At 39.7% G+C, this 125570-nt stretch overlaps 9 protein-coding genes across 9 annotated transcripts; 4 read left to right on the plus strand and 5 right to left on the minus strand.

Annotated features, from left to right (window-relative positions):
• Positions 1 to 360: 360 nt before the first annotated feature.
• On the minus strand, positions 361 to 13855 carry alp3 (alkaline phosphatase 3). The gene is made up of 11 exons (XM_026339042.1): positions 13715 to 13855; positions 9587 to 9703; positions 9246 to 9361; positions 8872 to 9046; positions 7378 to 7550; positions 7139 to 7279; positions 5584 to 5653; positions 4542 to 4676; positions 3182 to 3373; positions 1784 to 1900; positions 361 to 990 (listed from the first exon to the last, which is right to left on the minus strand). Exons 1-11 carry the CDS (start codon positions 13818 to 13820, stop codon positions 692 to 694), a joined length of 1641 nt encoding a protein of 546 aa, XP_026194827.1. The 5' UTR covers positions 13821 to 13855; the 3' UTR covers positions 361 to 691.
• Positions 13856 to 17999: 4144 nt separating this feature from the next.
• On the minus strand, positions 18000 to 48068 carry LOC113166833 (eukaryotic translation initiation factor 4 gamma 1). Its single transcript, XM_026367012.1, has 32 exons — positions 47931 to 48068; positions 41722 to 41774; positions 41337 to 41458; positions 40674 to 40760; positions 39773 to 39805; positions 38240 to 38428; positions 37803 to 37905; positions 33485 to 33624; positions 29851 to 29943; positions 29370 to 29460; positions 26958 to 27983; positions 26731 to 26819; positions 26287 to 26485; positions 25874 to 26007; positions 25457 to 25582; positions 24970 to 25377; positions 24207 to 24353; positions 23845 to 24081; positions 23617 to 23721; positions 22307 to 22615; positions 22010 to 22121; positions 21817 to 21922; positions 21432 to 21691; positions 20741 to 20871; positions 20146 to 20318; positions 19617 to 19742; positions 19409 to 19490; positions 19068 to 19166; positions 18716 to 18850; positions 18520 to 18601; positions 18273 to 18413; positions 18000 to 18181 (listed from the first exon to the last, which is right to left on the minus strand). The coding sequence occupies exons 3-32, from the start codon at positions 41409 to 41411 to the stop codon at positions 18000 to 18002; spliced, it is 5220 nt and encodes a 1739-aa protein (XP_026222797.1). The 5' UTR covers positions 41412 to 41458; positions 41722 to 41774; positions 47931 to 48068.
• A 1118-nt stretch (positions 48069 to 49186) lies between these two features.
• Positions 49187 to 58526, minus strand: psmd2 (proteasome 26S subunit, non-ATPase 2). Its single transcript, XM_026376883.1, has 21 exons — positions 58350 to 58526; positions 57124 to 57180; positions 56869 to 57033; positions 56349 to 56470; positions 55955 to 56179; positions 55679 to 55837; positions 55297 to 55441; positions 54641 to 54701; positions 54315 to 54461; positions 54017 to 54123; positions 53588 to 53715; positions 53336 to 53423; positions 53074 to 53236; positions 52747 to 52848; positions 52412 to 52563; positions 51622 to 51705; positions 51008 to 51176; positions 50616 to 50710; positions 50384 to 50510; positions 50127 to 50245; positions 49187 to 49958 (listed from the first exon to the last, which is right to left on the minus strand). The coding sequence occupies exons 1-21, from the start codon at positions 58464 to 58466 to the stop codon at positions 49776 to 49778; spliced, it is 2715 nt and encodes a 904-aa protein (XP_026232668.1). The 5' UTR covers positions 58467 to 58526; the 3' UTR covers positions 49187 to 49775.
• A 306-nt stretch (positions 58527 to 58832) lies between these two features.
• Positions 58833 to 69103, plus strand: prss16 (serine protease 16). The gene is made up of 9 exons (XM_026369646.1): positions 58833 to 59049; positions 59329 to 59510; positions 60179 to 60411; positions 61814 to 61949; positions 64467 to 64581; positions 67142 to 67343; positions 67843 to 67933; positions 68097 to 68299; positions 68852 to 69103. Exons 1-9 carry the CDS (start codon positions 58852 to 58854, stop codon positions 68959 to 68961), a joined length of 1470 nt encoding a protein of 489 aa, XP_026225431.1. The 5' UTR covers positions 58833 to 58851; the 3' UTR covers positions 68962 to 69103.
• A 1812-nt stretch (positions 69104 to 70915) lies between these two features.
• On the plus strand, positions 70916 to 77898 carry serpine2 (serpin peptidase inhibitor, clade E (nexin, plasminogen activator inhibitor type 1), member 2). Its single transcript, XM_026369653.1, has 9 exons — positions 70916 to 71109; positions 72134 to 72406; positions 72522 to 72749; positions 73029 to 73226; positions 75240 to 75438; positions 75529 to 75626; positions 76870 to 76956; positions 77107 to 77190; positions 77358 to 77898. Exons 2-9 carry the CDS (start codon positions 72151 to 72153, stop codon positions 77393 to 77395), a joined length of 1188 nt encoding a protein of 395 aa, XP_026225438.1. The 5' UTR covers positions 70916 to 71109; positions 72134 to 72150; the 3' UTR covers positions 77396 to 77898.
• Positions 77899 to 78244: 346 nt separating this feature from the next.
• On the plus strand, positions 78245 to 91098 carry wdfy1 (WD repeat and FYVE domain containing 1). The gene is made up of 12 exons (XM_026373588.1): positions 78245 to 78782; positions 80584 to 80651; positions 80782 to 80855; positions 81008 to 81062; positions 82379 to 82529; positions 82632 to 82744; positions 85742 to 85868; positions 86390 to 86495; positions 86797 to 86898; positions 86982 to 87112; positions 87253 to 87361; positions 87766 to 91098. The coding sequence occupies exons 1-12, from the start codon at positions 78646 to 78648 to the stop codon at positions 87823 to 87825; spliced, it is 1233 nt and encodes a 410-aa protein (XP_026229373.1). The 5' UTR covers positions 78245 to 78645; the 3' UTR covers positions 87826 to 91098.
• Positions 89318 to 97078, minus strand: LOC113171307 (DHRS-12_like_SDR_c-like domain-containing protein). Its single transcript, XM_026373600.1, has 10 exons — positions 96988 to 97078; positions 95312 to 95445; positions 94854 to 94936; positions 94649 to 94744; positions 94435 to 94516; positions 94272 to 94333; positions 93794 to 93898; positions 93289 to 93379; positions 93033 to 93170; positions 89318 to 91994 (listed from the first exon to the last, which is right to left on the minus strand). The coding sequence occupies exons 1-10, from the start codon at positions 97041 to 97043 to the stop codon at positions 91879 to 91881; spliced, it is 963 nt and encodes a 320-aa protein (XP_026229385.1). The 5' UTR covers positions 97044 to 97078; the 3' UTR covers positions 89318 to 91878.
• A 1381-nt stretch (positions 97079 to 98459) lies between these two features.
• Positions 98460 to 100561, plus strand: ap1s3a (adaptor related protein complex 1 subunit sigma 3a). The gene is made up of 4 exons (XM_026377378.1): positions 98460 to 98644; positions 99103 to 99211; positions 100292 to 100429; positions 100526 to 100561. The coding sequence occupies exons 1-4, from the start codon at positions 98466 to 98468 to the stop codon at positions 100559 to 100561; spliced, it is 462 nt and encodes a 153-aa protein (XP_026233163.1). The 5' UTR covers positions 98460 to 98465.
• Positions 100562 to 100922: 361 nt separating this feature from the next.
• On the minus strand, positions 100923 to 104595 carry scg2a (secretogranin II (chromogranin C) a). Its single transcript, XM_026366261.1, has 2 exons — positions 104508 to 104595; positions 100923 to 103273 (listed from the first exon to the last, which is right to left on the minus strand). The coding sequence occupies exon 2, from the start codon at positions 103263 to 103265 to the stop codon at positions 101319 to 101321; it is 1947 nt and encodes a 648-aa protein (XP_026222046.1). The 5' UTR covers positions 103266 to 103273; positions 104508 to 104595; the 3' UTR covers positions 100923 to 101318.
• Between the last annotated feature and the right edge of the window lie 20975 nt (positions 104596 to 125570).

Below are 125570 nucleotides of genomic sequence, written 5' to 3' on the forward strand. Positions count from 1 at the left end.
AAAATATAAGTAGTGCTTATTTGTTTTTCATGCTTGAGAGTTGGATGAGAAGATTAATAAAACTTTATTGTCTGTTAACTATATATGAAACCAGAGCCAAAAGTCAATCAGTCAATTTGTTGTTAGGATTTGGCAGTTTTTCATTTTTTAAGATGAGTCATGGTTTCCTCGGCTTCTTCTGCTAAATAAACCGTTTAAAAACCCATTAGTTTAGCTGAAAAATGTTTTGGAGCAAAACTGAAAACAAGACAGTTTTTCCTAGCTGATGACAAATGGACACATTTCACGAGACAGTGATGAAGATTCAACATTATATATATTTTATGAAAGTCGTAAATATGCCTTTTGTTGGTTCGCATATATGCATTCTATAATGTGATAAACCAATCCCCTGTTTATGGACTGTTTTATTGGTAAAACACAGGGATTCAATAAGCTGCAAAGGTAAAAAACACACTGAATTTACATTCAGTGGGTTGCAGAGTTGGTGTGCACTTTATTCTTTTCAAAATTAAAAAGAAAATGACAAATTCTCATAGTGTTTATGTGAAAAAAGATGCTCTGCTGGAGAAAAACTTACCCACAAACCAGAGCAGCACACATTTACCCTGCTGAAGTGTCCTTCAGCAAATCACTGCATCCCTGCCCACTGATAATGGCCAGTGGAGCCGGATACTGAAGAAAAAGGATTTTACATCAGCCGTGTAAGTGCTAGCAGAACGCTGAGAAGAGCTGCTGAGCCCCTGGCTCCCCCAGCCCTGTTGTTATCAAGGGTTGTGTGAACCACAGGTGATTCTGTTTGCCCCTGGCAGTGTCTCAGGTCGGCGCCCACACAGGCAGTGTAGGCCATAGCATGGGCGATGTAGTTCTGCTCCTGGACGCCCTGAAAGAGGTGGGCCATGGGTCCACGGGCAAGCACCACCACATCCTCTCCACTGTGGGTGGCCGACTCTGTGGGCACCGCAGACTGCTGAACGTAGTTTTTATTTTCTTAAAGAGACATAGAGATGTCAGGTTACACTCATTTACTTTTATCCAAATCAAGTTAAACAGTATGTTCATGTTACACTTCAACTGTACCCGACTGGGTTGCTTGTAGTGACAGTCTATTATCACCTGACTCTGCAGTTCCCCTCAGTTCTATGGAGGCTTTTAGCCTCTTTCAGTTCTTTGTTTTGGCCGTACAGCTCACCACAGGCAGCTCTTTTCATCAAAATAAGCTCTGATAATCCTGCGTTACACAGCTACTGTATGTGTCCAGCTCACAATAGCTTGCTGCGCTGCACCCAAGTGGCTAAAGAGCCATTTAAGCAGCTTTAAATGAAGTATACTGATAACATTGAAATCCTTAAACATGCTTTTTACAGTATTGATTTCTTGAAACACAGCAACGCCATTCAATGGGTTTTTGTTGCTTTATTTCTTGGTGCTCATTTCATCATCTGAACTATCTTTTCCTATCTTGGTTTATAAAGACAATAAAGCAAATCAAATCATTGAAATGTCAGCAAAGGATAGGGCACACGTAATTATATTATATGGAAAGGTTATACAATGTGACAGGACATGGATCTATATTTAATGTAAAGGTCATTGTATTATTTTTTTAAATAGTTTTCTTATTTGCAAAAACGTATGCAGCTTTGTTGTCCATCAGTTCTCTTAAAATAAGGGAAATAAAGAAACTATTTCACTATTTAAGGAGCTTTGTAACATCTGTAATTTGGAATTAACTGAAGTTTGTATGATTTCTGGGTGGAAACAGTAGAAATGTGTAACTTACTGGTGTCAACATTACGGATGTCGGGGCGTGTGCCGTTGATGATTTTGTGTCCAGGACCGTTGCCGTACATCAGTGTGGTGTAAGGCAGAAAATCTGTAGCCCACACTGGAGATTTGCCTGGAAAATACAGAAAAATTATCTTTGATTTATCTTTTTCATTTTGTTTTTACATCTCTATGTGCTAAACACATTTACACACACACACACACACACACACGTAAGAGGAGGGGTCTCCAAATCCCCAGGGCGCTGCAGAGATCCTGGTGTTTGTTGAGTATTTTAGTGTTTCTCTCAAGATGAACCATTAGCCTGGCGAGTCTCCTGCTGATGAAGAGCTCAGCGTTTCATAAGCACATTAATCACTGCTGCATTGCTGGGAGGAGGAGGAAGAGGTGGAGGGTAAAAAAAGGATGGGACAAGAAATAAAGAGTGGAGAGGTGGGCACAGCAGGAGGTAACACTAATGCTCAATCAATATGGACCTCTGAAGGCTGATGCTGGCATATTTCAGGTTTTAAAATCTATTTTTATTTTCTAAGATTTTACTTTGGACGGAGTGGAGCTAGGTAGCAGATACAGAGGAGTGAATGCAACACTTCACTTTCACGGTGTACGTCTGCTGGTTTGTTGAGTTTCCATATGTTGACTCAGAGGCAGAGCCACCTTAAGCTCCTTTCCTCTCTCTGTTTACATGCCACCACTGTATGTCATTAACTCGACATCTCTCTCCCCTAGTTGTGATTCTTCCTCCTCTCCTGCACAATGCTTGTCTTTTGCTTGTTGTTCCTTTGTTTCTCCACTTTCTGCTCACCCAACCAGTCAAGGCAGATGACTTTCCTCCCTGAGCCTGGTTGTGCTGTGGGTTTTTCCCATTTTTTCCTCTCTACTGTCACCAGATTATTTTGTTGTGCTTTGGCACTTTATAAATAAACAGAATCTCATTGAATTGATAGAGTGAGGAGAATTTAGAGGGAATAATGTAAGAGAGAGCGAGGCGTCAGCATCGATGGTCAGAGAGAGGTAGAAAGAAAAGAGACAAGAAGAAAGCAATGGACTGAAATAGAAAGGTGACAGAGCGAAAGGCTGCCAGCTATATGCGTTTACCAGGGCTGTAATTGCAGGGGAGAGAAAGCAGAGGAAATGTCAAGCTGCTGGTGGCAGAGGCACACTGAGGCTAGAGAGGCGTCATGAGCACATACACACACACAATAAGCACAAAAACTACCTTGGGTGTCATTGTCCTGGGCTATAAGCACACCCAGAGGGGTAATGGATGGATGGAGGTGAACTCTGTGAGGAAGAGGAAGGACTGAGGAGATTTAAGATTGGTGCAATACTTTGTTTGGACTTGCATTTCAACACTGAAGAAAGAGCTGTGTGCAGGAAGTCAGAAAATTACCTAGAATGCTCTGCCCTCGAAATGGGTATCCATTCAAAGTAACAGTGTGGGAATGGTCAGCCATGACTACAGTCAGAGTTTCATGCTCTTTGGTGAGTTCAAGGCCCTTGGCGATGGCGTAGTCGAACGCAACTGTCTCGTGGAGAGCCATGGACGCCCGTCCGGAGTGGTGAGCCTGGTCGATACGCCCACCTGACCACAGAGAGAGGAAGGGGTTAAAAAGAGTGACTGCTGGCTGTTGACGGCTTCTGATACAGGTTGTTGATGGAGAAGACAAATAATTCTCTGCATCAAAGCTAAAAAAAAATTTTTGTTTAGTTTATAATTATGGAAACATGATAATTTATCATTAGGTAAAGATGAATTTCTTTTACTCAGTAGTTAAACGCTTTTAAGTATTTTAAGTATTTATTGTACAAAACATTGCAGAGGCAATACATTTCTATGGAGAGTGGAGTGGAGCCACATTTTAGATTGATTTTAGTTTGAAAACTGGTTTACATTTCCCTTCTAGTAGTGAGAAAAAATATTCCTATTGTTATGAACTGGCTCAAGGTTTGAGAAAAAAAAAGCAGGAGAAGTGAGTTTGAGGAATATCATTTGGAATAAAACATAAATTGGGAAAGAAGTCTCCACTTCTCCAGCAGAGAATCAAAGCTGAATTTTAAATCAACCCTCTTGCTGGGAGATCTAGCTCATGTTAACATATTTCTTTTACTTGAGTAAATTCTTCTGGTTCCTGTCTCCTCCGCTGACTACACTAGAAAGTGAAGACCGCAGTTAATAAGTTGTGGTCGCAGTGAGCTGTCAGTGATTTGGTGCACCACATGCCTGCTTCTATTTATACATTTTCCTGTTATTTTAAAGTCATTGTGAAGACACTAGGTTACACCATGGAGTCCCCAGGCAGCTGCCTCACATTAGAGAAGAGATGGATGAGGAGTCCAGTGAGGCAGCCGCGTGGAACAGAGACACGGCAGCCAGCCACACTTTACTAGCACACACTGCGGCAAACTCATCGAGCTGTATGCAGAATCAATGTCGAGTCACTGGGTCCAGTGCAGGTACACGCTGTTCCCTAACATGATGTTGTACTCTGGAGGTTGTCACCATAGCAGGTACTGCGAGGATGAACCCAAGAGCTGTGATGAAACCACCATTTAAATGTCAATTTAATCACTTTAGTGTCGTCTTTCAATTGGGTTCACCTTGTGATTTTTACAGGTTCATTGACTCGATTGATCCCCCTGGACTAATCACATCTTGTTTCCCTATTTTTAGCAGAGCAGTCACTCTCCAAACTTTGAACAGAGAAATGAATACGGAGTGTGTGGAATGATGGTATAGATCTTTTCGTCACCTTCCACTAGGAGGAAAAAGCCATTAGGGTTTTTCTGGAGGATGCGAATGGCCTTTTCTGTGGTCTCAACAATAGATGGGTCCATGCTTGGGTCCCTCTCTGCCTCGAAGCGCAGATCACTAGGTTCAAACAGAGCTGTGGAGAGGAAAGCCAGTATAAATAAAATAGCCAACACATTGTGTATAAATACAGTTTTTCAATTTTATCTGCCTACAGTGGTGCAGCAGAAAGGGAAAGTCCCATCTTCCTACTCCTACTATTTTCAGCACAGTGAAGTGTGCGCAGAGGAATCTCACAAAAAGCAGGATGACTGTACATCTCCCCCGCACCATCTCATACACCGAGCTCACACACATGATGCATCTGACCGACTGTACACCTCCTGCCCAGCACCAGAGGATTGTTGGGGCTAATTTTACGTTGGATGAACAACAGTTTGATACACACAGAAAAAATACATTTCTAGTGAAATTACATGCTTTGCAGTGCAGCAACTTAACTTAGCAAAAAGACTGGAGATTTTATACAATACATTCAATAAATGAGTTAGAACATGGTAGTTTGCAAACATTATAGCGTCCAGTATGTGGATTCTGCTGCCTTCACACACAGCTGGGCTGTTTTCCTGTTTATAGTTTTCATGCTAAGCTAAGTTAACCGGCTGCTGGATCAAGCCCCTGAGAAAATCTTTTCATTTAAGTCTCTGCAAGAAAGCAAATATGCATATTTCCCACTTTTCAAAATGTTCACTATTAAAGATAAGTAGAAAATAGGCATTCATATTTGCAGTTGAATATTACTTGTGCATCATTGTTATTGCTGTTACAACAATTGAATGTTGTCATCACAGCTGGTTATTGTAACACAGACACTCAGTGAAGATGTTTGCACCTGGAAAACATTACCCAGCTCAGGTACAGTAGTTTTAGGGACAACATGAAGACTGACGTCTCAAGATAAGAGGAGCAAGCTTAAAAGTAAGCTGTGTTTGTATTGGAAAACTTTACCCTCAAGTTGTTTAAATAAATCTGAAAAAACTCACCCATGAGGTAGTCTGTGGTTTCAGGGTCAACAGCATCAAAATCCTTTTTATTCCACACGTAGTGGGCTACCTGTGTGACACACAGGAAATACATGTTCACACAGTAAGTGGAAGGAAGACAGGAGAAGTCTTTGTCTTTGTTATGAGTCACAGGATGTGCTTTTCTTCGCTGCATGAATCACTTTCTGACGTACAGTGTCCTCAAATAGTTTTGTCACCTGACAGTGTTTTTGTTTACACTCTGTGAATTATTGTCAAGTATTTTTAAAACCATATGCTGTTACTGTCTAATTAACTGTGATTCACTGATGTCAGTATAGCAAACAAATAAAACAATGGGATCTGCCCAGGATTTCCTGTTGGGTCTCACTGGATTCAACACTGGTGCTATTAGTCTTAACTGTAACATATCTGAATACAGATAGTCTTCTTTTTGCACAATTGTCTTTATAATATGGTAATTATTTAGGGGCAGTAAATTGTAAATTCCGCCTGGTGATTTAACAGCTCATTTTATGAATTGTATATAAGAATATATATATAAAGAAGTGTAAAAAGAAAGTGTAGTGTAAAAAAGAGAAGAATGAAATTTGCAACTGCTCTCACCACAAAATGCTTCTGAAGAACTGACAAGATTAAAGGCTCCATCCACACAAAAGGCAGAAATCCTTCATATATGTTTTGAGATATTCACCTCTAAAAACTGAGATTGTGAAAACTGAAGCTCCAAATGTAGCACAATGATATTCATGTCAATAGGTTCATTCAAATGAACAGGCGGTCAAGCCTATTTTCTCAGGTGCCATCAAACCACCACAGAACAAAACTGTGCACAGAGACAGTGTCATTTGAAGTGACAGATTGCAGTCTCCTTACTGGTTCGCACAGATCGGATCTTTCTGTCTGCTCCTACTTTTCGTCTCTTCCCTGGAAGTGGTTAGTTCACATTCATATTCTCCAAGTTTCAATTAATTCACAAAGGATTCGGAGTCAGAAGCTCAAAATGTCAGCAAACTTTTGAAAAGCTATCTGCAAACCTGAAGAAATGAGGAATTAAGATTTATTCTGTTTTGGCCCAAACCTTTAAATAAAAACAGTGGATTTATTCAATGCTGATACTGCAACAGTACTGATATTAAGATCCAGTGTTATGGCTAAATGTTGTCATTTGGTAGCATGAAGCTGTTAAAAACCCAACTTTCTAAATGTGGCTAACTGTCGACACTACACCTGTGTCATTGCTCTACTAAGAAGATCCACCACACAAGAACAACAAGTCAACACAGTAATTAGCGGAGTACACTGGTAAGTCTCATTTAGGACGGGGCCAGATTGAGCAGCAAGATGAAAAGACAAACACACTAGATGGCAGCAGAAGCAGAGCTACTACTCTGAATGTACAAAAACACATCTGTTGTCAAGCGTTCTCCTTTCATGATTAGCTGCTTCCCAATATTTAGTAACTTTCTAACTTCCCTTTTGTTTGAGAATCTCCCAGCTGATATAAATAAAGTTGCTTCCTTGTTAACTAGGTCTGTTTAAACATACATTTTACCTTTCCAGTTTTCAAGCTCTGCCACTCTTCAATAAGATTGCGTTTATCTTTTCTTTTCCCCCAGGAGGAGAGGTCCCTGGGGTATTCTGGATCCTTGGTGCCAGTTGGGGTCATGTACTTTCTGCCACCACCAATAATGACCTGGAAACACAGACACAAATACACTTCATATTAAATTCAACAACCCTAAAACAGAATACGAAAAACAGACAGAATAATATGATTTAGGAGACACTTACATCTATGTCTGTGTTTTTGAGGAGCTGTGAGGCGATGTCTGTGCAGCCATCCCTCTTAGCAGCAGCAGGCATGTCGGCATCACTGTACCACGTCCTGCTGGCACTGTGGGCATAAGAGGCTGCTGGGGTGGCGTGTTGCACCCGCGTGGTTGTTACAATCCCAACAGATTTGCCTATAAAACCAAAGGGGTAGTTATTAAACTTAATGTTCCCTTCTTCCCCTCCTTGATGTCCAACACTGATGTCCCACAGCGGGAGGATTAAAAGACACTGTGGACACCAGCGACACTGAGATGAATCAGAAAAACACAGACTGCACCATTTACACCAGGGTTGTCTTATTTCTAAACAAAAATCTAAAATAACATAATTATAAAGATGTGATCAGTTAAAAAATACTCTCCTAAGCTGGGAAGTAGCCTACTTTTTACAGTGTGTTTTTACGTGGGTGCTGCAGCTGGATATGGAGCTTAACGTGTGTGACCAGGTCTACAATGACTGAAATGTATTAAATAAGATCCAGGTAAATGTATGGCTGCCAGTAAGAGGCCAGTAGGCATATTCCACTGTGCTCAAGCACAGCTTGGTGCAGGGATCAGGGTCATGCCAAAGCTGTGTGTGTGTTATAAGATTTTTACAGCCGTTGATAACAGGGAACATGATAAGGGTCAAGGTGCTTCCCTGTGCGGCAAACAATCCCGCAGCGTAACCTGATCCCAGCTCCCTGATGGTCCCTATAATACTGCTCTGACAGGTCATTGCAGCTCACAGCAGAGCACTCAGCTGTAAAATCAGGTTTTGCTGAGGCTGTATAAGACCTGAGGGATTTTGTTTTGTCAGGAGCCAGAACTAAAGTGTGACAAGGCGGGGCGGTCAGGCATAATACCTGCTGCTCTATGAGGAGTCACAAAATCCCATTTATTGGTTCAATCACATGAACCAAGTGAGTTTCTTTATAGTGGCAGAAAATCCTCCATCTTTAGTGTAACAGTTGTTGTCTTATTTCATAGGTTTGGCATTTAGAGCAGCATAATTGACTGAGTGATTAAGCTGATTTGACTCGTAACAGTGGCTGTACTGGAGAGAAAGCAAAAAGTTCCATTTATAAGTCATTTTTTTTATTATGTGATAATGCATCATGTAAAAACGCTGTTGCCACAATTCCTGTGGTTTCTTCAAAAGTGGTTTTAGTAATTTGTCATAATAACAATAAAATAAATAAGCATTCATCCACATCCTGCATAGTTCACTTTTTTGTCTCTGCTTGGCTCAATGTTTTTTTTTTTTTTGACTGGAGAATGAACACAGCATCAGACCTTTTGGAGCCAATAAAAACTAAGCTGTGGGAAATTCAGAGGTCTCGAACAAGGCAGAATGTCACTTTTCAAATCCCCAAATGTATAGAAATGTATGTGAGCAGATGGTTGAAATGAGTAAAGCCCCTTATAGACTTGTGTTATTTTTATTTGTTACATTGCTCTGTGTTATTCTCACCAGCATCTTTGGCCCACTTCAGAATGGACGTGACCTCGTTGCCCTTCTGAGACTTGCAGACGCCGTTACGAGCCGCTGCACTCACACCAATGGTGTTGAGGTTGGTTTTCACTCCACATAGATAAGCTGTGGCTGTGGCTGCACTGTCTGGAATCTGGAAGTCCACACTGTAGGTCTGCAGAAGAGACACTCCTGAAGATGAGCTTGAACAAAATGCACACATAGTATAAAAGTATAAAAGACATGCATTATGAAGATAAATAATAGATAAATAGATCAAGATAGATAAAAGCATTTTCCATTGTTTAGAATAGATATTTGTCTTGAAATACACGCATACTCATCATTTATACATTTTTAATATGTTTGTGCACCTTAACAAGTCCCACATTGGGGAAGGTATCCATGGTCATCACTGTTTCTTCTCCTGACTGGTTCTGCAACTGACCCTTGAGGATACGAGCCGCGGTGTAGGTTGCGATTCCCATACCTGATGCACACATCACACTCACAGTCTCAAATAAATAATTGTCTCTGTGATAACTAAAATAGCTCTTTGTAGTATGTGTTTGCTGTAGAAAGCCATTCTCTATACTCCTACTATCTTTGAAATATTTTTGTTTTTTGTGAAATTGAGAGAGAAAACAGCAGAGACAGGTGTAAATGGTTCCTGGTTCTGCCCGTCGGGAAGAAACTACAATGTTGAGTAACTTACCATCTCCAAGGAAAAATAGGATGTTCTTGGCAACATTGGTGTTGAGCTTCCGATCCAAAACTGACTGCAAAGTCTTTTGGGCCTGTGACCTCCAGAACTCCGGGTTCTCCTCCTCAGCTAGAGCACACAAAGATCACATACTGGTGCTATAGACAACAGAACTTTAAATTGTGGTTTGTTGTTTGTGAAAAGTCAGATTATCTCTCTACTAAGTGTCCTATTATGCATTGTACAAACTTTTGTGCTGTGATAAATATACAGAGTCAAAGACCCGTCCTGTGCATCCTGCAGAGATCATTGCTGCAGACTTAAACCCCCCCTGACGGCTCTTTGTTCTGGCCTTATGGACGTCACTGTGCATGACATGTTTGTTTGTAGCAACAGCTGCCATACTCCTTTCACATGCTCCTTTATCTTCTACAAGACAAATCTCTATGCTGTAACAGGGAGTCCACAGGCGAGCTGTAAAATCCGACTGCAACTTGCACAACTTGCACAAGCGAATGTCCTAATTAGAATGGTTTTGAAGCCTCTTACAAAATAAATGGGTAGAAAAATGTACAAAAGGAGGAAATGATTGTGAAGGATGAAATAAATGGTGCCATCAAAGGTGGCTGAACTGAGGGCAAACAAAGAATAGCAGATGATTAAGTTTTAAAGCAGCCCACAGAAAAGCCTAAATGCAGGGTGACAAGGTGAATATCAACAACATATTCAGGCTGCCTTCATTAAAAAGACCAAATGTGCTGCAGATAATTGCACAGTAAAATAGTTTTCATAACAAAAAGTATCTGTAATGTATGCAACACTGTTGTATTTTAAGTTCTGAAATAAGAAGGGGTGTAAGTACTGACCCTGAAGTACCAAGAGTAAATGTGTGCATGAATAAAAAAAGTTGCAGCAGAGTAGAGGTGAACACATTTTTGTACTGTGTTCAAACATACAAGTTTGTTACAGTTTCTGCTGAAATTTTAGAGGAAGAAAAATAAATTGACGAGAAATATCACACAAAAATGTAAGTTTAAAAGCAGGTAAGGAGTCATAAAAACAGAGCATTAAAAGTGAAGTGAGTCTAAAGTTTAACAGTAAAGATATAAATACAAGTTTAAGTTTGCAAAAATAAATAAATTAATAATTAGAGGTCTTGTATTTCTCTTACTTTTGGCACTGGACAATTCAAATGCTGTCAGCAGAGAGAGAGTGAAGATGACCACTCTTGTCGCCTCCATGGCCACGTTCAGGCTGGTTGAAGTGCTCCTTGAATCGTTTCAACCACGCAATGCTCGCCTCCAATCACCCCATCTGCCAATCCTCTTTAACAGCATGTTATAAATGCACAATGACCCACGAGCAAATTTATAACCCCTGAATGACAATACTGTGTTGTGGTTGGCTCGAAGAGGGGGGAAAAAGTATAAAGGCTGTAAGTAAATTAATAAAATAGTAACAGTAAATGGAGAATTGAGATTAGATCCAGTTGAAGCATTTGATTGACTTGATTCAGTGTACAATAGCTGACAATTTAGATCTAAGGAATCTTTAATGATAGTGTTTAATGAGGGTTTTTATTTGGGGTAATATTTATGATGAGATGAAGGGAATGATATGTACCAATTAATGTAATGTGTGTGTGTGTGTGTGTGATTCGTAATCATAAACGGACTGTATCTGACAGATAATGCAGCACGGGGAATGGTTATGTAAGGGAGAAAGACAGAGTCCACTGGGACTGTGCTGAATGGTAGAAACACTCAGCTCATCTATTTTCCAATGAATACATTAGCAAGAGAAGAATATTTGTATCAGCAATCATGGTTCGTCTAAAAATGTGCCCATCACTGACACCGAGAGAAAAAGAGGTAACATGGCAACTGGTGCAAAGCGTGTTTTACTTGTTATTCAACAGGTACCATGCGTCATAGCAATAATGGGACATTTACTGGAGTAATTTGATCACCTAATGTTCCTGGTGAGTGCACTGATTAGCCTTGCTAATGTGGATGGGCCATTGATGATGAGGTCATTGGTTAATATGCAAATGTTAAAACCATGAGTTTTCTGGGCGTAAAGAGAGGACGACATATTTTTCTTAGCACTGCAAATAAAATTTACATTAAGAAATGCATGAGTCAGAAATTTCCTAAACAGTTCATGGGCATCTTCAGCATTCATAATGTAGAGAAGAGAAATGATCGTGGAAAACATAAAAAGAGAGAGAAACTGTGAGCTCAAACTCACAGTTATGAATCAACTATCAAAGTAAAAAGTCACACCTTCAGAGCAGTCAACGTCTGTGGAGCTTCATATTTTATTAAAATATCATTGCTGATGCATTTCGACCTTCCTCAAAGACTGAGTAGTGTTTGTGTGGAAGTCATGAAAGACCCAGGACCACACGCCTGATCTAGTTTATTCCTTTTAATCAAATAAAGCCTCCACTCTGTTACACTCCGTAAAACAATTTGTTTTTAATAATTTCTGTGTCAAAATTGCTAGAAACATTTTTTTTTCCTCTCTGCTTTTTAATGTTTTCTACTAAATTATTTATTGAGTCTGTAGAGAGTTTAAATACAATATGTATGAGTTTTGTGTATTTCTTTTTATGGTTTGCAGATATTGCAGGTAATTTCAAGTTTCACTGTGGCACTGATACAGTGATATAACACATACATAAATGATAAATGAGCTAAGTTCCCTCGTAGGATGTGAAGTTGAAAACAAAAAGTCTCATAAAATATAACTATCACCAACCTTCTTGACAATTAAGAGCTTTAGGTCGACATTTGAATCCAGTATGAAATATTTTGTTGTTGAATGTTAAAAAGCATAAAGGATGTTCTCATTTTAACCCAAACCCCTTTACTAACCCAAACTTAATCAAAATAATAATAATGTGTTTTAATATTATTTTGAATTATCGTGAAGTCAGCAAACCAGCAGTAATTATGGAGCCTGCTGCCTTGGGGGCACAATTTGAAGACATGCACCCATGGACGGCATGAGAGTGTAGGGACAGCTGGTATGGTAACATACATTTTAGGAAATACACTTGTTAAATTTCTTGCTGAGATAGAAATCACCTCTATGGGTATTTGCTAAATATGAAGCTAACAAACAGTGGGTTCGCCATTGATGAAACTACTAAAACTGGGTTAAGAACTGTCCAATGGAAGAAGGTCATGTGGTCTGATGAGTCTGTTCCAGAGTGATGGGAGCATCAGGGTAAGAAGAGATGCAGGTGAAGTGATGCTCCCATCGTGCCTAGTGCCTACAGTACAAGTCTATGGGGGCAGTGTTATGATCTGGGGTTGCTGCAGTTGGTCAGGTCTAGATTCAACAATGTTATGTGCCCAAAGAAAAATTCATCTGCTACTGGGGTGTTGTGACATTGAGGTTTATCGAAATGATGCCACAGTGAATGTGTGCTGTAATTAAAGCTAAAGTTGAGTGTGTGACTTTTTTTTGGGACGGGCAGCGTAGAAGTTTCCAGTCATTGAGCTAATCCAAGCTGAATGTGTAAGCTAAGCAGTGGAACAGTTTTCATGTTCTAATAATAGCGAATACTATATACACACATCTAAATTATCAGCTGATGTTTCTCAAGTTAATGTGCTGCAGTACAAAGTGATCAGATCCTCCCTGGGTCTCCTCCACCTCCTGGTTTTCCTCTACCCAGTCCGTGTTTCTGGCACTGCCAACCCAAGTGCAAATCCAAGTTACAAAGCTGCTCCAGACTATCTCAGCCTGACCGGTGTAGGCTGTGTCATGGGATCCCACAATTAACTTGTGCGTAATGTTGCATGAGTCAGAAGACAGTAGGCGCGCTATGCTGATATCTATTAACTGATCTAAAATGTTCATTTTTTGAATCGTTGTCTGTTTATGTCATTTTTTAAAGTTCAACGCAAAAAACCTTGCTGAAAAATAGCTGGTTTAACATTTTTAAGAATTTCAAACAAGTCTAGTTACCTTTAACTTTGTGCTTCTAGACACAGTGCACCCTCGATAACTGAGAATATGTCATTCAGATCTTAATTTACTTTATTCCCCTAGTTTCCCACTATCATCTTACATCTAAAGGAGAAAAACATTAAACATACAAAGATTTGTTTGTGTAATGAGACGCACCTGGGGAGGCAGCGGCCGGCCAGGAGGAAATCAGGAACAGGTGTGCTGAGAGCAGGGGAACACACGGAGGACAGGTGAGGAATGAAGAAAGCATAAAACACAACATGTGTACACACTAGTGACAATGGAAGACAGACACAACAAGCAGGTATGAGGGACAAAAATGAAGCATCAACTGGAGAACAAAGTGATGGAGTACAAGTGGCACTGAGGTTCAAACTAGTTTGCTCCGATTGGTCACAAACAGATGACACACAGTACTGACGTTTAACTTCTTAGACACAATTATAATGTTGATGTATGTCTCTCAGTAATTTATGTTGTATATGTTTCTTCTGTGATATATGGATAAAACTGATTATTGGAAAGCAGTCAAGAAAACAAACTTATATAGTGATTGTGGATAACGTATACAGTACAACAGCACCCTCTAGTGAATATCAATTATGGGTTTTGGTGACTTTGGGGAACTCTACCTTCTACAATTGAAAATATGCCCACGGTTTACATTTTATATGCTGATTCCAGTATATTCAGACTTAATAAATCTATATTGGACTATTATTAGTTTAACAAAAATATATAATGCTAGAATATCATTTCTGAGATTGAGTATGAATTGTGCAATACAAATCCAGTAGTGCAACTCTAGCAGCCATGATATGCGAGTTATATAACAAGATATAGGTATCAAGTTATTAATATATGCATGATTTATAATAAGGCTGCAGTTTACTGTGTGTAATGTACACATACTACAATATTAATGCAATGTTTTAAAACACAATAGAAATATCCTTTAACAACCTAATAGTGGTAAAAGTGATGCAATGTACCAGAAATGTGCTGGATGTGTTACTGCTCCCTACTACCCACATAGTGATACTGTCTAAACAGATGCACAGAGAGTTCTGTTCTTTATGCCACTAAAAAATTCATTAGCAGGTGGCAGATGCGGATAAATGAAGTGAAATGCATTTTAAAACACTTGCAGATGGGTTTAACTGACATTACTTCAATATCTACAGACCATCAAGCAGATGTGCAATCTTAAGTAAGTGTAAAAATCCAACTTAGAAACTAGAATCTCCTCTCTGAACCAATATGGAACTTATTCCGTTTCACCTGTGCTGAATCATCACTGCCGAGAGGAATATTTGTCACTCAATCCAGTGCATTCATAAGATTTAAAGCACAGGGGGGAAAATAAATGCTGAAATGGAAAATAAATTCTCCTAGGGTTTTCCCTGCGGTGAATCTGATCTATAACAAACAGAACTGCAACTTGCTTGCCTGGCTGCTCACTTCTTCACAATACTCTGTGCAAATACACTGGAAAAAATATATGGAAAGGAATGAGAGGTCAACCAGTGAAGCAATGGTGTATAAAATATCATCTGAAAAGAGGGTCCAGCTGACTGTGATCACTGTGGCCAAGTGAAAGCAGGTTAGAGATAATGTGATCCTCTGAGGCTGAGCATGTCAGCAGGGAGAGAGCAGGTCTCGTAACAAGCGAGATAAGCTGAAAGGGCAAAATGAGGGCCTGACTACACTCCACTACAGCTACACTGAGGCTGAATTACAGCGTAGATTCTGCTGCAGCTTCATTGTGTGAAGTGTTACAGAACAGAAAACGCGAGTTTGGGTGTTTTGATTAAAAGGGAAACTGTCAAAAGAAAAATGGACTCCAAAAGTCTGTAGGCTGTGGACTATGGCTCTGAAGTGATAAGAAATAATCGCTAAAAAAAAGTGAAAAGCACAAATGTAACACAGACTGACTGTTGGGCTTTTTTACGGTTTGTACAAGCAATGTTTGCTGAGCACACACTCTCTTTTAGACCAGTATGTACACACGAGCTGCTCTGCACAACCACACTTTCTATTTCTGGCCGGTGTTGGGGACCAAGTGTTCAAAGTGAGAGCCAGAGAGTGAAGTCCACTCCTCTCTCCAGCACTGATACTTGTGTGTTGCAGTCTGGAGACTTGGACTGGCAAATTACAGGCAATATGTTTTCCCCTGTACCAGTGATACACACTGTATGGGCCTGTGTTATGGATGACACGTAGTCCTCATAAAATACAGAGGAGCTTTTTAAAAACTTGGCAAGTGTTGCCGTTTCCTGGAAACTCTCCAGCTAACCTGACCTGCACGTCTTTGGACTGAGAGAAACTGGAGCATCCATATAAATGCAATACTCCACTCTGAACACTGGTTATTCCCTACCGTTTCCTTTCTCGTTTTAATCCATATGTAGTGTGAGTGTGTGCCAGTTTCTTTTGTACAGCTCTAAATCATTTTTTATTTTTTTACACTTTTTAGTGTATTTTGCAACAACTACCAAAGTTCTCCTGATCACCACGCTCTCAGCTTTAACCTTTGTTTCACACATAATATTATCACATTTTCAGTTTTTCAGACAGACTGATTAATAGAATCCTTTACAAGAGGATGTGGACCAGATTGATAAGGACTACCAATCAAAGGTTGTTGAGTTTTAACAGTTATATAAAGTAAATGAAGCCCAATTAATAAAAATGACATTTCAATCTACATCAGTAGTGCAAAGAAACATCTGTATCTCAAACCGCAGCTTCCTTTGTCATCTCAGCTCTGCTTGGTGTTGCTAACATTTGGGCAGCACTTATTGTTTCCTTTGTATTTCTTTGCATTTTTAATGTTTGACAGTTTGTAAACTGACACATACAGTACACCTATATCAGCAACCAGCAGGTTCTCCGTCTGCTATGACAGTTTACTGTGGAGGGATTTTGTTCTTCTGTGAGAACAGGGGGGAAATAAAATATTCAATGTTGAAGAAAAGAATTCAAGCCTAAATTCCTCCATCACAAAAGCACGAGTATGGGAGTTTTTTTCTTTTATCTGCAATGATCTTTATTATCTCTTCCAGTTTTGGATGTGAAAAGAGGCATTAATTTTCTTTAATTAAATATCTTTTTAATAAAGTAAAGCAAAAAAGTATGTACACATTTTCAATTAATTTGTAATCAATGAATTGGGTTGGATAATCATAAGCACCTTCTGCCAGCTGAGGAGAGAAAAATATAAATACAGGGAAAACGGCCACTTTGTTTGGGGGGGGGGGGGGTCACTTAGCATTGTTTTCTTTAAAAAACAAACCAAAAAAAAGCAAAACAAAAAAAACAACAATTCATCATATATTTACAGAACTCTCCTGAAATGCATTTCCACTCATGGAAGCAGAAAAGGCCTTAGGATTTGTACTGTTAAACTTTATTCTTTTTTTAAAGTCCTTTTCGTTAAAGTGGATTTTTGTCTGTATACTTTTTTCAAGTTTCAGTAATGACGTTTTATCTTTTTAAAATCGGACAACAAGCTTTGTAGGAGGGTGCAGCCAGGAGCCCCCACATTTCTCTCCCTTTCTCAGTCCACAGTTTGTGTTTTGAAGCGCAGAAAACAAGTAAAACAGACACGCTGTAGCTTGTGGTGGGGTTGAGGGGTGTTGGGAAAGCACGGTCGCCCCCCAGCAGCAAAATGGTCAATGTTCATTGCTCGTCTCCCCCAGTGATACCATCCTCATAAAGTCTGTGTAAAACCCCCGGGAGTCCACAACCGTTACTGTAACTTCTGTCTGAAATGTCCGTCAGACAGCTCTCGCCACTTCTCTTTGTAGTTTTCTATTTTATTATAAAACGCACACTCCAATCATCCAACACTGGAAAAATGAAACGAAGAGCTAAGTCGTCTACATAAGCGGGTCATGTAGATCAAACACTGTACGTGTGACATGACAATGTTGCTGTGTCGTGTCCACATGATAAAAGATGAAGTCATCAAAAATATAGATGTGAAGCCTTTTAAAGTTTTTTTTTTTATATCTGTCATTAAGCAAAGTGTCTTGAATAGTGTTGCCGTGGCGAGGAAAAGCCATTTGAAAACAGGAGAAAAACCTCAAAAAATACTGAAGGAAACAGCATTATCTCCCACGGCTTGTAACTTCTCTGCATTCTCTCTCTTATATCTATTCTCTGTATTTAATCCTGTATTATCCTTTATTTCAAAAAAGACATTCGGTTGCGCAAACGAACAAAAAACCCAAAACAAAAACAAACAAAAATAACATGATCGAACGTTCGATCCATAATACAATCTCTCCCAGTTGAAGAATTTTTTTTCTTGCTTTTTTTCTGTTTATGCAGAAGGATTTCGCTGATTCAGACTCATCTGAATCCTCCACATAACACTCGCTCCACCCAAGCATCCTCTACGAGCCCCCACCATTTGTTCCAGCGATCCAAGGAGGTCCTAGCTGTTGTCAGACTCGTCCTCAGCCTCGCGGAGCCAAGTGAAGAAGGCGGTGACGGACTTGAGGGCCACGCCCTTGCCCTGCTGCTCGGCGGGGTCTTTGCTGGACTCCCACTTGTAGAAGGCCTCCTCTTTGATCACATCCTCGTCATAAAGAGTGTCAAAAAACATCCGCAGCAAATCTGATGCAGGAAAGACAGACAGGAATTGTTTTACACAGATGCTATACATAGAAACATTTGGTACATCTGAAAGCTTCAATTAGCCACTCACTGGCAGGCTGCTCCAACTGCACCATCAGGGCCTGCAGGGCGTAGAGAGCCTGCAGCTCCTTCTGCTCATCCTTCAGATATTTTTGCAGCAGTTTGGCCCTCTGTTTGATCTGGTCACCTTCCACCTTGTAAGGGTTCTCATCTAAAAAGGAAGAAAGAATTGTGTTGGTACTGTCTCATCTGACATATTGTCACATACTTTGTTAATGACCAACAATGACAAGTATAGAAAGTGAACGTGGACTCACAGATGATTGCAGATTGGCAAATGGAGGTCATCAGAGCTCTGACAAACATGTTGGATGAGGTCTGCTGCTCATCTAGGTTCGCCTACACAGAGACAAATGCATTTATTTATTCTGAAGCACTTCATTAACAGCAAAAAGAAAACAAAATATTAGACAAATGAAATGAAATCCAAAACACAGAAGCATAAATACAAACCTCAATCCAGTCAAAGATGTTCTGGTTGTCAGCCTTATCCTGGATCAGTCGGTCCAGCTGTTTGGTCAGCTCTGCAGAGCTCAGCTCCTTCTTCTTGCTCTTCTCCGACTCCTCACCCAGTGTGAACTCCACATTCTGCAGACAGAGAAGCTTCATGCTCATCTGTTCCTGACTTTGTTTTCATGTTTTATTATATAACAACTGAAGCCTTTTCAAATTTTACCATTTAGTAGCTGCACACAGTAACTGTCTTAAAAGTCCAGATGATGACTACATGATTAACAGTTTATGATTTTACAAGAATTCTGGAAGCCATTTCACAGTGGATGATTATGACTGAGTGAACTCTCACCTTTTCTGTCACAAACTTGTTAACGTCTACATCCTCAGGGAGGAAGTCTTTCCACTGGAGACCTGCCTCTCTCCACATGGTACCTGCCTTTTTATGGCTCTGGTGGGCGAGACACAAATGGTTGTAGACAGACAAAAATATCACATTATAAGCTACCACTCATCACTAAAACATTCCTTTAGTATCCAATGATTTATACACTCCATTCCAATCTGTAGCGAATAAAATATTAGCAACTAATCAAATTTCAAAATCCATCTATCTAAAAAAACACAAAACTGCAGCATACTAAAAAGTATCAAACAATACATGCAAACAACATATAACTTATGAGATCTTACCATTCCTTTGCAGAGTAAAGTGAGGATGTGGACCAGAAGGACTCCGGCTTTGCCCAGAGGGATCAAAGGTTTAGAGATCTCCCTGGAGGCCAAAAAGGTCAGCGGAAGTTAAAAATTAAGCTGCTAAATTAAATGAAATACTAACACCCCAAAAAGGTGTCTACAACTATACATTTCTTGTGTAGCCAAAAAGAAGCTTGGGACTAACCTGAAGAGTTCTCCCATGGGGATACCTCCCTCATGGAGCATGGGAGTGATAAACTCTGCCAGGTACAGCCAGATGTGAGGGATGTCTATGGCCATGTCTTCAGCCACTTCCAGGATTTCATGAAGCCTGAAAACACACAGTGCACAAACATCAAAATCTATTCAAGAATAAAACAAAATTAAGAATAAAAGTTATTAAACACATGGGAACTAAGTAATATACACAAACATACAGAAACTAATTTGTATTTATTATTTTTTGGCTAAGCACAGAGGATTAAAGACTTTAATTTCTGCAACTGCTTTAAAGTTAGTACTTCTCAGAGACTGACAGACAAGTTAAAGGCTTGTTTTTCCCTGTGGACATCTGTTAATTTTAAGTCCTGCTGTAAATTGTACATCAGTTATAGCAACAAACTCTCCAATAATGTATTTCACACAAGAGTTTGTTTCTTTCTTATTAGATATACCCTGAAGATAGCTATTCATGCTTCTTATGTGAAACCGACTCCCAGGGGCTCAATACTGACCCTTTATAGTACTGCTGTGTGGGAAGGGTGCCAGTTTTAATGAGCTGATGCAGCAGCAGGCCCATGTGCTCTCTGGCGATGGTGCTGCGCTCCAGTGTCGACTCGAGCCCGTTTCGAACAAATACAAAGAGCAGCTGAGTGCTGTTCATCTCCTGCACACACTGCAGAGCCTCCTGTTGGGACACAGAGGAACACACAGATAAAGTAAGTGTTCAGGTGACTCTTGTGGATGCTAGAGCGTACCAGCCGACTTACAGTATGTAATTTCCTATTTAACTATTACAGTAGTACAGTATATAAAATATAAATGCACAAGAGATTCATGAATACAGGTAGGTAGTAACTGTTTGTAACTTTATCTCATTAATAGAAGCCTCTATGTTAAGCTCTTATAGCCACATCAGGTACTGTTACTGACAATACAAAGTAAACCATTTCTTACTGACGTTTCTTAGTAAAAGTGTTCAAACAAGTGTTCAAACAATAAAATCATTGGGACCTCATCTAAATTAGCCAAAGGGGTAAGAAAATGTCACAGGCAACGGGACGTATGTTTCCATTTCCTTTGTTTAAACGTTTACATTTGAGTACATACTTTCATGTCATTGATGTGGAGGTACTCCTCAATGATGGCTGTGGACTTCTTGTCCAGCTCTTCTTCAGTCAAGGCAGGTTTGGTGGTCTGAAGAGGTGGAGGTGTAGCAGCTGTCTCCCGCTTCACTGTCTCTGTTTACACAGAGACACATAGAAAAGATTATGTCCAGTTTTCCTTTTGTACAGAACATTTGTAATACATTGTTTAGCAGCTGATGATGATGTTCTCACATTTTCACTGTAAGTTTTAAAGGTGCAGTTCGTAAGATTTAGTGACATCTGGCGGTAAGGTGTCAGACTGCGACTAACTTCCATGAGCAAGCCTACGGTAGCTGTCAGGTTCCATGTCATTGTCTACGACTGAATTGAGTAGCAACAACTGTAGTGATGAAGTTACTTTAGATAATTTTATTCCTCTAATTCAAATTCAAGTTGGTAGTGTAACACCAATATGCAAAATTCCCTTTGGGTTACTGTTCTGGGGTGCGACATGGCAGCCTCTGTGAAAGGAGTCCTGCTCCCTATTTACATATAAAAGACTCATTTAAGGTTAAAGAAACTGCAATGATTCTCACATTCAGGTGGTAACACTAATGAATACATGATTATGGATACTTTATTCTGCAAATAGATCACTCTAAATATCTAACAAATGCACCTTTAAAGCAACACTTCTGCTTTGTGCAACCTACCATTCTCTTTGCTCCTGGCTCTCTCTCTGCTGCCTCTGTCTCTGTCGTCTGTCATGCTCGCTACACGGCGGACAGGATCGGTTGATGTGCGCTGCTCTCTCTCCCGGCTACGCTCCTCGTTCTCCCGACTGAAGCTGCGTTTGGTGACCTGCAGCCGGTTTCGTTCACGATCGTCCCGTCGATCGTCCCGTCGGTCAAAACGGTCGCTGCCACGATCAGAGCGGTCGAAGCGATCACTGCGCTCTCGACTTGAGCTGTTTCTGGAGGACAAAGACAGCAGGGTCAGGAAAAAAATAACAAAAAGTCATTATACAAATACCACAGGAAACATTTCAATTGGTATCTCTGCCTGTGAAGGCAGCCTGTCATGTGTCCTGTTGCTAACCTTTGAGGAACTCGTCTGTCTGAATCCAGTGAAGAGGATGAAGGCTGCTGAAGAGCTGAGAACCTGTTCAAAGTGCTGGTGGTTGGACGGCTTCCTGACTCTGCGCCTGATAATCAAAACACACAGTTTCAGTTCTGAGGTGCTAAATTGCATTTTTATTTTTAAAACACATACAGAATTCTAGGAAACCTACCACAATCTGCAGGTTTAGCACTGGTGCCACCGCTACTGCCCTTTCCCCAGCTTCCCCATGTACCTTTACCTCCTGGGGCAAGCAACTGATTGTTGAAGTCAAGAACAGGAGTCTGTAAGAAGAGACCTTTGGTTAAAAGCACATCACCTCTGTAATTACAGACAAGAATCATAAATATCTCACATCCTTCCTTTGAAAGAATTTCCCCAAGGGTAACCCCCTAAAGTATCAATTATTATTCAATAATTTTTCTGTGACAAACTAAATATCTGACACCATACAACACAGCTCCCCTACCTTAGTAATTTTGCTAAGGCGAGATGCGTCAATGGGTCGGTTTTTGGAAATGGGCACTGTGTTCCAACCCTCGTCCTGGGGAGCAGCACCACGGCCTGGTGTATGTGGGCCTCCACGTCCCCCTTGACCTCCTCCACCTCCTCCACCTCCTCCACCCATCCTGCCTCCAGGGCCTCCACCTGACTCCTTCTTGGAGATGAGGGCCTGCTGCACCTTCATCTGCTCCCTGTGCTCCTCTAGCTCAGCATCTTTGTGGATCTGGTCGATGGTCTTGGGGCCCTGGTCGCCTCGCCGAGGCACCCAGTTGTTCTGGGATGGGAAAAGGGAAGAAATGGGGAGGAACAGGATTAGGAAGTGAGTGATGAAAAAACTACTTATAGGTGCATTTTCAACATGATTCGCCTACAAACCGAGTTTTGAAAACATCCGTTTTTGAACACATTTTTCTGTACATGCCACCTTTTCCTTTGATATAAATGCATTTGGGAGTAAGTATACTTATTGCAAATGCTTACATAAGGCAAATAGTAACAAATGATACCTATCATGATTATACTGATCATGAGAGGGACAATAATGAAAAGGAACTGAGAGATCAACAACTTAGGGAGACAATTCTTCAGTCTTTGCCTAGAAAGAAGTAAAAAATACAGAGTTTCAGTTAAATTACACCAATGTGCTGACTTGAAGCAGCTGATTCTTACCTTTAAAAAACACTGAAGACAGCATGTTTTGTAACACTGTGTGGGTGGGACTGAGAGTCTAACTACAGGACTGCAGCATTCCTTCAGAGAAATAAGCTTTGACTCAACTGCATTTACAGTAGCACAAGATGGAGGAATGCAACAATTGTACAAAAAGTTACCACAAACTACAATTTAACTAGTCAAACTAGATTTAATTTACATGGTACTTAAAGATATGGTCAGGTTTGTGCTAAATATCCTGTTGTCTCAGTCTACAGCACAGAGCAGCTCTGTGTTTAGGAGCCGCTCTGCATTAAAGAGCTGAGGAAGAAATTTCTTTCTTAGCCCATACGTAAGACTCACAAAGGCCAGGGCTTAGAGAACAGTGGGGGTGTGTCTTAGGCTGTAACTAGCACCACACAGTTTCAGACTACATCCAGCAACAGGTCATGCATCATGACAAACATCCTGTCCTGACTGAAATCCTAAAGCAACACAAGTTATTTAATTCAGTTGAATTTGTATGAATAACATATACTGTTGAATCTCAAAAACAAGCACCACAGGCCAAGAGGTGTGGATGGATTCAAAAAGTAACATGCTGTATGTGTATAAATGTGTTACCCGTCGAAGATCCAGCACATCCTGTAGCATGAAGCGGATCCTGGAGGTGGTCTTCCTCTCCTTTATTATTTTCTCCATCTGATGAAAGTACTGGTCCATACGAGGCTTAAGACAACAAAGATAAATAACAAACTCTTGTTGAGGCTTGGTGAGTGTTGACACATTCATCAGTTATTAATGCTTTTTTTTTTCCTCATCACAGTAATTGCGACTGTGTGTGTTTTATACCTTGGCCTTCTCGAAGTCCAGATCCTTGCCAATCGTGGACAAAAGTCTACACAAGCACTCCAAAGACTCCTCATCATGGTTTTTGAGCAACTTTACAATGCAATCATGCATGATGACCTCTGTGAGCATTTTAAGTTTGAACAGTTCACCGATGAACTTGATATTGCCCAGTGAGCGCCTCCTGGCCTTATCTTTAGCCTCTTCTAGCTCCTCAGTGAGTCGCTGCTTCTCCTCCTCCTGCCAGAGAAATATTTTACATATAAGGTTAAAGAACAGAAAATAAGAGGAAGCATGTTAACATATACAATGCCAGTATATGAGTACTTTAGGAGCACTGATTTATTTTATGAGAAGAACCATACCACTGATGCTGCCTCTAGCTCTTTTTGCTTCTTCTCAAAAATCTCATCATCATCTTTATCCTTTTCAAATTCCTTCTGGCATCGATTTAGTAGCAGCTTGCGGAAATTCACAGTGGCTCCCGGCTTATCTGTGGTTTGGACTTTAAGCTAAAAAGAGCAGAAAAAAGAAAGGGTCTTTGGTTATGTAGAATAAGGGGCTCCTTACTTTACACCCATGAGATGAGTGGACCAGAACTGTAGGTTAAGTTCAGGTTATCAATGCAGCTTATGCATAAACTAGGACTGCTATAGAGAAATCGAAAAACCTTTATTATTTAATAAGACTACACATATTGTGTGGGCATAGTGTGGGAATTTATTGTATTGCACAGATGTAAGTCAAGATTTCTTTCAGAAAATTACATTTGAAGAAGTGGGAGGTATGTTATATTAGATGACTGTATTAAATTAGAGTAATGACTAGATATGGACAACAACAGATACTAGAAAAAATAATGTTTTGCTGAGTTTAATATTCCAATGTTTTTCAGCCACAAAAATAGACTAAGGTTTAAAACATCACCTTACATTAAGATATATATGGAAAATGAAATGTACTAATTCTATCATTTAATGCACTGTGTCATAGCTACTTAGCATTTGGTACTATGCATGACTAGCAAATGAATAATTAAATACATTTAAAATATATATAAATTAAAATCTACTCCTATAGTAAACAGTGAAGTTTTAACACATTATTTCTATGTGTGGCGCCACTTACCCCGATAAGGCATCGGCACATGTTGGCATAGGCCACTGAAAAGTCTGGCTCAGAGATGGCCTTTTCAAAGGTGAGGTCAATGACTCCTTTTAACCTCTCCTCACTGTCAATAGTCAGTTCCGTCACCTGTTTCATCAGCTGTTGAAACTTTTGGGGGGTCAGTTTGTTTAGGATGCTGCGAACCCGTTTAAACAGGTCCTGGGTCTTAAGCTGTTCTGCATCGTCGTCAATCTCCTCTCCAGCACGGGTGCGAACAGTTTTCTTCACTGAAGGTTTCCAAGCCTTTTCTGCTTTGTTCAGTTGCACGTCGTCGTTGAGTGACATGCTGGTGATGATTTTCCGTTGGTCTTTCCTTGTCATCTGCTGTGAGCGACGCGGACCGCCAACTCCAATGCCCATACCTGGAGGCTGGGAAGAGAGAGATGGGTCATTGCATTCTTGGGCTATGAAGGAGCTTTTGGATCATGTTAACAAAATGTTAACTTACTGGTCCTCTGCTTCCTCCTCCCATGCTAGGCCTACCCAGGTTAGCAAAGGAAGGTGTGAAGTCAGGGCCACAGTTCATTCCTGGTAGACGACTGGGATCCAGTTGACGAAGAGGAGTCTTATTAGCCTGAAATAAAGATCAACAAATGAACCATAAAAACAAGAAAAGAAGGTGGAAATTAACATACATATTATCTAAAATGTAATTCTGCCATTATGCCTTCCAAACTCTTTAGTCACATCCAGTCAATATTTCTAATGTGATAAAAAAAAATAGCAAAAAATACTTCCTCGTGACACATAAGATGGCTGATAACTATCAAAAGGGAAGTCAACTGAATAAAAACAATTAACAATTATTTACGACCAAATATACAACATATAAATATATAGTCACATCCTAAACACGTCTTTGCACCTTGTCTAGGACAACGTCACTGATGGCTGGTAGACCCTCAGGCCTGTTCATGCTAGCAGAGATGAATTGGAAGCCCAGCAGGAACTCCCTGTCATATTTCTTCTTCTCTTCTGTGTTGATCGGTTTCCATTGTTCTGAAACAGAAACAGGAAACTGTGATCAAACTGCTCCTTTTTTTTGCTTTCAGTCACCAAGGAAGATTAAGTCAAGGTGTCAGACTTTATTCTCCCAACACAGGTAAGCTGTTTAATTGTTACAGTGCCACTGAATACACATCAGGTAAGACACCACACTCTTATTTTAAATTAAGCTATCAAAGTGAGCTGACACATACCTAACTCATGAATGTAAGTGAGATAAGGGCATTGTTCCTTTTGATAAGCACCTAAAAGTATCAAGGTTCATGAACGCACCCTCTTTGTATTGATACTTCTTGTCTGTGGCATTTGGTTTGGGAGGTTCTGGCTGAATGTTCTCTGCATCCAGCTTGTCCTCCTTGTCCTCCCAGGTCAGGTCTGCCTCTTCAGCGACAGGAGTGGAAGCAGCAGGCAGCTGGGTTTCTGGTGCTGGGGGAAGGGCCGGTTCTGGCTCAGGTGGGGTCACTACCTGTTCCTGGGGTTTAACACAGGAACAGGTCAGAATTGTTCAAATATATATGTAAACTGGATTAAACACTGTAGATTTCATTAAAAATAGTCTGGATTTCTCTAGACTGTTGCATTTGGGGATCTTTTTAAATTGCACAGTAAGTTAAAACTTAATTCTCAGTCTTTTCCAACATTGAAAAAGGCAAGACTGATGCAATGAAACGCACAAAAAGCATGGAATAGGCTAATCAATTCATAGTGCACACATACCTCTTTAAAGGCATCCAAGAGGTCTCCCACGGCCTCTTTTTTGTTCAGCTCCTTCATCTTCCTCTTTTTCTTTGGCACAGACACAGCAGCTACAGAAACAAAGGAAGGCAAACATTAGCCTCAAATCAATTCAAACACATATCACAGTTTTGCAAAAGTAAAGTATTCTATGTAGATAGTAGAATAAAGACTATCACACATCACACCACTGCTAGAAAGTGACTAACCTTGCATAGTAGTTTCTACAGGGACGGGGGCAGGGGCAACTGTCTGAGGAGGAGGAGGAGGAGGGCTGTCCTCCCTCTCCTCTGTTGTGGGAGGGGGAGGAGTGGCCACTATTTCTGGAGCACTTTCAGCTATGGAAATCGCCTCTGCAGGAGATGGCGTATCTTCTTTGGCAGTGGGCTGGGGCACTGGGGTCTCTTCTTCAACATCCAGGGCGACTGGAGGAACTGTGTCTTGTACCTCAGGCTCAGCGGATGCTGCCTGGACAACTGGTTCAGTGGCAATCTCTTGGACATCGGGTGTTGGTGCAGGCTGTTCAACGGGTGCAGGTGTGGCATTGACAACGGGTGTAGGCGCTGCGTGTGTGATTTCTGTCGAGGCCTGTATGATAGGCTGCTCACTTACATCAGGCTCAGCAATGGGGCTGTCGTCTCGCTCAGCTGTGCTGAGTGCAGGGGCCTCGGGATCCTGAGGGGCCGGCAGTGGCAGACCGTTAGGAAGGCGGAGCTCCTCGGGCTGTGCAATGGGAGACTCCAGTGGGGCATCCAGGTGACCAGATGGCAACGTGACCGTCAATTTTTCCAGCTCAACCTCTGCCACACCATTAGATGTGGTGGGGGGAGCAAAGCAAAGTGTATCAGAAGAGGCAGCTGTCTCTTCTGCTTCAGTCTCCACCTCTTTCTCCATCTCCTCTGTTTCTTCTGTGTCTTTTTCGTGTGTTTTGTCATGTGTAGTTGAGGTGGGGACAGGGTCAGGGAGGGGTGCAGGGTAGGCAGGCACCTCAGGAGCTTGTTTGGGGGATGGAGAGGGTTCCCTCAGAGGTGGGGGAGCATCCATTACATCTGCAACTGGAGCACTGGGAGGGGGGGTGGAAATAGTGTTGAGAGGGGTATCCACTGCTTCTACTAGATGGGGTACAGGAAGTTTAGTGTTTGTATCAGAGGAGATGGCCTCTGTGGGGATGGGGTCACCCTTAGCAGGTTCAGGCGTCTTTGACACAGGAAGAGGCGTTTGCTTCCCTCTGTCATCTGGAAAACCAAAAGTCAGACAATAAATGTTATTAAGAAAGCTGACAATGTGTTGCATATACATAACCAGGTGTTTAAACCCACTTCACACAATGATTGGCCATACTCCTACTTTATTAGTTTGCTTTTATACACAAAATTTGTTTGACTTTAAATTTAAGTTTTATATGGGGTGGGCATTTTAACACAAAATTCTATTTTGCTTTGCATTAAGTTGAGGCATTTGTCCATACCCTTGTGCGCTCAATTCTGCCAGAAATTCTACTTTTACAAGGTTATAATTTATCACTTTTTGTTGAAACTGTCAGAAAGGTATCATTAAGAGTAAAAGAATAATTCTACTACATAGTTAAAGTGGTTGGCAGGGTTATACTGGTTGCATTATATTAAGAGGTGTTTCTAATGTTTTGACCACCCTACCTACATAAATGAGGGGGCAAAACATTAGAAACACGTCCAGCACGAGATTGTACAGATATACCAACATAATGAAGCACCAAGTGAGTTAATGTTCCCTTCATGGCTGTTTAGAACAACTACAAATATTTCTGGCTTCCGGATAACATGACATAAGAACCAGTTCTTTTCCAGCTCCCTTCATATTCCCTAGCCTATTGCGGGTAAATAAAATTAAAGGCTACATAAAACTCTACATACTACTTTCTAGATGCCAAACAGTGTTATGATTCATTTAATCTAGATTTTCACCAACTCACTAATTAAGGACAAGCTGCTTTCATGGTCATCACTGGACTATGTGATGTAATTGCTGACATAGATACAGAGAATGCTGAAATTTAACATATGCCAATAAGAAACTCTACTTCCAACAGCTGATATTGTCCAAATTGAACTCATGAGTTCCTTATTATCCAGTGGTTGTAGTTTGATGTAACATGATCACACTTTCTGTCATAGTCTCCTTATAGCTACAAAGTTTAACTATTGTAAAATCTAAGTTCACAAATTGTTGACTTGTTTAATTAGGCTTATTCCTAAGCACAGTTCAGTTTCTTCCTTTCTCGTAGCCTAGAGGCTCCACTGTTCAGGGAAAGTTGTTTTAACAGTGAATCCATCTTAAGAGGAAACCATTAGAAGGAAACATTAAAGTGCCATTGTAAGCGGTAAGACAACTAGCTTTAAGGATACTGCTGCTCCACATGCATTCAGTCAAGTGAAAGCTTACTGTACTAATAGAAAGGGAATCAGGCACAGGTTGTATTTTGCACTTATAATGCAGCACGAAATCTCCCGTCACTAAAAATAAAAACTGTTAATATATGCACTTCTCATGTTTTGTAGATAAGTCAGTTCAGCCTGTGGAGGTACCCTCTTTGAGAATGTACCCTTTAATTGTTATCACTGCTCTGTGCACATTGGACTCACCTGGTCTAACCAGTGCTGGTGTAGCAGCAGCTGTGACACTCTCACCGTTGGCCTGGGGCACTGCTGTACTTTCTGATCCAGATATGGCTGTCTGTTGGAAGATATAAACACCGAAAAATGAGTTATGACCTTTAAGGTGAGGACATTTTTTCCCCTATTTGATGAGAGAAAAACTGGTTTGATGCGTAAGCAGATGCTTTGAAGCATGTATCAGCAAATCATAGATCAGCTACACTTTGACAGGCTGTGGTGTAACACGTGTATTACAGCTGGCAATGAGTAGCATTCCCCATAAAGTAATAACATATGGAAAGCAGGGGGCAAGTAAACTCCTGTTCTAAGTTTACCTCTATGAAAGAAGTAGAAATTAGCACAAGTGAAATATTACACTATATCTATTTATTAATATGAAAATTGAAAATCAGCTAGGTTGTCTGCTCCATCGGTTATATTTTATTGGAATTGTGGTATTGAACCTCACCTGTGGTGGGGTTGGAGTAGAGCCACTGCGGCCTCCTGACATAATCTCTTCTGTAATGTCTCGACCTCCTTGATTAGGGTCTCTTATTCTGATCTATGAAGGAAAGGAAGCAGATGAGCTGTCAGTGTGAGCAAACAACTACGTGGGATAAGAAATGACAGGAGAAAGGGGAGGCAGAGTCCATAGGAATGCAGAAATGAAACTAAAATAAATAAATAAAAGCTGTTTTCCCAACTTCAAATGAGAAAAAGTAAAGAAAATAAAATGGAGACATTTGACAGGGTGTGGAGAGAAACGTTAAGTAGTGTTGCCTTGTTGTGATGCAATACAGCCTACAGTCGTCAGCCCTTTCTGTATCCTCACCCTCTGTGTTTAACCAGCTACCTCTCATTCAATGAAAGCTACATTTCTCACATTCTGAACACTGAGGCACACTAAATCCAACCACTAACCGCCATTCCTCTGCTGCACAACTGAACGTGCTTCAGCCTCTTAGTCACCAGTAAAGCTGTCTGGTCAAATACAAGTTCACCAGCTTTAATCCTAATTGTCAAATAAAGTCTTTTGCTGGTCCAACTTGTGAAAATGCTGGACTCTTACAAAAGCTAGCAACAGCAACACACCTGCGTACACACATACAGAAAAGTCAACTTCATTCACACTCTATATGCTTCAGTCAGACAGAATTTTCATTAAAACGAAATGAAATGCTAATAAAGTGACGTACACAGTCAGTGGATGAGGATTCAGCTGTAAAAGTTAACTGTGAGTTGGTACAACACTGGACTACTGTTCACTTAAAGAACAACAACATTTGCTCGTCATACTGACCTTTAGCTGATTCAGTCTGTCAGCAAATTCTCTCCCGAAGCATTACAAACCTTAGCAGGCCTCTCATCCTGGGGCTGGAGTAGCTGTTCCAGCAAGCTCGGGGCTGGACTTTAAACCCCACAAAGCAGGATGATCGGGTGAATGCAACAAGCGTAGTTTTACCTCAGCTTAACTCACAGTTCCCGTGAGAGCTACTCACTGTCAGAACAGCAGGGCTGGGCCTGACTGTCAGTACGCTAGCTAGCAACTTGACTCACTCTCCCTCTCTCATGCACTGAACAGAACAGAGAGGAAAAAAAAAAAAAGATAAAGCGAATGGCCTTGTAAAGCTATGGTTTTGGAATGCGCACCCCCGCCCACAGAGAGTAACAGACAGTTAAAGGGGCCAGAGAATGAAGGAGGGGCAGGGTAGATTGGAATGGGAGATTTTCCAGGGTGAAAAAAGTTATCGTTATCAAAAGAGCTGCAGTTAGCGCAAGAAATTCCCCGTTCCTCACTCCCTGTCTCTGTGGTTCTATGCACTTACGTCGCTCCTCAGACTTTTTTCAAGCTCACCCCTTCTGAGACCAGAAGAAACCAGCACAGGAGGAGGAGTATGAGAAGGGGGGGGGTGCCACAGCAGCAGAGGAAAGCTAGTTGGTTAGCCCTTCCGGCTCAGAAGGGGGAGGATACCAGTGGCCACGTGGAGCTGAGCTATGTGCTGTCACGTCCTTCACCCCCCTCCTCTCTGGATTTTCTCTTTGACACACAGTTTGAGCAAGCGAGGAGAACAGTAGGAAAAGATTTAATTTGCAAAGTTACAGCTTCTGTATGTCACAATGTGCAAAAAGAACAAAAAGTGTGCCTCTGGTGGCTGTTAAAAAAGTGACTGCCACAGAAAAAAACCACACACATGAAAAAGCATAAACACACATACACACCTCTCTCTCCATCTGAATTATGTACAAATACATGAAGGTTGTGCATGATAGCCTTGCAATTCTTCACACATAGTTGCTGGAGATGGAACACATCAAACTTCCCAGACAGAACACCAAATCACTTCCAAAAATAAGAAATGCCAATCTTGCTGGTGCTGGAGTTTTAAAATTTCTGTTATAGCATGGCTGAGGCAATTGGGAATGGGCCAAAGTCCACCTCAGGCGACCACAGTCGCTGATAAGCTCCCAAGTTCCCTGGTGAGAGAGACCCAGACATCATGCAAACCTTGCAGCAAAAGTCCCAGCGCTGAACACTCAGAGCCCTTTTCTAGTAAAAGTGGTAAGAAGTAAATTCTTATCATGCTAAGATCATTCTTATCATACTAAGCCTTTATACAAATAGATTGTTTAAATAATGTCATATTTCTTTTAATATGGCAAGTTTAACCAGAAGAAGAAGAAAACAAAAACGCAAAACAAAACTATTAGATTATACAGGAACTGAAATGTAATCATTGAACAACTCAAATATAAAAATGCTGATTACACGAGAGGCACAAACCAGGGTCTCAGCTCCCAGAGAGAGTTACCACATACATCTCCCAGAGCTAAGAAAACACTACACATACTGTAAAACTGAGGAATGTATCATACAGCAAGTTAAGATCCTGTTTACCAAACTCTTTTTCAATGAGTAAACGGAACTCTATATCCAGACTCAAGAACGACTAGAATAATCTTTGGATATACTGCAACATCACCGCTGTTTTATGTCATAACATAACCACTGGGTAAATCGACTGAAAAGTTGATCCACAACATTTGTACTTCACACATTTAACACTGCACTACTATAACACTTTTATACTCATGATAGACAAGATCAAAACTGATGCAGTGGGACCATTTACCTGGCACAAACATGAGACGGTGTATCTGGAAATTAAGAGATTCTGCCCTCACACAAACCTGTGGTTGCCCCACAGTGACCTTGTACAACAGCTTTGCTGCATTCATGTGCTCTCTGTGGATATGATGTTACATTTTTATGAAAGATGTAACAAATCTAGTTAATGGCAATGTTTAATCATGCTCATCAATCATATTTTAGTTCTGTAACAGCAGAATGGGACTACTCTGGGACACTCTAGAAAAACTGATGTTTTAATCAAGTTCGCTGGCTACGAAACATAGTGGTGACCTTGAGATACAAACTTCAAGTGTCTTTTGACTGAGAAGGTTAAGAGATCAAGTAGCTGTAAGCAGAACAGATACTTACTGACACACTAACATCACAGGTTTTAACATCACAGGTGAGTGGGACTGATGCATTAAGTCTCTCGCGTGGTCACACGATTATGCAAGCAGTAGGAAAAAGATAAGGTAGCTGCATTATCACAAAACACAGTCTAGACCAGCAATGAACCAGCTAATTTTTCCACAATTTGTGTAGTGGCTATTTTAATTGCTGTTCTAGTCACAGCAAATGTACAGTATGTTATAATGACACTTGTGTCTAACAATTTGAGAGCCAAAAGTAGTGGTATTTAGTTTGCAACCTCATCAAGATGTATAAGCAAATGTCTACATATATGGGTTTAAAATTATCACCTCAAGATGAACTGAGAGCAGCTGTTTGGAGCTGGACCTTTCTCATGAACACAAACCATAGACATGATATATTCACTGGAAACCAACATAAAATAGTTGAAGTTAATAGATCTGACTTACCCTGATAAACAGATGCTATCCAAATAGGGCTGATAACAATTTCCATTTTAGATTAACTGTTCTTATAAGTCTGTGTTACTTTCCTATTAACATTTCCACTTTGTTCAACAGTTTTAAAAAGGCTATTCGAGGTGTTGGAATATTGACTGTACCTGTTTACGTTCCCGTTTGGTGGGGATGTGTTGAGGAGGCTGAGGTGGTGGTTGCTGCTGTTGAGGCGCAGGGTTCATAATGACAGGTGGCGCCTGCACTGAAGGGGTGAACTGAGGCTGGGCAGGGTAGTAAGCCCCTGCTGTGGATCAGACAGAGAGAAGAATGTAAACCAACACATACTGAAACTCCTATAGCCATAACAGCACATAAGCTGTGTTTATACAATGAAAGCATGCTAATGTTCTGTAACTTGGATTAAGGCAGTAAGAAAATCTGCATCTAAAAAGTGAAGACCTGTTTTCTTGATTCGCAGTGCAACAGCTGCTGTTCTGTGTCAATGCAAAGTTATAATTTCATTACAATGAGGTAATAGCACTTTTTAGCTACTAAAGTCTGTGGCTGTGTTGGGCTTACTTTTAAATGCATCTACATAATGCTCTAAAGAGCAGCCTACAATACTAAGTTCCATCAGTCTAGACATTCATTTTAACATTTGAGTATTAACTTGCAGGACATGGCTTCAAAACATTTTAAAATCTCAACTACAGCAGCATTTTAAGGTGGTTGAAAACTCTTTGCTGAAGATGTGAGGGGAAACTCAAGATACAAAATTAAGATTAAGGAGCAAATAAAATCAGTAAATGTAAAAATGTTTGGTGATTTAAAAAGAACACTTTTCTCATTATTTACATTTTTACAAAATGTAAAATATAAAACAGTAAAATGATCAGCTCAACTTTCTGCTGATTGACTAATTGTTTCAGCTCTAGACAGTGTGTGGTTTTGCAGCAAGTAAAAGTTTACTGCAACGAAACACTATCGCAACATATTCATACCCACTAGTGCTTTCTTACAACTCCTCTAAACTTTAACGCAGTGTAAGTAATAAACGATTTATTTATATTCTTTTGTGTTGTATTTGCACAAAACATTTAACAGATGCAGACATAGCACCTCGAAGGCCCAACAATCAGGCATTCAGACCATGACACAGCAGTCACTCCCCCTGTCCTGGTCTTGCGTTGGTGGTTCTTGTTTCTTAAGAATGTAGATTTTCATCACATTCACACATTTATCAAGACAGCTGCTGTTAATGTGACCAAAGAGTGGAAAAATCTAAGTTTCAACAAGTTCAAATAATTTCTCTTAGCCTGCAGGTCAATTATGTCAACAAGGCATCCAACCATTCGGCGATATTACCTGGCCTTGTACCTGGCCTCACCTACAGCTCAGAACCAGTTGTAGCCCACTTTCAAAGGACTGTGGTAAAAGAATTCTTGAACTGAAGAGGCCAGTCGTTCAGCCCAGCTCCTGCTCTGCCTCTCTCCCCTCTGCCTCTGTATGCATTTCAACCTAACTCACATTACTGAGTCTGCATTGTTAATCAGGAGCCGCACAGCCTAAATATAGTCAAAAACCCACACTGGGTGAGGGAGAGTGCGCAAGAGGGAAAGGGAGGGAAGACAGACGGAGAAAAGGGCAGAGACAGGGAGAAGGGGAGCATGCTGGGAACCAGAAAGCCAGAAGGCAAACTTTTCTTGGACAGCGTTCTGTTACTGTAAATAAGAGGCCTGAGATATGACTCACAAAGTGCAGGAGCTAGAGACAGCAGTGGAAGAAGGAGCTGCAAAGAGACGCACTAGGAGACACCTACCCTCAGTGTCCTGCTGCTCTTGAGACCCACGATTCCCCATTCCAATGATTCCAAAACTGCACAAGGACAGAAAAAAGGAGAGGGGGTTTTAATTCAAACCCCCTCTCTAACTTCCTCCTGTCCTCTCTACAAGTGCCCCCTCAGAATGACTTCTTTTAATGTTCAGCCCTGCCTCTTCTAGTGTGTCTCAGTTTTGCTCCTCCCTCTGACCTTACTGAGTCCTCCCTGCCTTTCACTTTTTTCACCTTCCTCCCTCCCTCTCCCACTTCAGACTGTATTAGCAAGCAAGCTAAACTGTTCAGCTGTGTCACTCAGTGGATCAGAAGACTCCCATTTCTCTCCACTTGGAACAAGTGATCTATGCAAGTAAAGATTTCAGTCTTCTACAAAGCGAGTGGGAAGTGGTGAGAAAGTTAAACTAATCACTGAACTTGGGGGTGAGAATCTTAAAAATAGTTACCACACTCCAACAGCCCCGTGTGTGTGTGTTTACCTGACTGCTAGAAAAGGACTTAGTGGTCAGAGAGACTGTACCACTCACAGGATTGGGGGGTGGGGGTGTTAGGTACTGATATTCTAGGCTTGTTACCATGCAGTTAGCAGTATTATTTATGATAGGAATTGTTGTTCTTATAGGTAAAAAGCTGCATTATTTCCAGGTATGACATATGTGTACTTTCTCGCTTCTGCAAAAAGCTGATAGTGGTTAAGCCAAACAGATAAAAAAGTCTGAGAACCATATATAATTGAGTACTTATTTAACCTGATGTCATGTCATCTGAATCGTATTACGACTGATACAATATATACCCTTCAAAACAAACACTTTTAAGATTATGCTGTGTACAGTTACACAAATGGCCATACAGCTCTCAGGTTAAAAAAGAGTGTAGATATTCATTCTAAAGGTTTATGAGGGACGCATCTCCTAACCAATGAAAGAAGCTAAAACCCTGAGTGTTGCACCACATGTTTTCAACATGGATGGATAATTTTGCAGCATTAGTATTTCATGCCCTGGGTGGATTAACTTGGAGTCCCATGCTATTCAGAAAACGGAGTGCCAAAGCCAATGACAAAACTTAATTTCAGTGATTGCAAGCATTCCCACTAATGTATACAGATTGGGAGACTTTATGAAACAGCTCAAGGAGGTTTTGATGTCACTTCATATGTTCAAATTCCCTCAAACTACATCCAAATCCACTTGGGAGGAAAACACTATATTAAAGATAAAATTTAACAACATAATACCCTGTATACTTGTATTAGCAAATGTCTATATATATGGGTCTACAACTTTTATTTTTAGTAGTGCCTTAGTACTGTTGAACTATCACGTACATCATGCATTGCCCATAATGTGTTTTATAGTGAAAAGAGAATTACATGTAGGGCCCAAGGGGAGGAACTGTGTTTTTACAGTCCTGCATTCAGGCCTGTGTATTCTATTGCTGATGTGCTACAGTTCAAACAAAGACAACACATAGTTGAGATGCCTGCTAGTTGGGGGTCAGCAAGTTTGTTTTTAGGACATCATCAGTTCTTGTGTTGTACTGACAGACAGCCACCTCTAGAGGGTGTAACAACACATGAGATCAAGAACAAACATGCAGTTCTGCTGATGTAAAGTATTTAGTAGGAGATGTGAGTCTGGCAGGCATAAATAATAACAGAAATATCCACGCATATAAATTACTTTGACAGCTACATTCATTTGTGCATGACTGCATGCCGTCATACCAATACAGTATATCAACTTGTATGCATCAATACACATGCTATTTATGCTGACACGGTAACTTCTAACGAATCCAGTCACACCCATTACTGACAATTCAACATTTCTCAAAGCTGCATTTCATGATGGTCCTATGGTGTATGTTGGTTGAGAGAAAGTCATCTCTCTTTGTGTGACTGCTGAAAGTCATTCCTCAATAAACAATCTAGAGACTGAGTTCTTCTGGGGAATTTACACACACCAAAAAACCTGTTACTTAATCTTCTTTAAAGCAGTACAGCTATGTGTGGGCAAAAACAGATGCAGATTTTGAGTTTAAATGTGCTGATATATCACTTCATGTCTCATATTAACCAGTGTCCCAAACAACAAGAAGGTTTGTATGCGTTGGCCTGACTTCTGGGGTTGAATTAAGATAAAGCTAACACTAATTATAGTAATAGCGACCTAACAGCACTGTGAGGAGAAACCAAAAATTAACAAGAATGCTCTAGAAAAAAAGCTAAAACAGGTCAGCAGATGGACAAAGCCATGGTTTTCCAAAGCAACTGAGATAATCACAAACAACCTGAGAAACATGATGACTACAGAAGATTGAGCTGAGAGGTAAAAACGATAAAAATTCAAAATAAGGTCTTAATTTGGATCATCATCATTATCATACAATCACTACTGGGAACCTTGGTAGATTTTTTTTTAAACCTTAGTCTATGGTTAGCTTGCCCACTGTCGTAACATCTGCCCTACATTACATTAAAGAAGGATGTGTTTATTGTTTTGGACATTTCAGCTTGATTGTTTTGCTCTCTAATAAATTATGTTTGCGAGTTCTTGAACCGGTTGTTCCTGTGTGAGCGTAACCCTGCTGAGTGTTTCACTGTGTGTGAGTAGCTCAGTTGAGGCCCCAGGTAGAGCCTCTTACCATAAGTACCATATTCAGCGGGGCTGGTGCCTGGGTAGAATGCCGGGGTGCCTGCTGGGACTGGGTATTGCTGGGGCGTGGGTACATAGGTTGCAGACCGGTACTAGGGAAGATAAGAAAACAATCATTAGGCACAGCCATAAAAACTCTTTACCGTAAACAGCTGTGGGCCATTTGAATGTATTTTTAAACACAGACATACTATACATACATACACTTTTAAAATAATGTGTTCAAAATAAAAGCCCTGCAATCTGACAGGGTTCTGATCATTTAAAACACACATGCAGATTAAAGCAATTTGGCCATTATTGGTAGATCACATCAGCCCACTATTTAATATTCTATTTACTTATTTATTATCAATTTATTGAAATGATCTGGTTTGTGCATTAATGTTTTTAGCAGTACCACTAGTAGAAAACACCTCTGTTTACCTGTCCAGGTATGAAGTAGGCAGGTCCCTGTGGTGAACTAGGGAAGGGCAACTGTTGCCCAGATATCATCATCACTTGGGAGCCCTGTTGGTAGACATGGGTGGGCGTCACAGGGCGAGGGGCACTGCTGGGAGGGACACCACGAGGGCCGCTGCTGGGAGGCAAGCTGGCCCTGTTGGTGTAGTAGGGCTAGATGGCAAGTAGGGTAGTAAGGAGTTAGATGACAGAGACAGTGTGGAGGTTTAGAAAAAAATAGTAGAAAGGTGATGAAACAAAAATTAAAAGTAAGGGTGAACAGTGATTGAGAAGACAGACAAAAAGAGGGAGACAAATGAGAGGATTATTAGTTACCTTTATAAAACATCTGATATAAAAACATTCCCCATAAGATCATATGAATCTATCTCTTGGACAAGGTGGAACTTGCTTGTCCAGCCTAATAGCTAGGCTCATAGTTCGTTCATGAATCTGTGGCTAGACTCCAACTGGAAACATATTGGCTGTGCCTGCCAGAAGAGATAAAGCAGCTAATGCTGGTTCATTCAGAGCCTCCTCATTGACATTCTGCTGCTGGCCTGTGAGCTAACCACCACAGGCAGTAAAATGACATCAAGCCAACAAAGCACAACACTGCAAATATTAGACACACATATAGAGACTCCTTAAGATGTGAGACAAAAAAGGACAGGAATTGCACAATAGAGGAAACTGAGTTACCTGTAGTGACCTGAAGCTTCCCTTCAGCAGCACAAACACAGATCACACACACAGACACGTCAAACAGAAGTAACAAGACGGTGGGAAGAGGAGGATTGAGAAAAAGAGAGCATCACAATCAGTTAGAGAAAAGTGCTCGGGAACCGTCTATTCTGAGCCAAGCAGTGAATTAACAAGCAGCATGCAGAGATTAGGCAGAATAGTGAATCCCAATAAACAAGGCCTAGTTACCTTTGATGCAAACTAAAACTTAACAACTATTAACCAAAAGAGTTTTAATAACCTAGATTAGAGCTTGTCAAAACAAAGGGAGAGCCTGATGCTAATTTATTTTTGTCTGTCATATCAAACTAGTCAGTCTCTTATTACATTTTAATGAAGGTTGGTGAAACAACTATTTTTAGATATAATTTACAGGACATTCACAGTTTCATATTTCTATTTAGCTATGGCTAAAATTCAGATATACATTAAATTAAATTCTAAATTAAAAGATTCTTATATAATATGATAATGTTAAATATGTATTAATGGTAATTCATTTGAGTTTTATAATAGTTTTATAGTTACTTCTTTCATGGAATTACTCTTTTCCACCGCAAACGTTGCACTAAGATGTAATACGAAGTAGTTTCCCAAATTCGTCTTCAAACTAACAATGCCTATTACTAAAAAATAAAAAACTAAAGAAAAACTAAATAAAGCAATGATATTTCATTAAAAATCTGACTCAGTGTCATCAGACGGACATATTTTTTAAAATGGGTATGAGAAGAGCTCCCAACGACTCATGTTAGTCAGAGGTGCTGTTAGTACCTGTTGGTGTATAGGCCGGGGCCCTGGGGCAAACTAGAGGAAGAAAGGCAGACAAGACAGAGGTTAAAGACAAAAGCACAAATATCCATGCTTCATTCTTAACTACCAGGCTCCTTCCAGTTCTGCATGTTTAAAGCCTCAGTTGAGTGCAGACAAAAAAACTGCCTGAAACTAGCAGAAAGTGGCTTTCTGACAAATCTAACGCAGCAAGGGTGGTGACTATTTATTAAAAATGTTATCATAGTGTTTTGCACATTAGAAAGGGGTTAAATAATTATGTTTAACCTGATAGACAAAGCTGGGGAACAAGACAATGGAAATGTAAAAGATGTTTCAAACTATTTTTAGTCATTCAGCTGCACTAAGGAGTAAAAGAATTTAATTTGCACAGATAAGGCCTGTGTGAGCTTGCTGCACACTGAGCTGTGAAGTAGAGTATAAAGAGCAGGCTGACAAAGACAGTTAAAATGGTGCAGAACTGGTGAGAAGTAGGCAAACAGACATGCAGGCATTCTAAGAATTCCACAGATGGATTCAGGACCCTATGTTTTCCACTGGGAAGATTTTAGATAGCGACAGTAGGCAAATAGTAGCAATTATGCCAAAACTTGAACACAGGGACATTTGCAGAAGGGGAAAAAAGCTGTTGGCTCTCTATTCCAACTTTCTATCCTGATTGCTCACTGATTGGTCACTCCTGACAAAAGTGCTGAATAAATTAAAACAAAACATGTGCACTGCAGAAATTAACTCAATGATATGTGGATATGTAGCTGGGGAATTAAATTCTGCACCAAAAGTTTAGCTGACTGCTTAAATAACCTACAACTATACAGTCCTTAATTCTTGTAAGAGTGTCTGCTGGTGTGCTGTGCAGTGGGTGAGCTGTGGGCAGGCCTACCTGTCGGGGTTGTGGTGTTGGGTTCATTTGTGGAGGCGTTGGGGTGGCAAACACAACAGAAGAGGGCTGCCCAGGGGGGAATGAGGGCTGCAAGAGACAGGAAGTGATATCAGCAGCAGAAGAGTGGGACACAGAAGGAACATGGAGTGAGTGGGATGAGGAGGAAAAAAGTGAACAGGCACTGATGCAGATATTTGTGTTCAGCAATAACAGCATCTTTTCATATTCAAGTCAAAAGGAGCAGACAAAGGGCACACAAGTGAGTTCTTTCAAATATCCTCTATCTCTGAAGCAAAAGAGAGAGAATTCAAAATCCGATCATAGTTATATTTTAAAGTAGGTCAAGGGATAGCTATAATTTTTTGTGACCCTGATAATATGAAAGATATTGCTAACTACACTGGCATCTGGTGACGTTACTCGTGACGCCTGTCGTGGGATTTTCTTACACATTGTGTCTGCAGAGTTGTGCCAAAAAAATGGCTTATTGCTGCTGCAACCATTCACCACTGGAGAAGGTGCATTATTATGTGATCTGGTTTTCATTACATGCACAAAAATGCTGTATAACAGCCTTTTATTCAGTGAGAAAGGGGTAAAGTAGGGTAGAGCAACACACCCTTGCAGGGCCAGTACACAGGGTCAAGCAGACACATTCATTACCTGTGAGAGACCGGGGGAGGGGGCAGGGTGGGGAGTGGAGGGGGGTCCTGTTATAGGCTGTGGTGCTTTATTCATTTCATGGAGTTCTGCATGAGGAGGCGGGTGTGGACCTGTGTGCAAATCTGTACAAAGAGACAACAGCATGTTAAATAGGTCTCAGTCCTTTCCAAATATGTTGTTACACTCCGTAAACTCTAGTAAAGTCTAATGGGTGACAAAACCATACAATAACTAGCAGAAAGGATAGAGCGTAATGTTTAATTTTGCTTTTATAATGTAAATGTGTAAAACGACTAAAATTAACAAGCTTATGTCATATTCAGATGTAATTGTTTTTTGTTTTTCCCCTGATTTCCTGTGAATAGCTAATCACCTGTATACTCACATTTATGAATCTTTTTAGGCCCTAAGTGTGGTTACACTGAGGAACAGTTTGTCCTAAAAGACAACACAGAAAAAGAAGCAGTGTTAGCATAGAGCACATACTGGCTAACAGCACATTTCAGAAACTTTCCAGTATACATGACATCATTTTTTTTAAATCAAAAAAGCTTCTATGGGACATACCAAACTGACACCGAGACTGGTATGACAAGAGCACATGACAGGTCTGATGATACTAGTCCACAATGTCACAATGCAACATGTTATGAGAATGTTAGGTATCGTTTTGAAAGGCAGTAAAGGTGAAACCTCCAGTACATCAGTGGTGAGGTGCTTAAATGTTAACTTGTGTTTTTAACCAGCATATTGCCAATCTGTTGAAAAGCCATTTATATGATTAATAATATAAATAATCAACAAGTGAGTGTTTTTAAGGAGCACAGAACTACACTTAAGGTGTAGCTGAATAACAACTACACAAGAATCGGCAAAGGCAACACAAGGTCTGGTTCTCCAAGTGACTTTCTTCGTACATTTCAGATTCCAATCCAAAGAACTTCCCAGTCACCATAAAATACAAAGTGTGTGTTTCTATTAGTGGCCGCCTGAACTCTCCACCGACTAATCAGGCCGATCTTTGGCATTGGCATTATTAAATTGGAATTAGCCTAGATCTGCGCTCATGCTGACCGATTAAGACAAAGTGTCTGCAGGCAAATCAGCAGCCTGTACTGTGAGCATTTAACTCCTACAAGCATGTGTAAATTACCATGAGGTGCGAGTGACTCATCTGGATGCATTTTATTAGCACATGAAAAGAAAAGTGATTGAGATTAGCAGATCTGAAAATACAGTTAAGGTGTGTCTGCTGAAGTCCCTGTTCACTGTGACTAGAGGCACAGCTTTGCTCTTCCACACAGGTGAGCTGAGATTTTACTAGTTTACAACTGTATGTTGTTGCACTTGATTTGTGTGCAATAAAAGCGAGTAAAAACCCAATAAAATAGCTTTTAAAAAATACCTGATAAACAAGCACATTCACGAAATAGCAAACATCCTACTCTCAGGTCATCTGTGGTTTAGAAACTTTTTATTTTGAAATACTTTTTTATTTTTATAATGCATGAAATGCTAGGGTAATAATCTCTTATTTGTAATTGTTAAATTGTTGGATTTTATCTGATCTAAAAAGAGAAAAACCAACACCAGGAATAGTCAACCTCCCTATTCTCTAAAGATGGCCATCAGCCCCTGAAAAACCTACACTGTGACCCTTCCGAGTAAAGGGTTGTTTCCTGATTCCAGTGTATTCATCCTCCTTAAGTTATATGATCCTCACAATAGTGACACATCTGGTATTTATAGCTAAAGCCTACATTATCTCTGCCAATGACACACATACACCTTTTCCTGGCACTCACACAAACAGCAGAGTAGAAAGCCTGAGTCATGATGAATCAGCATGTTTTGTTTTTTTTTTTTTGTCAAAGAGGAAATCATGCTGCAGAAATGGTTGTAATCACCACTGTTACCATGAGTACCACGACACACAAATACAGGAAGACAAAAGACAATCAATTTCAACTGAGTGAGGGTTTGCATACAGACAGATATAACTCCCAGCTTGATAGACACAGGCTTTAACAACATTAATGGTAAACTCTTCCACTGTTGTACAGATGCCTTTGAGCTTAGACAGAAACAACAACATAATATACGTTAAGGTAAAGAAAGATTGTAGAGGCATGACGGGCAGCAGTTCAGTGGCTCATCCAGAGACAGAAAGATCAGACTGAGCACAGCTGACTGGGAGATGAAATACTGAGTTAACAATCTCAGGGTTAAAAGAGGGTCTCAGACTAACAACCTACATTGCTTCACAGGCTTTAGTCCTTGCACTGGGAAACACGCAAATAATGTTTAGGGAAAACACTTTCCTCAGTAGTAACACGTGGTCTGATTCTTAAACAATTGATGTATCAGCGACAAAAAGCTTGTTTGCAGGATTTATGAAAACAAGTAATCAGTACGAACTCTAGGCACAGTCTGAAGCATTCCCCTAAGCTGCCCATTTTTGCAGGAAACTGTGCTGTAGGGGAGGTATGTGAGCTAATGCAAGAGACCCCCACCCCCAATCACACAGAGTCCAGTCATTTGAGCTGGTCTGACATACAGCACTGTGAAGACCCAGCCACCAGCACCACCGCTGGTGAATCATACTCACTCAACTGTTGCATAAGCTTCAGCATGCATTCCCATGACCCATTAAGGAAAGGGGAAGAACATTCTAAAGATCTACTATGTCACCTTCAATACAGAGTGTGTGGCCACTGTGAATTAACCACTCTGTACAGATATAATCTAGATTCACTGAAAGCAGTGCAACTTTGCCACTAAATAACTGCTTAACACTTGTCCTAATACTATCTTAATTTGAGAAGAACTTAGCAAACACTGCTGCCTGATGATATCAGTGATGAAATGCATGAGTCAATGGCTTTGTGAGTTCGTGACCTGCTGCAGATTTTAAAATAATAAAAAAAAAATACTTCTTTTGTACATCACTATATAAAAATACACATTCCTCATATTTTGCTATGTCTGTTGATCCTTGCTTATGCATTCAGCAACTTCTACTACTACGTTACACACAGCTCATTAGCCTGCAGGTTACACATTTAGACAGAGTTTCAGTACATGGGTAAAAAAGAGACCTCTCTCATTTTCTTCAACTGAACAGTGCATTTAAGGCAGCAGGGACTAGCGCCACAGGGCACTATAGCAAAATGCTGTAGTCTGCTCAAGCGGAGAAAAAGTTGGATCAACTTTTCCAGCAGCCTAATGTGACGCCATCCAGCAAGGTGCTGTGCTGTGTAATCACATGCCAGCAAGCACACATTTCTGTGCTTCTGTTTTTTCTACTTCTACTACAACAGGAAAGCTGTATTTCTGTTGGTTACTTTGAGACTGAACACAGACAAAGATAGTTGATGCCGTGATAATTTCCCAGAGGTGTATGATCCTGACTCTAAGTATTAACAAGGTGATGTTTTGTGTCAAATAAGCTTTTTAAACTACCTCCAACTAGACTGTATTTCATTGTCTCATTAGCCCATAAAATATCACACCCTGACCAAGCCTGGGCATAAAACTCTGCGCTGCTTTATTTCAAGATTCTGCATTAAAAAGCAGAGAGTCTGAACAAAACCTTAGATTGCATCTTTATCTTCCAGAGAGCTTCAGCGTTGGTTTTGGTGTTGGCATAGCGTTGGCACAAAAATCTCCAGTGGTGGCATGTTTCACTTAACTTTAACTGTGGAAAACCATTATAGCTCAGATTTAGCCTGTAAGTCAGAAAAAATGGAAGCAGCATGCCTGTTATGAACAGAGTAGTGTTTTTGGTCCAAGCTTTATATGCAGAATCAGCATATTTTGAACAAATTAGGCCTTTATTCAAGTTCACTAACCTAAGCAGAAGGAAGTAAAAGTTATTTACACTAGCAGTTAAGGTTCTGCAATGCCATGCTACTTTTTAATTCTGTATTCCACTGATTTAATACATTGTAAGCTCTAAAATGACAGATCCTGTATTTTCCATAATGCAACCCAAAAGCATCTCACATTGTAGTAGATCTAATCTGATGACAAAAGTTTTTTTCTGACTTTAGAGATCTCACTAGTACTCATGATTACAAGCAATCTTGTAATCAACTAACAAGCAATGTTTTAATATTATGATACAGTAGCTACAACAAAACTAAGAAATTCAAAATAGACTTAACAGAATGGACTACTGTTCTCTGACAGGTCTTACAAAATCAAATTTGAAACCACAAAGTGTCAGTCACAAACAATTAACTAATGTGGCTTCAGTCAGACATTTCAGACTGAAAAGGATGTACAGACAGTGAAGGTTTAGCTCAAGTCACACAGCATCACACCAGCACAGCCTGTTCTACACGCCCCCTTCCCCTTCCCCTCCCCTCTGTTCCTCTGGCTAACTAACATTCTGCCAAAACCCACACATGTCCAGACTCTAGGCTTTCAAGTTTCACAACAGGAAGCTCAGCAGTGTCCTTATGTCAGGCAAACTGTGACAGCCTGGCTCTTCCTATCATGCATTTATCCTGTGATTGCACTTCTGCTATTAGGTTCATTCATTCCCTCTAGGTAAAGCATGTCTAAGGTCACTGCATAATATCCTGAAGTGATGAGTGGTAAACAAACATGCATGTTTGCAGACAAATGTGCTAAGCATCGGCCTATATTTGCTATAAGGTGTCCGTGTGGCATGCACAGGAAAGCGCATCCATTTTGGACCCACATTCCTAGCTAAGGTCACATGTCTGCAATGCCGAACATCAGTCTCAGGCTTGCCGCTACAAAAAAAGTGATCAACAAACGTCTAAACATGTCATAACAGTAACGCGACCTCTGAACTAGCAATGGGGCAAAATGCCACTATAAAAAGACAACTGCGACGTTCATAACAAGCTAACTATCCAGCGGTGGTGTGCTTAAAGAGTGGGGCACTTCTGCTACGACACAGGGGCGTGTCTGCCCGTCTACTCACGCACACCAGGCTCGACAGACAGCTATTTGCAAGGGATTATACTGAACACATACCTACACCGCAATCGGTTTAGCCAAAAACACCTACAAATATGCATAAGAAGACTTACAGCTGTATGTTGTGCTATTAGCCGTGCAGCTAACTGTCCTAGGCCCAATATGGATTTACCACGTGGTTTCTCCTGCTATTGGCGCGATGCACATCCCAGCTGCCGGCTTCATGCCAGCCACACCTCACCCGATGTCAGCCAAGAAAACAGTCTAGTTCATGTACACACGAAAACATACCAAACAACAACTTACGTTTTCTTGTAAAGTCAACTCTGCACGCAGGCGTGGCGTCGGGTCGGGTCGTGCCAATGAATGAGCATGTTAATCTACATAACTATCATGCTAAGGAGGCTGGTTATAAGCTCGTACTCAAAATGCTACTCACACTCAGTAGCTAAATAGGTTTGAAAGCCCCATAGGCAGAGCTGTCAAAGGTGTCGTGACAGTACTTAGCATTGTAACAAGGCAGAATGAGTCAGACACCTCCGTTTCACATCGCTGCCAAACATCTCGCCCAGTTTAACAGCGGCATCACCATTGCGACAGCCTAAATTTACACTGATACATTACAGGGCATGCTTGTTAGGAGATGCTGAAGGTAAATCCCATATTATGAGGCTTTTATTACAGCTTACCTGAAGGTACCCCACTCTCTCCAATGATCAAGTCAGCTGTCCTGTCAAACCAGTGTCAACCCCAATTCATACACATACCACCGCATGTAACGTCACATGTTTTTGGTTGTCTGGCAAACCAAGCTAGAAGAGCAGGGTTTGTTTTGCTCACGGCCACCGAGACTGTGCTGCATTATAGTGACATTTTTGAAACGATGACAACCTGATTATTTTGTCATCTTTACATATTTTACCTCTTAACACAAGCGGTTTCAGATTGCCGGCACCAATGGTACATCGCCATCACATGGTTTCAGGTATCAGGTTATAAGTCACGTTATGCTTGCTATTTGCAACCACGTCTGTCAACACACACATCTTTATATTAAAACAGTATGGCAAATATGGGTTCACACGCTTCACTGCTTTGGGATATGAGGCTCAAACTAGGGTAAACACAGCTTCGACAGATGACTAGTTTAACCAACCCCTACCCCTACCCTACCTCCTGCTAACCTACCTACCCCAGGCTAGCCTACTGTGTAACTAACGCTCGCTAGCAAACCTTTGGATAGCTAGCATCATAAATTACACAAACAACCGAAAACAACAACATTGTAATGCGATACATTACTAAAACACTAAACGTCTCCCTAGTAATGTTTCGTCTTGACTGTCTATCGTAGTATTAGCCTGCTAGCAGCACTAGCTAAAGTGAAGAAAGAACACCCACGTCGTCTTAGCAGGGAATGCTAACAACCAGCTAGCTAGCTAGCTAATCCCTGAAAACACAGCAGGAACACCAGCCAGCAGAAGCCACTGAGGAAAGTCACCACAGCTAGATATATTTCCAGACAACGAGGTGAAATGTACATTTGAAAGTCCATCCAGAGTCTCTGTATACCGGCGGCTTGAAACGTAAACAACAACGAAACGTTTTAATAAAGATTTTAGCTCCGGACCGCGGCATTACCTTTCTCTCCTTGAGTCCGCAAAGCCGGACGGACGGAAAATCATCCCGGAAGCCGGTAGCTAGGTAATTCCGGCAAAATCCCATCACGTGAATCTTTCCCAAAATGTTTTGGGTTGTAAATATTGTATTTTCTTTATTGTTTGGTCATGTGCACGGAATGGTTCAAAACATTTGTTCTAAAAATAGAACCAAATACCAATTTCCATGCTTCTAAAAATAGTTTTATTTCTCTTGTTTAAACTGCTACTATATATAGATTGTTACAACATACACTAGAATGACTGAATTACTATTGTCAGAGGTGCCCTCCAGTCACGCAATAAAATATTTGAGATTACTCTGCCCTGAATAATAAACCTTACCTCGCGTTTTTTCCCACAAAAACTCCACAAAGTATTTAAGAATTTCTTAAAACGCATGGAGATTTTCTCACTGAAAATATCTGAGAATAGGAATCTCCCACTTCCCTATGACCCCCATTCTCATTATAAGTGGTCTTTAAGACACTTTGAGGTACTTGTACCTTCCTCAGGTATTCTCATTCTATTATTATTTTTATTGCCAACATTCAGATACTGTACTTTTTATGTCAGTGAAGATTCTCAGTCATCCAGGTGGAGTTATCTGGAAGTTGAGTCAGGGCTACTTACGTCTTGTTAAGTCAAATGTTTCACTACTCATCCAAGTAGCTGGTATGCATATTTCCATTCACTACAATTATCTGACAGCTTTAATTACTTTACAAATGTAAATCTTCCTCCAAAATGTAATCAAATGATAAATTATGTCTTAATGAGGAGTAAGAACCTGGGAGTATACAAACTAGTGTTGATCAACTCCACAACTTCACCAAAGACCATCTTTGTACCATGTCACCATCAAGGTACATTTTAATTATTACTATTGTTTTTTTCCCCCATGTTATTATTATTCAAAGGTTTCCTAAAATTTTTTAGAAAGTTTAGTTTTGCTTATTTGGTTGACTATGTATACTTTTTCCATTTATAGTCCAAATTAATAAGCCTATAAACCACATTGACTTAAATGATTATTAGACTGGTATTATCTTAATATTTGAGACGCTACAAATTATTCTTATAAATGCAAACATGACATTTTAAGGTAATAAACCTTCTCGTCTCAAATGCTGCCCATGAATCACACTAACAGCACAGAAGACAACAAAGTAGAATCCAACATAAGTTACATACATTTCTGAGTGGATGAGGGAACCAAATCAAATAAACACACAGCCATCGCATTTCCACCATGAGGATTTCAATTTTTATTTTTGTTTCAACTTTTCATAGTACTGTAACAAAAACCAAAGGAAAAAAAAAAACATGAAAGAAAACACATTTTTTCCTGCTCAAATTACAAAAGATGACTTCGCATGTTGAGTAGTTGGGGAAAAAAACATCTGAAACACTGATGTGGACTGAGCAGTTGTTTACTGATGGCTGTAATGACGCATACAGGAGGGTGGTGAACAGTTCCCAAATCTGAACTAGTGCTGGGTCAGTCAAACAGCTGGTTCAGTACATGTGGGAGAAGTGAATCAAAATTAGAGCAATGAGGAAACCATCTATGTAGGGTGAATGAGGTCCCAGTTTAACCCTCCCTGTGTCATGCCAGTCCAATTAAATAGACCCCAACCATCAGTTTTTAATGACTGCTCTAGCTGGGCCACAGATGACAGTGATTAGACACAGCAAGGAAAAAGGACAGGCCTGCCCTGCTCTTTCAGTAGAGCGAAAAACAACTATACCAACTGCAGAGAGCTGTGGAGGGCTACCTTTACAAACAGCGGGAGAAACAAGTGAGAGTGGGCATTTTGGAAATAGTCTAGGTTTCATAGTTGGGGTTCTTGCGGAGGATTACAAAGCCCTCCAGGATAGGGGTGACAGGGAGGTACTCCTCTGTGGCCAGCTCTGCCCTCTCTCCATGTGCCAACAGCACCGGTGTGGTGTGAGTCTGGAAACCTGTGATGGCCTTTGGCTTGCCTGCCTGGCCCACAACATCCACAGCCTGGACACAGATCATACAAATAAACTCATGAGAAGCAGAGTTATTATACTCTCAGCCATTGTTGTATTGTTTTCTTAATTGTAAAACCCAAAAAACAATTTAATACACAAATATGGCAGCATTTTCACAAACACTCCAGTGTTTAGATTTCCTTATTCTAGGTTTTACCTGTCCAACTCTGACAGATACTGGCAGTGGACGCAGCTCCTCATCAAATGTGACCAACATACGTGGCTGCATGGCTGCTACCAGGCCATAGAGAATGTAGTGAGATTTTCCCAGGATTACTGTAATGCACACAGTAAACAACAGAGGGCATTTTAGCACTGTGGAATCACTACTAAATACAGCATTAAATAACAAAACAGTAATAGATAATGTTAAATGTATAGTAGGCAAACACAGGAGATGGAAAATAAACTGACTGTTTTTGACATCAAGGAAGGAAACAAGCACAGTGAGCAGCCCTGCTACGGCAACCTGACTCATCAGCTGCCTGTCGCTATGGTAGGGACAGAGTGTCAATGTGCCTTTGCCCAGGTGAGTCAGACCCTGCGGTGATGCAAACAGCAAAAAGTCAATAGTCATTGACAAACACACACTTTACCAAAGGTTTACTTGTGTCTGGTAAAGAGTAGCTTTTGTGTTGCCACCCACCTGAGCCAGTCGGACCATGAAGAGATTGTTGGGGTCTTTGGCGTGATACTGTGCCAGCTGCCGCAGCATGGCGGCCAGGCGGGCATTATTTGTGCCTGAGGAAATGGAAAAGAGCCTGTCAAATATGTTAAGGAAGTTGACACCACAAGCACGTCCAGAGGCTGCATTGTGCATCACTGAATATGACAAATGCACGACAAATATGCCATTATTTTGACAAACTGTAACATGTAACACACAGGAAGTTAAAGCAAGTCTAAAGATTAAGGAACTAGTTATTTTAATAGTCTCAGCAAATGTAACTTGAACAGACATTAAATTGAATAATTATGTCACTGGTATTGTTGCAGTTTTTAACAAGAACATTTAACAACATAATGCACAGAACCTACCACTGCCGACCATGCCCATGGCAAAGATGGAGTTGTGAGAGACCTCTGGGTCAGCATCATGGGAAAATTTGCTGAGCGTGTCCAAGATGTTCAGACGAGGGTTAGACACTGAAATAAGAGCCAGGGCTAGGGGCACTGCTCGCCTCAGGGTGGGCTCACCATAACGCAGCTGATAATTGTAGAGAAAAATAAAAGTTGAACCTACATAACAATGTTACATAGTTCAAGAGAGAAAGAAAAAAGTGGTACAAATTTTTCTAGCGTCACATTAGAGAACACATAGTTGGCACATGACAGAAGGGAACTGTTTATACTATGATCTTTCTTTGATTCATTAAGAACAGTAGGGTGAGTAAGTACATGGAAATCAATGACAGATCACTGTTGTGATGATGAGAAAGGTATGAGGAGAGATCAAAGGAAGGATGATGAGGTCTAGAAATACAAAAGTACTGTTTAGTCTTCTTTAGTCAAGATAACAAGACAAAACATTTCGAGCAGACTTTGAGGAAGAAAATGTAAAAAAAACAATAGGAAACAAGATGTGTTGAGATGAGAGACCACATTCAATAAATGTAAACAAATAATACTAGAATAAAAGCAGTACTACTGACCAGATGTCCAAATGTTCGCAGTGCCATTTCAGAGCCAATCTCCTCTCCCATGGCAATCAGGGCAATACCAAGAACAGCTACTCCCTTTAAGGAAAACATGAAAATAAATTATCTTCTACCTTTGCCAATGCAAAATTTTATATTAGAGGCACTTCCAGAGGCGATCCAACAGTTGATACAGGAACTAGTCAACAGATAAAAATGTGATCACATATCTGCCTAGTGAAAAACATTCACAGATTGACTGCTTACTAATCTGGGCAATTTTTGGCATTTTTAGTTAATCGCATGTTGCATGTCTACACTCATACCAGCTAATTAATAAAAATTAGCAGCCTACAGCAGGAGCTTTCTTGTGTACTTGCAACCAAAAACGCACAAATGTGAAAACTTATTTGGGTGCACTCATGCAAATGTTGCAACCTGATGCATTTTATTAGCACCAGAAAACAGCAGTGAAGGGGGAGGCAGGGGATCTCATAATACAGTTATTGTGTTGCTTGCTTTACATTTATGAATAGAGGGAGCACAGGTGAGCTAAGACACTTGTTTACGACTGTAGATCATTCCATTTTAAACAAAATCAAAACTTAAATGTAATTTACTGATTGATTGATTGGTTAAGAAGTTAAGAAAAAGACACAGCAAATGAGGGAAATAAAATAAAACAATGAGACTAATGTGCACGTAATATAAGAAGAAGAACAACAATAATAACATTTGGCATGAGTGACAATTATATCACTATAACTGATGTATAAAGATAAGAGCAGTAATTAGTCCTCCTTACCTGGTGCGAGCCCATGTCAGCAGCAGACTCCTTCTTGTCTTTGTCCTTCTTATCTTTCTTGTCCTTGTCTTCGTCTTTTTCTTTGTCCTTGGCTTCGTAGTGCTCACTGCAGATATGGAGAAGCTGCTGCACTTTCAGCACATTACCAGAACCTGGGAGGACACAAATTATTACACTGAGTTACAGAATGACAATCCTGAAATCAGAGATTAAATCAGCAGATATGGCAACGTACATGGCTATTTATAGAAGGTACAGAGAGAGGTTGACTGATGGATAGTTGCATGTGTGCAAACAGAAAAAATCTCAAAATCAAGACCAAACTTCAGACTGACCTGCATATGCACAGATATCCACTAGTGTATTTGCAAAGCTGCGGAAAGGTTCGGGTACAACCTGTAGAGCTGCCAAAGTTGTCTCAATTGCTTCTCCTTTACCTAAGGCCAAAAAAAAAAGACAATATGAAAGACCAATATGACAGTTACAACCCGAGGGACAGGTTGAAAAGATACAAAGATATTGGGACTAATATCTGTCACAGATGCTGCAACACAACGGTGGATCCAGAAAACAATGTCACACACTATCCTTATGTTTCACTTTTAAAAAGTCTCATTTTATTATAGTTATGGATTCAGGTGCCTTTTGTCAGTCATGCTTACCGAGGTGGTTGAGTCCAAGGCCTAGAGGCAGCCAGCGGGCATATGTGTCCTTCAGCTCCTGTTCGTTCTTCTCCATGATGGTTTGAACAATGGTTGAGGTCACGTCACCATTACAAGACCCTACTGCGATCATACCACATGCCAGCGCTGTCACTCCAACAACCTGACAGATTAGAAACACACTCACTCTTGATGCCTCTGAAATTGCCATAAATGTAGAGTGAGAAGGCTTGTTGTTCCAACAGAAAACACACATTCATACCTCCATGCTGGATTTGGAGTCCCCCATGACAGGGAGAAGCAGAGAGAGGACATCTTCTCTGTTTGAGCCAGCATATGCTAGCCCCAGTCTGAAATCAAGACAAAAAGGATTAGGACACACTGAAAACATCACTTTGTGAATCTATACAAGAAAGATCTGCAGTACTATAGCAGTACAACAACTTGCACAAAGAAGTAGGAAGAAATACTCTAAGATGATATTTAGGTTTCGACACAAGATCCTCCTCCTCACCCAAAGATGGCTCCTATCCTCATAACATTGCTGTTGTGGAGGACGTAGTCAGAGAGCAGAGCCAGGGCTGGGTCACATTCATTCCTCACTCCTGAGTTTACAATGCCGCAGGCCAAGAGGGCCCCAGACTGCACAAGGGTAACACAGGTATAAGAAAATCATTTCCTGCATATAAATAAGCTTATATTCAGATAACACTAGTTAAGTAAAGACAGTTTTGTCATTCAGTTAACACTATGAATATGGACAACTGGAAGCTGAAGTGTTGAAATAACAAAAAAACAAATTTGTATTGCCGTTGAACCAATAACGTAATGTGATACTGAGATGGAATTCTTTTAATAGTCACTGTAAAAATTTAAGGATATTACCACCCTGTAATTCAAAAACAGCTCTACAACAGACACCTTTAATTCTTCCTAGCTTTACCTTAATGTAGTCCTCTGACGAATAGAGGTATTTGTCAATTTGAGTCAGACCACCGTCCACATCCCACAGCAAGATCATGCCCAAGGAGGCTGCAGCGCTCAACATGCCTGATGAGATTTAAACCAACGTTAGTCACCAAACAACCAAATAAAAAGCACATAAGTAAAAGAAGAGAACTAAATGAAAACACTATAAAGATACAGATCTATCAGAGATAATATAGTTAGAAAAGCAGAGTGAGTTGTGTAGTTACAATGCCCATCTACTACAGCTATTACATCTGTGCGTCTTCTTTTACCATGGTCCTTGTTCTTGTACAGCCACTTGTTGCCATCGTCTGTGAGCAACTTGTCTTGTCCAAAAGCAGCATTGACAAAACCGTTCACAAAGGAAGAGGCCAAGTTCATACGTGCAGAGTCCACCTGGGATCCACTGCCTCCAAACCCTGTAACACACAGCACAGAAGTCAATGCAACATAAATAGCACATTTTCACCGATGCTGAAATATCACTTAAGGTTATCGTGTTTTACTGATTAGTTTAAATCAGCAGCCATGTTAATTCTCAACTAGAGTGAGTTAGCTCTGTCACTACAACTCAGCCCAACTCTACATATGGACTCACTGTTGTTTTCCAGGTGTGTTTTGTAGATGTCATCTGGGACTTTGGGTTCCATGATGTCCAACTGCGGAGGACAAGATGAGTCATATTAATGAAAATGAAAATGTTTTGAGTCATACTGAGAAACTAAAGGCTATTTGAAAGTGACCGTCTGGGTTTATTATCTCCCATCTGCTACTGTGAGTCATTTACCATTATTCTTTCAGTGGGAAAAAGTAATTTCCTTTCCCGAGTCTCCAGTGGTAAAAGTGGCCATCATCCTCTTATTTCCTTTTCCATCTGTAATCTAGTCCCAGCCTCACACTCATTACACCTTTTATTTATCTACATTTATCCCTTTCAATTGGAAATCATTCCACACTATCTTATTTCAGTTGTAAACTGCATATATCAGCCCTCTAATGGTTATACTATGCTCCACTACTATGCTTTATTATTATTATTATTATTTTTTAAACAGGAAGCAGAAGAAATCTCAGAGGTTACAACTTTGTTGCTTTTCTGTAAAAAAAATAATCCAATTAACTAATTGTCTATCCCATACAAGAGCATGTAGATTAACAGTTCTTTAAAGTTCTTTAAAGCAGCTTTTGTTATTTACAGTGTAAATAACTAATGTGTAAAATTGGCTTATATATATCTTAAACCCTCTTCCTTACCTCTCTAGCCAAAGCCAAGAAGTTGCTGTTGAGCTGCACATTAGACATGATCTCTGTAAGGTCCTCATAGTCCTCCACATCCTCATTAAGCTCCAGGAACATGCCATGGCGTCCCAGCATGAAGGCCATCTGCTTCTGAATGACTCTGCACAGGACAGTGATGTAGAAAGTTTGACTTTCCATATAAACCAGTTATACAACAAGACTTGAATTAAAAAAATATAACAAGCGCACAACAAAAAGCCACAGCATTAAGTAAGAAATATCATTGTTTACTCTTAAAAACATCTGTCTGTATTCATCTTAATGCTGTAACACCTTTTGCTCATTTTGCCATTATACCCATTGTTGTTCTCTAGAAATTGTGTTTTATTGCCCTTACATGTCTTTGCAGGATGTAAAGATGTTTTCTACTAGCTCCACATCATTGAGCATCAGGGCCAGCCGCAGGGCCTCCGGATAACGGTTGAACTTTCTGAAGATGTTCAGGGCACATCTCAGCAGTGCCGAGTTTTCAGGCTCAGGAACATAACTCACACAACTAGAGAAAACATGGAGAAAGTTTAAGGATGGACACATTTTTGTAACAATTTCAAGACCTGTTTTTTGAAAATTAGGTTTGCATTTTCAGGGTTAACAGTGCAAAACCTAAACATACCTGGTGAGGTAGAGACAGACCTTGCCATAAGCATTTTCATCGATGTAGTGTTCCAGCATATCCAACCTTTCAATCTCCATCAGCAGGTCGCATGCCTCATGTTCAGCATTGTGTGCCATGTTGTAGGGCACAATCTCCTTGACTAGTTTTAGCAGCGTCTCCTGCTGTGCCTTGTCATTCTCCTCTACCTCCTGCCACTCTTTAGCCACCTCACCTGCCAGGTGCCTGATATTATGGACAGAAAAAACATGCCACAAAGAAATGACGCAAACAGCAAAAAGAAAAACAAACAAAAAAGAGAAACAGAATAAGTTGAGATCAGTATCAGGCTTTAGTTGCACCAAATCACAATTCTATTGTACCAATCACGATCTGTTGGTGGTTATGGACTTACCTGACATACTCATGACCCCAGGAAGCCAACTCTTCCTGTGAACCCAACAGACGGTACTTCAGGCACTCCCTCTCACCACTCATGGTCATGGCCAGCACTGACACCACATCAGCACAGAAACGCTGCAAATATAAAACACCAAGTAATATTTGATCTTGATTTCTTCAGTCAACTTGTGTATACATCAATGTGTATCCAATTTAACCTTTATACTAATATTTTTGTAAATTATAAATGGCAGGTTTTAGTCAGTTTTTAACTTTTTGATGTAATTTTTGTAATTATACATTTGCCACTGAACCACTGTTTTAAATTCTTACATTTGATTTTCAGCAATTGTCATGATGCCTTACATTACTTTAAAAGGAGAAAAAAAAAAAAAAAAAGATTTCAGTAGGCTCCAGTTTCATACTCCTACAGTGAGCCAATGAGAGTGTAGTTTTACTGCAAAGTAATAAAATACTTTAATTTAAATTTCTTATAACACAGCATAATATAGTATAGAAACATTCAGCCTTACCTTGTTTTCTCCCGGAGCCATGGTCTCATAAATCTCTTTGAGCTTGCCATAGTGTGGGCGCAGGAATTTGAGAGGCTTGGGTACTGAGGTCATGGATGTGGTTGACGAGCGGATTTGTCTTCGAAGCTCTTCCAATGCAGGTTGGTACAGTGCTGTGTTCTTCTCCTGCCAATGTGCAGAAAAATGAGAGTTTGTTTCCCTTGCAAGGGTTTTTAAATCCTGATACACAGAGGAGTTTTAAAAAGAAATACTCACACTCAGTCTCTCCACCATCATCTCCAGGTCCTCTTGTAACTGCTTGTCTTCCTCTGACTGAAGCAGTGAAAGAAGAGAATAACATTATTGTGAATAAAAGAGTAAGGACTCATCTCTTATCACTGCTTTAGGTGTCATAAGGGAGATAGATTAATACAATTATAGCATCGAAGGTGCCTATTTGAACTACTTTAAACTGTACATCAGCACTTTACATTTTCAGTTACCTGTTGACTTTATATTCTCCTGTTATACACTGATAGTGCTTTTAATGTTGTAATAAGAAGCTGTCAGCATAGGTGCAGTTGGTGCAGAAAGCTCTGATGCAGTGTGTTCTTGTTCTGACACCTGTTATTAATGACCATAATTATGTTCTCCTATGATGATCACCACAATCTATCAGGTGGTAATAATGTCATAGCTGGTCAGTGTATTTCTAATGTGCAGAAATACAGTAAGTGCCTTGGTGGTGCAATTACAGCCATTTTAACTTGTTCACTTTAAATTGTAATCGTCTGAATCACTTTATTTCACTTTAACACCTGGATCTAGTTTACTTATGTTAAACTGTGCACTACCCTATGTTACACATTACAATCGTGGAAATACTACATTAATTATAAACAATAAAAATGTGTGTTTGTTTGTACTAAGACCGAAGACAATCTACCCAGTGACATTTAATTGTACTGGCTAAATAGTTAATTAATAAAAGACGGCTAGCTAGCTAAAACCTGAACTACCACATTAGTCTAGAGTTGGTAAGTCCTAACCTCATGCATATTGAACGGTGCAACAGATTGTTGTACTTTACTTTATGCTAGCTGCTGTATCATACACAGCGTTTTAGCCACAGCTAGGACCAGCTAGCTAAAATAGATATCACTTCAGCGGGCAAAGCTAACGCTGATGACAGTACAGACAGCAGCGATAACAACTAGCAAGCTAGCGTTAGCTAACCGGCTCAATTTAGCTAGGCTAAAGTGAGCTGACGGGGGAGTTTAGTTTGCAGGTGTTTTAAACAACCATAATATACAAATAAGTCAGACTGGTAATGTTCCATATGAAAAACAGTCAAAGTAAATAAAATGTAATTTGTCGTCTCTCCTGACTTCAGTGACTTCGGCCTACTCAACCATGTTGTCAAAGCGGCAGTGACTAAGGCAAAATAACACCTCTGGCTACCGCAGCACATAGTTGAATGAGGGAAAAATAGCCCCACTTACCAGTTCTTGCTCCTCTTTCTTGTCCTTATCTTTGGGCTGCTGGCCCTTTTCCTTGTCCTTCTCCTTCTCATCAGTCTTTTCGGGATGCTTATTCTCTTTGTTTTTTGCCCCCTCCATAGTTGCGGCTCTAGGAACTATCGGCTAGCAAGCGGAACTGAGGAGGACTGTGCCGCTGCTTCTTCTTCTTTGGAAACTATATGTCCTCTTGTTTTCTTTAGCGCCCCTGCTGGCGGTGAATTGCTATTGGTGTTTGTCGGTACTTCACGTCCTGCAAATATTTTCTAGCACGCTCAAGCACACATTTCTAAATATACAATAAAAGCTGATTCTTTAAATAGATAACTTATTATTTTGAGTATTTATACCACATTTAACATAAAAACACCAATACATTTAATAATTATATATGGTAAACCCATATCTCCTACACTTTGCGAGGGCATTAAAGTAGCAGGAGACATTGTCATATGACCACCCCGGCTGTTTCCTTGTTTATAACATCATGGCTTTCCAGTTGTGTGGATTCCAGTTCGCCGCATTTTTCCTGATTTCTCTCTTTGCTGTAGGAGAGGGACGATACAACAGCTTTAAGAGGTTTAATCAAGTGCAGGATACCAAACAGAGAGTCGTGTTTGATGAGCAGTGGTTCATTCAGAAACTGGATCATTTCAATGGTGCAGACATCAGAGTGTGGAAGCAAGTAAGGATTTTTTTTGTTTTCAGGGGTTGAAATATATTGCATAAAGTTACCAAAGAGACATTATCATATTTGTAGTATTATATAAATTGATGTAAAATTAGTCATACTTTCCATATTTCATTATTTTCTGAGCTAATACTATCATAACATTTTGAATGTAGGACTGTTACAGAATATCTATCTATCTATCTATGTACTCTGTGATGTTGCTACTCCACTTTTACCTAAGTAAATGATCTGATGCAAAACTGCCCCATGCTCTCGCCTTTGTTTCTGCAGCGATACTTTATAAATGAAGCCTTCTACAGGCCAGGTGGTCCAGTATTTCTGATGATAGGTGGAGAAGGTCCTGCAAATCCAGGATGGATGCTCAACGGCACCTGGCTCATCTACGCAGAGAAACTAGGAGCACTTTGTTTGATGCTGGAACATCGTTTCTATGGAAAGAGTCACCCGACAGTGTATGTTTGACCTTCCGGATTCAATAATTGCCCTTGTATGAGAGTGTGGTCACTCTAAGCTAAGCTTTAGACCAGTTTATTCAAACATATGAACTTGTGTGCTCCGTTTTGGCAGGTGACAGCTATGCTATTTGAAGTTCATTTAAAACCTGAAAGGGTTTGTCTTTTGATTTTGAACAAGTAAGAAACCGGAGAAGGACATATGTGGTCATCATCATAGATTTACAGAATTTGCGAAATAGATTTTCTGGTAGAAAGACAACAACTTATTTATTTATTTAACTTGTTTATTTTAAGTTTATTGGATCCCTTTCATTTTAAATCTTGGTTATGAGTTTTACCTTTTGTGAAAAGAAGAAATTGCTTACAATACTTTGTGGAATTGAGGACGTATCATATCACAGTACAGCCTTCCCCTTTGTCATGTGCTTAGAGCAGTTTGAACACTTTCATTAACTCTGGTTGCACAATACTGTGGGATCAACAAAAGGACAAAAATGCACAGTTCAGAACAGTAGCTGATGCTGGTGAAGCTGTTGTACCACTAGATGGCAGTCGTGCATTTCAGGCGAGGACTTTCTTGACCTTGGCTCATGTATTATTGTGTAGACTAAATGATCAGTGCTTACTCAGACTACTAATTAAGGTTCTTGGCTCTCTCCACCCAGTGACCTCAGCACAGACAACCTGCGCTTCCTCAGCAGTCGTCAGGCGTTAGCCGACTTGGCTCACTTTCGCACTGTGATAGCTGAGAGCCGAGGCCTGACCAACAGGAAGTGGGTGGCGTTCGGTGGGTCATACCCGGGCTCTCTCGCTGCTTGGTTCAGGCTGAAGTACCCCCACCTGGTCCATGCCTCTGCAGCTACAAGTGCACCTGTATATGCTACGGTCAACTTCCCAGGTATACACATACAGATACTTGTCTTTCCATAGTTGTGCATACACTCATAGATGTAGTGCATTCATTCAGCCCCTGGATCTAACTCTAAACAACACAAACTAAATGCCTAACGACAGTCCTCACCCTAACCATAACCTATAACCTAAGTCTTTGGGGTTTAGTGTCTTGTGCAGGGACACTTCGACATATCTATGAAGGTGAAAATGTGTCTACACAGTCATAAAATGACAAATACACACTTATTCTGGCCTTTATTATACCTCAAAAGATCAAGTCTTTTGCAACACACAGACTGTTGAACAACTTTATTAGTAGACCCAAGTGTTTGGGTTCGTGGTCTTCATCAGGGTCTTTCAGTTCTGATTAAGGCCATGAGCCAAAATGTGTTGGTCTAATAATAAAGTTGTTTGATAATCTGCAAGTGTTTCTGGAGATTTCATTTTTTAAGCTTGGATGAGAGGTAGGTGCTTTTGCTTTACGTCACTTCAAAAAGTGTAGCCCTGATTAATGCAGTTCGTGCTTAGCATAATCAGAGTTTCATGCCAAACTCAATTTAAAATACAGGGGATTTATTATAGATTTGCTGTCAGAAAAACATAGAATTCTACTTTAAAATGTTCAATAATCAATTCAACTTTTAAATTCAGCTTTACACGTTATCCTTTATTTATTTGAATAAAACTTCCCCTTCAAGTGATTTTACCTGGAATCCCTGCAGTGTGCAAAAACATCAATTTGTCATACACATCAATGTTGTTGTCCGATGTCTATGAAGTATGAGTTCCAGACAGATCAAAGGTGAGGAAGGGTTTTGTCTGTTTCTGTGTTTTGTTTGGCTGATCCCGTTGTTTTCCTCCGGAAGGCAGCAGCTTGGAGTCAAGGTCTGAGTAACTTTGAAAATGGGCCCATGCTGTTCCACCCACATACTCGTGCTATCCTGAAGAGACTATCAAACATATTCAGGCCACATTATCTTTGACTTTAGGAAAACATCTGGGGGACTGACGTCAGGTGCCTTTCTTTACCTCAGTCCACAGAACAAAAAGATGTTATTTCCCAAGTTACACTGCAGTACGTCATTATTATCAGTAAGAGATGAGTATCCCTCCAGGATGAAATATTCCACGATTTTGTAATGGAGAGTTTCTCTTTTGAGAACCTGCTCTTTGCGTTTCATAAACTGTGAAATTCAGTCGTCATTTCACTTTCAGCCTCACTAAAATGTTTCCCAAGCACTTGAATAGAACTTGACTCACATACTATTTTGAAGTTGTATTGGTGCTTTTGCAATGGCTCAAAATAGTCATATATGTTTAGCAGAGCTTTTTTGTATTATTGTGGTCTTTTTATAGCAGCCTAGGTTTAAGTGTCCACTTCTCACTCTGTCTTTATGTTTTGTCAGAGTACTTAGAGGTTGTGTGGCGTTCACTGGCCTCAGAGAATGCAGAGTGCCCCCTACTGGTGAAAAAGGCTTCAGATACTGTTGCAGAACTCCTGAAGGACCCCAAGACCTATGACAACATCACTAAAGACTTCAAGTAAAGTACATTTTGTCTCTGTAACACTTCTACTCTGTTATATAATGTAAAATTTCACTGAACAAGGCCAGAGGGGAATATCAAATATCCACAAAACAATTGTGATCTTAACCCACCAATCATTAGTAATTTCTCAAGAGGTAGTTGGTATAATATTAGGATGGAAATTTAGACACAGTAACTAACGATTCTTCAATAAAACATATATTCCAAGTTTGTAATAAATCGTGAAATCTGTATGTAACTGAAAAAGAAAGGATATTGCTAAATTGGAGTCAGATGACAGTCATGCTTATTTCATCTACTGAACCCATCCACCTGCAGTTTTTTTTATGCTTAGCATTCAAAATGTTACTCCACAGACGTTTGTACAGTTAATTTGTTTAACTATAACTACTATTAACTATTAATTATCATTGATTTTAGCATGACCATGTGATACTTTTAGCATTTGATTAATTTAAGTAATTATATAGTAATTATATGAAGCATCCAAATAATTTTTTGCTAATCTCAGCAGAGACAGTTTGTGCTCAGTATTGTTGACACACGCTACACAGCATAAGTGTTTTCATTGGAGAATGACATAATGGTTTAGCTATTATGTCATTCTCCTGTTAGCAGCAGCATAAATTAGACTCTGTGTGTCTTGAGCGCACCTGTGAACCTCGCCTTCAGAAAACCTTATGACAAGTTAAAGCAGGAAAAGCCATAATTTAGTTAATAACATGATTGGACTGTTGCATGTAGGTGTATTAGTAAGCCATGAAGTTCTTAATTACACATGTGTTGGGACAATTGTTGGGTATCGCCTTTATTTAGGGAAGATTTGTAATAAAATGCTCATTTCATGCTTTTTTGCCAAGAGAAATATGAGAAGATCAGCACCACCTACTGTATATGTGCCTGTTTTATAAAAGCCAGCAGCCAGCTAGCTTTGTTTAAGCCTGACAGTACAGATAAGCTGTTGGTCTGGCTTTGTATGGATGTAGTAAAATTCACCAACCAGATCCTCTAAAGTTCACAATACTTTCTAATGAAACACTTTTATTTAACTATTTGTATTCAAACACTATTTCCTGGTCACCCCCCGTGGCATCCTGGAAATTCACAGTGCCGACAAGATGTGAAAAAAGAAATGTACTTTTTATACTGCTGTTTACTTCAGAGCCAGGTTAGTTACTGTTTAACCCTATTTCTAGTCTTTATGACTGTCTGGCTTTAGCTTCATATTAACCATACAGAGGAGGAGCATGTTATCAGTCTTCTCATCTAACCCCTGGTTAAAGAGTAAATAAGTTTCCCCCCAAATGTCAAACTACTCCTTAAAATCGCCTCATTTATGGACTGCAGACATACTGCAGAGTCTTATATAGTGATACTTGAAACTACTGTATATGTGAGAGGTTTAAAGAGCAGGGAAGGTTGATTTGGGTCCTCGCTAGAGTCCGGTCCTGTTACAGTTTCATTAATGGTCCTAAAGCATTTCAGGACACAGCCTGTGACTCTGGAATGTCTCATATGCTCTGGAGAGAGTCTGTTATGTTATGTTATGTAATACAATGGAAGGATTTGTTAGCTGGTCAGTAAAATCCATAGGCAGAATAGATTTTTTTATTATATTTGTAGATTTGCCTAAAACTTAATTGGCTTTCAACAGAAAAGCCTTAAATTGTAAGTCTGCTGACTTGTGCTGCAATAGATGTGACTCCACCCATTGACATTTTCTTCCTTTTTTTACATTATTTGTTTTTTCAGTGTCTATTGTTGTTTGCTGTCTCTGCTCTTGTAGTATTTTTGCAGATTGGGTTAGGTTGTTATAGTGACTGCAAGGTCACTCCCCATAATGAATAAGCCATTGCTTTTATAATGGTGTGGTTAGTCTCACAGAACTAATACTGTCACGGAGACCCACCAAATCCTCGTCTTTGTGTCTGCACCGGCCTGACCACAGTGGAAATTTTATTTTAGCTTCTTGCAGAATGTAGATGCAGACATGTCCTCATGCAGACATGGACACACAAAGGTCACAGAAAGGTTTGAAATTTGTCCAGATTTCAAACCACAATGCATCAGAAATAGCTGGACTTGCGTCAATTTCATCAAACATCCTTCACTGCACACATACGCACACAGATGGTGGTGTAATGGTTTAACAGACTCTATTGTAATTCCACAGACCTTATTATAGACACGCGTGTCCACACTTTGGGAAATTATAACAAGCACTGTCATTTCCGCTTTTACACTGCACCACATTGCTGTCGCTTTGACAGATGATCCCAAGAAAAATAAACGTGTATGGAAATCAGAATCACAGAAAACAGAAGAATGTGCAAAGATGCACTCTGCATTTGCCAAAACATGCTCTAACTTCTCTCTAATTTCCCTTTCTCACACTCCCTCCCTTCCTACACCACCATTATCCTCCAATTTCCCCTCAAACTCTTCTTCACTTTCCCGTATATTCCCTCGGTTCCACTTTCCTATCCTCCTCCAACTCCTCTCCCCCTCCAGCTTGTGTTCCAAACTGCAGATCCAGACAGAAACTGATGCTGCCTATTTTCTGGAAACACTGGCTGGCAATTTCATGGATGTGGTCCAGTACAATGAAGACAACAGAGGGTTTGAGGTGAGAGAGTGGACAAGTAACAGACAACGTCCATACAGCATCATAAAACACGCATTTTGAAGCCAGACAGTAATCATTATGGTTTAAGGCAAATAATTACTGACATTTTATACCAAAGTTAGTACCTTTAGTTTCTTTTTTTTTTTTGTTTCTTTGTTTATAATTAGTTTGTTTCATAGTTCTGCATAAGTGTTGATGAGTGGGTGTGAATTACAGAGAACTTGCATAAATTCAAACTGTTATAAAATCCACTAAAATCAGAAGAATACTGTATGTTTATGATATTATTTGATAATGATGATGTGAAATTCATGCATGTTGACTCAAGACAGAATAAAAGGAGTTGGTACAGAGTGGTTGTGGGTCAGGGGTTGACCCAGGATCCAGTCTAGGTTGAGTGGACGGCAGCTATGAGATGTAGGAGGGTTATGGAGAGTCTGAGTAGTGCACTGAAATGCAATAAAACCCTATATTGTTTAACAGCAAGACCGTCAGAGCAACAGCCTCATAACAAGGTCTCCAGAGGCGGTCGTGGGGCTGTTTACAGTGTCTCTATTTCTGAATGTGGAATGGAGCTGCTTTTGTAGCCTGACATGCATTATGCTGTCGGTGGATAATAATTGAACAAAGAAAGCACCAGTGGTGTAAGATAAACACTGTAACACACGAGGTTGGTTTTGACTTTTAGGTAAAGGAACAATTCATTTTGGTAACAGTACCCACTTTATATTCTTTTTTTAAAATCCCAGATTTCTACTTATAGAAGATAGATTAATTTATCAATTTTGAAACCCAGCATCATGACGATGATGGGATAATAATAATCGAGCAGAAAATGTGGACATGTTGAACTGAGCGTGGACAAAATAATTCTGGTAATGGTTTAGTGTTCTATGTCCCCACAGTGTGAGCACAATCATTACGAGCATTCATTTGTCTCTACCTATTAAAAAAGGACCCATTTGTACACCTTTAACATAGTGGAATCCACAATTGAAGGTTTTAAAGGAGACTCAAACTGCATAGTCATGTGATACTGTACTGAATGTTGACGATGGTATACTAACACGGTCACATTGAAAGTGCTAATATAGTCGTCTTGAGCAAGTTTAATGTTTACCATGTTCGCCATTCTAGTTTAGGATGTGAGCATGTAGACAGTTTTGTATTTGGTCATAAACTAAATATGATAGAAGGAGATACTAATGTCAACCTAATGGTGGTGCTAGAGAGAAGGTCACTAAAGAGTTCACCAATTTTCTCTGTCAACAGAAAACAAACCACATTGAACATCTCTTTTGTCTTATCTGTTACTGTACATATGTCCCATTTCTTCTTGGGACCCTTCCTTGTTGGTTACCCCTCTCTACTCCTCCCCTTTCTGTCCCCCTGGTGCCTAGAGGAGACGTGAGTCCGGTTACCAATAAGCTGATGTGAAAAACTAACAAAAGACTCTTTGGTCTCTCTGGTTTCCTGTCGCCCCAAGCTAAAGAGACACTTATAAAAGAACCAACAAGAGTGGTGGGCCACAGAGTCCACAGCAGTAACAGACAAACCCAGCCAACAGCTGCCCCTCTGACACAGAAGACTGGGTTTGAAGCAAACTAGCAGGTTTTAGGTGCCACTCAGGAATTTGGGTAAGAACTAGAAGTCAGGTGAAACCCAATCAGAAGAATCAAAGCAGTGGCTTCATGGTGGAGGGGTTATATTTGGGATGTTTTACATTTAAAATACAGAAGGACATAATATAACAGTAAAGCTTGAAGAACAAGTACTAATGGTTCCTCTGTTTTTGTTGCGGATGGGAGAGCAGTCAGCGATTATTTATAGTTAACAAGGCTTTAATTTGGCACAAAGAAACCGCAACCACTGCCAAATGTTTACTTCTCCAACCCTCATTTCAGGAACACATTTTGTTTTGGGCAAGTTTATACCTGAAAGGGTATAACCACAGCATTGCACAAATGCCACTGGCGTGGGTAGGTAGAGGAGGATGGGATTAATCGTAAAAGAACAGTTTTCCAACAATTCCCATTAATTATTCTTTGTATTGCTAAGATAAACTCCATATGCTTCAACAGCTGATCATCAAGCTTGTAAAATACTTAAAACAACCTATGATGCATTCAGACCTCTAGTCATCTTCCAGGAATCACGCTGAAAGGCAGCATTTACCAAAATACTTAATGTTGAATCTTGTTACTGGGCGCTTCCATTGTAAATTGGAGACAACATAATGACTTTTTATACATTTTAATTCTGTGTGATCATCAAACTTTTATAAAGAAATGTGTATGAAAATAGTTTATTTTAGTCTTTTAGTATCTGCTGTGCTTTTTGTCAGATGTTATTGTCTGGTCAGCATATCACTTCATGTAAAAGATTCAGAAATTGCCATTGTTGCTCAAACTGAAAGATTAATATTTCCTGATTTATTAAGTTTTTCAGTGATCATTTCCTTAGTTTGATATATTGAAATATATATTAAGACAGATATAGCTATATAGATTTAAAAAATATTTGTAATCCCTGTTTTTGTTGTGCTGTTCTGTTGATAAAGGGTGCGGTTGGCACTAACATCACCATCAAGGTGCTATGTGGTGTGATGGCTGACACCTCACTGGGAGATCCATATTACCGTTATGCTGCTGTGGCCCACCTCATGATGGACACCTTCTCTATTAAATGCCTCGATGCTAACTTCAGCACCTACCTCAGAGACATGACTAACACATCCTGGGAGGGGCCGGCTGCAGGGGGAGGTGAGCATGTCGTGGAAAGTGACCTCTCCCTAGGTGTAATTAAGGTTATTTTAGTTGGTTCCGTTTTCAAATGTCACTTTAATAACTGTGTGACCATTGAACAACAGACACATTTTTCTTTGGTTCACTATTTTTACTCTGTTGTCTTTGAATGTTTTACTAAGAATGGGTTCTGTATATTCCATGTTGTACCTTTGACTCAGGCTGTGGTTCCAGTTTCCAGCTTTGGTTTCATGAGTGGGAGGGCAGCAAGGAACAGGAAGTGGTCTTTTCAAAAGCCACAGGAATGAATCTGCATAAACCCCTATAGCCATTCCTGTTGTCTTATGGGTTTAAGTTGTCCTCCTTTCTTTATTGGTGCTAAAAGTAAATAATTTCCAGAGTCATTTTAAACAAACTGATAGGGCACCTGCCCTGTGTTGTAAGTTATTTGACTTAAAGGAACCAAATCAACATGTTGGTCTTGAATTAATTATGTTAAATGTTTGTGTGTTGTCAGGGAGACAGTGGGTCTATCAGACCTGCACTGAATTTGGATTCTACCAGAGCACTGATTCACCCAACCAACCATTCACTGGCTTCCCTCTTCCGTAAGTACAATAAACATTGCCTCTCTACCTGAGAACCTTAGGATTATATTTTTATCCCAGCACCTGCTCTCCATTCAGCTTTTATTGTTTATGCATCATACACAGGCTATCCTCTTTCTTTGTTTCTTGTGTTATTAGACACTGTCTTTGTTTTCTCCTGTAGGTATCATGTAAAACAGTGTGCAGACTTCTATAACATCAGTGCTGAGCAACTGGCTGAGGCTGTAGCCCAAACGAATGAGTATTATGGCGGCTATAACATCCGCTCCTCGAGAATAGTTTTCCCAAATGGCTCCATTGACCCATGGCATGCATTGGGAATCACCAAAGACATCACCTCTGACCTCCCTGCGGTTTTCATCAAAGGTGAGAAGCAGTATGTGAAACGGATGATCCTTCTCTAGCAGAAACGTGTTTGGGGGTCAGGCATTTTATACTTTGACTTCAAGTGTATGATGCACGTTAGTACACATGCAAAAAGATCTGTAGCCGTGTCATTCACCTCTCTCCAGTTTAGTGGCATTCAAGTGATATGTAGGTTGTAAAAGATATTACATATTGTGTAACCATTGTTACAACAGAATATATGATTATATTTCAATTCAGCCCTGTATGTGTTGAAACATTATTAAAACCTTTGTAAGATGGTCTGGTTTGTTAAATATTTCTTGTATAAGTTCAGATAGGTCTCAATTTATAATTTCACTAAACATTTAAACACCTGGTAGAATTTAAGCTATAAAATCTGTTGCTTAAGATCAAATGAACTGCGTTTTTTTCACTACAAATGCCAAGCATTAGTTAGAGTAGAACAACAGCTTGCCTGTTTTTCTGTAATTTTATTAGATGAATAATTGTTCTTGTAAATTTCAGTTTTCCCTGCCATATCCTTAATACATAAATGTCTCTCTGATCCAGGAACAGCACACTGTGCCAACATGTACCCTGCTCGGGGTGAGGATCTTCCCCAGCTGACTCTGGCCCGTGACCACATCTTCTTACGTCTCCAGCAATGGTTGAAGCAGTGACCGAGGCAACTCGCTGGCTTTGCAAAGCAAACTAATTACTGACATGTCAACATCATTGACATAGTACCAACAATGCATTTCTTTTTTTTAACTGCAACTGTACACAAGTATCAGGTATTTTGAATAAAGATTTTTTTTATGACTGAATCTTCTCTTATATTAACAAAGAAAAAAAAAGTTGTAAGTATATTTATTTAAAATTAGCATTGACTTTTGGATACACTTGTCTCTGCATATTATTTAGCAATTAATTTTTCAAACGGGACACTTGACAAATACATTTCATCACAGCAGCATTTGGAAATGGTCTGAGCTTTCAAAACAAATATTATCCATAAGTTGATCAATGTTTTGACATTACATGTTCATCTATTTATTCACAATGCCGCATTGTATATTTTTACATTAACAAAAACTTCTTTTTCACACTAAAAACTTCTAAACTGTAATTTGGATGCACATTTCTCATCTCTTAAGGTAGATGGATTTGGTTTAAAGCAGAATCTACAAAAGGAAAACAGAAGTTGCCTTGCATAGTATGATTACAGAATACAGCTGTGTGTTCACTGTCCACCTCTCCAAAACTCTCAGAACACACACACCCTCCCCACTTTCCTTTTAAAGTGTTTGTTTTCACAGCAGTGCCATTTCTGCACCCCAGCTGGACATGCCAGACCCCCACTCTAAACACAAACCAAACACACAAAGATTAGACCTTGTTGTCCCTTGCTGTGACATTAAATTCCTAAAACCTTCACCTAGATAAGATGGTTCAATCAATGTTTGTGCAGCAGGAGAGTAACACAAAAAAGATATTATACAAGACAATATCCAAAGTAGTGAGAATTGCAAGTTATAAAAACAGCTGCAGAATTCAAGAACAACATCTGATTAAGCCAACAATCCAGTCTTAAACATTTATGATAGATGTAGTCATAATTGCCTGTACCCTGTTGTTTAATCCCTGGTAATTCAAACCCTCAAGCACCTAAAGTACTCTTAATCCTCTCAACAGCAGCAATGTAATTGAGCCTCAGCCACTTTTCAGGTGTGTGTTTGTGTGTCGCCACCCAACTGCATCACCTCACCGGATAGAAAGACATTAGGTGATCCCTAGTGAATGAGTGTCAGTTGCAAGCAAGCTAAACAAAAAATGTACCTGTGCATTTATCATGTAAAATCACAAAAAAATACCTCAAACTAAACCTCTTTTTAATATGTTACAAGGCAATGATAATATTTTGCTCTTATAAGACAATGCTAGTTTCTTATTCTGTATTAGACCCTCAATTTTTAAGGAAACAAGATGATTTATATATGACTTTTCTGGTGTTAGTGTTTTGTATTAGTGCTGGTTTGCACACATGGGTGAACCCATGTTCTTAGTTGCATCCAGTTAGACAAAACATTACCATAAGTTGCTGAACATGAACATTTTAAATGTTTGCTTTGAAACTGGATAAATACAGCAATAAAATTATACCAGTCTATGTTAAAAAGGATCTGAAATCTCAGCAATGTGTAATAATCACAATATGGTAATGGGACATCCTCAAGGCCCCTTATGCACCACAGATGCAAGAGAATGAAAAACACCAGATAAGAGTCAATAACGGCTTCTACCCAGCAACTGTTTGCAGAGAACATAAAGGCTGGTGTGAAATACTCCATCCTCCTCTCAGTGTCATAGAGATTCATTGTCAGTTCACACTCTCCACACCCTGACAGCTGCTTTTACAATGTACACTGACATGCAATAATTTACTGTTGAGCAATATTCTACACTGTGCAACCTTTATTTCTCAATGCACAACGTGCAGTACGCAATAACATATGTGTGCACTTGCGTGTTTTTCCAATAATAGTGTTGGTCTTAGCGTTGCATTTGGTTTTTATTTTGAAAGTATACCGGAAGCCGTACCTTCACGCTCGTCTGTCTATAAGCGAGAGGGCGGAGTTCAGTCCAATAAAGTCGTGTCCGGAACCACTGTTGACTCAGTTGTTGGATCTCTTTCATTCCCGCAAGCTGTTTTCATTTCATTTGCTCTGTTTATTTTATCTTTGGCTGCTGGACGACAGGGGAAAGTGGACTATTTGAATTTCATCTGCGGGTTAACGTTATATCGAAGTAACTTCCCCTTGTGTCAGGTAGGTCTGTCGTCTTTTGAACCATATTCTTCAACAGACTAAACAAATGTCGCTGTGACGGGCAGCAACTAACCTTCCCCCATAATAAAATGAAGTTGTAACTAAAGTTAGGTTTTATTTGACGCCTTAAATAACTTTATAAAACACAATATATGATAATAAAAGTGCGCTTTCTTGGACAGTCAGCTGTATGAGTATGTCTGAGTTCATCCAGCTGGTCTGAGCTGGAGCTGGTGATGTATGAGTCGCATGCAAAGTTAGGCAAGTCAAGATGGAGAAAGTGTCTGTGAAAGTGCAAATAAAAAATCAAAGGTTGCAGCTGTCCTTGACAAATCTATCAATCCTCCCAAAGCAAATTGAAAGACACTTCTATTATTTTGAAGTTCAGTTTTTATAATATGCTCAGGTTTCATACAACTTTAAGACCTGAGTTTTGTTTGCCATAAAAACAAACTGCATTGAGGCATCTTCTGAAAAGAAGGGAGCCCTTTTGCAGTCACCAGTCCCATACACTTATACACAGTTTACACTTTCAAAACAAAGAAAGCATATGAAAGCAAGTCCACGTGCATTAAAGCACACATTTAAGACTATATAAACAAGCCAGCCTGTATTCTGGTTTTATATCGTAGCTGCATTCTCTCAGCTTGAGTGAGTGTTTTATTGACTGAATCAGTGTCCTAAAATAGTCTATATATATTTAATATATTAAGGAGAGAGTAGTTTCAGGAGACTGTTTTTAGGAGCAATGTAATATTTAGACAGAGTGACTCAGAGTTAGTCAGACCCTGCAGCACTAGAGAAGAGGTGCTGCTGCCAAAGGACAAGCAAAGGTGCATGGGAATGAGCGTGATGAGTAATTTTAAGAAACGCCATTGGTTGTAGGTGTGTTTTTTTTTTTTTAGAAATCTTTAGTTCAGGGAAAGTGTTGAGGCTCAGAGGTAAACAGTACAATTACATAGATAAAGAGACAGCCCTGGCTTACACTAAATGTTATGGTATTCTATTCTCTGATTCTTTTTAGGTGCTGTGTAGTCCATAATGAAGCATATCTTGTGCCTGTACGCCCTGCTGACTTTGTGCGGACATAGGGCTGTGCTGTCTCAGACTTCCTCCTATGGCGAACGGGGCTCAGATGTTGGCATACAGGTGTTTCAGCAAGTAGTTCGCTCTAAGCCTCTGGAAAATGTGGTGTTTTCTCCCCACGGAGTAGCTTCTGTCCTAGGCATGCTGCTAAGTGGAGCCCATGGAGAAACACGGAAGCAGATTATCAGTGCTCTGCGTTACAAGAAAAATGGTAAGGACAGTTTCTGCTGACAAACCTTATACTGTTAATATAATGTACTGACTAGGTCTCCACAAGCTCCAGCAAATGATTGAGAATTAATTTAAAGTGTATTTGTTCTGCACAGGACCTTACAAGATGTTGAGGAAACTGCACAAAACTTTGACAGCTAAGTCCAACAAGGATGCTGTGCTGATTGCCAATGGCTTGTTCACTCAGGAGGGCTTCTCTCTACAGCCAGGCTTTGTAAGCCAGACCAAAAAAAATTTTGAATGTCAGACCAGAAATTTGGACTTCAGCAACCCCAAGAAGGCAGCCAATGAAATCAATGAATGGGTCAGCAATAAGACCAAAGGTAGGAGTCATGCATGTACATATTAGCTAAATACACAATATAAAATTATTATACAAAAGCCTTGGATAAAGACAAGACACAGGTGTACTCTATATGCTTACCCACAAGTTTAGCTCACATTGTGTTGAAACAGCAATGGCCAGTTTTCTGTTGATTGGTTTGGTGTATCCTTTAGATGATGCTGCATTATTACTTTCCTATCTGTGCTAAAGATAATAAAAAAGAGATGGTGTCTTTGATCAAACCTTGCTGATTGAATAATGCCCTCATTTTATCCAGGTCACATCTCTAGCTTGATCAAGCCTGACATGCTGGACTCGGCTCTGACCCGTCTAGTTGCTGTCAACTCAATCTACTTCAAAGGGTTATGGATGTCCCGCTTCCTGCCTGAGAACACTAAGCCAAGACCCTTTACTACAGCTGACGGGCAAACGCTTATGGTACCAATGATGTCCCAGCTATCTGTCTTCAACATATGTAAGTGGGGATGTGTGTACTAACCATTGGAGTAGTTATTATTATGAGTTCTTGTTCACTATTAGTGTTCCACTTTGCTATTATATTATATTATGCTATATATTAATATCACTATTACTGATTTGACTGACTCTTGAATATATCCAAAGTTATAGATTCAAATAGATGCAGATACCAAGGTGGTCTTAATCATAATTTACCACCAAGTGACATTAAAAATAAGTTGGATGTATTGTATATACCTGCAGTATTAGATTCTAAGTGGATCATGGAAAGAATCCTAAGGAGAAATGAGAAGGGATGAGTTGCCATTCTTATTTTTTATTTTAGACATGCCAGATTTGTGGCTAGGTTGTAGGTGTATGTGTTGACAAAGCATGTTACAGATTTGTTACAGTAGATACTAGACCACTGGTTTTCCATATGCTGGTATAGAATGAGTGCCAAAAAGTAAGTTAATGTTTTCATGGGAACTAAAACATTTCTGTTGCCATAAAATAATAGAGTATGTCTTCTTCTTTTATGTATGTTTATATTTATTGTTTACATCCTAATTTGATAGCTAGCACTTGGCCACAAAACCCACAGGATACAGTTAGCTCAACATTTTGTTTCCTTAAGTAAATACTGCTTGTTAAGTAAGTAATTAAGTAGCACATAGCAACAAATAGACGTATCCAGAGCTGCTATTCCTCTCAATACTCTCAAATTAAAATATTGTGGATTTATTGATTAAATGTTTTAATTTGCTTTGTTCTAAGATGCATGCCCACCCATTGAAAGTTTATGAATTATAGGTTAGCTTGTGTTGAGTCATAAGGAAATGCAGCCTTAGTGTGAAATGACATGAGATACGAGTCAGTCGTCTATAATTAGGTGAGTTATCGCAGCGGTGTTAGTATGGTGAGTGTTGTAGGAAGATTCTCATACAGTTAAAGTGACCTCAGCTGTGTTCATCTGTGAGGCACAGATGCTTGTTTCATTCTTCTCTATCCTTCAGTTGTTTTCATCTTGATACAGCAAGTCGATGCTTGAATTCCCGTCCTTGAATTACCCAACTTAAGTTTTTAAGAGAACAGTTTGTAACAGCCCTAAATCATCTGGTTGTGGTTTCACACAGCTCTATTCGAATATAATGGAATTAGTTGGTCTTATGACTTCATAACACAAGTGCTTTGATTTAGTTTAATAGTCCTATAAATCAGAAAAAAAAACTGTAGGCATGGCTAAATAGATGCTTATAGTGCTGTTGTGACTTTCTTTGGTCAATAACTAAATGGTTCTTTATTTGTCATTCCTATTTTAAAACTGTCTGAAGTAAATGGGAATGTGTTATTTAAAAAAAAAAAAGAAGAATCCACTCACTCAATGCTATTTCAGACTTGAAACAATAATAATAACATTTGAATGAAGAGAAATTATTTCTAATCAATCTTGGAAGGCCCTGTAGAGGTCCAACAACAGCATCCCTGTGTAAATAAAAAGCCCTAATCTGTGATGTTTGTGTCATAGTCTGTTTTACTTCTCGCCCTTACCATGTGATATAAAACAGGATCTCTCCAGACAGTGTTTTTGCATTTTATATTGTGAACTGTCTTTGCACTCAGGAAATGATGCATTATCTGCTCCTTGTGTGTGTAGACTAAATAAAAATACTGAGCAGTGAGAGATAGTCAGAGAGACAGAAAATATTCATCAACGATAGGACAACACAAAGTTTTCAACAGAAACTCCTAGCAAAGTGGAAAATTAGACAGGAAATAAAAAAAAATCCTTAGTTGTTTATTAACACATGTTAACAGAGATGGGTTGTAGATTGCCTAAGTAAATTGACTTATACCAAAAGTATAACTGAGAAAGTGTTTAATATTATTCCAGTCTTCTTGTATCATGAGGAAAAATAGGTTGCTCATATCTCCATATCAGTGACTGATGATGCATGACTCAAGTTTCATTATTGCTCTCATCTATACCTATGAAATGACTAACACCTAACCTTCCCTCGTCTGCCAGGCGTCGACGCCACACCCGAGGGACAGAAATATAAGGTGATTGAGCTCCCATATCAAGGTAATGGCATCAGCATGCTGATTGTTCTTCCCACTGAAGAGGACAGTAGTCTGTCGAGTTTTATCCCACACATCAACACAGCCACAGTGCGGAACTGGCCCAAACTGCTGCGCATGAGGAAAATCAACCTGGTCATCCCTAAGTAAGGGACACATACAACATTATAAAACTTCTTTAACTTAATGTGACAAAGATTCACACTGTTGGTGCATGTTTGTGCTTATGTCTGCAGGTTCGCTGCTGAAGCAGAGGTAGATTTGAAAGCCCCCCTTTCAGCCCTGGGAATAACGGACATGTTCAGTCCGGACAAAGCTGACTTCAGTTACCTCGGTGAGTGAAAGTACAGTCAGTTCAAAACCAAAAGTGTCACAGTGATAGGATAATAATAGGAAATGATTGATCGCTGTTTACAGCTAAGAACCAGTAAGAAGTATGAATCATGGTTTACAGTGCAATGTGAAAAACTGAATCACTGCTCTTGAATTTCTCAACTTCATCTTCTCACTGAGAGATGGAATAATGTGACTGTGAATAAGGTGTTCTAGTGCCATCATGTGGTGTAATTCGCAAAGAAGATTGTGGGATTACTCTAGGAACAGTCTGTTAAATAGATTTTCTTTCCTTAAGTGCTGTTATTTGCTGTAATTTAATAATCATTCAATGCTTTTATTCTTTAACTCAATAATTAGTCATCAGTATAACACAGGAAATATTTAATAGAGTTCATGTAAAGTGACATTAGCTCCTCTTATATGTATATGTCTCCTGGTAAAATTACAGTACAACACAGCTCTTCTTTCCCAATGTTTTATTTGTTTTGTAATCATTTAGCAGGTGCAATTTCAGTCTCGACTCATGCCCAAACACCAGTGAGAATTCACATAAGATTCAATTAGTGCTGTGTGACTGTCTGACTGGTAGCCGCTTCAGTTTTATTACTCATCGTGGAGCCGTAAAACATTATGACATCACCAAATCGGTCTAATTAATAAGTTACCTTTTTGACCCTATAACCCTATGTGCACACACCTTTGTTTGTTATAAGCCAGTGTCTATGAACCAGTCGGGGGCAAAAAGTTCTTTATAGCTTTTTCCTGTAGTTCTTCCATGAAAACCATAATAGAGGTGTGGAAGTTCTGTGAAAAAACAAGCACAACTACAGGATTGTTCCAATTTTTCAGTACAATTTGGCTCTCATCTGTGCTCTTCCTGTGGCAAAAGGGATGTTAAGCTTTGTGAGTGATTTCATATACATTTTATATGCAATAATTGCCAAGCTCGACATTCAAGTATAATAATAATGACATTGTTGCTGACAGTTGGAACAACAGACAGGATGAGAGAAGGTCTGTATAGACCCAGAAAGTCCTGAGAAGAGCTGTTGTCAAGTTAAATAAGTAAAAAAACACTTGTGTGGGTGAACCACAGAGACTTTACAGATTTATCATGAGTGGGCAATGATTACAAGAATAGTATGACACTAAAAATGTACTCAAAGTAAGTACCACCATTCCCATTGTCATGTTGGTTTACTGGTTGAATAATAAAGCATTAACAGTCAGTGTTTTCTCAGGTTTGGAGTCTGTGCATGTATCCAAGGCACTCCAGAAAGCTAAAATTGAGGTCAATGAAGATGGAACAAAAGCAACAGCTGCCACCAGTAGGTTTTTGTTCAGTAAGCCTTTAAGTCACAAAGCTGTATGTACAGCTCCATATAACAATTATAACATAATAATGTTCTTAATGCGCTGATTCTACAGTAACCTGTGATGTTAATGTTTTTATAACATGTTTGCTTCTGTCTGTTTAGCTGCCATTTTGCTGGCCCGCTCCTCTCCACCGTGGATTATGGTGGACAGACCTTTCCTCTTCCTCATCAGACATAACACAACAGGTATAATCTTTTTTTTCCATCTGACCTAACAGACCTTTAGAGATAGATTAAGGATTTCTAACATAAATGTTTCACCTGTAGATACTGTATATGACAACTTATCACCAGTATTAGACTCAGTGACAGCAGCAGTGTTTGTGATGAGTTCTTCTTGCCTCTGTCTGCAGGTACCATTCTCTTTATGGGCCAGATCAACCAGCCTTGAGCCCAGACATCATAGGCCAGCAGAGGAAATGCACAAACACTGCCATGCATGAACTTACATGTACAAACAAAAACACGTGGACTTTGCTGTAGATTTATGTAAAATGTGGACACATGATTTTGTTTTAAATATTGCTTTTTATGTTACTCATTTTTTGAAATGCATAACATGCTTTTTTTTTAAATGTTTTGCAGACTAGCAGCTGTTTTAATTTTTGTATACTTTTTGGAATTTATGATATTTTTTTTAATAATTGAATATTGTGTATTTTCTCAAATCTGGAGTAGGATAAATCTATAATACCACTTTTTCAGTTTAAACGTTCTCCACCACAAATCACTCCAGTCAGATAAGGTTTTACTCCTTGGTTGTCGTAATGCACGTACCATATTATACAACTTGCACTCAGCTTCAGACAATTGTTTTCCCCCTCAGGGAGGAGGTTTTGTTATCATACTTGCTTCATATTTGATAAAATAAAAACACATGTTTATAACACCAATGATTTTTGCCTCATGCCTTTCCTGTTATATTAGTAAGTAAGTAACAGTAGTAATGTAACTTCAGTTTTAACATGGGGCAGTGCCTGTTTACCAGTGCTTGTCCCTTTTTCATAGCCAGATAGGACAGGTTCATTTTTCTTCAGGATTGTTGTAGTATATTAAATTAGTGGAGCAGTTAAATTGTCTACAGCTTGAATTTGAAATTCCAGTTCTGACTTGCTAAAATCTCTATATATCTGCTCTAGAGAATGAAATTACACAACTGGAACTGGACTGGTAGCTTTAACTTTTTATTTTGAAAAATAGAACTGACATCTAGAATTGCAAATGTTTAATTACAGTTGAGCATTTTGAAATATATAATTATCATTTCTTGAATTGGTTGTTTTTATTTCATTTTGGAGAAATGTGATTACCCAGTTCTAAGTTCACTGGATAAAAGGCGCAGTATGAATTTGCACTTTAACCTAGGATATTCGATTACGTCATGTATGAGATACATTGCAAAAACCTATTTAACCACGTGCCCTCTTGTTATCTAATTGTGTTATTTTTGTTAATAATATGATTTGGAGTTAAAATGAATTCTTGCTCATGTCCCCCCCGTCCATGCTGAATTCATTGGTCGTGCTGTTGCCGTCATTACGGTAATCCTGGCCGCGGCTCCGGGTGTCAGCTGATCCTGCTTCAGTGGCGACTGAGGAGGAAAATCATCCGTAGGAAAACACCGCTGCCTCCTTAAAAACTATGGCTGCGGAGATCCATTCGAGGCCCCAGACCTCCAGACCGGTTCTTCTGAACAAGATCGAGGGCCACTCAGACGCCGTCAATGCCGCCGTTTTAATACCTAAAGAGGATGGAGTGATCACGGTCAGCGAGGACAGGTGGGTTTGCTGACCAGGCTAACCATAGCAGTAGCTAGCGGGCCCCGTCTATTTGCTGGTAACTGCACTCATATTTATTGGTGCATTGGTTCAGGATGGACAAGTAAAAGCAACTTTTTTCGCATTGTGAGTCATGTTTAAGTTGTGTTATTCCATATGGAACCAAGTTCAACCCAGGAGGGTGTGGAGGGGGGTAGAAATGAACAGAGAATGAGTCCTTTCCACAAAATATTCGCCAACGAGCCACCGTAATATTAAACGGGAATGTAACATTTGGCTTTAATTATCCAGTGTTGGGCTTTACAGCTCATGTTTTGGTGTAACAGCTGACTCATAGTATTAAAATGCGTTCGGCTATATTAACATGCTAGCTAGATATACACGAAGCTACTGCTAACTGTCAATAAACATCACATACTCGCTACAATCCGATGCTTTTTCGTAATCTGCAAAGATTTATCCGTTGCAGCAACTCTTAGTGAATCTCTCCAAGCTGCACACCTGTGTAATTTTATTAATTTCTTTTTAATAACACATGGAACCTAAAGTTGTAACTCTACGTCCGTCTTATTTACAATTTGCTTTATGATGCTAAGCTAGCAGCACATGAGTTAATACTTGTTGAAATGGTGATGCCCCATTAACATCACGTCGAGACAACTTGGTTATAATAAAAATATTGTAGTTCTCATGATTGCATAACATTTATGCCATATGTTACACCTGAAGGGAGGTGGGACAGCTTTTTACCTGACCTCACTGTGGCCAGATTATCCCACCTGTGAAGGGATGATCACTGGGTACCATTGGGGCTGCAATGCTGGGTTACAAGTCTGAAGAAGCAACATCCCTATTCAAAGATAAAGGAACTTAAACACTGTGAAGAAATGTGATGCAGTTCCCATCATACACTAAAGCCACTTGTCTTTCAAAAGGGAAGTTGTGGGGAAATGGTGCAGCAGTTTAACTTTTGAGTTGATGAAATTGCTCTTGATACAGCATTTGAAACTGTTTATGCAGTGACTTTGCAGACATTATACAGAAATAGAAGCATAACCTTAAACCTTAATGCTTACACAGAATGTTTCAATGCACTTGAACTGAAAACTAAATGTGGTTTTTAAGAATTAACACTCATGCATGTGATCTTGTTATCCAATTGTGTTATTTTTTATAGTGGAGTCAAAAAGTTGTTGCCTATACTGGTATATTTATTAAATAAAAATACAATTTTAAATGCTAATTATTAAATAAATAGCAGAACGTGGTCATTGTGTATAGAACTAAGTACTAGAAATTGGTAAAAGACATGGTTCAGCATTGAATCATTACTTCTGTAATGTGGTATCAACTGCAATTTTTACTAATCTTGTGGGCCACTTGGATAATACTGACAGTGTGACGTGCCAAGAATAATTTCTCACAAGCTGCAATTTAAGCACATTATTAGTAAATTTGTTATCCTACACCTCTCAATGCTGCTTTGTGAACACAATCAAGCTTTGTGTATGAGGAGAATTAGGGCTGGTTTCCCAGATGAGGATTAAGCTTAGTCTTCAATGTGGGCACTCTTGTATAAATATTTTTCATTCAACATTCCCAAGTGGACTTTTTTAATTAGTCTATTTAAGTCAACTTGTCTAGTAGTGGTAAAAAATCGGAAATTAAAGTTTAGATTCTGTATAAAAAAATCACTCTTATAACATAAAAGTGAGTACACACTGACCTTTGATTGATTCATTTAAGTAACACATGACATAGGAGAGTTCTGTAAATGTGATGTTTGGACATTTTCTCCCAGAACGATCCGAGTGTGGCTGAAGAGAGACAGCGGTCAGTACTGGCCAAGCATCTACCACACTGTCTCTTGTAAGTAACACTGCATTGCTTCTGTCCACACATATTAGGAAGAAATACTTTTTCCACTACAGCTATATAATACAAATTTCTCTCAGTTATTTATCTGCTTAAGGCAAATTCCTGCTTATTTGTCTTATAGCTCCTTGCTCTTGCATGTCATACCACCATGACAGTAGACGCATCTTCATAGGCCAGGACAATGGAGCTGTAGTGGTGAGTGAAGCAACCTTTAAAGAAATGGCCTCATGTGCTTGCTGCAGGGATGCTGTAGCAAAACCTGAATATCAGGGTTGAAATAGGCCACAATTCCAATATTTGGTCTCATGCAAAGAGATATTTGATTTTTGTATTTACTTGCCTTCTAGGAGTTTCTCATCTCTGAAGATTTCAACAAGATGAACCATGTGAAAACATATCCAGGTGAGAATGTGAGACCAGGACACATTATACACATTATAGCAGTTCATGAAACAGCTGACACAACTTTATTGTCTCATTTTATATTGTCGTTACCCTGACAACTTCTAAACCATATTTATAATGTTATAGAATCATTGACAAATGTATCAACTGTGCAGCTCAGTGTTTTTACTGTTGTGAAACACTTTAGGAGTTTAAGGATTACTTCATGTTGTAAATGAGTACAAGGAAGTAGTTAAGCTATCAATGAATCTACACTCAACTCTGCTCATTAACTTGCTTTGCCTTGAATAAAAAAGGCTTTATATTACAGTTCTGTTTATATACACAGAGCTGTAGAGTGATTATGAGCTCTGTGTGTCTGCTAACAGATTTAGCCACTATGTATCCCAGCACAGTTTACGGGGACTGCTATACTGTTTTATGACTAGCATAGCTGAAAGCATCAGTGACCTCACTAATACTAAACTTTCTACCACTTGTTGCGAACAAGTGCAACAAACAGAGCAGAGCTTTACTAGCAAAAAAACATGACTCACAATCAGGTCAAAGACATTAGGGTGTGTCTGCACACTTTAATACAATCAAGGGTTAAAGGTGCCATTTGCCTTCTGGCAGGTACTTCGCTCAGAGCTGCCAACAAGGGAAGTGACCACTCAAAAATGGCTGTATGCTCAGTATAGTTACAAATTGATAGGACAGATAGATAAAAAGTATTTTGGATAGAAGTTGTCCTCTCTGTAGTTCATATTAATTACTTATAAAAGTGTGCATTATTATGTGAACATGTTCATGATGGATTCATGCACACACACACACACACACCTTTTTGTCCAATGTGCTCAAACACACATCTTCAAACAGTCTCATACTAAATAGATACGCTGGGGAAATGGGGACAATGGCACAGGAGAAGAGAGAAAGATGATCAGAGTTTATTTGTCCAAGGCTGGATCCATGGCCACAGTTTGGTTGTGACACAGTTAAACACAAGAGGACACAAGTACAAAGAATGTTCTCATTGCTTCAAGTAAATGGCACGAGAGCATCTGCTGTGTTTTGGCATTTGCATCATCTTTTTGACACAAGTTTATTTGCACAGATCTATAGACAGTTAACAATAAAAGTCTGCACACTAAAGGCAATCACAAAATGGGCCTTTAAGACGAGTAGAAATCTTTAGAAGGGATTCGTCTGTCTTAGCCTGGATTACTGGACACTAAGAAGATCAGCACATGAAAGGGCAAATTTGTCTTGGATTGTTTATCTAACATGACCTGTCTTCTTAAAAAAGTGTGTGTGTTTGTTCTTTGCAGCCCACCAGAACCGTGTGTCAGATATGGTGTTCTCCTTGGAGAGTGAGTGGGTGGTGAGTACTGGCCACGACAAGAGTGTTAGCTGGATGTGCACCCAGAGTGGCAGCATGCTTGGGAGACACTACTTCAATGCGTGGGCCTCCTGCTTACAGTATCCTTAATTTTCTTGACTGTGTGTAAAAGTACATAGACGTTTCTCTTTATTAGGTGTTTTGTAACAACTTGTCTGTTGAATCCCTGACTTTATACTCAGATACGATCATGAGACACAGCACGCCTTTGTTGGTGATTACTCAGGGCAGATCACGCTGCTGAAATTGGAAAAGCAGACATATTCCACCATCACTACACTGAAGGGTCATGAAGGTAAAGACACACACTGTATACACAAAAAAAGAAACCCATAATAAACTTTTCCTAAAGAAAATACGTGTGATTGCTGAAAGCAAACTCTCATAGCTCCTTGCATCTTGTACTAGTGGAAAATTTAAGCGTGAAAAGTTTTTCAATTGTTAAATGGAGTTATGCCATTGAAATGCCTAAGATCCCGCCCAGACATATTCAAAAGGTAATTACTGGACAACAAGCAATCACACAAATAGGTGAGATAACATATAGGTAAAATATTACAGTATCATTGCTTTCAGCAGTCGCACAATAACATTTATCATCAACACAACTGCTGCTTTCTCATAGCGTATGTGAGCTACCAGCACTGTTGCCTTGCATACTTCCTCATATAAGCAGAGCTATGATAGCAAAATAGCAGGTGTACCCCTATAAATAATAGATGATTCATTGTGAAAGACCAATTGATGCCAATATTGGATCAAATATGATGGAAAATTCTTTTTGAGTTTAGCTGTATTGGTCAGCCCAGAAAATTGTAGGTGCTTACAACTTTATAATTATTGAAAACCTTTTCCAACTCCATGCTCTATATATTTTTTTTTTGGTAAATGAATGTTTTCCTACCTTCCAGGGGCCCACTAGTTTCAGTTCATTTTAGCATGCTATCGAAAGCAGCTCGCAGAGTCTTGAAACTTGCTGAAACGGCCAATTCATCATAGTGAAACAAGTTACTTCATTTTGCATTTGGATTTAATGATATGATTTTAAATTGTGTGGAGTAAGACATCAGAACTCAATAGGGAATGCAAATATGTATGAGACATGAATATTGTAAAACCGTGCCATAGATTCCATGATTTGTGAAGCATAGTCCATGAAAATTATTTGGAAGTAGCAGTAACTTTGTTTATCTCCATGACGACACATAAATGCACCATTTATCTTGGTCAAACTCAAATGTGGGCTGTCGTTGGATACCATGGAAGTTAGTATGAGCATGAAGGGCTGTTTTACAACCACAATGATAATTATAGAAAAGCATTAAAAAAGCATAGGTACTTTATGGCAGGTGAAGCAATGAATTTGAAGAACATTTAATAGAGATCGGGCATGAGATTACAAAAGTTAAAATGTCTCCATGCTTTGAGAAATAACTGGCAGGGGGAAAGCGGATGGTAAATATTTGGCTTTAACAAGAAAAAGCACCGATATTTTCCTCTAAGAGCCAACATAAAGGAAGAACTAGTATTATGTTATGTTGTTTATGTTGAATAGAGCATAAAGACATAATACATTATGTGGAAGAGAGCATTTGGCCACAAGATCGCATAAAACACCTCCACGGAAGCTTTTGGTAAAGTCTGATTTCCTTCCTGAGTGAGCAATGACTCCACTAACAATTCTGTTCTAACTTCCTGACAGTTTTGGATGATGGTGATGGAAAATGTCGTCTCACTCGCTTCTCTAGAAATTCCCATTACTTACCATTTTAGTTCAGAATTGGCAACTGTTCTGTTTTAGATGTGCCAAGAAGGATGTATCCCACAACAAAAACAAGCCTCTAAGACGCTTCAGTGTGTGAGATAAACACTTCAACGCGTTGTTCTTTGGGCATTTATTGCAAATGATCTCATGAGCTTGCTGAAAACCGAGGGATGACTCATCTGAGCAGATAATATCTCTGCTACTCAGAATGCATATTTTTACCACAGCCTTTAAGCATTATGCTTAAAGGTTAGACATGTTAACACATGTGACAGATATTAGTGTTTCCTTTAGCTTTTAAAATACAGGAAATGAAGGAAGAAAGCCACATCCTTTCACCTCAGCCATTTCTTATGTCTTTCAATTACCTTGTGAAGACCAATTCATAGGGTGTGTGTGCAATAAAATATTTGCACATCTTGCTTTTTATCCTAGGGTTGTCAGGTGTGACTAGATAAGCAGACTTGAGTGAACATAAGAACTTCCCTGATGATAAATATCACTTCTTCCTGAAGGGGCAGTAAGGAATCCAGTTGAATCATTTGCTCTGTACTCTACAACAAAATAGCTGTGTGCTGTTTTTGGACATAGTCAGGGGGGAAAAAAGCGAGTGTTTAGTCTGTGTATTATGTTCTGACCTCAGAAGAATGGGCAGATGGTCAGTGTCGTGAGGTTCATCAGCTGAATACTACAGATCCCTGGTGAATTAAGGCCAAGGCTCAAGACCAGAGCAGGATGTTGCTTTGGTCACCAATAGCAGCAACCTTTAGATCTTCACGAAAAACAGTGACATACGCCAATGTATTTTCTATTTTTAATCGTTGTTGCTCAAAAGTTTTTCACATTCTTAATGTTTATATAATACTGAGAGCCACTGTCATGTGATATTTGTTCCTTTATACCTGTGACAGACACAGATAGCTTTTTATTTTTGGGACATCATATACCTGGGTCTACTTTTGTCTATTTTGTCTGCTTCAGTTTAAGTAAACTAACTAGAAAGATGCCAAACAATGAGTTTCTTACTTACTAGTTAGCGTCTCTCTTTGTTCTCCAGGTATTAGTCATTCCTGTTGTACCTCCTGCTTCACACACTCATAACTTTGTCATATAATTATGCAATTTACCAGCTGTTATATACACACACAAACACACACACACACACACACACGAGAATATACAGGTGAAATGGGCAAAATTGTACAAACTCTGCTACTTTATGCTGTTTGAGCCATAAGTCCTGTCCCCCCACAACAAATTCTTTACGTTTGTTCGGTTTTATATGTTTTTTATTAGGTTTTACAGTATATTTTATATTATTTTAAGAGTAAGGAGTAAACGTAGTGTTGTTTTGCTGTCCACCTCTCACATCTCCAAATGAAAGTAAACTTTTATTGTTGCCCCTGTAGTTCTTCCAGCATGCAGCAGGTGGAGCCAACAGTCCAGACCAGAAAACTGTCTTCAACAAGCCCTTGCAGCATAAAATAGCACTTGTGACAAGTATTCTTTTGTCTCCCCCACCCCCAGGGAGTGTAGGAGCTCTGTGGTGGGACCCCGTCCAGAGGCTGCTGTTTTCAGGGGCGTCAGACCATAGCGTCATTATGTGGGACATTGGGGGCCGGAAAGGACGGACGCTATTGCTGCAAGGACACCAGTAAGTTCTTCAGCGTTTCATATATGCACAGAGTCAGTTTAACTCCTCCTGTGTGTGTCAGGGGGATGCTTATAAACAAATTCACAGAAAATGGCTTCTAATGAAATGGCTTGCTCTTAGGCCATGGGTTTCATAGAAAACTCACACTTCTGTACAGTGTCTGTCTCTGTGACATCTCCACACTGTCTTGTCAAAGACAAGTCTCAGTGGCGTCATTAAAATATATCCTCAGGCACTGACTTTGTTTTTAATCTTTACTTCTTTATCTTCATAGATAGATGCAAGATGAACTGAAAAGATGGGTGATCACTCTCTGTAAATCAACACTTGCAGTCCCCATTCATATTACAAATAGTATTTTCAGCCATTGTTAAATAATAATTTAATACAGCAGCTTTAAAAAGACCACTTCCTGCTAACACTCTGAAATAGTGTCTGACAAGTGTAAGTCAATGTTAGGTATGTTTTGATTGTAATACCTTAAATTCTTCTCCCTTTTCATTCGTTCTGTTCTCCATCAGCGAACGTGTTCAGGCCCTGCGTTACCTTCAGTTGACGAGGCAGCTGGTGTCGTGCTCAGCTGACGGAGGCATCGCAGTGTGGAACATGGACACACAGAGAGAAGAGGTTTGTATTATAAGTGTTACATCACTATTATGGGTTGTAACAGTATAAACCTTCAAATTTGATTATAAATTACTTTCTCTCAATATGGTTAAATTTACACGCTGATTACTTTCTGTGTATAAGCAAATTCTGGTATATTAGTATCTAGTTAATACAGTGTAATGGCCTAGGTAACATTCAGTAGCTACCACTTTCTCAGTAATCATTGCATGGGGAAAGATGATTGTCGCAGCAGTTATTTTAGTATGCTACATCTTTGCGTTTCTGCATGTTTAATATCAGCCTTGAAATGTGTGTGCAGGCTCCTCAGTGGTTAGATAGCGACTCGTGTCAGAAGTGCGAGCAGCCTTTCTTCTGGAACATCAAACAGATGTGGGACACAAAGACATTGGGGCTTAGACAGGTAAGAGGGTCTGATCATTGTGCTTAGTAGTTTTCATTCCCTCAGGTCATTAGTTATGTTAATGTTTGGGTGTGTATTCACAGCACCATTGCAGGAAGTGTGGCAAGGCTGTGTGTGGAAAATGTAGCTCCAAACGCTCCACATTTCCAGTCATGGGCTTTGAGTTTCCTGTGCGAGTTTGTGATGCCTGCTTTGATACCATAAAGGAAGAAGAGTGAGTAAAATACTTTTCTAAATGTTTCTCACTGACTGGAATCTTGCATCACTTTTGCTCCACATCATAACCTTGTTATCGGAACTGAATGCAGCTCTGATAAAATGCTTTCATTGTGTGTGTGTGTGTGTGTGGTGCAGTCGAACACCACTGGCCACGTTCCACGAGGGGAAGCACAACATCGCCCACATGGACATGGATCCATCCAGAGGCCTGATGGTCACTTGTGGAAGCGATCGCATTGTTAAGGTCAACAACAGTTCTTTGATACCAGATAATTCATGCATGTGTTCAGGCTGTGACAAACACAGAGGTTTGAAGCGAAATTCAAACGAAAACAGATGAAATCAGAACTTGTTTTGTCTAAGATGATATATGCTATATTGAGAGTTTTAGTGTGAAATCTTAGTGTCTGCATGTTGTCTTATACCTCAATTTAATATAATCTTACTTAATCTAAAGAATTATTTTCTGACTATTTTCTGACCTTTTAATTGATCAAATAATGAAATAATATATTCAAAAATGAATTAATAACATTTATTGTTATTGCTGACCTAATATACATACAATAACAACAGTAATTCAGAATCCATAATGCAGCCTTGCATGAGCCCTCCTCAGTCCCTGTTATTGGCTATTTGTCTCCATAGATCTGGGATATGACGCAGGTGGTTGGCTGTAGCTTAGCAACAGGCTTCTCTCCGCGCTGATTGGCCCCGATGACTACACTGTTCACTCATTCTTCCAGTGTCATGGAAACCCCTCTGTACAGTACATCTCCGCATCCTGCCTGAGATCTTCAGCTACAACCAGGCCTGCTCCTTGTAAATGTGTGTGTGTGCGCGAGTGTGTGCGCGAGTGTGTGCGCGAGTGTGTGCGCGAGTGTGTGCGCGAGTGTGTGCGCGAGTGTGTGCGCGAGTGTGCGCGCGAGTGTGTGCGCGAGTGTGCGCGCGAGTGTGTGCGCGAGTCCTTGCACCTTCCTTTGCTCCTATACTTTAATTTCACTAACCGTCACTCCTGTATCAAAGTGTGTGTGACTTTGACTTTCTGCTGCGATCCTAAACGGAACCCTAAGCACAATGGAGAGAGTGAGCGTGTGTGCATATGTGTGCATGTACACTAATGGTTTCTCCTTTGGGAGGACGAGTGGTACTGATATTAGTGTTTACATTATTTCTGATTATTTCTTTTTTGACAAAAGTCATTTTTTATCACCCTTGCACTGTAACATTTGGTTTCATCAAATCGACTTGCCTGTCCTGCCGTTGTAAAAACATACACCAGATTTTCTTCCTTGTTATTGTGGCCCACTAACTGCATATTAATTCATTACTGTAACATAAAAAAAAACAAAAAACAAACTGTTTATAACCTTTGCGTCATATGTATAGTTGACGGCTGCTTGAAACGACTCTCGCTGTAAAAGTGATAAGCTCTTTTCTGTATTTTTCCCTCTCTTTTTCAGTTTGTTTCTCTTTCACCAGTTGGCCTTAAATCACTCTCAGGTGGTTCAGTAGGTAGTCACAGGGCCGGGGGGAGAAGGGGTGGGGGGTCGGGGTAATTATGTCACGTGTAATTACTCAAGCATGGCAAGAAAATCGATATTACAGCCTCTTTCAGCCTCCACCTTATGATCCCAGCTGTAGGATCGTTAATCGTAAAATGTTGCTACAGTAACAAGCACTGACAGCGACACCATCAGATATCCTGTCGCAGCCATCCTGAGGTGAACCAGAGGAATTACCGCTCAAGTCCTGATTAGTGTGATCAGTTCAGCTCTTAATTTCACAATTAAACGCAATTCTAAAAGTAGCTCGGCAGCAGAGCACAGATGGTGTAAACCCAAGACTCTCATGCCTCACAAGAAATCCTTTTCATCTCTAATTAAAAAGAATATATCAATTTTACAGGTTTTCTCAGTGCAAAATTGGATTTCCACCCACCAGAAAGGCACTTAGGTACTGGATAGGTACTCTAAACGAAATGTAGCACTAAATTCTTGCATGTTGAATTGTACTTGGCTGAATTGCGAGCTGTCAGATCAGGGCTGCTTGTGTTCCTTCGAAAGCCTTAAAGAGAGAAGGACACACTCACAAAGCCTTTTTAATGGTTTGTCGGTGCTTACGACTGTTCATTTATGCTCATTCACTAATGCACTCACCTCACTACTCTCTAGATGTCTTTTTGCACTCCCTTTCATCCTGTTTTTTTTTTTTTTTTATGTTCGGAGGTCTCCTTTGTCCACGCATTAGTGTATTAAGGATGTCACATAACGCCTGGAATTGCACAGCTTGTGGTTTTGTCGTTGAACTAAACTAAACATTTTATACGTTCAGATTTGGAAGAGATAACAGCTGGATTTGATGTAGCTTCCCTGTACATAGTGGCTAATATCTTATAAAGTTAGACTAATGCTTGCCTTATTTTAAGTGGGGGAAAAAAGACCATTATATTGTTGTAATTCCAGATTTAAAATGTAGTCACATTCCAGGTTTTTGATCATGTAGTGTATATTTATATTTGTAGTAAAGTATTTATCAATTATCACTGTTAATCTCTTTTTTTTGTGCCCATCTAGTAATCTTATTTTTCTTGTATTAACAAACTAGAAGACATTAAACACTCTAATGAAACACATGCAAACTCAGTGACGTGGAGACGAGTGTTGGCAGTGGTTGTCATACAATTGCTATCGATCCTCATCGAGACGTTACTCCGTCATCATACGTGGGGTTAGACTGAAACTGGATACTGATTCACTTTGTCAGTAGCCAATGTTTTACAGTAATTGTCTTTTTAACAGTTGTCTTAAAAACTTGATTTTTGCCAGTATAAAAAATCACATTTTCACTAATAAATAATAATTTATTAGTGCAGCTTTAAGGCAAGCACGTAAAATGTGCAAGGTATTAAAGCTGCAATAATTGTTTTTTGTTGGTGTAGCAGAACAGGGTCTAAACAAGTTGTAGTGGTGAATGTGGTAACAAATCCAGCATTACAGACATTAGCATTGATTTAGAGTTTTATCTCTGGCAATTTGATTGACTTAAGTCTGGTTTTCACTGGTTCTTAAGCTGTGTGTTGGTATCTACTCACTCTAGGACTGTCCAGTTCACTAGCTAAAAAGTTTGTTGCAGGTCAGGTCACCTATAGTGGCATTATCAGAATTCAGCTGCCTGCTGCTCCAGTTTAAAAAAAAAAAAAAAATAGTTTGCAGGCTCAAGTTAAAAAGCTTTGTAGCTTTGAAATGGCATATTAGAAATAGACATCTTCAGCTGGTTCGCTGATATTTTCAGTTCATCAGTTTTCAGCAAATTCATGAGCAAAATCTGTCCAAACCCAAGTGTCATAAAAACTAGTTTCATAAAGCATCATCAGGGATCTACAGGGTTATCAACAATGCTACAGTACAATCAGCAGCCAATACTCTCCTGTTTTAGTTCACCGGACATCAGCACGTCCTTCAGTCATGACTTCTTATGGTGTCCTTGAATCCGACTGCATATGATGATAAGTCATTCTGTGTCTGGAGGTTGAACTCCACACTACGTGGTAAAGTGGTTGAACATGTGATTTGCTGTTTGCTGAAACACCTGATGAAATAGAAGACTTGATTTTGTCATGTTGTCAGGGGTTTATTTCTCTCTTTTTTTTTCACTAAATGGAGCAATTATAGGAGCGTTTTTAGTTTTGCCATCTTTAGTTGATCAAGCGAGGCCACATCAGCACTTAAAAGCAGACTCATTTTCCTCATCATGGCCCATAATCTCAGTTTCTGTGTATTTTGTTTCTTTTCAAACTGCCTGTAAAGACACTTGCTGTTCCAACATGGTGTTGTTAATGTATATCTCAAAATAATTAATATTAATAGTATTTTTTAAATGCTTTTGTTGACATTACAGTTCTGACTACTCTCTGTGTCTCCAAACCAGGACACAGAGAGAAAAGAATCAACGCTTAATAAAGATATTCTGATATGTTTATTTGACTGTTTTGTTTTTTGAGCTGCACAATGAGACACAACAGAACCAGTTTTTTTTTTTTTTATTTAAGCAGGCATTTACAGTATAAACTTAAGCCAAAGTTACAGCCAATAAAAGCCTTTTAGAGCTGTGCAGATGTATACATGGATTTTTATTGAACATGTGATGCTGCTGTGTGTAGAGAGAACTTTTTATCCATCGGCTGAGTTCAGTCTGTACTGTACAATAAAGCATTTAAATGAGTTACTCACAGAGTGTTAAACACACATTACGTGGCACATTTGTAAGTCATCGAGTACGAGACTTGAACTCATAGCTGGTCTGTGAATAAATAAGGTGTCAGTGACTCTGGTCACATCAGATTCCCATCTGATTGACTACTTTCATAAAGTCACAGTAACAGACTGAGGTGTGTGTGTGTGTGTGCGTGTGTGTGTTGTTCTCTCTGTCATCAAGATGTAGATCATTTGGAAATTCATTTAAAAGTAACACCACTATCAAACACACGTAAAATAAAATGTTTAGTCCATTTAAAGTTAAGCTTGTGAATAAGAAAATGTGTTCTCATAAAACTTGTTAAGAAGCTTTACTTCTTTAATCTGGCATTATAAGGCTGAGGTTTTCCAAATTTAAGCCACAGGCGGTGTTAATACTCCAGAATGGATCCAGATCTATTTCCTCTCCCTCTACTGGCATGTATTTTCAAAAGAGAGATGAAATGCTGAGCCCAGTCTTGATGTCGGTGTTGATGGGTAAACTGGTGCCCAGTTCCCTGCTGCCTCAGTGTGGTTGGAATGTCTTGGCCAAGTCGTCCAGCAGAGACACTAACTTCTGCTCCTCCAGAGGAGAGCTGTGGGTCCAAGCCAGAGGCAGGTGGGTGGATACCATCTTTCGGTCTGTGCACAAACACACATTAATGTGGAGATTTTTTTTTTTTTGCCTGTGGGTCGTATGAAACATCTAACACATACAGTGGCAATAGAAAAAAAAACAAGGGCATGGCTGTGATCCAAAGTTACAAGTGTAAATGTTTGTTTGTTTTTTGACAAACAAACAACTGAGGAAAATAATGAAGCCCAGTTAATGTGGTTATCAGAACAACAACAGCATTTCCAAAAATACTTTTTAGTTTGTTTTTATCTGTATGTATATTTATTTACTATATTGAATCCTAGTTTTGTTTTTAGCTTTCGTGGGAATGTCAAAATTAAAATGTGTCAGGGCTTCATGCTGATAGTAATTTTGGCCGTGTTGACAGCTGTTGTGATTTTGGCACCTGCAGCTGTTTGGCTTTGCAAGTGTCAACATGAGATAAAGCAAAAGCCAATCAGACGTCTTGCATGGTATTTAAGAAGACGCCTCAGATATGTCGGAGGCTTATCCTGCCACACAATCCAAACAGACGTGATGTCTTCAACTAAATCCGATATCATCTGAAGCTTTTCCCTTCTACATCGCTGTCGTATCGGTTTAATATTAAAATAAGCAGCAACATAGATCAACCAACTTTAAATAATAAAACATTAGGGAACATAACGGCCTCATGCTACGTTACATCTTATTAAACAGATTAATGCATTATATGTGTGTGTGTCCACGGAAGCCTGCTTTTCCTATTACGCTTCAGCCTCCCTCTTCAAGGCCACTGGGGTCGTTGTGCATGGTTGTGTGTGTAAGTGCATTTGTTTGCGACTGTGCTCATAGAAGCACTGTACTCTCGGGCGGTATCTGGCACCAAAAGCAGCCCACTCCAGCTGCAATGGACAAAGGCCAAACGGTCACACTCACACACCCACCACTGACAAACACATAATTCAGCCAGCAGTCCTCTCGACCTCCTGTTCCTACACATTTTTTTGTTTTTCCAGTGTTGTCTCCCCAATATATAAACAGCCTAATGAACATGACGTTGAAGATATTTGTTTTTGATGTACCTTGATAGAAGCGTCCACTGGGGTTTTTAGCTGCAGCTTCAGAGACAGCCAACCACACCACGGTGTCAGCCCCCTGCTCCGGGGTCCGCAGACTGTCCTTCATAGAGCGATGGAAGTCTGGCATGGCGTTGGCCACGGCTGGGACAGATGGACAGAGGACAGGACAACACTTCTGTTAGTTTTAGGGTTCTTTATAATAGTTGTTTTGATTTGATCAAAAAGATGTAGAAGTGCATTTTGAATGCTGCTTTGTTACCTGGAGTGTCCACCCAGCCAGGATGCATGACGGAGAAGTGGATGTTCGTGTGAGTCTTTGCCAACTGCTCAGTCATCACCACCTGCTGCCTCTGAAGCACACACACACACACACACACACACACACACACACACACACGGACATGAACAGATGTGTGATAAGAGAGACATGATAAGTGGTGAACATGTTCTGTTCTTGAACATGTTGCATCTGTTTTTAGTTTTATCTTTGTCAGTTTAAATTTGACCAATTGACTTTCATGTCATGTTTGTGGAATTTTGTACAGAATTGACATCACTTAGTTGAGGTATGTGAGACTTGTGTAGTCATTTATAACAAAGGTCATCAAAATATTTTAGTATTTAATTAATGAAGGTTCCAAATAAATAATTCTAAAATCATTGTCAACTGAAAATATCTGATATATCTGATATTACATTTTTGATAATAAATAAATCTTTGCTGTGTGTTAACACTAAACAGCAGGACCAGGTCCAGGTCTTACTTTGTGCTGGGCGTAGACCATGGTGCCGTCGTAGCGCCCTCTGTCAGACTGCAGGTTTCCTATCCTCAGCTTCTGCACCAACATTCCTCCTGATGACACAGTGATCTAAACGTAGAAGAATAGGAACAGAGGTGAGGGGCTGGAGAAGGAGCTAAGTACAACTTAGATACATATACTTTACATTTACAACTTCTGTGTTACTTCATCTTTAAACTTTTTCCTCCATTTAACTGACAGCTTAAGTAGCATTTTATATTCAAATCAAATATGGTCCACACTATTAGAAATTATATTTCTCTTTGCTCTTGCAGCACGATCCTACAAATCTTTTACCATCAATATATCTGAAGCACAAAAATCTCTCGACCCACAATCCCAAACCAATTAAATGTTCCTTAAAATTATAGATAAAGTTCCCCAGTGCAGTGCAGCTTAAATCATTGATATTTTATTCCTTCATAATTTCTCATTGACTCACCACTCTGGGATCTGCACTTTTCTCCAGCAAGGGAATGAGACTCTTGGTGAGGATGTAAACCCCTAGGCAACACACAAGGACAGGAAACACTTGTCACAACTATTGTTTTATCTTTTTTTTTTTTACTGTTTGCCTCTTACCTCCCCCCTGATCTGTGACTCACCAAGCACATTAACGGCGAAGCTCTTCTCAAGCCCCTCCACGTTCACATCCCTCTGACTCATGATGGAGCCTGCGTTATTGATCTGCACACATTACAGAACGTGATTCCTTACTTATATTGAAACAATGTACCACAAAAGAAGAAGAAAAATGCAGTAGGTGCCCATTAACAATGAATATGAAAACGTGAATAAAAGGTAACTTATGTCACTCACCAGGACATTGAGAGCCTTGTACTTCCTCTTGAAGGCCTCAGCAAACTCCCAGACCTTCTTGGTCTCAGACAGGTCGAGGATGTGGACATAGACCTCCTGTAATGACATAAGTCAATTAGAATAATAAATAAAGTCTTGTTTGGGAAACCAGAGACAATTTGAAATTTGTCTGCCCGCTTGTTTTGAGCATTGAGTTATGATGTACTTTATTTCCTGTCTCCTTGACTATATCAGCTCTCGCCTCCTCTGCCTTGTCTTTGTTCCTACACACCATGTGCACCGTTCCACCTGTAACAAAAAGAGAATATATATATAATATTTTTGGATGTGTATGTAACCTTGGTAATTGCTTTAAATATACCTGCACATACAGTTTGCACTGAACAAACAGTTTATGTGTTCATTCTATTCCCCCATATATTTATATTCATTCTTTTCTTTCTATTTAGCTTTATTTCATTAGGAAAAGTAGATTAAATAAAGCATGTAACCATGTTTCTGTCACTGCTATATAAATGAAGAAAAATATTGTTCTCTGGGGAAATTGTCATGTTACTGTACAACTCCTGCTACTAATATTAGTTATTTATCACAATACATATGCTCAACACAAGTCACATCTTTGTTCTCACACATGAGTTGATCTGCTGTCAGGAGCGGTACCTCTCTTAGCGATGGCCATCGCAGTTGCTTTCCCAATGCCACTGTTGGCTCCTGTTATCAAGAAGGAGCGCCCGGCCACAGACACCTCCAGGTCCTTCTCCACAAACTGTTTGGACGCGGCCAGGAATGCATTCCTGAAAAGCATGATCATTTACAGCATTATATCTATATCAGCTGCCCGATGATCTCATGTATACAGCTACCATGCATCTCCTCTGTGTGTCTGCCTTCTATGTTCAGTTCATGGTTATGTGTGTGTGAGTTCAGGTCTGGATTTGAGGTCAGCTTGCTTACTGTATTTTACTTCACAGCTTCACTGTACACATACAATAAGGGAGATAGTGCCTGGCATCATCTCAGATGAGAAGTGGGTTGGGGTGAGACTACTGATGGTGACAACACGATTGGTGTGTGTGTAGCACCAAGGACTTCCAATACCCCCATTGTCCTGGATGCCATTGTTGAGGGTGGCTGAAGGGGAGGGGGGGTAAAGGGTACAGGGAGGGGGGTATTACTGAGGCTAAATGCCCGCTCTGTTCCATGGTGTCATGCAGAGAGCTATTAGTGCAGGGTCAGAGCGGGTTTTCAGGCAGCTCTCCGGGAAAAAAGATAACATAGAACAAAGGGGAGAAAGGGAAACAATCACAAAAGCACCACTTCAGACAACTTGGCATGCTGTGCAGTGATGAGGAAAGGCAACTTGTGATAGATCAGATCTAAAGAATTTAGAGCCACTGACTTATAATCTTACTTACATTCTTAACTATGCTAAATTCACAAATCAGTGATATTCTTTTCAGTAATGCAGTAACGATTAAAGCTTGTTGAAGAAAACCCTCTAGAAAGCAATCAACAGGGTGCGAGGAGCAAATAATCAGCTCCTCCTTCAACTGTGCATGCAACAACAGTGCAGAACCAGGCCTTGTACGCACATACTGTGATTAATTCAGATATTACACCTGCAGATGATAATGTTCATCGTAGATGGATCTCATTATTGAGGTGTTTTTATTTTCTGTTCTGTACTCTGGATGCTCCAGTATTTCATAAAACCAGCAAGGTTGATTCCTACTTTAAATTCTAACTTTTCCTTTTGGTATTTTTATTTTTATTTTTTTTACATGTCTACTTTTATCCAAGTACCTTTTTGAGACTTTTACTTGTAACAGATTATTTCCAGATTATGTTATTGTAACTTTTGCAATACTGGTAACTGTAACTTTCACGTTTAAAATGAATAGAAAATTAGTGTAGAGTTTAAAAGTATATCATGAAATATATACAATTCTAAAGCACAGGTTTTACTTAATATTTTAAATTAAAAAAAAAAAGACAGTATATAAATTTCCATTTTCCAAACACACAAAAGTGACTATAAAATATTAATGTCACATTTATTATATTCACTATCATAACTACAATAACATTCAAATAAAAGGCACCAGCAGAAAATAATACCGTTTATTACTGGACATATGCCTATAAAGTTTTCACCTTTTACATTTTCTATCATACTAAGTTTTTTTATTTAATGAACTTAAGATGCATCACTTGCAGCAACATGATTTCGACTAGATTGTTCCTGCAGGCGCACCCACAGGGAGGGATGCTCAGCAGCAGGTCACAGACTCACTACATCAGTCAGACTGGAGGACAGATTAAAGCATCCTACATACCTGGTGAACTCGGTCACTCCCTTCAGGAACCAGGCGGAGTTGCGGTACAGAGACATGCTGCTGCTCTGGAAGCTTCTCGCTCAGCTCAGCTCAGTCCCTCTGCTTTTACTCTGGACCAAAACCACGTGTGTCTCCAGCGGCCACCCAGCGGCCAAGAGAAAACGCGCACCGGTTCCATATTGATGGTTGAACTATTCCAGCTATTTGTCTTTTGTCTCCTAATTGTGACATAAAAATAAAATGTTGAGATTTTGTTCAACTAGCTGCAATAACACAGAATGATTTTACAACAAAATGCACCGTTTTACTAATGAAAACGCCTGTAACGGACTAATAATCTGCTCCTGTCCTCAGCATCTACCTCCCGCCCACCTACCGTTCACCTGTCTGTCCCCGACAGCCAATCAGCTGCCGGAGCGCAGCAGGGCGCGGCTCTGGCTGGAGAAGGTGTGGGCGCACTGCATTATGGGAAGATCAATAATGTCGCCGCATCGTAAAACGCACACACAAGAAACTGCAGGTTTAGGTGTAGGTGTGTGGGTTTCTAGGATTAAATAGAATATAAAGGTGCGGGATTTCAATTTGAGTGACAAAATGGTGAGTAGACATGTGTCCAACATCTGTTTTAGTAATTCATATCTTCTATTTACTTTGAATTACAGTGAATACTCAGCTGTTTTATGTTATTTTAGGGTTTTTATTATAGCTGCAAGTCAACTTAATGGAAATATGTTTCTTGATCAAACCGAGAGTCGCATTATTCTAGTATTCTAAGTATTTCGTTTAAAGTTCCTGATATTTATTCTACTAAACTTGATGTAACAACGTCTGAAAGGCAAATGAATGCAAATCAGTGATGGTGGGTCTCCTGCAAAGTGTGTTTATGACTTGGGATGATTAGGATACGCCACATATGGCAGTCCAGATCAACAGAGACCCATCACATTACTTTGTTAAGAAGTGATTTAGTTTTGTTTCCTTCACATGTCCTGGCTTATCTTGTTGCAGGAAGAAGCAGCGCTCCTCTCAGATGCACCTCAGGGCAAAGAGCTTGCATTAATTACCCTTACACAACACAAGCATGTCATTTATAGCGCTCAAAGGTTATGAATGTGTAATATTCCATGGAGGTCTTCATTCATCTTTCAAGTTGGGAAATCTACTTTTTGCTCAATGCAACCCTCACTTCAGTGTGGTTTTCCTTTCGTTGCAGTTTTGACTATAGTATTGCACCAGTGTGTGTTTGAACATGCATCTGTATGTAATTGCTTTATTGTACGTCTGTGTTTGGTTTCCTCATTGACAAGCTACATATTAACCACGCTTTAGTTATAGCATAAGTTTAACCTCACAACATATTCCTCCCATTTGATGATGATGTTGAGATCAACTTTACTGTCATTAACAACTGCAGTTAGAAAGTTTCACTGTTCTTCATTCTCTGTTTTCACTTTTCCACCCCTCCTGTCTTTTTTTAGATGCGTTTCTTGTTGCTTTTTAGTCGGCAGGGTAAGCTGCGACTGCAGAAATGGTTCACACCATTAACAGACCGGGAGAAGAAGAAGGTTATCCGGGACATGATGCTGTTAGTGTTGGCTCGTCCACCACGTTCCTGCAACTTCCTCCAATGGAGGGACCTCAAGATTGTTTACAAGAGGTGCCTACAAGACACACAGCTGTGTTTCCCTTCTGTTATGTTTTGTTAGCAGCAGGTTTTTCTTAGTAGGTACACCTTTGGGCGAAGCAGGTAGGCAGAAACCACCCACAGACATTCTTAACAATGGATTAACAAGAAGGTCAAGTGAAGATGGTGCAACACAGTGCTTATTCTCTAATGGCCTTTAATGGCCTCTCATATTTTTTTTTTTCACAAAAAGGATACTGGGACTGGACAAAATAACGATTATACCTTTTAAGCATGAAAGCAAATGTGTTCAGATAACTTAATACTCATGGGGCAATTTTTAAAACATGTTTTCCACCATTTAGTGGAACAATACTTAATATTAATATTAAATCTATGGCTCATAGACTGCAGAACAGGACACGTTCACCCCAGGGTGCTGCCAAAATGTTGCTGCTGCTGTAACATTTGACCATTATCTTCAATTCCAGGTACGCCAGTCTGTATTTCTGTGCTGGTATGGAAGACCGGGATAACGAACTGCTGACCCTTGAAGTGCTCCACAGATATGTTGAATTGTTGGATAAATACTTTGGCAACGTAAGTAGTGTCTTTGTCCAGATTGTTAACCATCTGTTAACCAGATAATTGGTCATTATCTGTTTTTGTATTAGTCAGTCCTACACAAACAAACAGATGTTTACAATGACTCTGGCTAATAGGATATAACTGCTGGAGATATGAGTGGATTTATGTGAGGTGGCTCTCTAACACTGAGAAGAGGTCTATTTAAGCAAAGAGAATCATCCTGGTCTCAAGTTGTAGAAGTAAGTTGATGATTCACCACTGATCAAACAAGCTTTATCAGTTCATCAGAGACAGAAATGACAATGCTAGAAATTATCTTTAGTTTTATTGTGAATATACTGTAAACTGTATGGTATTCATTTAGCTAGTGTCACTTGCAGTTCAGGCATCTTTTAATTAAAACATAAATAGTTATCTGGTATCAAATGCTTTTTATAATCATGCACATGTGACAGAGACATTAATAAACTTCACATGACACTGCATGGATAAAGATGAATGCTGATCTTAGTCAAAGTCGTGGACATTAATTGGTAGTTTTAACAGACAGCCTCCACTGTTGGGTGGCTCTCAGTTCTTCACAAAGTTGTTGGAAGAGCTTTGTGCGGGCTGGTCCATCTTTAACACAATGATTTCTGTGGATCTTCTGGACCTCGGTTTGTGTAGGTTCATTTTTATGTTGAAAGAGCAAAGGGTCAAATCCAAACTGTTGCCACATGCATACAAACCCATGAATGTTGAAATTATTGAGGTACAGTTAAAAAGACAAGTAACAAACAGGTCAAAGTTTTAATAAGGAATTTGCAGGAGCACAGTGACATGATAATGTGCATGTCACTCTTTACAAACCAGGCTCCCTCTGGTGTTCACAAGGTGCCTATGCTGCAAAACCACTTTAATTTACAAAACAAGGCTTTAGTGAGGTATACTTTCTTAATGTTGTAGCTGAACTATCAGCATGCTGCAAAATGTTGTTAAACTACCAGTGTAATTACATGTAGTAACCCCCAGCACTGCCTTCCAGACCTCACGTATTAAAGGAGTGTAACTTATCTGTAGTTAATGATATGTTGTTCCATATTTCTCCAACAGGTGTGTGAGTTGGACATCATTTTCAACTTTGAGAAGGCCTACTTCATCCTGGATGAATTCCTGATGGGTGGAGAAATCTTAGAAACTTCCAAAGCAGCTGTGGGTGCATCTATGGAGGAGTCGGACACTCTCCAGGAGGTATAGCACAAGCACACTTTCACAGCCCTTCAGTTAATGTGGGTTTGTGTTGTTACTCATACGAGGTGTGTTTGTGTACCTCATCTCTCAACACAGACGCTGGAGGAATATATGAGCAAACCTGCCTACTGAGCCCCGAGAAGACGAAGACGTCTCACGTTTCAAGACTTGAATCTTAAAGTTTACCATTAATGAAAATTATTACATCCTAATAATGACCCAACTGGCACAAAGTCCTGGTGCTTACACTTAAGTTTTAATAAACTGCAATTAACTTTTAATAAATAGGTGCATTTTAAGTCTCGGATTGAGCAATCTCAGGGTTTTATGACAGGAAATGTGATATTTTTCCTGTTTATGTAGATGCTTTTAAAAATATTTAAAGGTGCTTTTGCAACTTGCAGTAGGACACAGCAGTCAGGGCATGTTTACGTTTCCACGGATGCATTGTGTGATGGCGAGTAAATGAAGAAACACTACACAGTAAGGAAAAATAAAGTCAATGCTTTATTAACCGCAGGTATGTCACATATGACCACGTTTAAGAAAGGATTACAAAAAAAAAACCAAACAAAATAAAACACAAGTGAATCTAAGGGATCCAACACTGATTTTGGTTGTGTTTGTGTGCATTGAAATGTAAGGCTGGTGAGTCACACATACTAGTTGTTAAATGTTGTTGAGCAACAAATAAAAAAAGGCATCAAATCAATGTCCAAACACTCTTATTTCTGCTAATAAATAAGACCTGTTGTAAACCTACAGAATAACTAATGTAGACTGTGTGTTTTATTTTTCAGAATACTTTTATTTATATTTTCACCCTCCCCCTCCACCAAAACTATATTTATTTATATATATGTATATGTATCTACAACCTTGTGTGTTTTTATTGAGCAGGTTTGGCAGCAGTACCATTTTCTTTAGTTTCTGGGTTCAGGTAGCTCAGCAGTTTCAGCACAGCCTCGTTATCAAAGCCTTGCATTTGTGTGTCGCTGCCCTTCTTGTCATCCTCCGTCTGTCTCTTTTCATTTACACTATTATCTGGGTCCATTTGATCAAAATAATCCTGTATGGCCTGTTCAAAGGAGCCCGTTGTGCCCTGTCCGACGTCATCCCGCTTTTGGCTCGCCTTGTTGTTGCTGAACACAGGGTTGGGATACTGTGCCAGCATCTGAGCCGCTAAATATGCTGCCAGTTCGTCCTCGTCCGCGGTGTCGTCATACTCGTCCTTCAATGTGCTGGGAAGGCGCCGCTGTGTGGGAGCGGGTTCCCCCGAACGCCCTGTTGGCTGAATGTGAAGTCGTGACAGCGAGCTTTTGTACTGCTTCTGCTTCCTGATGGGAGCTTGATCCTCCACGCCCCCTAACCCCAGGATGTTGAGGATTTCTTCTGTCCTCAGCTCTTCTGGGGACTGTTGTCTGTCAGGCAGGCGTCTGTTGTAGAATTTCGTTTCAGGGATTTTGTGTGTCTTCTTCGAGGATATCTGAGGCAGCTTGTTGTGTGCTCTGGCTAAGTCATTGATTTTTCGTGAACTGTCTTGATTTACCTTTTCTCCAGTCTTGAGCATGTCCATCAGGTCTTCAGGTGGGATCTGATATTTTTGGGAGATCTGAATGAGCTGGTAGATGGCCCGAGGGTCTACGTTGTCTCTGTAACGCGGCTGAGCCACCCTCCTCTCGTCTCGCTCTTCTTCCTCCTCTTCTTCCTTTATCTCTCGTTTCTGCTCCTCCTCTTCTGTTTTCTCCAGCACCTTCAGGAGGTAATAGTCCACTAAATTGGCAACATCGTCTGCATCTTTTGACCTCTTGACTGGGTAGCTCTCCTCATCTTCCTCTTCATCAGCCTCATTAGCTTCTTCGTCATTGTCGTCGAAATAATCAAGCCCTCGATCAACCTCATGTTTGTTGTCCCTCTCCCTCTCCTCCTCCTCTTCCTCCTCCTGTTCCTGTGATGGACCCCAGTCGACGAGGTCCCCGCCTACGTCTTCATATGCCACGTTTCTCACATTAAACATATCATCATCCTCTTCATTGTCATCTTCCTCCTCCTCTACGTCATTCTCCTCACCATGGCGTTTATGCATGGCCTTTGCACCAGTCAGCTTGTCTAGTTCGTCAAACACAGATTGCAGAGTTGCCATGTTCTGAGGTGTATACTTCTCCTCCACGTTCTCATTGGTGCGTTTGAAGGGGCTCTCATGCTCCAGATCTGGCCCTTCATCCTCTTCTTCCTCATCGCCTTCACCCTCTTCTTCATCCTCAAACATTAATGGAAGCTTTTTGTGAGGTGTGATGCCACGTTGCTTCTGCTGCACCCCAGGATATGTGCCGTCCTTTGTGGCTGCTCCATTCACACCGGGGCGAAGTGTAGCTGGTTTGGAGGTTTTCTCTGTCTGCTGGAGGGTGCTGAGCACAGCCTGGAGCAGCTCTTCACTCTTATCCTCTCTTCCATCCTTCTCCTCCTCCTCCTCTTCCTCTTCTTCATACTTGGACCGCGTAGGGTTAGACGCTAGTCTCAGCATGGCACGCAGCTTCTCAGCATCATCCATGTGGCTGGTATCATATCCTGCAGAGAGAGAGCTGTGTGGCTGGGAGTCTGAGCCAGTTCTCTGACGGAGGCTCTCGATGTACTCCAAGGCTTTGAGCATGTCGACATTAGGAGCCTGTTGGATATTTCCTCTCCATGAGTCTGATTCACTTCCCCTCAGTCTGTGCTCTCTGAGTGACGCAGCATGAATGCCAGAGGAACTGAGGAAGAGGAGGATTAAGAGAAGGTTGGCAAAACAGATGAGGAAAGGTTTGCCTGGCGTGGAGGTCTCGGAGAGTGACGACATTGTGATGCCTGCATAGGAAAGACAAAGAGGCACATGTCACTTCTGACCTTTACACATTAAGCAAACAGGTTTGCGACGGTTACCTCTCTGGCATTTATTAAATGTCTTTTGCTCTTATCGTCACTTTAAATGTCTGGTGTGGTGATAACATCACTGACCACAAAGACATTTGTTTAGATTTGAAGGCAGATTGAGGTTGAAAATCTGATTTGGGACTTTTCACCTCAGTTTATCATCACAATATTTATTTTTAATGCCTGACTAACTAAATTCCAGTACATTTAATCCAGTTTCCTCCTCTGTTAACTTATTTTGGATTTTACTTTCACTACTTTTTTCAAAATAATATTTTATTTGTTGTGGTGTTTAATGGAGCAGACACAGTTTACAGCCTGTCAAAGCTAAGATTATATGTGATACACTATTAGTGATATAGAGAGGCTTATAACCCGGGATGTTTCCTGCCTGTTGCTGGTATTTGAGGATCCTACTGGAATCCTGCTGCCTGTTTGCCAGCAGTAGTAATGGCAGCGGCATTCAAGCGCCGTGCAAATTTCATTAGTCGTCAAATTGCTGCTCCCCCGTTGTCAAGGTAACCCGCAAAGGCTGATGTTCCCATGTAACCTCCACTTTAATCGATTAAAACATCTAATCTCCTTTTATTATTATTATTATTATTATTATTATTATGTGATTCAAGCTTCCACTTTGTTTTTTTTTTAAACGCAAGCTGCCTCCCAGTGTTTTCCCACCGATTGTGAAACGTGTAAATTCATCAAACTGTTTAAATACAAGTGCATTTAAAATAAGAGCATTATTATTCCCAAATTACAGCCAATGAAGATCAATACATAACACACAGAAGAGAAGCGACGATGCACAAGTAATTATTCTAATGCTGTTTACTTTTCCTTCGTTTTTCCTAATTGGATTTAAATTGGCGAACTTCACTTAGCCTCATTTTTATATATGCAGTTTATGTGTTTGCGCCACTGAAAAGTCGCAAGTGCAATTTACAGAGCACAAGCAATAAAAAAAAAAAGAAAGAATCGAAAGCAAATGAGAACAAAGAAACACTGCGGGCAACACAACATAACCTCTTCGCCTCAACATCTGTGTCGGTGCATCAGGTTGGCGAACAGCAAGTGGTCAGAAGAAGGAACTAAAAGAAAAAGTCTAATCAGGAAGCCAAGTGAGAGTAGTGTAATGTGGGTGATGATATTAATGAGGACCAAGTCTTACCTTAGTAATCAGTTTGTGTCGAGGGTCGTGAGTGAGCTGAGCATCTCTCTGCTTCGCGGTGGGAGTCTGGTTTCAGCACCGCGGACAGCTCCTCATGCTATTAGAGGAACCACCTGACTCGTGCGTCAGAGACCGAGGAGATACGCAACCCACACACACACACACACACACACACACACACACACACACACACACACACACACACACACACACACACACTCCCTCCTCGCTCTCTTGCTCTCTCTCTCCCTCTCTCTCAGTTCATTTGAGTCAGCCAAACAAAACTGCTTCTCCCTTTGAATGTGAAGTGAAACTAGTTTCGACCCAGCGCGTCGCTTTTGCTGCAGCTTATGCTGAAATGAATAAATTCATGGAGCTATATTTCGCTGAATGAATGACTGATAAGACTGTTCTGTCTCTGTGATGTGACATTGTCATCCTATCATACTGGGATTTCTCTATGTATTTAATATGAAGACTTGTTTGATGTGGGTATTTTGGTCAAAGAACTCTTCACACATGCTGGTGGTAAATTCAGTTAATTCACCTTTTTAGTATCTTTTCTGTGCTAAATGTTTGAGTAAATGCTGTGAAACTGCTGATAAATGATCAATCAGTGACATGTTTCTGAGTCATGTTGTTCATTCACTGACTGTGTTGTGGGTTTATAATAGCATAATGTTTCCCACTGTAGTAGAGGCTGTTGAATGGTCGTTGTCTCTGCTGCAATACTGGGTGGAGGGGGGGATGAGACAGTTAAAGTCCACCGATGACTCACATACGGACTCTGCCAAAGACGGGCGGGGTGACAGAGGGACTGCAGAGGTGTGTGTGTGTTTAAGACACAGAGAGAGGGAGACAGCACTTTTGCCGTCAGCCAGCGTGCACTGTGGTCTCTATTTTTGGCTGCCTGTCAAATCCTGCTCAGTGTGCGTGTGTGCATGTTCCCAGTTTCATTCATAAATCTGCTTCAGTGCTGCGTTTGATGTGAGCTCAGGCCATCCTCCACTGACCTGCTTGACTTAGATATGTCTTGTTTTCAGCTTTGTCACAGTCACAGCTCTCGAATAGCTCTCGATTTGCAGAAAAAAAAAGCACCTCTGTTAACGTGTTTAGATTTATGGTTCTTCCCACAGCAACTCAGAAACCAAAAGCTTGTTGATGTAAATATAACCTGAACAGAGAAACCAGAGTTTTTGGTCAAATTGTTTACTTTTTCTTGTTTCATAACATTACAAAACCTTTAATACAAAAATCTTTATGGCTCTAGAAAATGTCCTGACACCTTGCAAGTGAAAAGAATAATTTGGTGCTTCAAAAAGAAACATTATGCTTAGAACAGAAAAAAGGTTGGTGAGTCATAGAAGAACATCCTTTCAGACTCATTTAGCAACTTTAAAGTCTTAGTCCTGCCACATTCACAATGTCTAGATATGGATTCACATTGAATCCCTTCAAATATTTTGTACCTGTTTTATGTATTATTATTTTTGCTTGAATGACTGCAGTTACAATGAGGACTATTGTTGTACTGGGACCAGGAGACCAAAAGAAACCAGGACAAAAGAGCTGATTTTAATCTCATGTCTTGCTCAGCCTAATTACATTCTCCCTCATGACTAAGACACGTACATATGCACAGTGAGAGTTTTGTGCTGATAAAGCCTGAGCTGTCTGGCTAATTGCTTGTGGTTGTGTCTGTGGCAGGATTACTGGTAAACAGAAACCAATTACAGCTCAGTTCCACCCCCGTTTCCACTGCCTGTCCACATTTTCTTTTCTCAGGTCAAATGAGAAGTTTCTTACTGGCAATTATTAGTTTTCCCACAACAGTGTGTTGTGTGTAGTTTAAGAACACATCTTTCATAAGAAATATCTCCCAAACTCTATAAGTCTCTAAACCTTTTTCTAATTGTCAATAAGCAAAAAGTTTTAAATAACAAAGCTCATACTTGGAAATAGCAGTTTGTCAAAACAATTCAAGGTCCAGATAAGAACTTTTGTTGGAACTTGACACCAAATTACTTATTCAGTTGAGATATATACAGAAGTATAAAGCAATGAGAAATAAATGCATCTTTATGTTTATTAACTCCATCAACTATTGGAGCCCATGTTGTATGGTTGAAAGCTTGTGAAAAGTCCAGTAAGTAAACTTTTAATACTAAACTTTTGAGTCAGAACAAGTCACAACAAGGAACTCTAAAGGGTTGTGGATAAAAATTACTTACGCTGACATCAACAGGTCGATCTCTATGGCACCTCGGTCCCCTGATGAAGACCTCTTAATACAGCTGAAAGCACTGGAAAACATGTGGCAGTGTTTTGCTATTAAAAAACAAATTAGAGAATGATGGATGGACAAACAACCCGAGCGGCTTTGCTTAGTGCACACGGTGACAGTGTGATTTTCTGCTATTACAGACACATCCTGCAACAAAATGGTGTGAAATCCTAAAACCATTACAAACAGTAATTCAGTCCCATGCAGGGGTGGAAACATGATATCCTGGATTTGTGATGTGCATTCATTAGATTTCATTAACAGTGAACTAACAACCCAACGCCTGCCATTATACGGTATGCTGGTTAAATGTTACTCACATCAGCAGCATTTTTCCACCCACTAAGAACCAGCAACACATTTTTAAACTTTACCACAAAAGTGTGGTCATGTAGGTTCATGTTGTGCTTAAAAACATGAAGCTTGTGATATAACGAATCTGTACATATAGATGTTGGGGGGCATCACATCCTTTCTCTCCTTTTTATCTTTTCTCTCTGTGTGTTTGTCCCCTGGCAACTAACCGAGTGCTCCCCATTCATTACCATCGGGCACGGCAGCCAATAATTCTGGTCCTTAACTCAGGTTGTCTGAGGCTTGGCAGGCACAATGTAGAGAGAGAGAGGGAGAGGGGGGAAAGATTGTGAATGGGTCTACAGGGTTTGACGTCAGCCTCTTTTCTCTGGTCGATGATGCGTGTGTGTGTGTGTGTGTGTGTGTGTGTGTGTGTGTGTGTCTTGGAATAGGTGCGTTGCATCAATTCTTGCTCTTTTATGAAATGTGAGATGTGGCACCAGATTGTGTACCAATCTCTTCGAGGCATTTATAGCACACCTGGGCAGATTTATATAAAAACGTTTCCCCCATCATATTCGTCACCTTTTCCTGAAACAAAGAAGTAATTCAGCTCTAAAATGTGCATGTTTACAGCCTCATGTTTGTCTCAGAGGTTTACAGGGGCCTGAAAGGAACCAAAAGAGGAACACACAGAGCCTGACATTTATTACAAAGCAGTTTTTTGCGAGACTGCTGTTAAAAGGCCCCGAGTGCTAATTTCAAAGTGCTAAACCCCCCAAAAAAGGCATTTATGTCAGTGTTCTCAAATCCATTTTCATGTTTTGTTTGTTAATCTGACAAAAAGAAGAGGACCCTCTGCAGGCAATGACAAATGACATGTATCCACAGGAGCATGAGTCACCCAGTTTACTGACGCTTTGTGAGGAGACTACGGCAGGAACAATCAGTCCACTTTGGCTGTTTATGAAAATCTAAATGAAATTGGTAGGACATTTTGCACAAACACAAATGTAAAACAGGTAGCACAACACAGATAACTTTATTTAAAGCTAAAATAGTGAACAGTAGTGAATATAACATCAAAGACAAGTCTGTTCTTCACATTAAATGTTGATCCAATGTCACATTTTAGATTATTACTGTTCGCTTTGTTCTGTGGCATCAGTTTTTCCCCTAATATTCTTTTTAAATACAGAAACAGTCCCATTACATGCCCAATAACTACAATTGGCTCCTGTTAGAGCAGTGGTTCCCACCTTTTTGTGACCTCTCACACTTCTTGTGGGAGTCCTTGTGGGCTTGCCTTTTGTTTTAGAATAACAAGGCTACATTTGCTACCTACCCATCATCCCACCTCTCTGGACGAAGCTCATTCTTTTCACGCAATGTCAGTAAAATGGGAGCAACTTGGAAATGTTTTAATAATTCTGGTTAGTCCCTGAGCGAGTCGTGTAACCACACAACATAAAATGCTTAAATTAATGACCTCTGCAAGTTAATGTTCTCTCATGTCTCTTCTCAGCTACTTTTTATTAGTGTTGTCCCATCATATCATAGGTCTTTATCACAGTAATGGTAGAACAGTGCATAAATGGTACATAATCATCCTTTTTTTCTCTGATGCAACCCTATCTCTTTTATTTTTTGCCTTTTTATTGCCTAAGGCAGCTGATGAGACCCAGAAAAAATGAAGATTAATGCAATAAAAAAGGATCAGAGCAGTTGTCTGAAGGGATTAAAAAAAAAGGATGCACATTTTTCGCTCCTTCCTGGATTTATAGTCCAGTGCTTCTTAAAGCATTAGCATCTTTTCTCATATTATTGCTGCCAAGTCACTGCTGGGTTCATTGAATTCTGTTTGAGGAGTGTAAAAAACATCCAGACTTGGTTGCTTATGAAACAGTGCAGCCTCATGTTGCCTTTTCATGGTCCTGGGCTTTGATGTTGCTGTGTTTGAATAAAGCATCTGCCTCATTCCTCCCTCTTAAAGTCACAGAGCAGATGTTGTGTTGTTGGCACATAGGGGGATATTTGTTGTTTACGTCCTCCTGGAAGACAAAAATAAATCTGCCCCTCCCTCCTCTGCTACCCCCATGGCATCTCTGAGAACCAACCTCTTTCTGCTGCGACACAGCAGGAAGCAGCAGGGATACTTGTAAATGAGCAGGGGGCAAAATATGAGGTTTCCGAAACAAAACCAAATTGCATTTTTATTTAACATTTCAAGAAGAAACAGGAATAGAGAGGCAGAGCTCTGGTGTCACAGTGGTTTTAAAGTCTATTGTTTAGTCTATCTGCTGGGATAAACGTAAAACCCCAGTTTGAACTTCTTGGTTTCATGATCTGCTTACAAGGAACTGACTCTCTGCTCCAGGGCCAGAGTGGCTACCAATTAAATTTAACACTGGGGAATCCACAGTATGCGCACTGTCACTGGAATAACATCTGTGAAATTACAACATGAAATGAAGTGATGATGCTGTGATACAAACAAATGGTTCAGCTATAAAAAACTGATAAAGGAAGTGAAGTATGTGACGTCAGATTTTGTTGTTCTACAATCCAGATGTCAGATGATCAAGTGTGGCTCACTTTCTGAAGACTTTCAAAAGGACATAAGCAAAAAGGAAATGTGCCTCTTCATCAAATCATGGATTTACTTACAGAGATTCCTGAGCACTTGAGGAAGGGAATAAAAAAGCGACGTAACAAAGAGAAATGAAACGTGTGTGTGTGTGTGGATGAAGCAAGGACCAAAGAAACAAATGAAGACACAGATCATGACCTACTTTTATGTGAACACTATGTGTGCGACACTACGACTGCCTTCCAGGAGTGACAGTCAGGTTGTGTGAAAATATGCAGTGTTATTCCCACTTTTAAACAACATCACATCTTCCCAGTCACTGACTTCCTGTGTGGCTTTGAGTTGTCATAACTTGTTTTCCATAAAAGATGCTAATCCTCCAGCTTTGCCAATACTCACTGTACGACCCGCCTGTTTTTGAGCACAGGGACAAATGGGAATGTGCAACAAGCATGGGAGGAATAGGTGGGTGACAATAGCTGTGAAGACTTAGGAGAATGTAGTTAACCAAAGTGATGATACAGGCAATAAAACAAAAAGCAGCTAATAGAAACACCTTCTGTGACTAATCCCATGCTCGGTGTGTCTACATCTATAGAAGCAGAATCTGTAATCATGACTTAAATGTCAGTTTTGCCTCAGCTGAATTCTCATTCGGCCTTTTTGCACCTTGTGACCAGCAGCCGCTGCAGCCTTTCATTTTCATTCCACTTTATAAACATGCCTTGAATTTGGTCTGTGTTTCTCTTGGCTATTGATTCTTCTCTAATTCCCAGAGCCCCCACTGCGCAGATCTCTTGAATCATTTATTAACAGTTTCCTTTCTGGAAAAGCTATGATCGGTTCCAAGTTTCTGGCCTCATCACCTGCTGTGAAGATTACCTTTTAGAAAAAAAATCTGAAATTTAAATACACTCAATGCTGCAAGTTTTCAATTTCCCTTTTGTATCAAGATTTTAATTGAAATACAACACAGACATAAAGTCAGTCATCTGTTGGCATGTTGTCTCGAGTGTTGACTGATTTGTCTGGAGTGTTTTTGTGTGTGGAAGCAGTGTAAAGGTGTTGGGAAGCTGATGATTTGTGCTATGGAAGGGATCCTATAAATGTCATCTAACAAAGAACTCTCTTAAATACACAGAGCAGTGTGCAGAAAAATAATTGTTATTACAGAGCCTAGATAAATGCTGAGAAAGTTGATCTACTGACGAGTTGTTATGCTATATGTAAACTATAAGTCACTAAAGGACCTGATCATGACCTCGGTGTCTGATCAGCAAAGGTCTAATGAGTCTTAACCTCCAGATTTCATATAATCCTGTAAAACGACTACATCTATATTGGATACAAAAAAAAAAAAGAAAGCTAAAATATTAAACAGAAATATCTACAGAACATCTACACCTCCATTGTCAGCGCTGACAAAATGACGCTTCGGTCAGGAACCTCACAACACCACTCACCTTATAAAGGACAAATGTCTCTTCCACTAAGCACAGCTACTGCTGTTTACCCCTTAGGCTGATAGATGTGTTTTCCAACATACAATACTCTATAAGATATATTTTGTTAGTATTTTCACCTTCAGTCAGCCATGAACAGCCCACAGGTAGATGTCAGGAAGTTACATTAAAGATGGTGACAGTGTGTTTTGATTTTGACTCCATTAATGTGACTTACACCAGTGTATTCACTGGTTTTGAATATGCAACATTGTACTGTAGTTAAGCCTTACGATTGTTGACTTAATGCTATATTCTATATGGTATGTTACACAATGTCTTATGATAGAACACAATCAAAAACTTGTTTTGATATAATTATGTGTTGTGGATTGTGAAAAAGAGACAATATTATGAATCATTATGTTTTTTACAGTAGACCAGAGTGAACACTGGCTCTAGAGAGGGAATTTCACGTCCTGAAATCTTAAGTATGTGCTGTAGTACCAGTTGGAAGATTAAAAAGAAGAATACAAGTAGTCTAAGTCTGAAACGCTGCACTCTGTCGTGATAGGAATAACAGCCGCGTGGACCTGACACTTGATAACTGTTCTCGTGTTCAGTGATATTAGAAGCTGTGAAGATGCCACAGTGTGACACAGCTGACTTTAAGGACTTAAGGCTGCAGTACTTTAACTTTTTTATGCATCTGTATGTTGTTACACTTGTATTTAAATTTTCAGGTTCATGTTTCGCAGCTCTGACTAGAGTAATAACTCTTGATGCGTCTGTAACCTCAATGTTTTCAGTGTGAGTCTAGCAGGAACCTTTATTACAAGTTATTGATTTATGCAAAGACATTACATGTACAAAATTAGTGCACTGCAACTGTGGAAGTTATTATTTTAAATTTCACTTAGGATAATAAGTCAGCACAGGACTTTGCTAGAATTGACTGAAGCACAACTACTTTATAAATGTAAATACAAGTTTTCCTTTTATCATATGCCTTAATTATAATAGCAAGTGTATGCATGAAGTGCACATAGCTGAACACTAATGTGCATTGATTTTCACTTTATTTCTTTCTTTGGTTTGCTTTTATTTTGTGCTTTTAAATTTCTTTCTTTCTTTCTTAACCAAATAGTCTGCAGGTTTTAATTCCACACACATCTGCAGCTCATTTCAAACATCAAATTCTTCTTTAAGGTTGAATTTACGATTGACTGACATTCACTATCACATTCTGTGTTTTGTCTCGGCTTCTCTAGTCCTGTACTCTTTCTGTGGTGGTGAATGATGACGAATTCCACCTGTAATTGCTGGTTAAACTCAGCCTGAGCCTAGCGGTTGCTAAGTGCCCAGAGAGAGACAGGAAGCAGCATTAAGATTGCGGCTGTCTGCTGCATCCATCTGTGACATCCAGTGGGTTAGAGAGAGAGAGAGAGGGAGGGAGAGAGGGGCGTCTGAAGTGCAGCCAGAATGACTCATAGGTCAGATTTGCGTGAGTGAATGAGAAAGTATATCTGTGTGTGCGGGTGTGTGTGTGCGCTTCTACACTTGTGTGCATGTAAAATCACATCTCTGCATTTGCACATTATGCAAAGTTGTGCCTCAGCGTTAATTTATTTCTAAGTGAGGGCAGGAAGCATTCAGGTCCCTCCACCCTCCGCTTTGTGTCATCAGTTTGTGAATCATCCACTTACTACAATTTTGCCACACTGATTATAATAATATTTCTGATGCTTCCTTTTAATGGACCATTACTTGTTTCAACACATGTGCTTTCAGTGAGTCTGTTTCAGCTTCATTCACACTCTCATCACAAGCATTTTACACACAGTAAGCAGGCTTGTTATGCATGGGGTGTTTTAGCTATTTAGAAGACACTCAGCACACACAATAACTAACATAGAAATAGAAACAATAGATTTAGGGCACTTGAAAGCTTCTGCAGGTGTCCCTGGCTTCAGAGCTTTGGTGCTGTGTGGACTGAATTGAATATAATGTTTTAGTATTTTATACTTCTTTGTTATGCTACTATTCTCATCTAGTTTTATCCTGTTTTATTTCTATTTTTCTTGTTTTGTTTGTTCATTTGTGTATATTTTTAATCTTTTTGTATTTAACGTGTAAATCAGTTTGGTCAACTCTGGTTGTTTTCAAATGTACAATACACATTTAAATAAAATGAACTGAGTGAGTGTGTTAAATTGCTGTTCTTAGCATGGTATAATCCAATGTCCCCCTAATACAAAAAGCCTTGGAATCTCCCACTTCCTGTTTGACAGTCAGGATGTCCCACAGGTACTGCAGGTAATTCTACTTTATCTTTAATTTTGTCTGTGCTTAAATGCCTAGTTGACTACTTCGAAGGATTATGTGCTGCTCTTTATTTAACACAAACTAAAGCACTCCTGTGCATTTTGTCTGAAACATACATTAGATACAGCAGTTATCTAAGTTAAATGCCGACATCATCATACTAACATAGTCACAATGAAAATACTAAGAGGCTCATGTGTAGCTGGTAGCCTGTGTTTAGGCTTGGCTCTCTAGACTTGTATGATATCTTCTGCCAAAGTTCATTGCAGTCTAATAATTGTGAAGATAATTCATTAAAAATCTAAATTGTACCTCCTAATGGAACTAAGGGAAACCATTGAAGTCTATATTCATCCTCAAGGGATCAGGAATGTCTGCACAGATGTCCAAACCAGTCAAAACAGTAAATATATTTTAGTCTCAACCGAGTGGTTCACCACTGACTAAAAGCTTGGGCCTCATTTAACTTCTGTACAGTACATAAATATCTAGAAGTTACGTGTATACAATATTATAACAATTAATTCACCCACCACAACCACATCACACACACACTCACGATAATTAACTAATTAACAATGACAAGTTTGAAAAGTGATAAAATAAATTGGTTCCAGAGAGCAAGGAAATCACACAGGATGTCTGAACTCTGAGTCTGACCTACGTCATGGCTGGTAGACTGCCTTGTCAATTAGCCGGCTGTATTTACAGCATGACAGAGCACACACTAATCTTCTGTAACTAAACATGCTGCTAATTTAAGGAATGCTGCAAGGACTTCAACACAGAGAGGCTTTTAATATGAGATCTAGGTGTGTAGCTCAATCACGGAGGCCATAAGCACTGGGATTGTATTAAAAATAAAAAAATACACACACTTGGATTTGAAACAAACACATACTGAAGCGACACTGAATGCTGTTTTATTGCCACAGATAACTAAACTGTCTCCTTTTTTGTTTCTCTTATCTTGCTCCTCAGGATATTCGGACTAGTCAGGAAATCATTTAGCTAACAAACCACCCCTGGAAGACCAACAAATTAGTTCTTTATTGGCTGTAAGAGTATGTACGCACATCCGTTTCCTCTCCCTTGTCACGCATCAGACTGCCAGGAACGAATATTTTGAAAATTCAGTTGGTATCTATCTTCATTTTATATCTCCCTAATGCCAAACAGAACGACGGCCAGAAACCACACACATATACACACATACGGTACATTTTAGTGGAAGGAATTCATAGTGGGAAGTGTCAAAACAACAAGATTATCTGAGGTGTGTTTCATTGAGAATTCAATTAACTCCCTTGACACCAAAGAATGAGACCCTGTACTTTTCGTGTCATGTCATTTTGATGCCCACGCAAAGGGTTCGATAACTGAGAGAAAAATGACTGCAATTATGCTGAGTCACTAGTGGGAGTAGTGCAATAAAAGAGTTTGTGCATGTTTTTCTATGCATGTGTAGACACATTTTAGTTTTGAGGCCATTTTGGCCGACGCATCTTTAAAGGGCCGTTGGAGGGTTAAGATATACTGGCTTTTACCAATGCAAACCAATACCCATAGACAGTGACTATGACGTCGGCTTCATCATCAAACAGACTCTCTTTAACTTTTACCACTGCTATTCACTTTCTAGTAGGTACAGTCTATGTTTTGTTAACATTTCCCAATGAGGCAGCATAGGTTTGGAGTGGTAAGTGCTGCCACCTCACAGCTAGAAGCTCGGTGGGCGTCTGTAAGGGTTGGTTAGATTCCCAGTTCCTCTTAGCCAAATGTTAGTGACACTTGAGTGGTAGCACCACCATGTATGCACAGCTGTCCAATAATATCCCCATGGGGATCAATAAAGTATGTTAATTTCAAAAAAAGAATGTCCAATACATACATCCATACATCCAACATTGTCTTAGAAGTCGGTTTGTCGTGGCTGAACGTTCAGCAAGGTAGTCCAAATGTCCCTCTCCCCAATGTTTTCCAGTGTCTGTGGTTAGATGTCAAAGCTTTCTCAGGCCAGATGAGATATATAATCTCTCCAGCATGTTCTAGGTCAGGGTTGTCCCAACTTCTTTTCAAAGGGAGCCGGATCGGAGAATGTGAGAATGCCTGAGGGCCGATTGTGGCTCCTGACGTACTTTTGAAACGAATGGACGTCACATACAGGCACACTGCAAAATAACAACTTGAAACATCAAGTGTCTTTATTGAAAAACATTTTTACTTCAGGTTTATTTTAACCAAGAATGTCACAGAAACCTCTGCTGAGAAATAGCAATTTAGCTGTTAACAACTTAAAACAATGTAATTAAATATAAGTGCAATCTTTGTGCAAATGGATTTCACTTTTAATTATTATTAATGACAGGTTAAAAATGACGAATAAAATCCAAGCACTGTACCCTTACCTACACAAAAGTATGGCTGCTAAAAAATCGCTAAGATGTGTACACCGTGCAGACATATTCATGTAATTAAATTTGTCCACACAACCATAGATAGACATGTAGAGGCACTAATACATGTGCACCTGCTGATCTCATGTATCACCTCCAGGCTCCCTTTCACTCCCCTCCAACAATTAATACCATTTTGCACAGGTGCACAGCTGGTATCCATGGAGACCAAAGATGGTGCATCCCTGGAGAAGCGGATTACTTGTCATTGTACTGTGACTCTCACAGGATGCACAGGTGCTACACACTAAGAAGTGATTGTGTTAAGCACACAAACATATCACATAGTCGGTGAAATCATTGATTTATATTTTATTAAATCAGAAAATCCACTTGTGTATTTTATATGAAATATTACTGATACACACTTCACCTGAACTACTGCTAAATGGTCCATTACCGTGTGTTCACCTGTGAGATGCTCGCTCTGTGCATCAGTTGTTTGGTGCTGGCTTGGCAGTGTACTGTCGTTTTACTGGAGTATTTTCTGTTAAAAACAAAACAGCTGTCCCCAGCTCCAACGTAGCTACAACACGTAGTGTCTGCTAGCAAGACAATTTGTCCCAAGTTGCTCATATGTGTGTGCCCCTCAATTGGAAGTAGCTTTAGATAAAAACATCTGTCGAATGACTAAAAATAAATGGGCTTTGTCTAAAAACAGTATAGTGTGAACGAAGACAGTTAAGACTTTAAAAAACCAAAACAATAAACTGAAATACACTAAAATGCTTTGACCTACAGATGTGGGTGTCCTCTTTGTGTCCTCATATTACACATTGTCATTTGACCCACTCTTATAGGAAATATTAAATGGAGCAGCTATAAAGAACAGAATTTAAATCAGGCAATAATCTGTCACGATGAGTTGATCACAGTTGACCAACAAAGTTTATAAACTATGTCAAAAGTAGTAATTTACTAGCAATGCTGTCTCATTGCTTCTGCAGCCTATTGAAGCAGTGCATTTATGTAGTAGTTATTGTCAAGCAGTGTCCTTGGTACTTGGTTTTATCAGGAACAACCTTTTAACTTTAAATGTCAGGAGCGAAAGATGATAGACCATGCTGTAAAACTTTATATCTCTGCAGTTCAGAGAGAATCAAACACAGAAATGTCAAGAGCCGCTGTAACGAAAAGCTTTTCATAAAAAGTTGAAGTTGATGTTGAAACCAGTTCCTGTTCTGCCTGGGTGTGTCACGGCCAGTATGTGTGAAATTGTGGTAATTTACTGTATATCACACTCTGAAAACTCTGCCTTTGATTGCAGAGCTGTGGAGGTGAAGTGTGGAGAAACACCAAATTCAGGATGGGGATACTGTTGAAAGAGAAGACTTAGTCACACCAACGGTTCAGGGGGATGAAGCTGGGAGATTTGGGGCCCATTCTGTTGACAGGGGTCATTGTCAGTAAATTCCTCAGGGGCATACTGGTGAAGGTGGATAAGATTGGTTCTCAAATGCTGTAAATTGTCAAACTACTGTGATCCTCTTGTCTGTTTGCTGTTGTGTGGATGTTAAGAACAATGCGATGAGGTATCACATCCAGATGTGTTTTCTGGAAGGTGCAACCACTGTTAACGCTGTGTTTTTAGTAGCCTTCGTGGATGTCTTTAAAGGATTAGTCCAATCATATAAAATATAGTTTTCTCACACCTCTGCAGGTTTCTATACATCTGACTTTGACCCCAACACACCCTCAGTGTACAAAACATGAAGCACTTAGAAAGATTTCTTTCCATAAGTGATGTTACCTTCACTCTGGACCTTTCATAGATAAATTTTCAATAGGACTATTTCATCTGTAATAAATAGGCCCAAAAAGCAGGATGTGCACTTTAGGTATGTGCACAAACCTAAAGGAAAAACATTTAAGTATGCATCTCTTTAGAGGACAGCTGCAAAGAGGATTACTGCTGGCTTACTACTGAAAACTCAATGTGCCCAGAAGCAGTGTACCATAGATGGCCTGTTTGGTGCGTTTAGAAGGAAAGTATTTTGGAAGATGGTAGAAGAAAAAGTCTGATAATAAACGCACTAAGTACTACACATTACTAACAGGTTTGTGTGCAAAACTAATGTTGAAATGGTGCAAACTAATTAAAGACAATAACCTAAAGGGAATCTATATATTTTTTATGTTTTGAGAGAGCACCTACAGTGACAAATGAAAGATACACTTGAACACTCATGAACATGACTCTAATGTCAGAGGAGAACAGAGAGAGGGAGACAGAGAAGAGGAAGCACAACTACGGGAGAGAGAAAAGTTAATGACATGCAATGGTAGCATTTGAATGTATAGATGAGAGGAGAGAAGAGGAGCTCAGTGTATCAGTAGAAGTCCCTCAGCAGACTAATCTATGGCAACATAACTAAGAGATGGTCCAGAGTCACCTGATCTATCTCTAAATATAAGCTTTAGGTTTTTTTAAGTCCAGTCTTAAATGTAGCGAGGGTGTCTGCCTCCCGAACATGAGCGGGGAGTTGTCTCTACAGGAGAGGAGCTTGATAGCTAAGAACACTGTACCTAAGCATGGTGGTGGGAGCAAGGTGCTCTGAGGCTTTTTTGATGCCAGTGGACCTAGTGCATTACACAAAGTAGGAGGAGAGTTACCTCAGATTTCTTTAGCATAACTACAAACTTTCAGCTGGACGTTTGAAACTTGGACTCTTTTAGTTGCTTCAACAGAACAATGACTCTAAACACACATCATTGCTGGTTGGGGAATAAATCAAGCAAGTTTCTGCAATGGTGTTTCCCAAATTCCTGAACAATGGAAAATATCTAAACTGTGCTTAAAGGTCAGGTCATTTAATTAAACTACCAATTCTACTAAGAAAAGATAGATCAAAGATTAGCCAGATTTATTTTAAAAGTGTCTGCCAAAGGTGAAACTTGCTAAGGTACAGTACATTATAGGTATGTTAAAAGTGTAGTTAATTAGTTTACTGTAGTTTTGATCATGTGTGTTTAGTTAAGAACAAAAGAGAATGGTGAAACCAAGTCATTTTAAACCAATGACAGTATGCAACCGTATGATATACAGTAGTAACACTCTCAATAAAAGCCCAAGAAAAAAAAATCACTTTGAGACAAAGTCGTTGTGATGGTTTTGCTTCAGTTTTTTGTTGGAATTGGGACATCTCAAGAGATTTGCAGTCTTTAAAAACTTCACCCCCGAATCAGACATTGCTCCCCCAAGACAAACAACAGTGCCAGTCATCTCAAGCCCTGTAGTAGCCACAGTTATTATGAAGAGGGACGAAGGGACGAAGTCAAATTATGTTATTATTTTGGGGCATATGTTTGGGGCAGGTGGATGAGACAGCACAACATCACTTTTACCCAGACTGCTCTTCATTTACATTTGCTACCAGCTGTTGTCATGACCATGTCCATGATCATCCTCGAACACCATGTAGCCATTACTGTAACCATGACAACACATCTCCCCCATGCGTTTTGACCCCATGATGTTTCCCTGTGGACGTGCGTCAGTTTGAAAGGCGTTTACCAGTTTTTTCTGGTTGTCTTTTACATTTTTTTTTTCTTTATTCAAGCCCCACTCTGGCAGCAGGAAAATATTAAGCAAAACTGTTTTCATGCAGCTTATCACTTATCACCGCCCCTCATGATTATTGCACTGTTTTGTCCCTCTGTCTATAAATACCCTGAGTGGATGAGTCATAACTCACTTGTGTCATTGTTGTTTTATTGTATACTGCACACATCCAGGTTAACGCCAAACCTTAATGAAACATAGCAGTGACAACAGTAATACAATAATACGTTTTAAATATCCATTCAAACACCTTGAAAGAAGCCGTTTAAAGAATCTGCTGGAGATCTAACCAGCAGCACGGAGACGATGATGCAGTAAGACATTTAATGCATTATATTTTACATTTGAATACATGCTGATATCATGACAACAACAGGACATAGACAGGAAAAGGACCTGTGTCATCTCATTAACACACACATTTCTTAATACTGAAATTAATAATAGTTTATTAGCACATCTGCAGTAGCTACAATTGACAAGTGGAATATTAGGAGAAAGAAAACAGCTTTGTGTAATTGCAGGGTTGCAAATTGATGTACAAACATCTCAGCTCCTTTGTTGTCTTCTTCACATGAGAGAAGCAGGTTGATGTCGATCTGGATCGATTCAATCCCCCTGCCCAGTTCAGCTGAATTAACCTGTGTGTGAGTGGCACAGGATGGTTCACGCTCTTTCTTCTTAATGCTCCATCTCTTTAGATTTGTGCATTACTTGCTACCCAGGCTCTTTCAGCCTGTCTCTCTCCATCCTTCTGTGCTTTATGCTGTCACTGCAGCACCTCTACACAGCCTTTGTTCATTAGTATAAATAATTGCTCCGCAGACACATCCAGGCACATGAACAGGACCTGCCTACTTAATAACATCGGCACCTCAGTGTTACAGGCTGGGAAGTGCCTGATGCTAATAAAGCAGATAATGTTGCATGAGGTTGGTGTTAATTCAGACCGGGTTTGAATCATCCATTCAAATTCAAATCCCTAACCATGTGTTCTTTAGCATGATGAAATGCACTAAACACAGATTTATTTCTATATCTGTATAAACACATCTACATTAAAAGTTCTCAGAGTGCTATGGAGAGCACAAAGACACATCCATCAAGTGACCCACTCCTACTTACAGCTAAGTGCAGGAGTAACCTTTGAGAATCAAGTGATTCATTGATTAATTGCAGAGCAGCAGCCAAATACAAGGATTTAAGTTACATTTTGCCGTTTTATTCATTATGAAACCTCAGCACTTTTAAAGCGATTGTATTTAACACAAACATTTTTGTTCAATTAATTGCTCAATTTTCCTGTTAGGGCTTTTTAAAGAGTTGCATAATGTCTTCTGCGGTTCTGGATTTATCCAAGCATCTTGGGTCTCAGCTTATAGTGTGTGTTACAAGCTGACGGTGTGGAGTTTGAAAGACATGAGTAATAAGTTAACTCCACTGAGGGTCTTTTAAAAAAATAATGTCAAGCTGCATTTAAAAGAAATGTAGCTACTAGCATTCTGGAGCTTGACCCATAGAAATGACTAGTAGTCAGGATATGTTAGTCTCTGCTGCTTCTGTTTCAGTGTGCCACTTAAATATTTGCCAAAGCAATTAACGTGAAGAAATAACTCCAACTAAATAGGGATACAATTAAAATAACAATTAAACAGTTGAATGGAAACAAAAATCCAACTAGAGCAGAGATAAAATATGCTGTTGATATAAGAGCTTCAGCAATAAAAACATATATGAGGGGACTTTTCCACCACATTGACAATTCGTAACTTGCACTGCTGAGAAATGCAAAATGTGGGTGAACATCCTGTCAAAAGTAGATTTAGAGACATTAAGGTGTAACTACTATTTTGGTCATGCTTCAGAAATTATGCTAATCATTATGACAATGATTTATTGCAGTCTCATTAAACCATGTTTCAGAATTTGTGTGTTTACCTTAGTGTTAAACCAGACACTGAGATATGGTCCCAAAAGTGAAATGAATTAAATTATAACAGCAGCTATTGAGTTTGCAGTTGAACTGAGCAACAACTCATAATGATTGTCAGGATTGTACTTTTATTTCTACTCTTAAACAATAAAAAAACTATTTTCTCCTTTCATGCGATTCAAAACCTACCTTTTAACAATGTGATAAATTCTGGACTCCACCTCCACAAGCCTGCAAAAGAATTTACTGGACATATTGTGTGTGCTTCAGGACAGATGAACAAATGTTATTGTGGAGGATTCTACCTGATGTACTTTTAAAACCTACTATATCAAAACAGCACAGAGGACCTTTATGAAACCCGACAAGGTAATAATCACAGGATAATTTAGCACCTTCTCCAAATTTAATAAAAATGTCTTACTAAACTGTTTTTAGTGGTGTAAACTAATTTGGACTAAAAGAAAATGTTAATCACGCATTGATTAAACAATAAGGTGTCATTCTGAGCCTCAGTCTACAGATAATTAGATTTCCAACCCACACAGATTAAAACTGAAACTCATACTCGCACCACTGTGGACTTTTCCTACCCCTACCTACTAGAGACAAGGTGTGATTTAGAGACTGACAGAGGTGTTGTGACACTGCAGAGGTATCTGAGAGATTTAATCCCTCCACAGGGGAGCACAGCACCTGTATATACCAGTGTATGTGACTCACTCTTGACTTCAGAGGAGACAAATCACAGCAGACAGTCACAGGATCCAACTTCAGTTCAATCACAGAAACTGCAGAGAAGAAGATGAATGAACTGCTTTCGTCGCACTTGAAGCAGTTATGTTTATTGGTGTCAGTAAGAAAATGTAGCCTTCATGCAGACAATGACGAAGACAGCATTAGTATGTGGTTGTCCTGGTAACAAGCCTCAATTTATCACTAATTAGACAGGTGTGTTTAAGACACTCGTGGAAGACATGCCCTCTGCTGTTTGCTTTGTTTTACCATCAAAGAGAAGAACTCCAACATGCGACTACATGGATTCACTTTAGTTCAGCGGATTCAGGAGAGAAAGCGAGGAGAAAGGGAGATTTTAGCTTTTCTTCACCTTGACACTGAGCTATGACTCTGCTCATTAGTAGTGATCTGGGCAAAACTGGCGAGAACAAAACCTCCCACTTACTTAATGAAGCTTCACACACTCTGTTAACAAAGCTGTGACCAACTATTTTCAGACTTTGGTAAGACTTGCTACGCCTCGCTTAATGTCACATGTGTGACTGTGTCCACACACCCCCGTATAAATTACATCAGTCAGACTGTCTTATAAAAGGAACAGCTCATCCAGCAGAAATCACATCTATCAGTTACATCTGTTAAGAATGTGTCTTAACAATTAATGAACAAGTGTTTGAGAAAGAAAACTAGATGAGGACATTACTACCACACACTACCTCATGAAGCTACTGTATTTTGTTAATTATTGAGCACTAGAAGAAGATGCTGATTTGGTTACCTCTGGACAGAACAGCAGTTTCTTTTCCTACACTAGAAGTATATTGCAATGAATTTCCCCAAATTAATTATTTAAGCTGCTCTAATCCACATTTTATATTAACAGTGGCTCAAATCACCATGGATAATGTGAACAGTGTCATTCACAGTAACAGTTATCACCATCTGTTTCCTTCAACTTTACTTTCACAATAGTGAGAAATGATTATTAGATGTTATTTATATTGATTTAAAAAAAATTAAGCTTGTTTTAAAGATTTGTTGCCAAAAAATGTGTATTGTTTTTTTTAGAGCCACATCAATTGACGGTATATTTGCGACATGGCCAAAAACAAAACTCTAAATAAATTATAATGTTACTGTGTGTGTGTATGTTTTTCACTGCCCTCAAGTAGGAAAAAACAATCAATAAATGCAGGTTTAAGTAAATAAGTAGAGCAGGCTACTGCAGGCCAAATGTGAAGGATGGATCTCCAGTGGTCGAATTAATTTCTATTAAAACAAATTACATCAAATAACTGAATGTTTTATTGCCTTTTGTTCAGTTATTCAGTGTTAGGGGACTCTTCTCTTTCTTAACTTCCCTTCAGACCAGCAACACAGATGCAAATTAGCCTTTTGGTTAGGTTACCATAGTAACACTCATTAGGTAGGTTGCTTCTATAGCAAGGGTATAAACACTCTGGAAAAAACACAATTAATTTGCAGACACCAAACATTCAAGCCTATTTGCTTTTTTTGTTGTTGGTGGTACTGATTGGTGTGTTAGTGTGTTTTTGGATAAGAACCTGTTGACCACAACTAGCAGAATTTATTTGTGCATGAGGTCAGCAAAAAAACTACTAATTGTGCTACGAAGCTCTACAGCCGGAAAGCTGAACACCTCTCACTTTTCACCAATCTCATTAATTCAGTCAAAATTAAGTTTCTCGACAGCCGGTGATTTTTGCAGACACCTGTAACCGTGTGAGAAAGTTATTATAATCATCTCAGGGGAACGAAACATTAAACAAACACAATATAATGAGAAGCTTTGCAAGATTAGACACTAATGGTCTCTGAGAGAATGATGAAAAGGTCATCAGCACTGGCTCGTTTGTCTGAGCACATTTCTATCACTATGGCACTTATGCGTTAGAAGGCCACATTATTACTTTGCAAAGAAGCAGTGAGTCACGGTTAGCATGCTGTGATGTGTTAGAAACGTATGTTTCAAAATAGCAAAACTGGACCTAGAACTAGCATTAGACCTTTCATATATGAACCAAGTGTTCTTTTTATAGAAGCTACAGGCATTTAAAAGCAATATACCAATAACTAAAAATCATAAATCATGAACTTTAATTATAGAGATTAAAGATAGAGATAATTAAACATTCCTTCAAAACAAAATTGTGAAGTTTCAGGAGGAAAGAGATCAAACACTGGACTGAACTTTAAAGCTGCATTAATTGATCTTTTGGGCACTAGGGGGCAGTAAAACAAGCTGTGAACACAACATTGACTTAAAATCATTTTATAAAGTTGTAAGTATGTTATAGTGGCTGTGTTGCTGTGGCTATGTGCAATAAACCTAAATGTACTAAAATTAAGAGTCAGATTTTCACTGACTGTGGTAGTTATAGCCATTAATATGGATGAGAGGTTATATTTACTCTTCCTTTAGCTTTTGGTTCCCTTATGATTATCCAGAAATAAAGCAAAGCCTTTAGTTTGATGGATTATTCACAGCAATGGCCAGCAACTTATTCCTAATGCGATGGTGGATTTTAAAGTGACTCATCTCCAGACTCATTAATGGTGTGTATGTGTGAGGCCTGAGGCAGGACACAGGCCCCAGCATTGACTCCCGTAGGGGGACACTAATGACAAACATCCTGCTACACAGTGCACGAGACGCTCCCTGCTTCACATCTGCTTCTTATTCTCGTCCTGCTTCCTCTTACTCGCTCTTTCTCCTGAGAAAAACTTCCTATCTTTCTGTCCCACTGTCTCACACACGCTCTTACGCACTCACAGCTGTTGTTGGACTATAAAAGAGGGACAAAGCAGCTTGCACATATTTTCCCTGCTTGCCGCTACAGACGCAGCAGTGCATCGCCCTCAACTTCCTTGTTGACAGCAAACGAATGGTTCACTGTGTGTTTGTGTGTGTTTGCTGCGCATGGATTATTCAGTGGGATGTTAGTGTTGTGGACAAAATAAGATTTAGAATGCTTCAGCAAGTCTGTATCAAGCTGTTCGCTTGAGATGAAGACAGAGAGAGACCCAGAAATCCGTCTGTCTCTGACTTTTGCGCTTCCTTTAACAATTCCCACTTCTACTTAAGCACTTGATTTCACAATAATTCCCATTTCTTTGATCTCTCTGTGGACACAGTAACACTGCAGAGACAGTCTCCTCTGTCTTACATATTGGTCGTTTGTATTTTTCATTATTAATAGATTATACATTGAGTATATCTGACCCTCCACCTACAGAGCCACCTTGTAAATTCACTGTTTTATGAACCTAATTGGCTTTTTTGACACCTAAATCATTCCTGCTGCAGCCTAGTCAAACCATTTAGTGGGTCGTCGTTGTGGTAAAACCCACGACACAAAGAAAAAGGAACACTTTAAATTCAACACATGAAAAGACTGACCCTTTATAAAAAGTACCA

Source organism: Anabas testudineus, chromosome 13 (assembly GCF_900324465.2).
Source record: "Anabas testudineus chromosome 13, fAnaTes1.2, whole genome shotgun sequence".
Classification (NCBI taxonomy): Eukaryota; Metazoa; Chordata; class Actinopteri; order Anabantiformes; family Anabantidae; genus Anabas; species Anabas testudineus.

Coding starts and splice junctions, on each gene's coding strand:
- alp3 (XM_026339042.1), bottom strand. CDS start 13,820: ATGTTGTGTTTTATGCTTTCTTCATTCCTCACCTGTCCTCCGTGTGTT. Junction 9,704..13,714: donor GCCGGCCGCTGCCTCCCCAG/GTGCGTCTCATT, acceptor TGTGTGCTCTAG/CTGAGGAGGAGAACCCGGAG. Junction 4,677..5,583: donor AACCACAGACTACCTCATGG/GTGAGTTTTTTC, acceptor TCCTCTCCACAG/CTCTGTTTGAACCTAGTGAT.
- LOC113166833 (XM_026367012.1), bottom strand. CDS start 41,411: ATGAATAAAGCACCACAGCCTATAACAGGACCCCCCTCCACTCCCCAC. Junction 26,486..26,730: donor TCTTGGATGCCTTTAAAGAG/GTATGTGTGCAC, acceptor GTTAAACCCCAG/GAACAGGTAGTGACCCCACC. Junction 21,692..21,816: donor GACAGACGAGTTCCTCAAAG/GTTAGCAACAGG, acceptor TTTGTCCTCCAG/AAACAGCTCAAGTCGAGAGC.
- psmd2 (XM_026376883.1), bottom strand. CDS start 58,466: ATGGAGGGGGCAAAAAACAAAGAGAATAAGCATCCCGAAAAGACTGAT. Junction 56,180..56,348: donor TGGGGTCATGAGTATGTCAG/GTAAGTCCATAA, acceptor CCATAATATCAG/GCACCTGGCAGGTGAGGTGG. Junction 55,838..55,954: donor GTCTGTCTCTACCTCACCAG/GTATGTTTAGGT, acceptor TGTTTTCTCTAG/TTGTGTGAGTTATGTTCCTG.
- prss16 (XM_026369646.1), top strand. CDS start 58,852: ATGGCTTTCCAGTTGTGTGGATTCCAGTTCGCCGCATTTTTCCTGATT. Junction 67,344..67,842: donor GGGGCCGGCTGCAGGGGGAG/GTGAGCATGTCG, acceptor GTGTGTTGTCAG/GGAGACAGTGGGTCTATCAG. Junction 67,934..68,096: donor TTCACTGGCTTCCCTCTTCC/GTAAGTACAATA, acceptor TTTCTCCTGTAG/GTATCATGTAAAACAGTGTG.
- serpine2 (XM_026369653.1), top strand. CDS start 72,151: ATGAAGCATATCTTGTGCCTGTACGCCCTGCTGACTTTGTGCGGACAT. Junction 73,227..75,239: donor GCTATCTGTCTTCAACATAT/GTAAGTGGGGAT, acceptor CTCGTCTGCCAG/GCGTCGACGCCACACCCGAG. Junction 75,627..76,869: donor AGCTGACTTCAGTTACCTCG/GTGAGTGAAAGT, acceptor GTGTTTTCTCAG/GTTTGGAGTCTGTGCATGTA.
- wdfy1 (XM_026373588.1), top strand. CDS start 78,646: ATGGCTGCGGAGATCCATTCGAGGCCCCAGACCTCCAGACCGGTTCTT. Junction 80,856..81,007: donor AGGACAATGGAGCTGTAGTG/GTGAGTGAAGCA, acceptor CTTGCCTTCTAG/GAGTTTCTCATCTCTGAAGA. Junction 86,496..86,796: donor TGGACACACAGAGAGAAGAG/GTTTGTATTATA, acceptor ATGTGTGTGCAG/GCTCCTCAGTGGTTAGATAG.
- LOC113171307 (XM_026373600.1), bottom strand. CDS start 97,043: ATGTCTCTGTACCGCAACTCCGCCTGGTTCCTGAAGGGAGTGACCGAG. Junction 94,517..94,648: donor ACAAGGCTCTCAATGTCCTG/GTGAGTGACATA, acceptor TAATGTGTGCAG/ATCAATAACGCAGGCTCCAT. Junction 93,171..93,288: donor TGGCTGGGTGGACACTCCAG/GTAACAAAGCAG, acceptor CATCTGTCCCAG/CCGTGGCCAACGCCATGCCA.
- ap1s3a (XM_026377378.1), top strand. CDS start 98,466: ATGCGTTTCTTGTTGCTTTTTAGTCGGCAGGGTAAGCTGCGACTGCAG. Junction 99,212..100,291: donor TGGATAAATACTTTGGCAAC/GTAAGTAGTGTC, acceptor TTTCTCCAACAG/GTGTGTGAGTTGGACATCAT. Junction 100,430..100,525: donor AGTCGGACACTCTCCAGGAG/GTATAGCACAAG, acceptor CTCTCAACACAG/ACGCTGGAGGAATATATGAG.
- scg2a (XM_026366261.1), bottom strand. CDS start 103,265: ATGTCGTCACTCTCCGAGACCTCCACGCCAGGCAAACCTTTCCTCATC.